The 143,147-nt window shown below is 39.4% G+C and overlaps 1 protein-coding gene across 1 annotated transcript; it reads left to right on the top strand.

Moving 5' to 3' along the window:
• The first annotated feature begins 60,456 nt into the window (after window positions 1-60,456).
• Window positions 60,457-142,333, top strand: spon1a (spondin 1a). Its single transcript, XM_061041550.1, has 16 exons — window positions 60,457-61,124; window positions 62,042-62,148; window positions 67,402-67,535; window positions 79,570-79,643; window positions 80,099-80,221; window positions 87,224-87,372; window positions 121,561-121,625; window positions 130,328-130,529; window positions 132,637-132,777; window positions 134,417-134,492; window positions 134,616-134,798; window positions 137,894-138,064; window positions 138,170-138,337; window positions 138,712-138,876; window positions 140,169-140,435; window positions 141,454-142,333. Exons 1-16 carry the CDS (start codon window positions 60,893-60,895, stop codon window positions 141,615-141,617), a joined length of 2,421 nt encoding a protein of 806 aa, XP_060897533.1. The 5' UTR covers window positions 60,457-60,892; the 3' UTR covers window positions 141,618-142,333.
• The last annotated feature ends 814 nt before the right edge of the window (window positions 142,334-143,147 follow it).

Genomic DNA, 143,147 nt, shown 5'->3' with positions numbered 1-143,147 from the left:
ACTTTTGGAACAGTGACGCACTCGTCAAATTATGAATCAGAATCCAGATGGGGTGGGACACACAACATCAGGCTTTGTCAACAACAATTGCGGAGTAACTAATCTGACACCTCTTTTCGAGGGAACAGTTTCCAGGTAGAGCTGCTGCTGATGCAAGGACACCACTCATATTTATTGTTTTCCTGTTTACATATTTCCTTAAACTGCCGGTGATAAGCGCTCTGAAACGGAGGTCGTGAGGTCCAGCGCAAAAAGAGTTAATTTCTTAAAATAATAAGAAATAAGATAAGATAATAAGTATAAATAAGATAAAAAAAATATTGAAATAGCACTAAAAAAAAGTATATAAAAGTGAGTTTGAAGGAGTGGTTTTCAAATATGTCAATGATTCTGCATGCCTTATCTCTTAAAGCAGTTCATTCCAAAGGTCACCTTTAGTTTCAAGCGTTGCCTTTGGAATGACAAGAAAGCCCCCACCTGAGGATCTGAGGGTGCAGGCTGGCTCATAGGGGGCAATAACACATGTGACCTATAATGGAGGCAAATGTAAGTGTGATTTTGACGTGTATGATGTTCTTGTTTGTGTTTCTACTGTAGCATCTGTGCCAGAACCAGGCTGTCCCATATTTGTTTTCCTCCTGTGTATAAAAATGCATGAGTGTGTGTAAAGAAGTGCACTGATGTAGTTCAGCATTTTGCCCACCAGGGCTCAGCCTAAAGCCATGCAAACAAATGCTCTCTCTCTTAGTCAGACACATATCCTTATAAAGCAAATTACACTAACACTGCACTGGGGATACAGCCTTTCATGAACACAAGGGATTGGCCATGTAATTTTTCAGGGAATGGTAGTCAAAAATATTATAACTTAATATTCACTACAGGTAAACAGAGATTAACTTGTCAGGTATGGCAACATTTGTACTGTATTTTATAAGTCTTCATCTGTCACTTCCTGTTGTATTATATGGCAACTTCATTACAACTGGAGTGGTATATAGGATTAATATCAATAATAAGTTGCTCGAATGTAACAGTGGATACAATAAAGCAGCCAAAACCTATACCACTGTCATGACTTTATGATGCATAAAGTTGCAATCATCTTCCAAAACAGTTATAACAGGTCTGTTAATAAAGTCAGTTCCCATTTCTACACATATCCTATCATTGGTGAATCCGTTCTAAGTTTTAAGTTTGTCAAAGTATTCCAAATAAAGATATTTTCCCTAAAAGAGAAAGTCAGTACGACATGTCTCCCGTATATGCACTAATTTCTTACAGCTTCTTTTTTATTCATCCTCTTGTGATGAGTATCCATTTAAATAAATTGACTTGGACAACTCAAACAGTGTCTTGTGCTCTATATGAATATCTTTTATTTCAGGTAGCGTGTGGATAGTTGGAGCCAAATTTGGCAGCTTTAATTACATGTGATTTAATCCTGAAGATCCATTCACACTAATGAAGGCTACCGAAGCTTATCATGGTTGAGACTTTTGTACAGACAGCAGCATAAAGATAAGATAATTACCACAATGGACAGCAAAAGAATAGGCTAAGGGAGGCCAACAGATTTGAAGAAATCATGTGACTCTTACAGGGATTTATCTCTTGGATACTCAGGAGTTTGTTTGTACTTTTGCATTAATCTCAATCTGAATGCAGTAGAGTTGTACTCAAGACCACACTAATCGAGACCAAGACATATCCGAGACCAGATTGCTCCGAGACCTGTACAAGACATTTAGGAATCTAGACCGAGTCAAGACCAAGATCATGGCAGGGCGAGACCGAGACAAGACCAACACCATAAATATCACTGAAAAAATCAGTGTCACTCACTTAGACCGTAATACCGGGAAGGTTGCGGCCGTAATTGGGCTACAAAATTAAACTACAAATGAATTAAAGCTATTAGATCTTTTAGAAAGAGGTATTTTCCTTCTAGTCACAGTAAGGACTTGGAAAAATGCCTTTCAGTGGTGGTCTTGACTGGGCTTGACTTCAAATCCAGAGTCCGCCCAGTCCGAAGCCGAGACAAGACTGAGTAAAAAATTATTTTGAGACCAAAACCTTCAAAAAGCTTGATGAACGGTATTGAGACCAACATCAATTTCAAATACTACAACACTAATAGTCAGAGCTATTGGTCTTACTGGGGAGCCTGGGAATTTACAACAACAGATGACCTGCCATTTCTTTGAGAGAAAAGATCTTAAAGAGAAAATGAAACAATCCTGCACCCTTAAATGATCAACTATCAATGAATATCACAAAAGAAGAAAATGTTTTCACCTGTCTATGTCATTCGATATGGATGAAAGTAACACATTGATTTCTGAGTGAACTCTTTTCCAGTGGTGTCATTTTAATATGTGAACTCAGTAGGTGGTGCTTTGAAAGTCAGACACTAAACCAGACTGACTGATTCTCATTAGCAGAGGCGCCTCTTACTTCGCAGTGAAATAGAATATTAACATGATCTTATTGTCTGCCATGGCTCTAAAACAGATGCTCCATTTCAAATAAATCATGTACAGTAAAAAAAAAAAGGTGTGCAACGCTTTCTGTGGCAGCGTAGTTGAGCTGTAAATAGACAAACATGCAGGGTTTTCATAACAGCAGTTATTTGTGCTTCAGCCCGCTGTTTCATGTAATTCTATTGATTATTTCTCTGCCTACTCCAGTCAGTGCATCACAGCAAACTCCACTCCATACACGCTATCCACCTCCTTGAGAAATTGTCAGACAGCTGCTTTGACCTGGTTAATGTGAGAGTCAAGCTTTGTGCACATCTCAATACAAGCATTACAGCAAAATTGGGAGATAACTTCATGACCTTTACAATATAACCCCTTCATTTGCAGCCTTCTGTACTCACACATTTCTTGCAGTGGCTGTTTGAAGTAACTAGGGAAATGTCCAAGTTACTAACCCACACACCAACTGAGCATCAACTGAGGAGAGAGGCGATTCTTGTGCAGTCCAAACACCAGTTTGAGTTGGAGAGATATAAACTTGAACTTATAAGTGAGGGAAAGCTTCCAGCTGAGTCAGCAACTGTTTCTCTTCCACAGTCATGTGATGTCTCTGTTAATTTGAGGTTAGTGCTGAGGTTTAATGAAAGGGACCCTGACATTTTCTTTGTGTTATTTGAGCGGTTAGCTGAGGTAAGAAATTGGTCTGATGCTGAACGTACCCTGCTTCTTCAATGTGTTCTTACTGGCAAGGCCCAGGAGGCTTTCTCAGCTTTGAGTGTTAGCGATAGTGTTAGCTATCAGCTGGCTAAAGCTGCTGTGCTAAGAATGTACGAGCTAGTACCTGAAGCATATCGACAGAGATTCAGATTCATACAGAAAGAAAAACAGTCCTACACTGAATTTGCTCGCAATCTAGCAACCCATTTTAACCGTTGATGTACTGCGTCTCAAGTAGTGTCCTTGGAGGATTTGCAGGAGTTGATTTTGCTTGAGCAGTTTAAAAACACTTTACCTGACCGCATTGCTACTTACTTAAATGAGCAGAAGGTAAGCAAGGTTTCAGAAGCAGCCAAATTGGCAGATGAGTTCACATTGACCCACAAGGTGTCTTTCGTTGAGAGCAGGGGTCGTGCAGACTCTAGCTTCGGGGAGAGACTGGGGCAACCTCCAGTAAGGGTTGGTCAGAAGGGTCAGATAAGTTTTCAGGGAAAACTGACCATAGCTCACAGGGAAAGTTTGACCCGAGTCGTGTCTGTAACTACTGCCAAAGGTCACTGGAGGAATGAGTGTCCAGTGTTAAGGAAAAAAGCAAAAGCTTGGGGGGTTATCAGCAAAGCCATCTGGGGCTGCTGTGTCTTTAAGTGATGTAGAGAAGGCTTGTGCTATAGCTGCAGTGCAGGCACACACAAAGCCTTCAACAGGGTCTGTGATCCAGGTTGCTGATATGGAATACGGTCAGACAGAAACTATTGACCTGGGTTAAGAAGCGTTCTTTTCTGAGGGATATGTTTCAGTAGTTGGAAGTGAGAACAGAGTTAAAGTTAAAATCCTAAGAGATTCAGGAGCGCTGGATTCATTTACCATGGATTCAGTGTTACCGTTCTCTTCTATGACAGACACTGGTTCCTGTGTAGATGTCAGAGGAATGGGTTTAACTGTTTTCTCTGCTCCTCAGCATAAATTAAAAGTGTCATCTGACCTGGTGAAAGGGGACGTGGTAATGGGAGTGCGTCCATCTTTACCCATGTCTGGTGTCCAGGTAATCCTGGGAAATGACCTGGTGGGAAATCGGGTATGACCTAATGTTCCTGCACAGGTGAAACCTCCAGACACTCGGATAGAAGGTTCTGAAAAAACATCTACTTTAGGGATTCCTACGGGAGCAGTGACACATGCTATGAGCTGTGATGGTGGTGGGTCAGACTTTGAAGTTCCAGTTAAGAAAAAATTATTGTTTTTTCCCCTGCCTGCTTTCCTTTGCCTGTGTCTTGCAGTGAACTTGAAATGGAACAAAGAAATTATCCAACACTGCAGGATCTATTCGAGCAGGTTCTTCCAGATGATGAGGTGGTGAGTACAGTACATGGTTATTGTCTTAGAGATGGCATCTTGGTAAGGAAGTGGGTTCCTCAAGGAGACCGTTTTGGGGGGGAGGAAGTGTTGCAGATTGTTTTGCCCGCTAAATTACGCTCGGCTGTTCTCCAGACTACTCACGGTGGCATTGCGGGCCATTTAGGGGTAAAGAAAACCTACGATAGGGTGCTGCGTCACTTTTACTGGCCTCGATTAAAAAGGGACATCTCTGCCTTTATTAAAACCTGCCACACCTGTCAGTTGACACGTAGGCCAAATCAGGTAATAAAGTCAGCACCTCTTTATCCGATTCCGGTTGCTGACCAACCATTTGAATGTTTGATAGTAGACTGTGTTGGTTCTCTGCCACGCTCCAAGGCTGGTAACACTTTCTTGCTAACTGTGTCAGGCCACCCACTACCCTGCCGCCTACCCTCTGAGAAATATAACTACTAAGTCCATCTTAAAACCTTTAACCCAGTTCATGTCTGTTTTTGGTCTCCCTAAAAAAGTACAATCTGATCAGGGTTCCAATTTCTGCTCAAAACTGTTTAGTGGAGTGCTTAAACAGCTGAACATCAAACACAAACAGTCAAGTGCGTATCACGCTGAGAGTCAGGGAGCCTTGGAACGATTTCACAAAACGCTGAAGTCTCTTCTCCGCTCTTACTGTACAGAGTTAGCTCGTGACTGGGAGGAGGGCTTACCCTGGCTGATGTTGGCTGCCAGAGAGGTGTCACAGGAGAGCCTGGGGTTTAGTGCAAATGACCTGGTCTTTGGTCACACTGTTCGCGGTCCTCTAGCCTCCCTGCCAAGGGTCTGGCAAACCCAGGGGCCCCCGAAAAACCTAATAGATTATGTAAATGGGTTCAGACAAAGGCTGTACAGAGCTAACCAATTAGCCAAAGAAAATCTGCAGGCAGCTCAGTCCAAAATGAAAACTCTGTATGACCGGCGTGCTGAACACCGTGAGTTTAGTGCAGGTGATCAGGTTCTGGCCCTTTTGCCATTAGTTGGAGCTCCTTTTCAGGCTAAATTCTCTGGACCTTACACTGTGACGCGTAAACTGTCAGACTTGAATTATCTTATTTTGACGCCTGACCGGAAAAAGTCAGTCCAACTGTGTCACATTAACCTGTTAAAACCATACTTTGCTCGTTCTTCTGGGTCTGATCCTGGAGTATCTGTTGCCTCCGCAGCCGCTCCAGTAGAACAGCTGCCCAAAGCTGTTGATCCGACAACAGAGGTAGATGAGGAGTTTGGAACTCCAGATGATGGGGTTTTACAAGGACGTCTAAAAAAAACTCTGAATCACTTGCCAACATTGATGCCATGTTAAAACATTTACCTGAGGGAAATAGGAAGGAGCTAGTGGAGCTAATTAGAGAATTTCCTTGTTTGTGTTCCGATACTCCAACTCGCACTCAACTTATTGAGCATGACATTGATGTCGGAGATGCCCAGCCGGTAAAACAGCACTTTCATCGAATGTCTCCAGACAAGCGGGAGCACTTAGAGGCAGAGGTGAAATACATGCTGGAGAATGACATTGCTGAGCCATGCTCTTCTAGTTGGTCCTCCCCATGTTTGCTTGTAAAGAAGCCTAATGGTACATTTAGACCTTGTACGGACCTCTGCAAAGTAAATAAGCTGACTAAACCTGACTCCCTCCCTCTCCCAAGGATGGAGGACTGTGTAGATCTGGTCGGGTCTGCTAAATATGTCAGTAAGTTTGATTTACTTAAGGGGTATTGGCAGGTCCTGTTAACACCTAGGGCACAGGAGATCTCTTCATTCATTACACCGAGTGGGCTTTATTCCTATACAGCTACAGTTATACGTTTCATCCTGTTGACGGTGTGGAGGATAAGGAGATGGCGGCAACAAGGCCACAGAGAGCTAAAAGAAATCCCAAAAAAGATGCTTCTTATTATTGCTCCTTAGGTGAAGATAAGGAAGGATTTGATGTAAAATATATTGATTCATTTAAAGGTCGGGGTGTGTTCAGCTGCTGGCCCTTTCAAAAAAGAGATTTCCTTATTGAGTACAGAGGGGAAGTCATAACTAAAAAGGAACAAGAAAACCGATTGAACATGAACCATTTACATAATCTATTAGGTTTTTCAGGGGCCCCTTGGCAGGGAGGCTAGAGGACCGCGAACATGATGCCTCTTCCACATTTGATTTCACTAAATATCAAACTTTACTGACAGATCCACGTCATCATAATCATTCAAACCGATGGTTTTATTTAGGCTATAATCGCGCATGTAGTGAGCCGTTTCCGATAAGTAACTTTAATTATGACAATATATAAACATAAAATAAAAATGAAAAATAAAAGTCCGCCACATACATATTGCATCAGCGCCATCTCGCCTTCATTATCCCAGACGGACCTCAGAGGACCGGACTTGTACACTAATGTAATCACTGATGTAGAGTTAAACATTAGACTAACAAAGACCATAGAGCCACCAGTTTTCTTTCAATATCGTGCATTTATCATCAAGTGTGGTTTTTAGTTTTAATAAAGATGCCTCCGTCAAGACACACAGAGACACGGCATGGCTTCACACATTTCACCTCCTCCATACTCAGCACATCTTCATCAACTGCACGTATTTATTCTGTAAATAATTCAACTGTGGACATTGAAGAGGTCATATTATGCCCTTTTTGGGGTTTGTATATTTAATCTATGTACCTACTAAAGTATGTTCACAATAGCTAAAGTTTGAAAAAAGTGTCTGTTTTCATGTACTGCCGCTCCATGCACCGGCTCACTTCTGACTCTCTCTCTAAGGCTCTGAAGTTCCCACGTTCACAGTCCCCACATGTGCCAAGTCTGGTCTGATTGGTCGGCCTGTCGGCTCTGCCATAATTTGGTCAGTTGCTCAGCCACTCTGGCTCCGAGGGCCGGGAGCAAAAACATTAGCACCTTAGCACTACTGTGCTACCGCAGGCTACGGCATATCGTGGGCGTGCTACAGAAGTTAATGGGCATGCACATGAGCTGCTGGGCTTGCCACAACGAGCCAATGGGCTTAGATCAGTGATATCACACTGACAATGACATCACACTGACAATTTTTTTTCGAGGGGGGCTAAAACCGAGCGTTACATGCAGCTAATGCTGCAGCTAACAGGAGGACGTAGGAGAAGCCGCTTTTCCGGGGACTTTGAATTTTTGCACATAGATGTGCCTAAACATGCACAGGACACTTGGAAAACACACTAAAGAGCATATAAAACCAGAAAAAGCATAATATGGGCCCTTTAAGTCGGGGCATCTCTGAAACGATCATTAGGTCTATATATCCTCATAATTAGTCACAGAGCAGACAGAGTTTCCCATGAAAAAATGTGGCCAACAATCAAACGGTTTTGTTCGTTGATCAAACCTTTGATTACTAATATGATATAGTGAGGGAGCCTGCTGACTGACATGAGCACTCTGACAATATGAAGAAGTCAGTGTGGGTCCCGTTAACATTGCAGATATTCTCGTGCATAATGATGAACGGTGGCTGTTTTGGCACATAGGACAGGGTGACAGCAGGAGCGACGTGGTGTCATTCTCTGATTTTTCTTCAGTTTGTCATCCTCCTGCTGCAGTAAACTACAGATATGTCCATTTTATCCTTCACTTCATTCACAAACTACTCTCTTTCTGGGTCAGAAAGTTTGGTTTCGTTGTCTAAACTTTCGGGTTTGCCGCGATCCAGCGCTGGAAACCTTTGATCTGCCCCCTCGTTTGTATGCATTTTCATTCACAAGCTGCTTTGCATTGACCGTTTATGGTTGATTGTGGGCGTGTAGAGGGCGGAACATGGGACGAAGCTACGTGCGCACATTTCCAGGTGGATCGTGATTTCTATAGGGAACATTGCATGCAGGTGTGCGTACGAACGGTTTTATAAATCTGAATCATTTTGTGCGCACGCCATTTCCAGGTTTTTGGCGCACGTACATTTTTAGTATGGCTTCTACGCACTCTTTTATAAATGAGACCCCAGGTCATTTGCACTAAACCCCAGGCTCTCCTGTGACACCTCTCTGGCAGCCAACATCAGCCAGGGTAAGAGAAATTGCGAAATTGTCAGACAGCTGCTTTGACCTGGTTAATGTGAGAGTCAAGCTTTGTGCACATCTCAATACAAGCATTACAGCAGAATTGGGAGATAACTTCATGACCTTTACAATATAACCTCTTCATTTGCAGCCTTCTGTACTCACACATTTCTTGCAGTGGCTGTTTGAAGTAACTAGGGCAATGTCCAAGTTACTAACCCACACACCAACTGAGCATCACCCTGCTAAAGAAAGACATGCAGCTGGAGACACAAAAGTCACCAGCATGCATTAAGCCTACCAGTCTCGGGACCATCATTTTTCCTACTGGTTTTCAAATTGTTCCTTAATCCAGCCACAGTAACCTTTTATCTGCAGTGTGATATAATCTTTTCATGGAGACAAATTTTCATGAACATATTGTTGTTGTTGTTGTTGTTGTAATATTGTCTATGAAAGAGGCTCTTTCTAAGATTTACTTGCTGACACAAAGACTCACAGTATGGAGCAAAAGCAGACTCAGAGGGAATGTTATAATTCAGTCCTTTAATCCAGGCAGGGTTCGGTACACGGTAAGGCAATAATACACAAATCCAGAGGGCTATGCAAGGCAAGGTCAAAACGGCAGGTATGGTCATACACGAGGATCAAGATAATTATAATGCTGGGACGAGGGTACACTGAGAACGCAACGAACGGGCAACAGGAGGGAGAACACACAGGGATTAAATACACAGACAATCAGGGACCAACGAGACACAGGTGAGGGTAGTCAGGGCGGAGCTGACACACCAGGCAGGTACAAGAGGAGCAGGATCTGAAAGACAGAGACAAGGGTGAATACCAAAACACAACAAGGAAATAATATAAAAATTTGCAAAACACAAAACAAAAACTAATGCAGACTGAAACCCCCACTTGCTGGGTGTTGGCTTCATTGTTGCATTATGACAGGGCAGTACTGTATTTAATGTATTTTCCCCCTACATGTTCTCAGAATTTATGTTACAAGAGAATGTTTCTTAAGATGCTGTTCAAGCCTGATTTGTTTCTGATTCTGATCATGTACTCAGGTGTGCCATCTTTCATAAAAACTAAGGAGAATACCAACAGTAGGCAAAATTACAGAGCTGAGAATACTGGAAAATATTTTTTTGCACAGCAAGACAAGGCAGACAAGAAGAAAGGTTTAAGTGACGTGGGTAGTAAATACAATTATAATTTTGGATCATGGCTGAATAGAGAAGAAAACTGTGTGGCTACAGAATGTTTGAGGAACAAAACACTAGTACATTAAATACACTCAAAGAGGCCAGCATTGTCTCAGTAATGCATCAGACATACATATGTTCCTGCATGCTAACAAGTAATTGGGGAAATTGACATTTTCAGACAAAAAAAAATGTAAACATTCTACATCTAAAATCAGAAGGGCATCTCCATGCATATATAAACCTGTGTTGTGCAGTCCATTAAAACAAAAGCACAAGATTTAGTCAGAATTGAAGTAATTGCAATAGAAACAGGTAGATTTATAGTGATAAAATGCAATACAAAAACGGGCATTGAAATAAAAAATAAAAACGGCACTATTCATAGCTTTCAGTCACGTGACCGAAGGGCTGGAGTGTTCCGGAGAGTTGCAGCCACCATTAAAAACACTGTAGTACGGCAACAGAGGCCTTTTAATTTAAAATTTTCCATGCTGCCGGTGTTTTTTGCTCTCTCTCAGTTTTTAGAAGTTACTAACAAGCCTCTCCACTCGAAGCTCACCTGTTGTGACAACGGAAACGAGAATGAAACGGAGAGAGGCGATGATGATGATGATCAGCGAGGTCTGGACGTCGGTTGTTAAAATAAAATGTTTTTGAACAGTCACCATGCATTAGTATCTATGCATGCTGTTTGAAGTGATGTCAGTCAGACACAACAGAGGGTAGAATAATAAATTATTAATTAAAGTGGTGCATAAAAGCCTAAAAATTGTACATAAAAAAATTATCAGAATGCTGGAAAAGACATTTCTGGTGTAAAAAAATATTCTGGGGAGATTTCAAGCCCCCGCAAGAAAGACAATTTTAAATAGACTAAACTTATAAGCACAGTATTTTTGCATCTATAAATATTATACAGGGAAATAAGTTTGGTTAAACTGGTTGGTAACTTGGCAAAATGTTTTCTTTAAGATCAGTAAGAAAAAAAAATCCTGATAAAATCGTGATATGATATTTTTTCCATATCGCCCACCACTAATCTAGATGAATACATTTTAATGGAATTTACCTCCACAAATTCTGATCCTCCTGAAGCACTGTTTGTCTTTTGCGGGGTGACATTAGCCAACAGTGTCATGAAGACCCCATACATTCATTTAGATATGTTCTTTTCCCAGATTCTTTCCTGAAAATTGTCCTTGGCCGGACAAGGGTATTCTGAAAGGGGGTAATCAAGGCCAAAATGTTTGAGAACCCCTGCAGTAAAAGGCAGTAATATGTTATGGTCGTAGTCACACCAGGAAAGTCCTAGTAGTTCGCTTTCTTTGGTCCGGAACAAATACAATGCTTCTTTTTTGGTTTGGTGCGGTTTGTTTTCACATTGCACTTTTCGCAAGAGGCCCAGGATTTGTAAACAAAACCACATACGTGCAAAGATCATTCAATCATTGGACAAAAAGGTCTGGGGTGGGGGAAAAGCGCTAATCACAAAGTGAAAGTAAACAATCATGGAGATTTTGCGTGCTGCACTCATTGTCCTGGTATTGATTTGGTTCATACAGTTACAAACGTTTGCAGAACATTTTAAGCAGCAAGAGCGTTTGATACAACGTGGGTTTTATAATGCAATGCTTATCATTTGCAGCGATGAAGAAGTGCTGCAAGAAGGCTGCGAAGGAGAGCTCTAATGTGCGCCTACATGCTAACAGCAAGCCTTTTGTACAGAAGACGGACCTGACAAACAATTATTTTCCATAATGCGTGTGGCAACGGGAGACTTTTACGTCCAAAAAGGCGTATGATTATTAGAACTGTGTCAGACTGAAGTCCGGTCGCTTTGTCATCTCAAACAAACCGTACAAGGGTTCGTCTGGAAGTGAACTGAGACCACCTCTTCTGCTGTGTCTGGGTTCGGCTGTGTGGTGCGCACCTGAGTTCGATGGTTTGTATTCACACCTTCACAAAAGATCCGCACCAGGGTTTTAGTTAGTTTCAAACAAACTAAACAAGGTATGTGTGAATACACCCTAAGTTAACACAATATTTGATGTCAGGTCAGGATGAGGTGAATTCAATTCTTTTGTTCCCTCACAGGGACAGCACAGCATCAAACAGCATTCATCCACAAATGTCCTCCTCTCTTTCTCTCTTTCTCAGAATAAATTCTGTAGAAGCAAAACCCAGACACTTTCTCAATGCATTCTGTGAGATAAGTGCCTCAAGTGTCTGATGTGGCTCAATGCACAGCTTTGTTGTTTGGGTTCAGATGCATTATTATTATAAGCTCCTGCTGGTGAAACTATAACGTAATGGTCATTACAGTCTGTTCTCAAAGTTGTACATTTTTTCTTACTAACTTGTCCTTACTCTAGGATATGAACTTTTCAGCCAAATGGAAACAGGAAAAGAAATGCCCATACTGTATGTCTTTAAAACAATGAATTGCCTGTCTCTATTTATAGCTCTGATTAAGCTCAGATCTGCAACACCTGTCTTTGGGGAAATTAATGGGTGTTACTTCAAGCTGCTTTCTTTCCTCCTCAAACCGTTTCTGCTGATTTCTTACTTTCTTGACCCCTCAGCCAGTTTTTTTCTTCCTCCCTCTGTAGCCCTTCCCATATTTTCCCTCCGTAGATTAATTGCCCAGTCGTATCGTATGTTAAGGACTGCTGTTAGTGTTCTACTCAACTGTTTTCAAAGTGGTGGCATCAGCAGGATTTGACTGCTGCTTCTCAAGTTGCCATTTTGTATGCACTCCTACCTCTCTTCTCCAGGTCACCTTAAAGGTTCCTCCTCTCTTTCTATGACATCTCACTCATCCAGTTGCTTTCTTGTACATTTTCCTTCCACTGGTCGATTTTTGGCCTATCATTGCTATTACTGTTGTAGTTTAGATGTTCCTTTTTTAAATGCATGCATGAATAATACAATTAAATTAACCACCTTTGTGCATTTAGATTAACACTAACATCATTAAAACAGCTGTAAAGGTTGATGTATTTTTTTATTCCTAGTCAGTTGATTTAAGTAGGTTCTCAAAAGTAAGTAAAACATATAGGCTATACAGAGCCTTCTATAATATTATGGTAAATTATTTATAACATCATGAAAAAATTGTGGTCAAGACAAATAAAACCAAATTGGTCATTACTTGGAAAAACTCTGTGACACGAGAATAAATCAGCTTCAGTAAACACATATGATAATAGATGACATACCAGTCATGTCCACATTGAATGACCCGAATGAGTTATTAATCAGTCCATATGAAAAGCACTGAATCAAGAAGAAAATGAAACAACATTGTTTTCTTGGTCCAAATCAAATATGCTGAACTAATGATGTAAAAGCAGCCCATAATGTCTGTTTAGAAACATTTAACAACACTTCATGAAGCCCAAAGCAATCTGACGAGGTCAATAAATTCTTTGTTGCTGCCTAAACTATTAATGAGGCGGTTTCCTTCCCTTGAGTTTCCCGTTGGAGTTAAAATCTGTTACTGTGAAGCATTGCTGCCTTACAGCCTTTTAAAATTACCTAACTGTGAAGCCGTAAAACTCTGCAGGAGTTTTTAAAGAGATACATTGTGTTACCAGTGCAAAGCAGCCAGAGAGAACTGCTATTAGAGCAGGTTCATGGTGCTGTTGTTTCCTCACCTACCTTGGACTTAGCTTTGCTTGTCAGAATACACTTCCAATGCTGTGGCTTTTCTTACCACTGCTGTCAAGAATAAGGAAGTGAAATGAGGGGCAGCAGGGAATGGAAGCCAGGGAGGCTTATTGAATACATAAATCATTTCCTGGATAGAGGCTATGTTGTTTCATTGCTAATGGATCTTTGCCACTGCTCGGTAAATCACAGTACACACACCCAGACATGGTGTTACTTGGAGGCAGGACTTCTATGTAGGCAAAGAAAGATAGAGGACATAATTCTGCTGCTTTGTACTTTGTTTTCCTGGTTTCCTCCCATTTTATCTTGCAGGGATTCTGGGTCCACCCAGAATTGCAAAACAAGCAGTATTTAGGTTACTGCCCTCTATCCTCACTGGGTAAATGGGCACTTACTCAGCTCGGTGGGGTGGCATTAATCCCTGATGCTGAGCAAAGTCAAGAAAAGTTCATACCTGACCAGGCAGCTTATCCTTGTGATTTAAAAAAAAGAAAAGAAAGCAGATCTGAATTCATGTTATATTCATAAAGAGCTTACAGTCAGAATGCAACACATACAAAAAGTGATATCACACAGGTAGGTTTTTATTAGCCGATTTAATCAAGGGGGCCATGTGGCCAATACCAACAACTCCAAGACAATAATTGTCAGTCAGATAAACTACAGGACGAATGAAAGAAAAAGACTTGACAAACACAAACTAATGTATTATGTGAATCTTTTTTTACTCTTAATTTTTGGACAGTATGTTTTGTATTGTGTCGTATTGAATTGTAATGACTATCATATGGTATCGTTGCACTTCTTTAAAAAGTTGGCCAACCACATTTGTTGCTGGACATTTGTTCTAGGTCTTAATGCCAGTTGCTGTTGGTAGATGTCCGTCTTATAGTTGTCCAGTAATTCTCACTTTACAGTCATCACTACTATATATCACTGTAATCACTGCTTACTAGCACATTATCATGCTCAAAAATAAATGTTTAACACACATTTTTAAGGATGCATCCGTAGGAGGAGCAGTAGCTGAAATGAAGAATTCCCCTCATCATATCAACACAATAATCCAAGACTGTTTCAAGTCCCTGTTTGCATTTTGAACAACAATGGATAATATGTCATTTAAATGACTAAAGATATTTCTAGAGCTCAATGACAAGGCAGACCAAATACCAAAAACAAATTACTGATAATAACCAAAGTGAATAATCCCAAAGAAAGTGTTTAGTTGCATGTGTCATGTAGTGTTAAAGTGCTTTGACAAGTCAGTAGACTAGAAAAGTAATACAACTCCAAGTCAATTTACCAAGTCCATTTAATTTACTCTGAAAGATTCCTTTAGCTTTCAATTTTAACTTCTACGATCATTTATCATCTGCTGAATATTCATTCACTGCAAACTGCAACATGCGTTGTAGTATGAAGAAATTGTACCCATATTAAAATGCTTAACTTACATCAGAAAAAACACGTTAAACCAATATCAAAAACTGTTTTTGTCTGTGGTGAGTATTTCATAAAACTTACCCATTTAATAATAATGGAGTTATGTATATATAATAGGGGGTGTGGTCTCTTTGAGTGACAGGTTCCTGGAGGCTGTGATTTTTTTATTTTGTTATTAATCCCTCAGGGGATATTTGGTTTACACTCTGTTATTTATAGGGACATGCTTCTCACATGCAACGAATCACACACAACGAATCACATCTATATTGGTGGAGAGATGTCAGAGTGGGGCTGCTACAAGCTGCTAAGCAGAGAGCACACCAGAGCAGTTGGGGGCCCGGTGCCTTGCTCAAGGGCACTTCAGCAGTGCTCGGGAAGTACCCTGGCACCTCTCCAGTTACCAGACCAACTATGGCCCACACCGGGACTTGAACTGGCGACCCTCCGGTTCCCAACCCAAGTCCCTACGGACAAAGTCACTCTACTTGTGTTTGCGGTAAAAGTGCCTTTTCTGGAAATTTTCATTTAAATCAGACCAATAACACGGCTTTCTGTTTGGTAAATTGGCCTTCTTGAGAGCGTTTACTTAATTTTTGGGAAGTTGTTTTTTTACCAGGCTCACAAGTCCTGCAGTGTTTTTGAAACATACTTTTTCTGTATTTGCTGGCAAGTGTGTAAGCGTTGGATTCAGAAGAGAGGGCTCAGACGTTAGTAATGAGAAGACATTATTTTAAGTTGGCTTTTATCTGCCGATAGTCTGCCACATTTGACAAGCTCTCTCTGAGCTTCTCTAGTCTGTGGTCTGCTACCACCACAAAATGGAATATCATCTGTAGGAGACCTGAGGGTAAATCAGCTTTTACACCAGCAAATGAATTAGCCACAGGTGTAGACTTTTTAGCTTTGATAATTTGGGGTTTGCCATCCGCTCGCTCCTCTCCAGCAGCCCCCTCTCCCCCAAATATGCTAACTTCTGACTCCAAGAACCCAATATGACTATCCAAAAGGTTTGAAGGTATATTCATACAGACTACGATCTGCACTGTAGGAAACACTTTGTGCTTCAATTATTTTCAATGGGTCTGTTTTCTTGAGAAATAGAGGCATTTTCAGAAGACTCATTAGACCCTTGTTTTTCTTATTTAATGTTTGTCAAGATGTTGAAATAATGAGTAAGAAATGTGCATGGCTACTTACTGCTGCTTTTTAAAGGTTGACGTTGATAGTGACCCAATCTGACGTCTTTGTGTTAGGGGTGACTTTGGCTCCGTGCTCCTAGGCTCCTGGTTCCTCATGCTTCACTAGCCCTACTGTGATTGCTAAAACCCCTCAGCTGGAAAAAACGTCATTAGAAAGGGGAGATAGCTAATGAACTCTGACCCTATGTCTGCATCTGACATTCTGCCTTCACTTCCAACTTTCTTTTCTTAGCAACCTCTTAACCTTCTGTTCCGGGGAAATGGTTCCTTTTGTTCCTTGTTTGACCACAGCTACATGAAATGGCACTTCTGGACCTTTCTCAGGTAGGAAAAAAGGTAATGTTGTCCTGGTCCTGATGTTTTTTTTTTTTTCAAGGCATGTTCCCAACAAGGATGAATGAATGGAGATACCCTTACACCCTCTGCAGAGACAAACAACTGTGTTAAAAATTCTTTAGTGATTTGTTTTGGCTGTAGGAGAAATAGCTGAATCATTTTAATTCCATTAATTTAGTGCTTTGACCTCCCCACAGAGCCTCACAGGTATCAATAGGAAAACATTGGCTAATTTGTCACAAATAAGTTATTTACGCTCTTGAATTAATAATTAATTCTCATAAAGTTTTGAATGAATTATGTCTCATTAACTAGTACCATACATGAACTGACTTTATGTTCAGTCTTAAGTAACCGTAGAGGAAGAAACTGGAGTAACTCATAGATGTGGCTTTGGATTTGGATTTGGAAAATCTTTATTGTCCCCGAGGGGCAATTTGGTTTGCAACAGAGGTCCATACAGTCAATACATCCATAAAAAACAGCTCAATGACATAAATGCATACATTTACAACATAACTACCATGGATATCACCATGATGGATGTGAGTGAGATAAGGGACAAAAGACCAACAGTCCATAGTAAAAGTGTACAGGCAACAATGCCTACAGCTTATTTAAAAACACAGCAGCTGATGGAACAAACGACCTTAGGTATCTATTTGATTTCGACCTCCTTACATAAGTGAACCTCCGCCATGTCGGCAGAAGTCTAAACTCTGCATGCAGAGGGTGCTGAGGGTCTTCCAAGATGGCCTTTGCCTTTCGAGTGGCTCTTACTTGAAAAATAATGGCCAAGATCATTCAAGTCAACTCCAACTATCTTTCGGCAAAGTTTAACAATATTGTCCAGCCTTGTTAACGATGCTGAGGTTACCAAACCAGCAGATCATCACAAAAGTCAAAATGGAGTCAATAAAAGATGAATAAAACATTTTCAGAAGAGATTTGTCAACATTAAAAATCCTTAGCTGTCAGTCAGCAGAAGTCCACCAGCTGTGTGGGAAAGAAGAGAGTTATGTGCAAGAGGTAAACAAAGTGTAAAGAACCTTCAATTGACTCTTTATGAAGGGCAAGAGGGATATTTTCACCCAAGAAATCAATAATCGAGGGTATAATTTAGGTTACCTACCTTCATAAAAAGTATCAGAAGAAAAACACAAGAAACCCTGCTGAGTCTAAGATGCCAAAAAACATATTTTAAAGAGTGAACTGCCTGTGGGGGAAAAAAGAGGGGAATACAGAGATACCACACAGTTAAGCTGACATCACCGAAAGCATTGAATTGAGAAATTGTATTAACCCTTTCTCTTCTGCTGAGATACACTGACAATAGTCTTTAATATTATATTTTTAAATCATGATAGTCAAATAGGCAAAAGTTCTTGATGGGACTATATTCCTGTTGCAGTTCAACCCGAGAAACAACTTGCAGGGCTGAGAAATTAAGCCAATGTTGAAGTATTAAGAACTGCAGTTCCAAAAAGTCACCACTTCAGGCTAGCTCCTAAAGCAAGTCATTTCATTCCACATTGGGCAAGACTTTAACTTTAGACCCGGATCAAACATGTTTACAGCTTGGTACAAAAAAACCCCCCTGAAACACACTTTTACGACTCTCACGGCCCTAAACGTTCTAAAGAGAACAGTCAATAGCACATGGAACATGTATAGGAGTGTGTCCAACACACTTTTGCTTGTAAACTCACCTCACCTTCACCGTCTGGGGAACACACATGCAGCTGATCCCAGCATATGGAATGACTAGTATGTTAAATCCAATTATAGGTAAATCTAAACAGTTTGTGGATGAGATTAATTTTCCGTGGCTGGCAAAAAATATTGCTTGAATTGTATGTAGATAAGATTGTTTTTAGTACAAAGCAGTCCAACTAAACATACAAAAGTGGCATTGAACTTCACCTAAATTGTTCAATAATAATAATAATAATAATAATAATAATAATAATCATCATCATCATCATCATAAATAATATTGGCCTTATAAATGAAATTAGCTTTGATGTAGCAATTTACTTTTGCCGTGTTGCTGTAGCTTGCTATATTTCCATTTTATGTTGTTTAGCCAGTAGCTTAGCTTACTACATTTTACAAGTAACTTGCCCAACCCTGTTAAAACCTCCAGACATGCCGACACAATCGGACAGGATTAAAAGTTAACTAGTATTCCAAATGCTTTACAGCACAGAAAAGTTTACATTTATTATATTTTGCTCCGAAACATGTATGGCTATACAGTACTCTCTACTTTGTGTGTTATGGACACACAGTGCGTAATATAGTGAGAGCACATAGTGGAGAGCTCAGTGTCTGCCTCATTACAAGTTTTTTGTTGTGGGCAGCTCAAGCTGGAATCTTCCTGCAGTGTAGCTGACAAATAACAGGTAGCATATTTCCTCTTATTCTGACATCAGCAGATCTGCCTCATTCCAAGAGAAAATTAAGTCAGGAGTGGGGAGAAAGGGAAAACGAAAGTGTTGTGTCTCAGCCGACTGTCCTCTCAAAAAACTCAATTTAAATGTAAGTGCAAATGCATTGATATTTAACAGAGCATTAGGGGCACAGTTGTGCAATCCTGTGTATGTGGAGCATTTCCAATGGAAGTGTGTAAACTCACTTATTTATGCTCGTCTTACTGATGTGCCCTCTCAGTAGTAGGAAGTTGCTGTGCCGTTCACTATATACTTTAGAACAGGTTTCAGTAAGTTTATGAAGCAGTCACTTTCTGCACCCTTAAGATAGGAAAGTGACCTCAACTCGTTTTAAGACAGGCCCAAGAGAGTGAGCACAAGTTTACACGGCTTGGGTACCTGGCATGAAGATGAGAAATGCGTCAGATGAAATAAATAAATAACACTTGCGTTGCATGCTAAAGCGTTTTGTGCTGGATGTACGATAGCACCCTTAAAATTAACTTGGAGGATTTTTTGGGGGGTATCCTTTTATAAGCACTGTATGATTGAACAATGAGTTTATTAAATTGTTTGAAGTCGAGTCCATAGTCGATAAGACCCAGAGTCTGTGATCGAAGCTGAAAAGTGTTATACACAAGTATTTCTGTCCTTCCTCACACTGACACTCTTCAATCTAGTTCAGACTTCTAATAAAGTTGGCTACTTCTGCACTATACTTTATATGGGTACAACCTCCTACACAACCATCCACTGATACTGACTTTAAGGCTGGTGAAGCTTTCAGGATCAAAAACTGAAACAAATGTAGGATGATGTAGGAATGTTTGTAGTTTTTGGCAGCTGTTCTGCAAATGCACTGATGATGTACTAACTGATCAGGGAGGGGAAATAAAATATCACACTTATTTCTATAAGGTAATATCAATATTCAGCAGTCATGACGTTGGGTCTCAGCTATTTCAGCTGTGTTGGGTCATGCGTTTGTCAATGTATATAAGATGGCGAGTCACAAAAGAATGCGTCAGCAGTATTGTGGGCGTTGTGCCGGACCGGTGGGGTGAAGAGGGAGCTTACCGGTCGATCTTTATTCCAACCCTCACCTATGGTCATGAGCTATGGGAAGTGACTGTAAGAATAAGATCCCGGATACAAGCGGCCAAATTTAGTTACCTCCAGAGGGTTGGTGGGCTCAGCCCCAGGGATTTTGTGAGGAGCTCAGACATTTGGGGGGAGCCCGGAGTAGGGCTGCTACTCCTTCGCATCGAAATGAGCCAGTTGAGTTGGTTTGGGCATCAGGATGCCTCCTGGACGCCTCCCTTTGGAGGTTTTCTGGGCACACCCAACTGGGAGGAGACCCCAGGGTAGACCCAGAGTCTGCTGGACGGATTATACATCCCGTCTAGCCTGGGAACCCCTCGGAATTCTCCAGGAGGAGCTGGAAAACGTTGCTGGTGAGAGGGAAGTCTGGGTGGACTTACTTTGCTTGCTACCACCGCGACCCGACCTCAGATTAGTGCAAGAAAATGGATGGATGGACTGTATACACTTCCAAGTCTGAGGAATGTCACTTATCAATAAATCCTTTAAACAGGAGCTCCTTGGTGTGCAGATCTTCTTTGATTCTTTGTACCTGGTGTAAAAACCAACACAAAAACATTATTGGTAGTGAAAAGCGTCGTACAACACCCACAAGCGCATTTTATGTGTTGTGTTTGGATTCTGAAAAAAAAAATCAGGGTACAGTCCAGACCTGTAGGATATTTGTGTATCCTGATCTGAACCAGATCACTGCAAAATTTGCAAATAAAATTGGAAGCTATATTTCTTCCAATAACTTAGCATATTTTATACAAAGGTAGATTCAAAATGATCACCTTTAGTTCTGTTAATTTTGTTTGTAGCACTGAAAAGAGGACATGGTTGTGCTAACATGAACGTCTCACTATTTTGTTGAAAACTCATATTTCATCAGGTATTTTCCTCATTACCCTTATTTCAATGGTTGGATCACTGAGTGCTGTTGGAGAGAGCCACACAATGAGTGAATGTGTATTGTTAATGTGAAGTCTCTGAACCCTTTGCTTCCCATGAACGATCCCTTTCTTATGCTGCTAAATTGATTGATAGAAAAGTAACTGCATGTACAATTACTTATCTGCCCCTGCTCTAAATTAATACAATTTGCCCATTCTGCTATTCTTTCAAAGCACCTTAGTTTTTTTGTCAGTCTGACATGCAATCTGCTCAATTCATAAAGACACAAAAGCTTACACAAAATATTAGACATTTCAAGCCAATATATGAGGCTGACTGGTTCAGCTTTTTCAAGCATATAGAGTTTTGAGTACATGCATGCTATTAAATATTTGTCAAGAACAAAGGAGGAGTGATAGGTCGAATCCTTTCACCCTCTGTGAAACATATTCAAAATTAAAAGTATCAACTACATGTCAGGTTCAAGTTACGAGTAAAACGAGCAAACCAACAGGCTTATCCAAGTTGTGACCATGTTGATACTGGTATCAAAAATAAATACTATACTCCCTTAATGCAACGTTGGGTTTCAGCCAGCATGCTGTAGTTACTTAACCGATGCTACAACCTCACCAAAAAATGTATAAATAAATAAATAACCTTATTCTTCTAACCCCATCCAAACAATGCTATATATTATGGGTCCAACTGGAAACTACTGGTGTTGAGCTGGACTAAAGAACTGATTTGAATTGTCATGTGTTGATAGCAATCAACAATAATGGACTGCTAGCAGAGAGCATAACCAGATAAAGCCAATAATAAAACAAATACTAATGATTTGTTTTCATATACATTTGTATGCACATCTTTGCCATAATCTTGGAAGTGGGAATGTCTAGAGATGACTGAATGATACGATTGAACTATGATCACTACCGCAACTACAAATGTGTCTATTTTACCATTTAGTATGTAATGTCAGTTTGCAATGTAAGAGATGTGCTCCCCTTGAAGAGGCAATTCTGTGCATGGCTGAGTCCCTCTCTCTATCAGACACTCCTTCCGTCTATAGTGAACTAAAACGAGAGATAGCTCTGATCCCTCATGAGCACATTCATTTATTTCACACAAATTATTTCATTTCTTTTCCCATTCTTCCGTCCACAAAAAAAAGTCCAAGCTTAACAGTGTTCCTGTCTGAGTACTTCCAAAATATATCCTCTGTCACTACAATAGCATTTTGACTAGCCCAGGTTCAGTGAGGCAGTGATTTGTACAATGGGTGTCCTCTTTCCATAGGGGGAGGCATGATTTAGAATTTCAGGAGAGCCTAAAGCTTGGAAATTGCAGTTCTATCACACCATCCAGCTCACTGGTGAATACTGACAAGCCCATATCTTTCACTCAGACAATCTGATGGAGAGCAGAGAGGGAGGGCTGTAGATATGACAGATTTGTTGTACACTGTTGTAAAAAAGCAGTGGGAGGAGGCTGCTGTGTCCTTGTAGAGTTCCTAAGGGCTGCATAATAAACATCGTTGCTTCTTAATCACACATTGCATCCTGGTGAAACCTCTTTATGTCACTTTCCATCCAGGGACAATGGACTGTTTTAAATTTCCCTTAAGCCACTGAGTGAGCATATGGTCCTACATAGTGAGATTTCAGATTGAGGCTAAAGTGCTGCACAGGCACTACTTAAACCCAAAACAGTGACACAGTTTATATCGATGCACACTTATAATCACACATTCAATACACAGACATTACCACAGAAGCTCATATTTGACTTCTTGGTCTAAAGAATAATTAAGATTTAATATAAGGCTAAACTGCATGGTGAAGCACATGTATTTTCTATACAAAGTTTATTGGCTTAAAGGCTTTATATGTGATTTTTCACACTTAAATGTAATAGAAATCAAGTAAATCCTCTGAAAATAACTGACTGTCTACAATGGGTGTAACACCCGAGTCCCACTGTCTGTGATGTTTTCAGAGTTTTTCTAGCCGTAGCTTCACTTTGTTTACAGCGCCGGGACAGCCGGCCGGCTCATCCCCTCGCGTATAAAAGTTGTTTAATTGAGGGACTAGAGAAAAGAAGAATAACATACTGTACTCACTGCTTAACTGCGTTTCTAGATCACGGTCATTTCGGGTAAATTGACATGCAGTGTGCAGCACGAGTTGTTTTGGTTTCATGCTGGTGCTCAAGGGCGACATCTGCTGGATCAAAAAAAATGAATATTTAGCCTTTAAAGAAAGCTAACTTTGGGAAGTTAAACATTGTTTCAACTGTAATAACTAAAAAAACACACATGCAATCAAGTTTTGAATAGGTCCACCCTGGGGCACCTACAAAATGCAGCAAAGTGGGCAGACATATAATGGAGGCAACTTCACAAAAAGTGAAAAAGAAAGATATGATGAGCTTAACAAACGTATTTTTGGTCATTGCTTTTTATTTCAGCTTTCTCATAAAATAACACAAACAAAGAAAGAATAATATTCAATGCAGTGATGGTATATAATTAACGACTTTTAAAGTAACTATGAAAAGTTCATCTTTATTTACCTTTCTTAAAGTCTAGCTTCCTCACAATGTACAACTTGATGGCCATCAGAGAGAGCATAGAAGGCCTTTCCTTTATAACATGTTCCACTTTTTGTTCATCCCAATCCTAGTTCTTTCTTTGTTTTTTCATCATCATCCCCCTTTTTTGTATCTATGCCACACTAGTAAAATGCAAGCCTTGTGTCTAGTTTTTTCTTTAATTTCTTCTACTTTTGCGGCAATAGGAAAAAACCAAATACATCTTTTTCCCTAAGAGGAGGGATTTTTTATGCTCAAGGGCCCTTGGGCATGTGGTCAGTCAGTCTTAATGGTAGATTTGGGTTAGCATACTATACTTATTGTGCGGAAGGTTTCCAGTCAAATCACTTGACATTACTTGTTTGGTACATTGTGGACCAAAAGGTTATGACTCTATTCCATGCATTTTTATGCTTTCATGTTATTGATTAAGCATATATTCGGAATTATTTTTAAAAGCCTATATTACAAGGGTAGGTATAATCAATAATCTAAAGTTTGTAAAAAAAAAAATATTTTCAATACAGCATCTTTCTTTTGTCAGTGATTGTATTTCCCCTCTGACCATGCTCTGTGATAAGTTCCACAGGGCATTTTAAGTACTTGAAGGGGTCCCATATATCACACTGCCCATCCAAAGAGATTTGTCAATGATCACTCAAACGTGTGACTGCAATAATTCACACAAATGAGAACACAAGCCAGCCTGACCCCCGGTCTGTTTCTGTATGTATTATAACATCCTGGCAAACTTTTTTCAATTTCATATCTGGTCAGTTGGTTGCATTTCTGTTCAATATGTGCACCTCTCATTTTCATTTTAGGAATCTTGAAGCACCCAACCTTTTCCAATACTTTATTCATGTGACCTTCATGTATTTGAAATGGGCTGCACAGTGGTGCAGTGGTTAGCGCTGTTGCCTCACAGTAGCAAGGATCCTGGTTCAAGTCCCCTTTGGACAGGGCCTCTTTGTGTTGAGTTTGCATGTTCTCCCTGTGCATGCATGGTTTCTCTCCGGGTACTCTGGCTTCCTCCCAACGACATGCTTGTTAGGTCAATTAGAGACTCTAAATTGCCTTTATGTGATTGTGAGTGTGGCTGGTTGTCAGTCTCTATACAGTATGTCAGCCCTGTGATTGACTGGCAAACAGTCCAGGGTGTACGGCCACCTCTTGCACAATGACCGCTGGGATCGGCTCAAACCCACTGCGACCCTGTACGGAAAAAGTCGTATAGATAATGGACGGATGGATGCATTTGAAATGTTGTAACAACTTTCATTATCGCTTTTCAAAACAGAAATAATGTCGGTATAATAGGAGCCATTGTTTAACTTTGCACAAATGTAATATTCTTAAATGGACTTAAAGTAAATGGAGATCTAAATTAATTTCTGCCTATTATATAGATATTTCTCTTAATATTTTGACGTCTGTTTTGTTTGTAAAGCAGGAAGGTGACTGTCAGGTTATGATTTGTGGTAACATAACCCATAACCTTTTTTATAAAAAAAAACTTTGTCAAATTATAATGAAAGCTGTTCTCTGTCTGAGTAAAAAAAATTGCTTGGCTAAGGGTCAGAAAATGTCTGGGCAGAAACATTTCTCTCCCCGGCTTTAATGGATAAGGGGTCTTGTACAAGCCATTTTAAAGCAGAAATATTTAAGGGAAAAGTCTCATGCCTTTTATTGATTTGAAAAGCAGCAAAGCCTCTCCTTTTTGGAAGCATAAAGCAGAAATGTTTCTATTCTATATTTGCATTAACTTTTTTGATATAGAAAAAGGCCCGAAAATGGGTAATCATGCATAAATGAGTGTTGATTTATTTTTCTGTTGATCAACAATTCCTTTAGTTTACTCATAAATTAGGCTGTAGAGAGGTATTTTCCGTACTTGCAGGTTTGCAGTGCCTCTTGTCAAATAAGATTTGGTTCATTCTCATCAACTTTCTTGGTTCAGGGTTGTTGTTTAACCTTACAGGATTGGTTCTGGTCTGAGTTCCATATTTCAAGATATCTCCCTTTATCGCAACTATCTGTCCATGTTTCTTTATCTTGAAAATCAATGGTCATATAAATGGAAAGCTGTGTGTGGATTGCCTTGTAATTTTCTAGTATTGATAAACTGGCTCAGCTCCACTGGAAATAAAACTTTTAAAACTAAAATTCCCTCTCCACCAGAATCAAGGTCATTGAATGATTGGCATACGTGTCATGTTCTTCCAATATGACTGTGCCGTGATCCACAAATTTACCTGAATGAGACATTCAGAGCATAGAGTCCCTGGTTAGTATGGAACAGCTGGAGTCGTTGATTGCTTTGTCCTCTCTGCTCATTTTCTCATGAATCTAATTTAGTATCTCGGAGGTGAAGAAGAAGGAGGAGGCTGTAGAAGGCGTTTTTTTCAGTTATAGCTCTTTTGAGGTGAATATGCTTTTAATGAGCAGTGAAATGCATGCAGTGAGGAAAGTATCACATCTGTGTTTTAGGTGTAAAAGTTTCACTTGCTATAACTCCCTGCCTTTGCATTGTAGAAAATATTTTTTAAGCCAACAAAGCAACAGAAAAACAAAATCTTGAATTTGAGTCATAAAGTTTATGTGGTAACGCTGTCAATCCTGATGGCTGGCCACGTCAAATTTTTAGCTCATATTTTTGGGTTGATTGTCCAAATGACCAACACAATGCTAGTTCTACTTTCTCCAGTTAGAAAGGTCCATTGACTTTATTCTATTTGTTAAATGTAGGGCGTCCAGTGACAGTGACAGAGCATACCAGTCCGTTTACAGAACATAATGGGCTTGTGATTGACAAATTATTACAAGGCAGATTTCTCTCAATATTTAATAAGAAAACTGTTTTTACAAGTGATAGTAAAATAACACATTAAACTAATTTATAACACTCAATAAAATCCTTTACAAAACCTCAGTCTGCTCTTCACCAGATTTAAAAAGATTGTGATTCATTGAAGCGATATCATTTCAAATGTTTATTTACATCTATAACCTTTAACACTAACATGTTTTATTTTTGTGATTTTCTCCCTTGTTTTTCCTGAGTAAACTTTCTTGAATGAAAGAATATGAAATATTTCATTTTTTAATTTATTTTTTTACGAAGTATAAAACATTTGATCAATACCGCCAGATTATCTATAATTAATGTGGCTTTTTTCTGTTTACAATGATGTATGGATGTTAATTGGAAATATCCCTCCTGACTGGGAATGCTAGCACATTCGTTGTGTGGAGCCCTGAAGACATGGTCTACAGGAGAAGCAAACGAAAACAAGACTACTGTGCACAACTAATGTGCTCCAGGCCGGACTGTTGCAGTGAGTAACCATTATCTCTACATCACACTGCTGTTTGTTTTACATTGTTTTGTTGTTATTCCCTCATTGCTAATATTAGGTATTGTGGTTGTACACTTATATTTGTAATGCACCATTTCAATGTGTCATTTTAGGAATAACTCTGATGTTACTAAATGCAGTACAACCCCATTGCCTTAAAATTTAAGACGTTGCATAACATGTAAAAATAAACATGTCAATATTTGCAAAATAGTGATGATCCATATTTGATTGAAAATAGCCCAAAGACAACATATCAAATGTATACTTGATGCTAACAATTTAGTGTTTTTTGAATATTAAAAGGTTCAAAATACACTTGACCATGTTTTTTGAACACTAATATGTGTCCCTAGTATGTCTACAAATCCCCAAATTATGAGAAAAGTCCATTCTCTCCATCTTTTGCCTGCTCCACTGTTGATCTCTTTTTTTTAAAAATAGCCTAGTTAATGCTGACAATCCTACATTTAAAATAATGTCAAATATTTTCAGGAATTTAGGTTGTATATGTTGACCTGATCTCTGAAGGCATCATTTAAAGATGCAAATTAAGCAAAAACCACAAACTTTTACTGTGAAGTCATCTGACTAATGGTTATCAATAAGATTTTTCAAGAAAAAACCTTTGCCAGCTTCTTCCCATGGTTTCATGCAAACTAAACAGCCTATTACATCTTACTTTCTGCAGCTGCAGCCCTCCTGATGTTTGAATGAGTTTTGCCAACTGCAAACCCAGCAGGAACCCAAAATCTTGCATAAAAATGAGCCTCTGTAATGACCACTTAGTACTCAAAGGAAACTCTGAGTGACTCTGCTGCTGCTACAGAAAATCATTCATAACAAACTTCCCTGGTAAATTGAAATAAGTTTTGATGTCCTGTTTTGTTCAATGACCTTGTAGTGTAATTATTTTCATTACTTTACGGTTCTTAAAGAAGATGCCAGGCTTCAAAAAGTCAAATCAACCAAATAACAACAGAGTGGCTGAATTATTCTAAGTCATGACTGCAAAAGCTACCTCGATGTTTGTGTTTATTCTAAGAGCAACATACTGTACATTATTATTTTACAAGGTTATAACTCATACAATACTGCAGTCATGACAATGTTGTGCTCAATCTCTAGGTTACAGGCTGGGAGGTTGCAATATGCACAGCATGGATTAAATTATAGAGAGGCAATGCTGAAGAAATTACAGGACTTGTCTATTTTCAGGTTACTTGTATTACATCAGGTCCCAAAATGACATCATCTGGTCAGATCAGGTTTTTCTCCACACATGAATTAGCATTTAGACCTCACACACACACACACACACACACACACACACACACACACACACACACACACACACACACACACACACACACACACACACACACACACACACACACACACACACACACACACACACACACACACACACCGCATACATACATATTCCTCCCTGAAGTGGCCTTGCTGTAAACTTCTTCTGCAACACAGATCTGTGTGAAAACAGAAGGTATACTAGTCAGAATGTGAACTAATAGGGTAGCTATTTGCACATACAATCAAAGTCACAGGTGTCACACCATGCAGCTGTGATGCGTTCAAAGCTATAACCTCTAACGTTTCCCTGCTGTATTTGTCCCTACTTGTTAATATTCAGCTGGAGCAATGTATCTTAGCAACTTCACCGAGGGAGTGCTCTGCAGTTTGCTGGAATAGATTATTTTCAAATAAGTGTTGATAATTGCCGTGAAAGATTCTGCCCTCTATAAAAAGATCTGTTTTTACAGCAGCATTAATGGCATAATAGCACACTGTGTTGTCACAGTTAATGGCAAACTGAAATCAGTCAACGATTCATCCACCATTTCTGATTTGACAAATCCTTCAAATATTCATTCAAATGACTTTGTGTAAGTATGATTATTTAACGACTCGCCAACAGGACACAGGCTCCACTGGTTGACTCATAGAGGCTAAATGCCCTCAAGGGTTGGAGTGAATATTCAAAATATCTTCTGATATGATAGAATCCTAGTCTTTGGGAGATGACAATTTACACCCTTTAGTGATCGATCGATTTACCTTTGACAGACGTCTAACAAGTTAACAAGCACTGAAGATTTTAGTGGATTTCGTCCTCTAACATTGTTAAAAGAAACAAGAAGTCTATTTAATTACATGTAAGATTATAACGTTGTGCTCATTTGCTCTTCCAGGTAGAATTTCGATTACGAAGCAGACTGATACTATATTTCTTACAGTTTTAGGGAATTATTCCCACAACAGTGTGCCCATTACCCAATGAGTGCATGTTCTTTTGCATCTCATTATTGGATTTAACCTCCACCACAAAGAGGTTATCGATTGCCTCACAGTGTCACGGTTGCTTCCAAAGAGGGAAAAAGCACCTTAAAAGAAGCCCTGTAATTTCTCTCATCACCGCGCACCTCAAGTGTTCAACATGGGCCTTTGAAGCTATTCAATCAGCTGAGGTGATCCAAAGGACATGTACTTCCTACAGTGAAATGAAAAAGACATTTGGACATGGCAGCTTGTTCTCTTTTCTCTCCAGCTGCTTTTAGCACTAATGTCTAAGATGATGATGAGAATTAGAAGCATATAAGAGACTGAAGTATATCAAATGATTTCCAGTCACCTACAATAGAAATGACCCGAATAATCACACCGTTTATATAATTACCCTTCCTCCCTAGTGACATCCATCCAATATCATTTTCCCTATTAAAATACATGTACTGTGTTGTCTTGTTTTCGTTCTTGATTGCTACTTCATGAGCATGAAGTAAAAGGCAGGGACAATGACTCTATGGCACCATCTACATTTATTTTTATACATGATCAAATTAGACAAAATATTACAAAGATTTGATACTGTACATTTTTCTATATATCATAAATAATGTATTCTTTAAAAGGAAAATAATTTATTGTAATAATCTTTACTTATTTCTACATGATGCATGAGGGTTAGAGATCTTCAATTAAAGCTGCCCTGTTTTGCTAATATTTTGCCCTTCAGCTAAAAGCTGTATTTAAAAAAAAAAAATAATTCTGCTGGAAATAATAAATATGTATTTCAGTGTTTTTAAATGAGCGCATTTAAGGTTAGTGATGGCTGGAGCATTGGACATTTGCTTGAAGGTGCAAGATAAATTATAATGGTTCACAACCAGAGGGAATATATCAGCCCCCCCCCCCCCCCCCCCCCCCCCCCAAAGGCAAACCCATGGAAAGGCAAGCAAATGTATTCCATTATGAATCATTAAAATATTCAAGGGTTAAATGTTAATCAATTCACCAGAAATGTTTTGCACACTTTAACTATAATCAGAGGTGGAAAATGTGTTGCAGTCAACGGCAAAAGGAGGCTAGAGGAGATCACTTGTGTGAGGCCGAGTTTCCTGGTCTTGATGAATGTCTCTGTAGCGCATGCTTTGAAACTCATTAGTCCCCTTAAATGAGTTGCATGTTAACCTCACTGATTTGCTTTAAAGTAATTACTTTCACCTTAAATTATTCACCAGAAACCCTCAGAAGTAAGAATAGTTGATAGAGAAGAAAGTGTGCCTTGAGTCATTGAAAATGCACACTGCCTGCATAGCATTAACAGTCCGTGATGTTGGCAAGCCATGGAAGGGTTTGATATATACATATACATATATAAGTTATATACAGTACTAAAATGTTCACTTTCATTCATACAGTGAAGGTTTGACCCAAACTTTTCCATTTCTGTTTCGCACCACACACTGACGCGAGGTTTGTTGTGCAACCTCTTTTGTCTAATATGTCTTGTTCCAACATGCAGATATAATTCTGGTCTCATTCTGCACTCGTAATGTGGCCAGACTAAGACTTAATAAATGAAGCAAGTTCAGGACAAGTCCAGAGACCTCAGGCAAAGACAATCTTTTATTTCTTTCTCTATGTTAAAGGACTACAGCTGCATAAAAATTAGAGTGAAGATAGAATGAAACCCCTAAGGTTTCCAACATATGAATCAGAAAAGTTATAATTTATATTCTAGTGGAATGTGTAGCCAGGACCCATAAGAGCAGGTGTCATTTTATTAAACATTCAATGACTGATTACGTGGTCCAATGCATCACCGGGTTAGCTCATTGACTGGCTGGGTATTGGCTTTATCATTTACTAATCATACAATTATATGGCATTATAAAGAGTCTGCAGAGAGTGTTGAGCTTTGTTGAAGAATGAGTTCATGCTGTGATTACAAAAAATCTGCATGTCCTCTGACTTTTGCAGCTTGGTCATTTAAAGCGTTTTCTAAGCCCTTACCTATTTTTTAACAACGTCATGAAACTGCATTACCTGTGTCAGAATTTAAATTTATGGAGTGTGAAATATTTATGATTTTCAAGATACTTGCTGCTAGAACATTTATGATGAGCACATGCACCTTTCAGTAGTTTTTATATATAGCCTGATCTATATGTGCTGTGAGATTCCTAATGATTGTGATTTACTGTGACTTTTATGCGCTACTATACAGAAGCCCTACCCTCTGGCTGTTCATTGTAGCCTTATATAAATATTTTCTGTCAAACTAGAAAAGTAAGATTATGTGTCCATGTCTTTTCTGACTGTATATGATTCTGCTTAATTTGTGTCTATATTTTGCAAAGTGTGCTGTGCTGCACCTGTTTTCAAAGATCTTGTAGGCTGCTTTTTAACACATGGCCAGTACCAAAGTCAAAACAAGTGGTAATTTCATACAACAGTTAATTTCATACTGTTAAAAATGAAGGACATTGACAATTGAACACATCTGTATTGACAAATACTGACAAAGGTCTGCGACTCCTCCCCTTCATAGCAACATGAAGCCAAAATAGTCCCATGACAGCGCTTACATGTTGCACTAGTCCCATCATTTGTAGCCAAGAAGTGCCCAGTAGAGATTGGCGATTGGCGCCACAGAATTCAACTTCCATTTCTTCTACTAACCAGCACATTTAACTTACCAATACCATGGCACAAATCCTTCAGATTGGCACAGTCTACAGCAGAACAGATCTTTGCATCAGTTTAAAAGTTAGTAATTTTTAAGGAAAGTTCAATGACTCTTGAATTCAATGACCTTTACTTTGCAGGAGTCGCATTAGTGAACAGAGTTGTATGCCACAATACGATACACTTTATTGTCCACTTCTGGAAATGTGTCTTAGGCTAAAAGTGCTGCCAACATTCAGCTGCCTCCAAAGTAGCAACAATACATAAAAACAATAAAAGCAAAGAAAAGCACATAACGATAAAAAAAAAAAAAAAAAACACAACATATATTGCACATTACCCATATTGCATGAACACAGCATGGAAGAAACGATAAAAAAAAAGACAATATAAGAACTAGAAAAATGATGACATACATCTATGAATCCGTATTGTTGTAGTCAAGACCAGAGTCAGATGGATGAGAGTGTCCTAAAACCAAGATGAAACAAGAGTAGAGTTTTTGCCAGTATGTAAATACAACAGTGGATAGATTAGGAATTTGGGAGAGGGAGTATGGGATGCTGATTGTAAAGTTGCACATGCTAAAAAAAAGCAACATTTCTCAATATATAGCTCTAAAACATTTTCTAAAAGGAAGTTCAATTTTTTTAAAGTGACTTTTTAATCACATTCAGGGCACTACTTGTGAACTTTCTATTTATTTTTTGTGAATAATAAATCAAAGAGAACTTCATTAGCAAATATAAACGTTAAGAGTAGTGTATATAATATACCTAAATTCTAATCATATATGTAAATGTTAACTACTATATCTAAAGGTTCAATATTATATCTAAATGTTAAGTGTTATATCTTAATGTTTTATATTATATCTAAATGTTATATACTTTATGTTTTATATCAAATGTTATTTCTAAAGGTTATATATATCTGAATGTTAAATAAAGAGATCCAGAGATCCAGACACATTCTTCTACAGGTGGGTAGGGTGATTGTCTGCTGCCAAAATGTTGAGTGAATTAGCTGAGAATATTGGAAGTGCTATTTTGGCCACAGTTTGAGCAATACTCGTCGTTTCAGCGACAGGATCAGAGCTGGGCACCCGTCCATTATTCCATTAAAAAATAATTATCGCTGTTACATTTTTTGTTAATTTTTAACACAGACGTTAATTATAATTTTTAAATTATCAAATCATTTAACTTCCGTTAAATGTGGTTTCTGTTTCCTCATTTGTTCCTGACACAAGAGACGAGACTGCCCACCCTGTTTTAATTTGTTTAACTGACACATCTGGGTAATGCTGGTGTTATGGAGGCGAGAGAAAGACAGTCCTGTTTATACTCAAGCTCTCATTGGCTAAAGTAGCAAGGGAACAGTGAATGGAAGGTCCTGATTGGTCAAATGAGGTGTCAGTCAAATTGGTCAGAGTTCATGAATTAGTAACTAGAACAGTTGTGGAAAATTGAAATCTGTGGATCTTTTATGGATGTAATGTGTTTGGATTAAATCTTTACTAGATCTGACTCATGAGGATATTTGTGCTGATGCAGTGGGACTGTTTTTGTTGGGATGTTATGTCTGGAGGAGTAACCTATAGTAGACCTTCAGATGGTAAAAAACAAATTAGAAATACTAGTTTGTTTGTCGGTCTGGGGTCTGACAGATGTGTAGATTGTGGCTATTAGTTGGATCTTGGTTTACATAGTCTGAATCACAAGAATGGCAGCATTCTAGTGATGATGCAAATAGTGCAACAGCACAGCAGTTGAGTTAATGACAGTGATAATGAGAAAACACTGGCTCGCATGTCAGGGGAAATGATACGAAAATGATACAGGATATGAAAAAAGTTTCTATTACTTGTAGATTTTCAAAACAGACAAAAAAAATAGTTTTTTGTTTCTGTTAAAGATATTTTAACTTCAAGTTAAATATTAACGCCATTAACGGATTAACTGATATTCAAATTAACGTCTTTGTTAATGGTTAACTGAGTTACATTTTTGACTAACTGTGCCCTCTTTTGTGATCTACCACAGAGCCACCCAAACACAGGCAGCATATAAAGATGGATAGACTGTGCAAGTTGTTTGCATGCATGTAAAAACTAACAGTAGCCTTGTATAGTCGTGCGTTTATGTAGCTTACTATCAACATATTTCATGCAGAAGCCCATTAATGTCATATTTAGTGGACAGCAGATACAGCAATAAATCACATGGTACTCAATAGGGCAGGGAATCTTTGGGTGTTTCACGATTAGATTCAATTTCGATATTTGGAGTCACAATTTTTTTCTGATTCAAAACTTTTCTGGATTCATTATTCATGATTCAAAGTATATTTTTGAATTAGAACATACTTCAGGATCTACTCCAGTCATTTGTGAGACTGGCTGAAATTCTTGCTGCTCCATTCTATTGAGTTAAAGAGCAAGCCTTAGCACTTGGCGGGGAGTGCCTGATTAGCCCTAAAATTCAATTTGTGGAAGTTATGAAATCACAGGAGATTAGAATCTCCATTTGTACACATGAATCATAATCGAGGGCTCCTTTAGAACTGCACCTGGAACAGTGGCTACGTTTACATGTGCACAATTTCTTCAATCTGATTGAAATCATTCCGATTGGGGATTCCGATTTCACTGTTTACATGGACGCTAAATAAAATGATCGGATTATGCCGTGTGTGTTCATGCATTGGCATTAAATCAGAATAAAACCATTCTGACATGCGCAGACTGGTCCCACCTTTCTTATCTGCCGGAAACATCCGAAGAAGAAGCTGACATTTCAGCCTGTGTTTGTAAACAATCTACGCTGTCGCAAGCATAGCGTCGCAAGGGTCTGCCAGGACCTTGCTTATTAATGTTCTAAAGGCTCTTACTGTCTAAAAGTGATCTTATTGGTTAGATTATTGAATAAAAAATTATACTGACATTTCTGATAAACTATAAATGAACAATACATCAGAATTAGATTCTGCCACACTTGTCGGCATGACTTTAAAATGAGACTGTAATAGTTCTTCTCAGTTCTGAGTTCACTTTTATTCTTCTAACATTACAATTTGTCTCACCTTGTGTTAAAAATAGCGTTTTTATGCAGAGGTTGCGGAGTCAGTTTTAATGCTAGCGCGACAACATTGATATCATATGAATTTACAGTTTACAATGTCTATTGTAGCTCCCTGGGAAAGGCGCTAAATATCGCTCCAAGGTGGACTCTTTTTTTACCGCGATGTAATATTTGTATAAAATAGGGCCGTATGAAATCGTAACTATGAAAGAGATTAATAAAATACATTTATAGGCTACATAAAACACAAATATGATCCAAACAAGACTAGTCGGAGAGGGTCGTCCTCATGGAGTTTGATCAAGAGTGAAGACAAAACTTCTGAATGACACGGCAATCATTCATGAAGTTAGGCGCTCTGATGGAGAGGTAGGCTATACGGAAAGACGTCACTTCATGTGGGGCAGACATGCGCAGTAAGGATAATTTTATCCCAGTCAGGCAGACAACATCAGATCGAGCGTGTACATGGATCCTGATCCAAACATCGATCGGCATAAACCATGCCTCTCGATCGGAATGAAATTTCTTTCCGAATGAGTCTGATCGGATCAATCTGTTCTGACTGACATGTTTACATGAAGCATTTTTATTCTGATCAGCCTTTTATTCCGATTATTTGTGTCCATGTAAATGCTGCCAGTGAAACCTTACAGCTCCACCTTGCCCTAATCGACCTTCCTGTTGCCAGCAATAGGAGGTAGAATCCATAATGTTTAGATAACACTTCAGCTAGTCTGCATCTATATTTTGCATTAATTATGAACTAAGACCTTTCTTATGGACATCTTAATATACATGGGTGTCTGTATGTGTTTGTTATTTTTCATCATTCGAGGTTCCCCTTCCATCAGTTCCTCAAAGTCAAGCTGCATGCCTACGTGTAAGAAAAAACAAGGCCTGCAAACACTACACAAGGGAGTGCTTGCCTTTGTCTTCAGCATCAATGTTCCACCCAGAGGGGACTCGAGAGCAAAATTAATACGAGTGACCTTGTTGGGAGGATCTCCTTAACATCTGAATGGTCTCAAAAACAACTTAGAGAAGAAATAATAGCCATTTTCAGCAGAAAACTTTGCTTCACTTTGGGCCAGTCTTTCCCATTTGAGTATTGAGTACAATCCGGGAATCTCAATGACGGATGAAACCAAAAGTCTCCAGCGATTTTTTTGTGTGGTTTAAGAAGTTGGTTCAATTTATTCATTCACGTCTCTTTTTATAATGGCAAGAATTCACACACACACTGGTAAATCAATCAATCTTTTTTTGTATAGCAGTAATTATTAACAAATATTATCTTGAGACACTTTACAAAAAGCAGGTAAACACTACACTGTAATGACCGGCTCATCTAGGCTATAACAGTCAAGGGAGGTCCGCACAGTAAACTTGCTTTTTAGGTATATTTTATTCAATACCAAACCAAAAACACCATTTCAGAAGGTTGTCTGTCTTGGCTGTCCAGAGGGAGAGAGAGACAGAAAGCTGTGAAAGCCTGGCTTATATGCCCTTTTACTCAGGTGAAGCCCATCTGCAATCACAGATAGGTGGGCGAGGTCTCCCAAGCAACCAACAGGCATACCACCACCAACCACCAGAGGAAGCCAAAACTCTGAAACACAGAAGAACAACAACAGTACCAAGCAAAAAGCCATGGCCAGGGCCATTACACTAAAAAACCCACTTGGGTCGACGTGAACATAAAAATTAGTGTCTGAGAAAGAGCATCTGCCATTATGTTATCCCTACTCTTGATGTGACGGATATTAAAGTTGTTTGGCTGTAAAAACAACAACCAGCCCATCATCCTTTGATTGCTGTTCTGCATGCTGGACAAAAAGGTCAGAGGGTTATGGTCAGTAAATACTGTAACTGGTGCTGACCTTGAACTTACGTACACTTCAAAGAACTGTATAGCCCCTATAAGTGCCAACGTCCTGTGACGACCCCTGGTGTCACGAAGTATGTAATGTTTGTTTGTGCCTGATCACAGATTAGGCAACAACCTGGTTATTACATTTATTCAACATCAGCAAATCAATGAAATTTCCTATCCTCAGATTCTGCCTCAATGATATCAAGGACTCTTTGGCACTGTTATCCCTCCAACTCGGCAGCTGTCGGGAAGCATGGTTTGAGCTGGGCAACATTGACCATGCTCAAATCCTCACCAGAATCCTCCAGGTTCCTTCATAGGTTAAGGGACTTATTTTTCGCACCACTCGCCTATCCCACTTAGTTGTCACAAGGACAGATACAAGAAATCTTTCCTACTGAAGGCCATAACCCTCTACAATAGCTCACCTCTTGCAAGCAGAGAACTGTCATCATGATCATCTCTGTCTCTTCATATTGAAATCTGTTCTGCACATGCAAAAGTTTACAAATTATCCCTGCACTCAAGTTCACTTCATTTGTCTGTCTACTCATCATTATATTTAATAGTTTCAGCTGATAACATGTCTACACTCCTGCACTTTAACATGTGTATCATTGATTTGCACAGCTCGTGACTGCTCTCCATATTAATGCTGCTTACTCTATTAATTCCAATGTGGAGCGCCTTTGGCTGAAAAAAACTTCTGCAGTTTGGGGTGAGTCTTAAGCCAAACTCTATCTTTTTTGTTAAAGATTTCTTCCCGTCAGTAACGGTCATAGTTGATTTTTTGGCGTGTCTTTGCTTTCTGTATATTTTCAGATAAAAAATATTTTCAAGTCAGTTAGTTGGGACATTTTTTGATATGCTGGTTCATCTGGAGTGATAAGCTCTGGGCTCAACTCAGCATCTACTGGTCCCCTGAGTGTCCGGCTAACATTGAGCTCTGCCGGGGTCATTCCAATGGACACATATACAGCTGTGTTGAGGGCAAAGGAGAGCTCAGATAAGTATTGTCCCATGTTTTATGGTTAACCTGCACAAAAGATAAGATCATGGCCTTTAAATTCTGGTTAACCTGTTCAGCTAGGTTTGTTCTTTTTTGATTCCACTTTTTGCAGGTGTCTCCAAACACAGATTAAACAAACTGTGGTCCTTGATCTGAAAGAATGTAGTCCAACACTCCCCACCATGTCAGTATTTCTCAGTTTAGCACCAGTGACACTGATTCAGCAGTGGCCCGACGAAGAGGAAACAGCTCCACCCAGCTTGAATATTAATCGACAAAGACAAGCATATCAAAATGACTGGCTCAAAAGGAAAGGGTCCCATAATGTCCACTCAAAGCATTTCCCATGGTCGACTCACTGTGGTTTGTTGCAATTTTTCCATGCCGTCTTTGATTCTCAGGTTTTTGAACCTGGTAAATTTGACAACACCACATAGATTTTAACATTCAAACTCATTTTGGACCAGTATGCCAGTGTCTGCAGTCGTTTGTAGGTGTTATACCTTCTTAGATGTCCTGCCAGTGGATGATCATTGAAGAGATGGAGCAGTTGATGGCGTAGGGGTGTTGGTATGTACACTTGATAGATGTGTACATATGGGAGATAACAACTCGATTAAATTTGTCTTCGAGATTAGTGAATCGTGTGGTGGTATTTGAATGTTATTCCCTAGACTCAATGATGGTTTCATATACATATATTTCCAATATCTCAATGTCTGCCTGCTGAGATTTCCAGATTATCTCATCTGATATTGGAAAAACATTTCCCTTTTTGCAGGCTGTACTGTGGCGCATGTGAAACTTGCCTTCTTCAGGATAAACAGGAGATCTGGACATGGCATCAGGAATAGTGTTGTACTTCCCTTTTCCGATACTCCACTGTGAAGGTAAACTCCTGCAGTTTGAGTGCCCACCCTATCAGCCTTATCATTAAGAATCTTGATTAAATCCTGAGGACTGTCCCCCTTCCCAAATTATACATTTTTTCACCAGCCTAGAATAACAGGCCAATGAGGTAGACTAGCAGTGATTCACAGAGAGTTGTTTTGTTGTTTGCAAGGCTTGCTTAGTTGTTTTCCACATTTGATAGTCTTGGTTTTATTTTGAGTACAAATTTCCACATGTTATGTGATTCAATCTGAAGAACCACCCAAGAGGACTTCTCGTTTTGTAAGCAAATTGTCAAATATTTTTGTTTTTTTAGCATTCTCCAAGAATTTTTGAGAATTTTCACAAAATGTTAAACACTTAAAATAGATGTCCTCAAAAGTATTATTTTTCTCAAGACATTTAGTTGAAAAAGGAGCTTTGTTGCATTCATGAGAGATTGCAACATTCTGTGACCTAAACATTCATGATGGGGTCTTATTTAAACACCCCCTCTACCAAACACCTGCTCAACTGGTGCAGAGGAAGCAGGGTCTTACAGCAACTTTAGTGCCAAGTTGTAAGAATCTTTTGCGGTCCCAAAAGACTATTGCATGAATGCATGCTTATGTTCCATCCTTGCAAATATGAGATGCAATTGAGTATCTGATATAATACACTAACCTATAAACTTAGAATGCAAGCTTGTATTATTGCCCACTTTGCTTCCCAGGAATATTAACTTCTAATCTTTTAGCCAAGTTCACATTCTTTCAATGATTCCCAATGTGATAGTCGCAACCCCTAGTTGGTCCTGAGAAATTACAGGCTGGCTGTAAGAGTTAATTTGTTGCTTAACAAATAATTACATGTATATGGATGGATAATGCATTTGCACTTCATTGCCAGTCGAGGACTTTCACATGGTTGATCAGAGATGTTTTATTTAATTATTTTATGGGTCCCAGAGTACTTTTCATTTTCCTTAATTACATTTATGGCGATCATACTTGCAAGCATAACTTTGGGTGGCACCATTACACATTGTTTCTGCTTTTCGAAGATTGAAGAGATTAACTACTTTTCAGCTGGGCAGAAAATAACATCATTGTTATCAGAGAACATGCCGTCCTACCTGTGTTTGATGGAGAGTGATTGTGTCAGTGCTGATGAGCTACATTATTTGAAAGACAATGGAGTCAGAGAGACAGCATGATGCAGCAGATTGGTTTAATTAAAATATTCAATTGGGATTTCAGTTATCGCGCTCCTTTGTGGACAGTTTATCTGTCTCAAATATAGTGTCGACTGCAATAGAAAGTTTTTGGTGTGAAACCATAATTTAAAACCGTGTGTGTGCATTAGTCTGTAAAAGTGTAACTTTTGTCTTTGTTGAAGTTTCAGATTTTAAAATTAAGATCCCTCAGTCAGCTCTCAATCCTTCGAGGTAATGTTGTTTGGTGGCACTTGGGGCTTTTTAAACCTTGGGGTTTGACAAGACGACTAGGTATGAATAAATAACAAAAAGGGTACAAGTGTGTGTGTGTGGTTGTATGTATGTGATATACTGTAAAAACTCCTCAGGGAGAAATTGAGAGCAGTTGAAGGCATAATTTAGGCATGGTGCCCTTTTGCAATAGAGAGCTAATTTGTCACATGTAATAGGAAAGCTTCCGTCTCCTGGCTGCGTGGCCTTATTATGCTGATAAAGCCCCTCACTACAACACTAAATCAGCAACCTTGGGTCTAGGTGTTTCCCAATTATATAATATTTATTTGATTTTCTTGACTTCAATTGTTTTGGTTGAAGGAAAAAAACATATAAAAACTAACCAAATTTTTGTCAACTCTAAGTCCAATTTTGTTGTCCTTTTTTATTCTGACCACATGTTTTCATCTTTTTGGATGGATTGTTCTTGTTTTTCATGAAATACCTCTTTCTCTTAGATATAATTTTTATACAGTAGAACATTTTTCCAAATTTGTTGTGGTCACTAACATAATCACTGCCTAGTTATGTTTAGAGGCAATGTTTTCAAGTGAATAAATTACTGTATTGATTTAAACCACCAGAGTCACAGTAAGTGTGGATGCTTGCAGTTTACAAAGTGCAGAACCTTGAATGAAGTACTGTTTATTTCAGGTGTACTCATCAAAAGCACTTTTTATTAAAAGATGGGATTAATGCTTTGTTTTCATGATAAATGTTAATGTTTTTTTTGTAAATAAACCATACCATGAGTGTTGAATGTATTTGAATGTCTTCTACTAAATATCAAGCAAGCTAGCTATTTCAAGTTTAAAGAAAGTCTAAACAACTTTCTCGTCACATTAGAGTTTTTGCTCATCCAAAATATTACACAGGGATAAAGATTACCTGTGAATTTTTGACCGCTAGTCATGCTTTAAAGAAAACATATTCCAATTTGGTCCACACAATACTACACAGATGAGTGTATAGCTACTGATGGCTGTGCTCCACTGTGCTCATGTTCCTGAAATGGACCTAGTGGGGAAGGTTGCTTGCCGTCCAATGGAGCAAAGCTGTGCGCAAAATGAGGAGTTACTGCCAAATTCCACCAGATACGTGTTTAGTCGAGCTCTGCTCTACCTTTATTCAATGCGTGTGCTTTTACTGGCTCCGCTGCGCTGGGTCTCAGCACCGCTCCAGCTCCGGCAGTCCATAGCCCTCTGCAGCAGATACACAAGACTTTTATTCTTGCTGTAGCGATCCAATTTTCTACAGAGCAGATTGAACAGGTCATACACCGAAACAGCATTGAAACATCTGGTTTATCTTCAGAATAAAACTACCCATTTTTATGGTTAGAAACAATGACTTGATGTGTTTTTTTGTAGGGTTAATAAGCGTTTCACATGATTTAATCCCACTTGCGCTGTCGTGCTTGATTCTGTTATTACTATGGGAATTCCTTGGTCTCTTGACTCTAGCTGTCCGGCAATGCTGCTCAATTAACCTGGAATTGCTTCGTCAGCGGGATATAAATGTGTATAAATACGATTAGTTTCTTCTGATGGTTACTCTACACAGTTGTACACAAGCTCAAGTCCATTTACCATCTAACTTTAATCATGCCTCATTATAACCATGTTTTGGGCGGGACAGTTTTTCTATTCAAACGCTACAATTTAATCAATCATTTTGTTTTTGTTGACACACAATAACAATTGACCAAAATTATGTGAAAATTAACATAGAACTCAGACAATAGTACATTCAATTTGAAAAGAGTTATAATGATTATAATGAAATTGCCATTGTCCTTTATAAAATGCAGTGTTTGCTGTGGTCCTTATATCTGGTACCATGAGAATTATTCTTTTGTTAAACCTAAAGCTCTAATGTCTCCTTTAAAATTCCTGGTAATTTGTTTCTCACAGGGAAATGATTAAATTATTTAAATTGGATTCCAAGTGTGTGTGAGAGTGTGTGTGTGTTTGTGGATAATCATTCTTGAAGATGAACAGTAACAGCAATGACAAACTCTTCCTCAGTCTCGTTGTGTAACTGCCTTGCCTTTTGTTTGAGCTGCAAAGTAACAGAATTATTCTTTAATTGAGAATTATCTGCTCAATCATATGCTGGGGAGAGAGTGCAGGGAAAGAGTGGGAGTCAGTGTGGCCAATAATCGACATCTTCATCAAAGGACCATGGTAAAAAGAGATGCCGGTATGTTTCTAAGCAACACACAAAGCATGCACAAACACTCACTAACAAACACTCACAGGTCCGACCAGGAGTGGGAGATGCTTTTTGATGCTTTTTCTCATGGTGTACTTTTGTTTTCTCTGATCCCTCATAGTCCTCCATGTTTCAGTTTCTAACTACAAAACATCTCTAATGCTCCCTACAGAGCCCTACGCCTCCAGTCTCACGGGGATCAGTCAACACTACATTCTCAGTTCAGAGCTTGTGTTCTACAAACTCCCCTCTCTCCCACTTACTTTTGTTGTAATTGAAATATAAATTAGGTTTAATTAACATGCAGAGTAGTAGCTTGATCACAAACGTGCACATTAATGTTAAAAAAAATGAAATAGAAAAGAAGAAGAAGAAAAAAATCAGAATGATTGCATGGTGAGTTAACAAACTGACCACAAAACCAATGTTCCTCCTGCTGACATTTTCCACTTGTACACATCACCCCACTCTGCCCTCCACTATATCTCCTGTTGATCCTAAATAGATCCATTTCAGACAGCCCTCCGCATCTCTCAATCTCACAACAGCAGACTGCTTGACATTGTCTGCTCCTTGCTGAAGCCAAAGTCAGGCTAAGATCACACACTCTTCATTAGTATTCAGGTGTAGCAGAGCTCTACAGCGCTGAGAGGGCCAGGACATTTGGCTAAATCTTAACTGGAAATAAACACTGTTGAGAACCTGAAGACTGAAGCATCACAGTACAAGTCTGCAATATTATATCATATTTTAAAAACTTCTTGTAGTTTTCAGAGACATACAAATCACAGGAAATAAATGTACTCCTGTCCAACTTTCAATGGTTGTTAAGACAGAATATATATATTAATGTTTTTTCATTCTTACAACCCCCCCTAAATGTCCTTATCATCAAAGTCAACCAACTTACTCATGTTGTAAGCTATCCACTTCTGAGATTAAGATCTATCGATCTCTGATATTTCCCCATGCTGGAAAGCTTTTCACCATGTATGTCTAGTACGATCATCTGTTCCCTTTATTGCAATTAAAAAACAACAACAAAAAACATAATTTGTCATCTGAATATGTAAAAGACAAGAGAGAAAGATTTCACTAGGAAGGACCACGCCACAACCATATACGTTTTAGCTATTTAATGATAGATCATATGAATGATGAGACAGATGAATATGATGGAGGAAGATGTCAGTGGGCTGGGCTGGAAGGTTGGACTGACTGCAGGGCAGAGAGAGACTCAGGATGGGGGTTCCCCCAAAAGAGTCAAATTTAAGTGGAGCTGAGCTGAGTGTGAGCCTGATGCATATCGTTAGGGTTGTTGGAGTAGAGGTGATATACCTGAGCTGACCAGGGTCCAAGGATTGGATGGTTTGGTCGAGATGCCTTGTCTGGCTGCTGTGCGCGCTGATGCTGATGGAGGGAAAGAATAGTGTTCAGAGCTGGTGCCTGAGAAGTGCAGGACCTTGTGATTGCCCTTTTCCTGTCTCAGAGAGGGAGAGTGGTTTGTGAGGTAATGCCTTGAAGCATACCAGCTTCATAGCATACCCAAGTAGCATCGGAAGATTGGATGGATGGGTAGAGCTTGAAGGCACTTGTTATTTCCGCTTTGGAAAGCCGGAAGCCGTGGCCGGCTGAGCGGATGAGAGTGCTGGCATGGTTGATGGTTGCATATTGAATGGATAAGTCAGGACAAGGAATGACACTAGAGGTCTATGCAGGGGTTGACATTAAGTTAAATTTGCCACTGGCCCTCCGGGCCACTGGTTTTCAAAGATCACTGGCCCGACCATTGTAATCACTGGCCCAGGAACGTTACTTTAGATTCAAAAAATAACAGTCACCAATTTAGGCTACTCTTGAACCATTCAGATGCAAAGGTAAATTGCAACTTTTATTTAATTAATTGAGCTGTAGTTATAAAAATATTTTATATTTTCTTACATTTATGTGCTCATGTTTATTCACCATGCTGGTAACTGTAAGAGTCTATTTAATCTGATATTAATATGAGGCTGTGATAGATCTGGAATCTCTCCTTCTTTCTTCTCTGTGAGAAACTCTTCATCCATTCATTAAGGGCTAAGATGCTTTGTGAATAACTTTATCTTTACCGTGATCTAGTCTTTAACTTTAAGGGGAAATTTTTTGTGACATCACACACGGCACAATGTCAGTGGCTCCAGTGTGGCTCCGGTGGAGAAAACAGGCAGCGCGGGATTGTTGCCAGTTTGTTTATGGAAGAAGAGTAGAGGTGGAAAAGCCTGGCTTTATGTCGTTGCGGTGGAATGGAAGCCCATCGTCTTCGGTCAGTGTTTAAGCGTGATGCGTCTGTCTATGTGTCGTCAAAGAATTTAGACAAATAGAGTGGAGTGGGATGGCTCAGTATAAGTAGGCTTGTCAGGTGATGGGAGGTGTGGTTTGGGTGTAGCCCTGCTCCCGAACTTAAGTCAATACATTAACTCCATTTGTTGCTGTTTGCAGGTATGGATAAAAGTAAAAAAAAAAAAAAAAAAAGACAGGTTATTTTAGGCAGGTCAGGCATCAGTCAGCACCTACCTCTAGATGCAGAAGCAGGGTGACAGCAGGGTCAGACCGAGGTTCCAGATGCCAAAGCTGGAAAAATCTATCTTAAGACTTTAAAAAACCTTCACCTCAAGGAAAGGTAAGATGACTGCTATAGTAAATAGTAGAGCTGCTATTTGATTGCCAGGATAATTTATTTACTGACAGGTACATTGGAATATTTTTTCAAGAATGATTTCACATTTTCATAATTACTTCAAATTATTGCTAACTAATCCAAATGACTCATGATTTACATTGGCAAGGTGTATTAAGACGTTGACTCTGACTTTTTGAGGGTCATTCGGTCTGCCTTTAATAGTCTACATATTTCTCGACAAAAAAATAAATAAAATTAAGCTTAAGTAGCTAAGAGGCCAAGATCGGGAAATGTATCTCTCCACTATCTGTAATTATTTAATTATCAAGTCAGAGACTTGACAACAAAGGTTTTCATTCTATCCCTAATCATGCAGTATGTTCTTCTTGTCCCTCCCTTGTGTCCCTGTCAAACTTGGTGTTGTGAAGCCAGTATACACCTACCATATTTATAAACAAATCTTAAAAGATGTCATCGTCTTTGTCACCACTTTTCTTTTGTTCCTCACAACCCACACAATCAGATTCCCTCTCCAGTCTCAAAACCAACAGTGTGATTATGATATTCATTTAAAACTGCAATACTACAGTCATTTGTAACAAAGATGTTGCTTTAAAATGTCCTCCTCAGGGTGTTGAAAAGTGAAGATTGGGACTTTACTTTCTCACTTCTAGAGTTATCTATGTGAGCAAAAAACCTTTTTATTTTACAAATGTGCAGGGAAGATGTCTTGGGAGTTGTTAGAGTTTGTATTGTAATGCTTGGTGTTAGGATGAGTAAATGTACTTTTCTTTTGCCCAGATTTACTGTAGCTGTCAGGCCCTCCTTCACAGAGAGCCACTTTGTACCGATAATAATCTCCTTTTCACATCTCAGGGAAACTCTTAAAATAATGTTGCTATCCTGACTTGTAAATTTAGAGCTTTTGATGGTTGATGAAAAATAACTTTATATTATTTCATGTGCCCATGTTGCCTTATTAAATTTCCTAATCTGATATTAAATCAACCTGTCTGGATTATCATCAGTCTGAATTGAAGGTAAGGTAAATTGAAAAGCTATGTGACTGTCAGCACTATGCAGAAACTTACACTCAAGCTGCAGTTCAGTATCAGACACATACACCATGGGCTCATTTTGTATTAAAGCAAACCTACCAACATGCCTGTCAGAAAAAGCAATGCCTGTAACAGAGATTATATTGGGATATAAGGGATGGGAACAATGGTTTTATGTGAAGGAATTGGGATTTGGACTGGATGATGTGATGGAGAGAAAGAGTTAGATAATGCCCAGCTGTTGTGATGATCCATGTGACTAAGAGCTTTCCAATACTCAATAGAACTAACATGTTACAGAGGAATACATCTGTTTATTGCCTGGAGGTTTTTGTAAAAGCCTGTGTCTGTTGTATGTGTGTGGGTAGGGGTGCTGGATGGATAGGTGCATTCTCATCTCACAGCAGAGAGAGATTCTAGTGTCCTGGGTTTTTATGTCTTTCACAATGTATATTGGAAATTGAAAAGTGTGGGTGTGATATGAAAAGATGAAGAAGATGTAGCTCACTATATATATATGTATATATATATATATATATAGTATATATGTGTGTGTGTGTGTGTGTGTGTGTGTGTGTGTGTGTATATAGTGACGCTGAAACAGATGAAAAAGCTGTTCTCTGATACACAAGGGTTACAACAGTTTGTTAAAGGAGATCTATTATACTCACTTTCCTTATTAATTATTATCAGTATGGTAAACCTATCGAGTAGCATTGCAAGATGTGTGGCTCAAAAACCTCCTTAAATATCAGTTAAGCATATTTTACTTCGAACAGGAAAAACAAGATTTTTAAATTGATCAGATCTTCTAGTTTAACCAATTTTGGTTTCAGAAATAATTTCTTGGTGTGTTCTCTTGGACTCATCTTGTGTATGATCCTGAGCGCTCCAATATTTAAATGTTGTTCCCATCTATTTTTATACTGATCAATGCATCTTTCATGGTGGATTAATGTTGGGTCTTTATAAATAATATAACACACTTTGTAGTACCCTTTGTGTCTTGGGCTGCAGTGCTGCACTGATTGTCTGCCTCTGCCTTAGAAACATAAAATAAAAACATTAAACAAACAACAACCCACATGTAAACAGAGAGCCACATACTGATGTAAACAACACATTATAGTGGACATTACCTATATTGCACAAGTTCCACAAAAAACACAACATAAGAGAAAAATTATGAGAATGCTTGGTTATAAAAATCACACCCCGCTGGTACTGGATCAAGATAACCCTGTGCCTTTTAGTCTGAACAGTGTGATGATTAAGATCGTGTTGTTCTATAATCCAATGTGTTGTGTATGCAGACTAAGATGAGATAAGCAGTTCTTGCTCACAATTTTCTTTGTTCCTTAAAAAGGACCCAGATGAGCTACTAGGACAGTAGAAAATCCATTCTATGAGAAACACTGTCTCTAGCTATTTAGCCAGCTGATGAAGTAACTTTGTGTGGGCTGGATAACTGATAATTGATGAATTCAAGAATGTTTCAGAGGAAATAATTGCATATGATAATTTGAAATAAACACAAGAATGAAAAGATAAGCGATCAGCGAGGAAACCCTTAATCCCAATTATGTCCCTACGGTGGTTCTCAAACTATGGTACGTACAACTGGTGGTATGCGGGCTCCCTATGGTGGTACGCAAAGGAATTTCCACAATTAAAAAAAAAAAAAAATTTCAGTCTATTAGGTTTGTATTTATATCAAATGTGTTTTCCCTCTAAATTAATTTAGTTTATGTAACAAACAACTTTAATCTGCTCAATTTATGGACGCACAGACACAAACAACAGGTGTACACCTCACGTTTTGAAAAGTTCCACTCGATATTCCGTTATTTATAGGGGTTCAGCACACAATCAGCGGCAAGCAGTTGTACATTAACAATTTTAAAACGGAGCCAGGAGAAGCTGCACTGAGCGGAGCCTGCACTCTCTGGCGCGCTCTCTCTCGCGTGTGCACGCAGCAATTTTATGCATAAATGAAAAATGAAATAAGTACAGGTCAGAAATATACTTGGGCCCAGGTATCGTCTCTGTGTGGGAACAGTGGAGACTAAATATTTTCAAACAGGTTGTTGATATAAAGTTGTCATTTTAATTTTTCTCAATTTTTTTGATTTGGGCAAATGTCAGAGTTGTGTGGAGTTAAAGTGCCAGTCCCACGCTAGCCCTTAGTAGGCCTACAGCGTGGCTGCAAACAGTCAATAATAATTAATATTATTTTGATGAATACATTTGCCTCCTGCGTGAAATGTGTGTATTAATAGGCCTGCAGTGTATTTTAACATCTACCATAATGGTTGTACTTGGAGAGCAAAATAGTTTCAGAGATGGTACGCAGTACCACTGCGCTACTATTAAGGCCAGGGAAGGCAAGGCAAGTTTATTTATGAAGCACATTACAGCAACAAGGAAATTCAACGTCCTTCACACAAGATAGACAAGAGAAGACATTTAAAAGTATTTTTTTTCCCGCATATCCGATGTCGATAACAGCCTGGGGCAGCCTGCTTTTCCTTCCTGAGACGTCGGACAGTTTTCCAGAACCTCCTTGAGGCAGACCGAAAAATGGATTGGAATGGATTCTGTATAAAAATGCACACCCGAAGATCTTTCCGAGTTCCCAAGTTTTCCAACGCAAAGATTGACAGTGAATGATGTGTTTGACTATTTGAAGACAGCAGGACGAGCTTTTGCATTAAAAACATGACTTACGCATGAAGAGGACAAAATGAGCAACGAGTTAAAAAGGTACTGCTGCGTCTTAAGCGGACGTCATCCCAGCTTCTCGAAAGAGCTTTAAAGGTATAAACAATAGATCAAAATGTAGATTGAAAATGCTTTTGATAGGTCCCATTCATGCTTAAAGGGATGGCTTAGATATTGGTAGTGGGGTTGTATGAGGTACTCATTAATCCTTTAATGGACACTGCATATAGCACTCTCCAATTAATCTGTAAACTATCTACTGCACTGACTTTAGGAAATGGTTTAACATATTAGGTGCACTTTTAATTGGAAAAAAGAACTTCCAAAATGAGAGACAAGATACAAAGAAAATGTATCTGCTGCTTTTACCCACTCGACAGGTTAGTGGACTTTTTAGTGAGGTGCCAGACTCTTACAATGTGGGCAGCCAATGATTCATCGAGAGTTTGACCTTTGTGTGGTAATCACAAGCTAGTTAGTTGGTGACATTCAGAAAACCCTCTGAAACTTGAATAATTTTTTTCCAGCTCCTCTATCTTTTCCCCTCGCTCACCTATTTTCTTTACTACTCTGTGCAGCGGGCATAATGGGATGAGGATGTGATGAATATAGTTGTGATTAATGGAAATCTTCTGGCCCCAGAGGATACTGTCTTGTCAGAAGCAGCCCTATTTCAAAGGCACTTTACGAAGATTTGTGCAATTATTTGGCTTTTAGCTCTACTTCTTGCTCACCTTCCTGTGGAAATGCTCATTTTCAGGACAGAGCTATGATAACTCTTAAAATGGGAATGATGCAGGCCTCATTTCTTTGTAAATACCAGATGTACTGATGTTGAGGATGACTTGTAAATGAGCTCCTGAATGCTGTCAAGGGCATCAAACAAGATTAAAAGCCTTTAACACATAAAGAGTCACTTTAATGACACATCTATCTGCTGTTTTTTGGAGAATCGGGGCACACAGAAAATATTACACTCACATAATGCTTAAACTATTCATCCAAAGATATAATCAGCATCAGCATTTTTCCTCTCAGTAATCAGTCAAGAGTGATATTGCCTGAATTAGATTTGGGAAGGTCAGTATAGGAAAAATCCAAAGGAATTGAATACGTGAAGTGACTGGAAATACCTTACATAAACCATGGCAAAGACACAACATTTAAGCTATCCTGTTATTACTATCAAAGAAGAAAAAAAGATGGCACAACAAACCTATACAAAACAAAGAGTAAGGTCATTTACCTGCTTTTTTGTGAAGTGTCGTAAGATAACATTTGTTATGAATTGGCGCAATTCAAACAAAGATTGATTAAATGCAAACAAAACACTGAAGACCACAATATATCATATTTGCAAGCTATGTTCATTTATGGACCAAGGCCAACCATACAAGCCCAGTAATAGTGATAGCTTCTGCCTCCTTTAATGAAGGGTTTCCTGGTGGAATTGTTGTCTCTGTAAATATAATCATAAAGGGAGCTATTAAGGAAATGAAACCTTTTACATTAGTCAATAAAATCACATTAATTCACCTTTGAGCACCTGAGAGGTTGTTGAGAAGCGGAAGAGGCATATTGTGTGATTCCATTTAGTAAGACTACTTTTCCTTTAATTATCTAAAGCATCAACCCAAATATCACAGGAAAAAAAGGTTTAATCTAACGGGTTGTTCAAATAGACTGGGTAAGAAGTTACTCTGGAGGGAGAAGAAGAAGTAGAAGATAAGGATATGGGACAGGTATCTGGCTTCTCCATGGCGTTCAGTCCCACATGGCAGTTTGGCTCAGGTATTACCAGGTGTGCTCTCGAACACACATGAAGACTTGGCTGTCTCACCCTCTCTCTGGCAGAAGAAGGATAACATCTTCAGGCAACCCCTACGCATTGTGCTGAAGACGTGTTGGCACTGGCAGGATTTTGTTAAAGTTCTAACTTTTGCCATATCAAAAATGTAAGTGTAGACACATCAGACTGGTACCGGTTTGTCCGAGAGGTTTTCCTCTTCATAACTTTGTGAAAGCCAGTCTTAGAGCACACCCATCACTCCTTGGGATTCAGCTGAGTTCATGGCCCAAGGCAGTTTGTTGAAGAGCTCTGAATTGGTGGGCCTACATTGGGCTTGGGCCTGGACCCTTCTGCAGTGTTATCAAAAAAGAAAGGAGCAATAAAAAAAAAAGGTTTCCAATGTGAACACAAATATACCCAGGGCCAAAAGGAAGTCTGTCCTGCTCTTCTTAACTGGATCAGTTATAATGTTGAGTTAAAGAACTCTGGCTGTTATCTGCCAGATTCAAGCTCTCAACCCATTGGCTGTCATTCAGCGATAAAATAGCCTCTTGGAGCAATGACCAGCTTTTACATGTTTCCTATGTAGCAAGAGGTTAGTGATGACGAATTTCTGACCCAAGTCTTCCTTTTCCTTGGGTTGCCTAGTTTACAGTCCAACAAGCAACTTCAGAGGTAGGCATATTTGGGGCGGCAGTAGCTCAGTCCATAGGGACTAGGTTTGGGAACCGGAGGGTGGCCGGTTCAAGTCCTAGTGCGGACCATAATATGGAAATTTTCCACTTCCAGAGCACTGCAGAGGCGCCCCTGAGCAAGGCACCAAACCCTCAACTGCTCTGGTGGGCTCTCTGCATAGCAGTGTGTAGCAATCCCACTCTGACATCTCTCCACTAATGCATGTCCTGTTTGTGCATGTGTGGGATTCTATCCTATGTGTGTGAGAAGCATATCCCTAAAATAACAGTGTAAACCCGAATTTCCCCTCGGGGATTAATGAAGTATAATAAAGTATATCAAAAGAAAATTTCTGTTAACTGAGATTAGTTAAAGCTAAATTGTTGTCAGGTGATAACTAAACTTCAATCCACTTGGACTGTTTTTTTTCTGTACAGCCATAGCCTGCTGATAAGTGATTGATCAATACTACTGGGAGTACAAAGGCATGGCAAAAGGACATCAGAACACTACTGGTATGTGGTCCAGTGCCTACAGATTCTGCTTCTGTGTGCAGATTCTATAAAAATAGATTATGCAAGGCATTTTTTTTTTTCTATAATGTATTTTAAAACTATCTCATGCACTAAATGTTTGTGCAATGTAAGTATGGTATAAAAACCTTGTCCTGCATTCATTCAGTGAGGGACCTTTTTTCCAAAGGGCTTTTAAGAGCCTCTGTATGGACAAGGACTGTAGGGGAGGACCTTTACACTGAGCGATTTGACAATCTCCATACAATTTACAGAAAAGAGATGGAGAGGAGAAATCTCTCATCTATCTGTCAGTATAGACTCCAGTCAGCAGTGTAATTCATACACTCACGATAAACCACAATATTTAAGAAAATCACAAGGGTTTCAGGTCACGAATAAATCTTTGTACATATTTATCTCTTCCCTCTCTCTTTGCTGTTCTCTATTAGCTCTTCCATTCTTTGTCTCTGCAAGTCTGCATCACTTTACCAAGCGATGTTTTTAAGATAAAAATCGTGTTTGCCTGCGTACAGAGCAAAGAAGTATTAAACCAATCACAAATGCTCACTTAAAATGCATGTATAGATGCATTTTAACATGAGCGTACTTGTGCTTTCAGCGGTTCACTTGTCATCTGATCACCAAAGACACATGTGAATACAAGGAGTAAACAGGGCCTGGGAGATTGAGTTCATTCATATGCAAAATTAATCTTCATCAGATCTTTCATAAGTTAATGAAAGAGGGTCTTCTGTTCAGTTGTTCTGTGAAACTAGAAGTTATAGTGTCCCTATTTGCTTCGGTGGACCCCCTTCCAAAAGCATTGTATTTTGAGTCTAAATGGACTGTGTTTTTTAAAGGCCACCTAAAGAACATAACACACACAATATATTGCCGTCACACATAAATACTTTGCAATAAATGTTGTGTTTAATACTTATAAATGTCAGGCAGGATTAGACTCCAGCTGTAATTTTTAAGACCACTTTAGAATTGTTGTGTCTGTTATTTTATGCCTACACTACCAATAAGTATGACCTCAAAGCTTTGAATCATCACCTTTCTCACAGTCTCTTTATGAGCTTCAGAAAGAATGACATTTATGCAAGGTTATTGTGTTGTATTGTACATTAGACACATTCAAATGTGTCTACGCTCTCAACAGTATGAAGTGTGATCCATTGTGGTGCCTCATAATGCCTCAGATCCGTTTGTGATGTTCAGTCAAGTCATTATTTGAAAGGTCACACCAAATGTGATAGTAACTGAAACACATATTATGACTGCTTAGTCAAAAAGGGGATTACACTATTTTCTACGCACCAATCTTCTTCTTTAGAGAAGTCCTGTACCACTGTACCGAGTGAAGCTAAAGTTTCACTCATTTATAACAGTTTACAATTCTTTCAGTGGAATTAAGCTTAGAAAGTCCTTTCAGACATCACCATTTTCTTGAAGAGGTGAAAATAGTCACCCTTTTGAGTTTTGTGGTTTTGTTTATCATCCTATTGTATCATGGTTTCTTACATAATGCTGTACAAGGTGTGTGTGCACCATGGAGATATTGTTTTGGTGCAGTTTTATGGTTAATGGAAATGATATTCAGAACATGAAAGTCTTCATGACCAAGTTGCTCTCTTGTTTTTGTACCACAACATGCACTTCCATGTCAGGCTTGTTATGGTAGATACAGGACCTGAAGTGCTTCCAGGCTTGACGTTGGAGAGGAACGAACACAAGAGTGTCTTCAGCTAATGCAGATGGGTTTTAGGCTAAAGGTCAGCAGTAAGTGGAGTGCTTGGATCGACAAAAGGTCAAAGCCCCTTTGAAAATGTTGGTAACAAAAATCGTATCACAAACAAGTGAACCAGACCAGGACGCTGACATGACTGTACAAGTATAACCACAAGTTTGATGAGGAACAAAGAATGAAATGAATTGAGGTAAATTATTCAGACCAATTGTGAAATACGACAGAGATTTTGAATGAAGGGCTGGTCAGAGTCTGTTGCCCAGAACCATGTTGGAGAATGTCACAGCACTTATGGCACAGACAGCATAGATGTTAATGTGACATTTAAACCAGAACACACAGTTGGATGTCCTGACCTTCAACTTTATACGGACAATATGTCCCACAGTCCTCTAAGAGACATTAAGTAAATGTCTGCTGTTATAAGCATGTCTATGGAATCATAGAGTTCAGTTTTTCATCTAGTATTTGCATTACTTTGTTTCATAGGGCTACTTCTTGGATCTCAAATGAACTCTTGATTAAACTGGATTTTGTTATTCGAGTAAAAAGTAGAATAAAATCTGTATCAAAATACAAGAAAGGTTCTGTAATGTATTTTTGCTTTTCCAAGGACACCCAAGAGGCTGCACGTACAATACTTTATATAACCTTGCTCACAAATTGATATACTGAATTTTTATTGCCACTTACTACATACACTAAACCTATAAAGTGCTCACACACAATCCTGGTTCTTCAGTCAATGATGGCTGAAGATATTGCTTGAAAATTTGTCCCTTCTAGTGTTTTTTTGTGCTGGTGTCAGTGCAGTGAGATGGCCTGTAATGGTGTATGCTATCAGGTCTGACACTTAAGTGCTGTATCTGTTTCACTCTTGTGTCTCTCTTGCCGTGGCAGCACCTTTTTGAAATGGCTTGTAAAAAAGGTATTGTCTGAGGACACAAACCTAAAGAGTACCTGCCACTGATAGTTTTATGAATTAGAAAACTTTTATAATAAACTCTGTTGTATGTCCTGATTTTAGACATCATTGTCCGAACACCTTAGTCTCCGATAGCCAGCCTTCAGCAGCTTAACACTACATTTTGTCTCCTTCAGGCTAGCGGCAAACTTTGGCTGAGACGCTCTGTTCCTGAGACAGGAACATAATAGTTTCTGACAGGGTGTGTGATTTCCTCAAAGACATTTAGATATGGCCCAGGTCTCCTAAGAGCTAAAGACAGGATTCAATAAGTAATGCCTCAGCAGGTCCCAGCACCTGGCGATCCCCGTCACCCTCTGGCTGACTGTAATCATTTGTGATGGCCCCCGTACGATAGCTGGCCTCCCAACAGCACATGTTTCACTCAGGCTTTTAGACGGGCATCAGAATGCATTACCTCCACAGCAGTAGATGGGGGCCTACCGGCCTAGATGCGTGAAGCCAGGGTGAAAATAAAGACATTAACTCTGTAAGCAGACCAAGAATGCTGAGCTGTTCTGTGTGGCAGCAGTGCCTATTATACAGAAATACTAAGCACTGTAAATCCACCAAAGTTCAGGATATATAGCTATTCACACATGTCATTGTGCAGTTCTGAAATGATGTAGGCTATAGATTACCTGCATTAAATGCTTTGGGATTACTTTGTGACAGGACTCGGATATGTTTTCATCCTTCTCTCCTATATGTGTCCTTTAACTTATTCTCCTTCAATTATGTGGAAACTACATGAAAGACACACTCACGTTGTACATTTAGTGCCATTGCATGGTAAATATGGCTGTAATGGCTCAGCAGTGGGGGGCTCGACTGTTTAATGAGTAGGCTCTCCTTCTCCACCACGATCAAATGAGAGTCTAATTTGATTTTCCCTCTTGACCTCTATTCCTCTCGGAAACAACAAAGCACCGAGGATTTTATCAAAAGGCTTTTGAAGGAGCAGAGACATTCAGGGATGCTACGAGAAGAGTGGATAATCGGAGATACTGTATGATGATAGAAAGTACAATATGTTCTGACAAATGTAGTATATAATGCAAATAGCTGCATAGACAGAAAGTGCCATTGGCAAAAGTAACAATTATCAGTTATCAGAATTCTACTTTTACCTATTGTAAAGTAAAAGTCATAGACCCAGAATGGAGGTTTATGGCTTTGACTCATATTATTCCTGAACAATTCTTTTATTTCACACATTTCTATGACAATCGTTGAAAAGAGCTTGAGAACTTTCTTGCTCACAACTGTTTTACCGGAATAAGATTTGTGCTTCCCTGATGCTAGTCCAGTGACTATAAATCCAACACCAGCAGTAGGTTAGCATAGCTTAGCACAAAGACTTGAAACGTGTGTTCAAAAATAGTCTAATGTAAATAGCTCTCTTAACTTTCTTGTTGCCTGCCAACTGTTTAGACCATCACACCACCCTGCTGAAATTGTACATTCTAACATATTCCTTGGGTTTTTTGTAAGGATTAAACAATTGAAATATGGGCTGCTGGTAGGATAATTTGTTATCTTTGCAGGGCTGACTTTTTGCATATTTTTTCAGTCTTTATGATAAGCGATGTTAATATCATACTTGCTGTAGCCTTGTATTTAAAAGACACACATCTGGGTTATAACTTATATTTTAAATAACTATTAGCACAAAAGCATATGCTTATTTCTCAAAATGTAAAACTTTGGCTTAAAGCATTTCTAATATTTCATATTGTGCTCAGCAATACAAAAAAAGCAAATGAGTTAAGTTCAATTTTATTTGAACTGAAAACCAAAAGATAGCTCAGGTTTTTTAAGGATAGCGGGTGGATGGGGTTTAAAATCTGTATCGGCGCCTGACTTTGCGGGAACTCCTGTTTGAAACCGGTGCTGTGGTTTGTTCCCTTAGATGTGGCCGCAGCCAAGACCACTTCAGAGGATACCAGCAGGCGGTAGTACCACAGAGGAAAAACACACACAATGGCTGTCTGGACCAATAATAACATCTTCACTCACTGATACCACCACAATCATAGACCACATGTGTTCTGTCAAACTAATGTCGGTGGTGAGGGAGGAAAGAAGTAAGTTAGGATATGAGATGTGGAAAGTCTAGTGAGGGAGGCCAAAGATGGTGACATTGTCATATCTCTATAGATATCTCTTTTACCAGACTCAAACTTTTTACATATTGTACCTAACTCTGTGGCACCGAGCAGAATCAAAATCACTTTTAGTAATCTTTAAAGAGGGCATATTATACCCATTTTCCACCTTTTCAAACAGTCCCCTGTGGTCTAAATGAAACATCTGTGCTGTGCTTTGGTCAAAATATAACATGAATCAAGCACCAGAGGAGGTTTGTGACCCTGTATATACCAGCTCTCTCAGAACGCTCCGTTTTGGTTTGTGTGTCTCTTTAAATGCAATGAGCCCCCCTGAGTTTTCCCGGTAGACATCACTCCTCTGTAGCGAGAATAAAGGTAGACCTGTGCAAAAGTTTTGTTCTAGACCGGGGGTGGAGTCCATGGGTGGAGATATCAGGGGAGGAGAGGGGGTTTTCTTTTACCAGAATCCAACTTGTGACATCACAAGTTGAACAAATTTGAATCAGAGCATTTTTCTCTGTGTTGTAAGACTTATGTAGACCACAAACAAAGGACTGGATGGGTTTATTTCACATTTTGTGGGTCAGTAGACACTCAGATTACCCAAATATAGTATGTTCACAAGCACTGTGAAAGTGGATTTTTCACAATTATGTCCACTTTAAAAACTTTAAGAAAACGCTTGTTTGTCCAGAAAAGGTCAGCTAAAAGTGAAGTCTATTCTAAGTGTTTCTGTTTCCACATCCCTGCCCCCCTCACATGTACCTGTTAATGAAGCACAGCATTCACAATCTCCTTCTGTTGCCGCTCAGTGGCTCCACTGGAGATTTTGGGTGCCTGAGAGCCCCGCCACAAGGGCAGCCACAGCTCTGAATAGTTGTTGAGGGAATGACAGTTCATAACTTGAATTTTATTGACTGATTGGGCATTCAAAGCCCATTCCCTTGGTCACAGGCTATTTCTCTTACATTATAAAGCAATAGAACATGGAGACAAAGACTTCTCTGCAAGCGGTAGGAACACAAAGCTGGGCTGTTATACAAAAAGACCATTTTAGTAATCCATATTCAGCAGGTTAATCTCTTATTTCTTTGCTCATAATGTGTTTATTTTTATTCTGAATGTGTGGGCATGAAGCCCAAAAGGACTTTTTTCAGTTATGTTTCTTGTACCTAATGCAGAGATTTCATACAGTATTTGGATTTTTATCTTTCTAAGCTATCTTTAGCTTTAAATCTTTAGCTGTTATTTTTCAGAGAGCGGAGAATAACCACACCAAAAACTGTTCCCTTTCCGCCCCACTGGTAACAGGGAGTGTAGGGATCTTGCAGATATTCTTCAGAGGTATGGTACACTTTGTAAAAAGGCTGGTTACTACCTGAGGACTGACATGGTTGTAGAGATTCATCTCAGCAGGACTGAGACAAAATGCTTTCATGACACCTGCTGGTGTAGTGTTCTTTCCAGACTTTGTTCCATTCCGTCCCCCATCATCCATCCATCAACCCAGCAGTAGATGCTCAGAGCAAAGCCACTCTACATTTGTCAGTGCCCATCAGAAGTTGTTACATTCTCATTAGATGCCTGCTGAACCATTTTGAAGACTGAAATAAACTCTGGGAGTGTTGTAAGAAAATGTCACAAAGTATCAAATGTGGCCAAGCACCTGAGCAGGATTTAGAGAGAAGAAGAAAAGCAGGGGGGATAAATCAATACTTTTCAGTTGAATGCTTCACACCTGGTGTTGTGTTGTTGTACTATATGTCATGTTTGTTCCCCACTGATTCAAGAACTCATTGTGAAAAAGACAGCTGTCAAAACCAATATGCTTCAGAGATATGGAAGAAAAAGCAGAAAAGAAGAGAGGACGATAACAAGAAAAGAAGCAATTAGCAACTAGGAGAGTATTTTTATTTCTTTCTTAGCCTGTTAATGAGACACAGAGGGTCAAAGCAAAGCGAACCACAGAATAAATTAAAAAGTGATTAGTCTCTTGTTTTCTATCAAGGTTTGGTTCCAACACCCATTACGTTTTTGAGGCTAGCTCTACGATCATTAAATGTGCAGGAACTGGTAGACGTTGGGTTATTAGCAGGATTTGAAACCAACATTAAAGCCATGCTTTTGAGCAAATATGCACAACCGTTGATGTAATATTACTGCACACACTCGTGTTTTCTTCATCAATTATTTATCACTGTACCTAGACATGGAGGACACTTTCCCTACTGAAGAACCATTGGTCATGATTATTGCCAGCAAGCTGAATTCGTATTCTGATCATGACGTTTGATGTTCTGAAGTCTGAAGGTGTAAAGCGTGTGTGAACATACTGTGTGATACCGCGGAGGAGACGAACCAGGGTGGAAGACACTGAAAATCTGAGAAAAAAAGACAAATGAGACGGCCAGGGTCTTTATCTAAGAATCGTATTTTTGAAATCCAAATCAAACGGGCATGAATGTGTAATAAAACAGCTTCACCTGAAAAATGTTTGAACATTGCACAAGTTTCTTTGATCAGCTTCACAATGAGTGAACAGTCTCTTCAACTTATTTTATTCTTAAAGTCACCATTTGATATAATTTGCTTCTTTTGAAAAAAAGAACCTATTATTACAACAAAAGGGTCTTAAAGGCTGACCAATCTTTCCTTTCGAATATCCACCATAAAAAGAAAATATCAAGATATCTCTCAGACGAGGATTTGGAAACCATATAGTAACACAAGGTTTTATCCCAGAATGTAATCTCTGGGTATGTCGTATAATCTTAATTAGTTGTAGAAAATAAACTGGGGCTACAACTTTGTGTATTCAAAAGCAGTTGGTTCCAAGTAATGAGTAAACACTAACACTGTAATGTTTTTCTGCAATTACCATATAACCTCTGTTATTTATCTGAAATGTACTTTTTTTCTGTAGCCATGTGTATTAAAACAAGGCTAAAGGTTGGTGACTGTGATGCTTCCTAACATGATTAAATGCTCAGAGAAGCAAGACTAATTGAAGACTTTCCCTGTGTAGCTGTGACTCTTCTCCAGAGTTCATTACGAAACTGGTGACATGAAGAACGTGATTATCCAGCCTCTCACTAAATGCAAACAAATCTTTGAAATAGTAGAGTTAAAAAAATGTGAACAAAGAAATCATGGATGGTGATGGGGAAAATAGAAACATGAAGGCCTATTTATCTTTAAGTGACATCATGTTGTGTATCACTATTGAGGGATATATGTAACACAGATAATGTTTTGTTTGTTTTTTGAGCCACTAAACATGGCATAGGATGCTTTATAACTAAAGTATGTAAAGTAAATGTGTAGACAACACTTGCTTGCAAGAGATCGTAAGTAGGAGCTGCATGTGTGTCTGGATGCAATCTATGACTTTCTCTGAAATAGTCACGAGAGGGATCAGTATACTTATTCCTTTCTTTTTTCGCATATAGATTGTTATGTTGCCTCATCTTATAAATATGTTAAATCAGTTGAAAAGTCGACTACAAGCATAGATTATGTTCAACCAGCCAATGGATTTCACTCTTATTGTTTAATTAGTCACCGAGACAACCGTTTACCATGCTTATTAATTCTTTTGTGTGTGTCTGTGTGTGTTCTTGAGTGATGACACACACACACACGCACACACGCGCGCGCGCGCACACACACACACACACACACACACACACACACACACACACACACAATACACACAGACACACACAATACACACACACACACACACACACACACACACAATACACACACTACACACGCTCTGAGAGTTCAGTCCAAGATTGTCAAACGCGTTTTTTCCTCTCTGCACTCATTGGTGGAAGCGTTTGTCTTTGTTATCAGTCTGTTGGTTCAGTGGATTCTCCTCCTCGTCTGTTTGTAAATAGCTGCGCTCCTGCTGCCCTGGAGACAGACACACACCGCTCACTCGGTCCTCGCATGGACATTTCCTCACTCGGACCCCTCTCTGCCCCAGTCTCAGAAGCTGTGCGCAGTGTTCAGTTCTCAAAAAGCGAGAGAACACAGCAGATCCCAGTCCGTCCTCCTCTCCCTCTCTCTCTCTGTGTCAGTCACACAAGAATGGATCTACCCTCTTAGCAGAACACAAGTCTACTTCAGCAGTTTGCAAGTTTGGCTCTCGTTGAAGAGCGAAACAAAAGCGGGACGCCTTTTCCCCCCCAGACGACATCCCCTCGTCCCGGCGCATCAACTTGGCTGTCAGAAACCTTCGCGATGACAGCAACCTGGCTACATTCACGCGTTCTGCTCCTGCTTTGTTTCATCTCCTCTGCAGCGTGCAATATGTTTTCCTTCACCGAGGAGCCCTCTGAGAGAGCCGGGAAGGCAGACGGGTATTGTAGTCGGATATTAAGGGCTCAGAGCAATCGGAAGGAGGTCAACAACGAGTTTCGACTGCGCGTTGAGGGAGACCCGGAGAGCTACCAGCCGGGGAGCACATACAGAGGTTGGTCTTTGTGCGCGAGATTTACGCACACTGCATTTGTTGGCACTGCACTTGCAATTTCCTTAAAACACTTAAAGGTGGGCGATTCAAACTTAACACTAGTTAATCAACTTTACAAAGGATTACTCGTTATTAAAATGCCCTGAGAGTAAACTAAAGTTGGTTAGAATCCAATCCTTCATCCATATGGGGAAATGCACATTTAAAGTTTTTAGCAAAATGTGGGAACAATTCCCTTTCAGCAGATGACAGTTAACATTAATCATCTTTAAACTCTTCGATCTTATCGTAATTCTCTTTTATTGGTAAAATATAATGTTCAAAGTCAAAAGTCCCCGATTTGCGTTCGTTCAAAATGAAAGTTAATGGATACTGTTGATGAACATGCGCCATCTGCTCTGTGATGATCAAATGTTCACGTTCTCTTCTCGACAATATGTTGCGCTGTGGTTGGTCACATCCCTCCAGATAAGCATTAAAAGTCTCAAGCATCCAAAGTCGAACAACTGCGTAGGCAAAGTAATAAGGATTTGGAAATCCAATTGTGTTTAATAAAACCTTTTGTCCTTTCTAAAAATTAGTAATTTTTCAGTCCAAACTTCTATTTCTCAAGATGCTGATTAGGATTAAAATTGCAGGGAAATACATTTTGATTTGAACTTGAATGAAAGTTAAACTATAGTCTGTTAGATTGCAAAATATATTAAACATCTCAAAGAAATACTACCAGGCTGAGAGGGAACCTTTTAATCATCTCCATCTCTAAGAAAATGGGAAATACTTTAGCAAAAGAAAAAATAATTAAACTTGAGAATGTATTACCCCCTTATAGAACATGTGTTTTGTTAAGGAGTGAGAATTCTTCCAATTACTCTTTCACTGGATGCCTGTTCTCACTCTTATGTGCTTCCATCTAGTGACTCTGTTTGCATCCAGTCCCTCCTACTTCAGAGGGTTTACTCTTATTGCCATAAAGGAAGGTGCAGAAGGAGACAAGGATGAGGACTACATTGGAAATTTCCAGGTAATGTAGCAGCTACAAAAAAAAAAACACACACGTATGTGTATGTTCTTTTTTTTCTCCAATGAATGAACTCATCCTAATCTAGCCACACGTGTACTGTTATATCACCCCATCTTTCCCTTGGACCCGAGCACGAGCACTGTTGCATGACTTGTGTGAAGAAGAGAGTGAAAAAATAATCAGATCATACAGTAGATGGGCAGGTTGGGGGTCTTCACACATTTTCTTTTGCACAGCCTTGCCGTCTTCACATGTCAGAGCATGAGTATTCTCACCTCTCCTCCTCTAATAGGCTTGATAGCATTCAAAGACTAACAGCTCCCACAGCCGGGCTTTGCAAGCCTGTGAACATACATGTGTGGAATCTGAGGAGTTATACGTATCTGTCTGTGCTCATGTATGTAGGGAGTGTACAGGTGGATGCCGTTCAGAATTACAGGGAAGTTCCACCTGCGGTAGGACTAATGTAGGAAGTAGCCTACATAGAATATATAATTATTATAAATATGCTTCTTAACAGCATACATATACAGCATATGTAGATGTTATTCATCATATTTCCAGGCCGCTGTTTTACTGTGATATCACAGTAAGGGTTGAAAGGATAAATATAGGCCTAGTTAAAATGTTGTACTGCTGCGCTAACATTAGCATTCAGCCACTTTCTAGCTTACGTTACCTTTGATAGTGTTACATGATGATATAGGAAAGGTGAAAACTCCTTGCTGAAGAAATGTTTGCTTGCTAGCTTACGACATTAGCAAGCCATCAAACATTTCTTGAATGCCATTTGATAGTGTTGGAATGCCTCCTTGTAGTGGATATAACAGGGAAGGCTTGACTCCCTAAAGCAGAGATTTTAGCTAACAAATGGAATGATAGCTTTCTAACAGTTATGTTAGCTTAAAATTAGTAGAATGCTTAGGTTAGCTTAGCTGTCTAGTACCTAATTAGTGATGAAATGTTGTTTTATCTTCTATAGATATGGCCTGATAGCCTTTAAGATTTTCTCTGACCATTGTCTTTTCAGTAGTAGGTCCTTAGCTTTTCATCGGTAGCCGATGGAATGGCAACTGTTTGATTGAAATTTGCTCTACTAGAAAACAGTGATCAGTATGACAACATTTGAACTCCTTCTCCGAGAATGATGGCTCAGGTGAAAGGCTGATATGAACATAGTGATGAACAACACATGTCACAGAACTTTATTGAAAGCTATGTAACCTGAATGTAATATTACATTCATAGTTTTTTAGATTTCTTCCTTTTCACTGGTTGCTGTTATGCTCTCATGCCTTTTCCATCACTGTGTCCTGCAAATGTTTATTTCAGTCAAGGCTGCAGTTTGAAGAAATTCATAGAGCTTAGAGTGCACAAGATGACATCCCCTTTTCAGCTGATTTAAAAGGAATGGCAAACTAAGGGTTTGAGCTATATCAAGTAGGCTACTCAAATGTAATAAAATTACTGGGGTGTGTGGAACAGTATGATGAAATGTATTCCTAATAAAAATAATTCAAGGCATATGTTTTAGTCAACCAACTATAAGACCTAAGCCTTTTTCCTAGTCCTTCTGTTAAAGTCTTTATATGTGATTTTTCACACTTAAATATAATATAAATCAAGTATATCCTCTGAAAATAACTCTGTGAGTCATGACTGTCTACAATGGGTGTAACACCCGAGTCCCACTGTCTGTGATGTTTTCAGAGTTTTCCTAGCCGTTGCTTCACTTTGTTTACAGAGCCTGGACAGCCGGCCGGCTCATCCCCTCGCGTATAAAAGTTGTTTAATTGAGGGACTAGAGAAAAGAAGAATAACATACTGTACTCACTGCTTAACTGTGTTTCTAGATCACGCTTATTTCGGGTAAATTTACATGCAGTGTGAAGATACGAGCATAATAAAGATCGCTAGCATTAGCATGCTAACACAACAATGCAGCGCGAGTTGTTTTGGTTTCATGCTGGTGCTCAAGGGCGACATCTGCTGGATCAAAAAATCGCATATAAAGCCTTTAAAGTTATATTTTTGTATAGAGGCACACCTTGTAAGGAAGAAGTTACTTAATGCTTTTAACAGTGTGCGTAGAGATCTCCTTTTGAGACTTTGAGAACCTGTCAGTTTCAGTTCTTTCCCACATAAAACCTTATTATTTGATTGAACCAGAAGTACAATACATGGGGAGGCTTTCACTACAGCTGTTTTGATCATGGCCCCTGTCCTGCTGTGGCACTCTCAGTGAACCTGAACCTTGTATATGGGACAACATTTTTAGCCCTGTGTGCATCTCACACCTAGTTTCCCGGAATAAACGACAAGGTTTTTCTCAATTTTATTTATCCTTGCAATTGATTTCACGCTGTTGTTGTTTAGCGCCAGCCTTGAGCTTGCACCTCAGCCATGTGGCAGTGTTTTGCATGGTGCGACGGTTTGCTAAATGTCAGGAGCAAAGAGCGTAAGCACTACATCATTTAGTCATGTTCAGTCACTTCCTTCCACACATGGACGAGGCGGAGTGTGTAGTACACAGAGAATCATAGATGTGTTTGATAGATTTGTGATCGCAGCCCTTAGATGTTAGCATCAGAAGTAAGAAGAATGAGTGTGTCATTAGTGAAACCTGCCTTTGATTCGTCTCCAGCCAGATAAGGTCTCTTTCACAGCTGCAGATGATCACCTGTCTTGTTGAAAGCACCATGTGACAGTGCAGTAAAAATAAACTGCTGTCCAAAGAGATATCCCTCTACCATCACCTGCGCAGTTAGTCTTTCATGATTTATATCTTGTATGTGATTAAAAAGCACACTAACACACAGACAAAAACACACCCAAACACACCAATTCTCCATTTCTGAAAGAGCTCTGGGTGGGCGGGCTTCCAGGCATTGAGAGAAAAGAAAGAGAAAATAAGCCGCAACAGAAGACGTCAGGCTTTATTTAACATACAGCTCATTTGAAATCTGTTGGTGTGCCCCATCCAAGCTGTCTCAGGACAGCTCTGCTCTTGATGAAAAGCACTTTTATTGAGCTTTTCTTGGGGAGGTCAGCTGCCACTGTGTGCATTTCCATGTGTATGTGGGTGTGTGTGTGTGTCTAGTTGTTGGTTGGAGAGTAAAACAGTGGGCAATGGTAGTATTGTCTGACAAGACATCACGTCTTAGCAGGGAAAAGTGATAGAACAAGAACAGGCAAATTATTTTGTGAGGATTGAAATCCGTGCCATTAGGAGTGTCACATATGACATGATTGTCAGTATAACAAGCAGGTCTACATACTATCATTTCTCAAGGATGAATTGATATTACAGCAACAAAACGGTTCTGACAAGTAACCTCTTTGCAAATCATGCTATTTGTATTCATCATTCCAGAGTCCCCATTTTATTCAGGACTGAGCAGCTGCGGTAGAGACAAGCTCTGACTCAGATACAACTAATTCTTGCATAGACGAAACACTGTCTTTCCAATATAGACTCACAGTTTTCTCTTCCCTTCACACATTTTGGCTGCTTTCGGTTGAAAATTTAAAAAACCTGGAATAGACACGTTTATTGACAACGGGTCTTAAGGTCACTTTGCAGCAAATTGGTTGCTTCGTTTTGCAGATGGTGTTAAATGCATGTCCAGGAGACTTTGCTTTGCTGGTTAACACGTGTTGCAGTCAAGTCAGGCTGGCCACAGGATGCCTGTTAGAAACCATGGGAACATTAGGGAGGGGGGAGTTGTAATTTGCCAGTCCAAGATGGGCCGCACACACATGCATAGCACTTCCACAAACACACAGGTCCCAGGCTCTCTTTCTCCCTCTCTCACTGATTCCAAACACACTCACACACACACGCACTCACACACACACTCACACACACACACACTCACACACACACTCACACACACACACACTCACACACACACACTCACACACACATACACACATGCACATCCACACACAATCCACTTTCTGAGGGAGCTCATTCATAACATGGCATGACAAAGGAAATTCTCTGCTGACAGCTTTATGGAGTGAGAAAGTTCTCCGACTTTACTGCCCTGATGTCACTTCCTATCAAACAGATCCTTGGTCTCAGGGCAGTGAATATTAGCCTGCCGGCTGTGCTCCCTCATGCAACCAGCTCCACTCTTTTCCCATACAGCTGAAATCAATGAGATGCTTAATGTCTCAGGCGTGTATCTGAGTATAGAGTGCTGCATGCTGTTGTGCTTGTATTTGATTTATTACAATATTGCATACTGGCATCATGATTGAACATCGCTGTGATGCGTCTATGCTTAACCTGAATATTTATGAATTGATTGAACTGATTTCATTTTAAAAAGTTTTACTACTTTCTACCGAGATGGCAAACTTTGTAGCTCCAGGTAGAAGCGACCTCGAACCAACAAGGCTGACACACATTGTTGAAAGTGAAAGAACAGCACTATGTGTCACTATTCACTCGTTTGGATTAATTGCTTTGCTATTCGGTGTCAAATGCCTCAAATAGCTTTTTTGTACTTTTGTACTAGAAGCAGTTCTTTTCACCAAGATTGGAATTTGGAAAATCTCAATTACCAGCATCTAGCCAACAGTCAGACTTCTTGTATCAGCATCAGTAAAAAAGCTTTCATCCGCAGAAAACCAAAAATGATCCAAAACTAACAGCCTGCCCTAACTGCATGCATGGCAAGCTAGCTTTAGCGACAAAATCAGCTTAATTCTATTGTTTCCTAATGGAGTGTCCTATTGTCCGACGTCCTGGTTCTATTTTCCGTTCTGTCACTCACTTAGCAGACAAGGAACGAGGTACGAGGGGGCAATACACGGCACTGACACTCCCTTTTCTCACTCAACAGAGCTTGTTAGCTTGTTTTACTAGGTGGAGCTAACAGTGTATTAATAATATGAATGAAATGTTGTTCTTCTGTGTCAACACAGGAGATAAACTTTATTTCTGCTCACGTGTGCCGTTTTTTGAGTGTTGTGATTTGAGCTTGTCAATACAAAGCACCACACATCAGATTGTCCACCTTCAATACAAAAGTATTAAATGTTTTACTGTTTGCAAGGGGAAACTGTCATTGCAATTTTTGACTTTCCTAAAATTCCTTTATGTGCCTCAAATATTAAATCCATGCCCATTTCAGCAGCTAATTATGTTTAGAAGTACTTTCTCATAGAACAAAAGAATACATATTTTGTATGGACATTTATATTTATTTGTAATGTTTGTGTGAATTTGCTTTTGCTTTACAGATAATTGATGAGGAGGAAACACAGTATATGACCAACTGCCCCCCTGCTGTGACAGAGAGCACTCCTCGCAGACGCAACAGCATCCAGGTGTTTTGGACTGCGCCCTCCAGTGGCTCTGGCTGCGTCCTCCTGAAGTATGTTCACACAACACCTACAGAGTAGACAGCAGCACTCATTTCATATATTTTACACTACATTTGGGAACTAAAGGTGGAGGATTAATTCACAAGATACATGTTTAATTTTTGATAAGAAAGTTTCTTCTAGTTGCTTATTTGTTATCATCGGAGAACTGTAGATCCATGGAAGCTACATTTATCGTGGAAGTTGACCTCCACCTAAGCGGCAGGGAAGTGTGGACAACAGTAACGCGAGGAATACAAAGGAGAAATCCTTCCTGCATCTCATCCCATCTCCCCGTATATTTTTCTTAACAATGGTCTTTTACCTGCTCTTTTGTAAAGCGCCTCGAGAAAACACTTGTTGACGCTATACAAATAATTATTGATTGAATGACCTGTTGTGAAGGTTGGATCAGACTTTTCATTGGCAGAGCGTTGTGGGCTGGAGGGAGTGTAGCCCTGGATGAGAGTGTTTAGGTAAGGAGGACCTCGTAATTGTCGCTGTTTTGTAAGCGAGCAGCAAAATATTAAGCTATGTTATAAACTAAGGAGGGAATTCAAAATGAAGGGATTGTAATAAATGATCACAATTTCACATTACTTACCTCTAAGATCTACTTCATCTTGAGGTCTGATTCACTTGTGATATATTCCAGCCTAACACACTTCCATCTAGTTTTGCAGCTCAGTGCATTTTGCTCTTGTCAAGCATCTGTTTGTAGAGAACAGCTGTCAGCACCTTCAACCTTCTCATATAGACTGAGTTCAATTCTATCCACATATATAGAGGGTGACTTGGAAGCTTGTTGGGAGCAGCCTCGACCTGACAGATGTGATACCTGTTTCATCCTCTATCACGTAGCTTTCAGCTCATTCAGACAGAATCACAGTCTCCTTCTGAAGGCTCCAGATCTCACACACCTCCTCATATCTGGATAAAGTGTGGCTGTATATGCCAGGATTTAGGCCCAACGGCTAAAATAAAAATCTTTGACAATTATATAAAAATATAATATTGAATATCACTGACAAACTGTGTTGACAGATATGTTTATTTCTTGGGTCAAACAGTTGCCATTGAATACTGTACTTCAGTTGCCACCATTAGGATGCTGTACATTTTGCAGCTGTTATGGCTTGTGTTTTGATGAATTGGAATATGTTTTACATTGAAGCTCATTTTGCTTGAGAGGGGGGCAATCTTTTTCAAAAATGCATGAAAAACGGCTGAATGAAAACAGCACAGGAGCAGAGCTCTACAGTGTAGTTAGGCCGTGTTCACACTTTACTTCTTTTGTCAACTGCTAGCGCCTTTGTTTTTTTACATACAACCCTATGGAAAAAGGAAAATGGATGACCTTTTTCCGTTTAATTGTTTTAACTTTTCAGAAAAGCGCCGTGTGACGTCAAGCACCTTTCTGACGTCAAGCGCCTTTCTGACAGCTAACCAATCAGGACGAGTCGAGTAGGTGCACGTGTACCTTCCCTAGTAACCTACTTCCCTAGTTACCGGTGACAAAAAAGATGGATGCACCCATAAACGGCGCATCCTCAAACGCCAAAGCCAATGCAAATGGTTGCACTGTATTTGCCATTTTACCAGCCAACATTATCGGTAGAAAGCTATCTGGTAGACGACCCAAACTTCCACCAGATATGTATGCATTGCGCGTCTGCTCTGGTCCGTTACGAGTCCGTGCACCCTTGTCCGTCAACACCCACTTCCCCATCCCGCTTGTTCTTTTCTGTGCTAAATTGGTGCGTCTGCTCCGGCACGGTTGCACCGTAGGCTTGATCCCTTTGTTCAGGTTACTGAACACTCACGCAGAAGCGCTCAAAAGGTGCTGAAGGCAGCGCTTTTTTCTGAAAAAATAAGTCAAGTGTGAACACGGCCTTAGGGGTGCATTTCTCCCTTTCACATTTTATTTAAATAGAAGATGGTTTCTAGTTGTCTCATTTGCACTCATTTGGCTGTTGGAAAAGTTTTGCATTTTGTAAATTAGCTTCTCAGTCTTCTTTGATAGCTGTTACAATTTTAGTTTTTAAGAAGCTGACAAACTAAAGCAGGTTGTTATCTTGGTGTTATTGCTTTTAAATTATTGTTTTCAGTAATAGCTGTCTGACAAGGATTTAATTATCTCATACGGAGTTCAATTTAAATGTTAATATTTTGATTTACAATCCAGCACTCCTTGGGATTGTGAATTGTACTTGCGTAATACATCAGGTCCATATGTACAGAAACTCTTTCAATACACCCCCTCCCCCAAAAAGAGTTCAATGCAGAATTTCTAAATGTTGATCCTCACCTGGCTTCATAAACTATTTATTACCGTTATTAGTTATGCAGCTGATTGAGACCAATCAATTCTGCTCCTGTGAGTCTTCTGGGCTGGCTTGGAGTCAGGTACAGTCATGTTCACCTGACAGAGTATGGCAGGAAACCATTTGTTACAACAGTGGGGGAATATGATGGAAACATGATGAGGGACTTGCAAGGCTTTCTGATCACTGCATTATTTCACTTTTTTGTATACGACCTGTTACTCTGCTGCCTCTTCCACATCGCTGTAGTTCTTACTGAGGGGTGATAGAAGGTTGAATATCTTCTGCAGAAATGCATGTTATTATGTGACCTCCACCCTGCCAGAGTGTTGCGAGTTTCTCTTTTCTGCATCTCTGTGCTTTCCAATTCCCTTGTGTTTATCCTCCTCGAGTATCTTCATGACCTGCCTGAGCTTTCCTTAACTCTCTCACACTGATGTGACATTGTGCCCCTTGCTCTCTCCAATTCCCTTTTTTCATCCATCTCTTCTTTGTCTTTATCTTCACTGTGTGTCATAGTTTTCTCATATTAGACCATGTTGTGCTGTACATGTACATGTTGTTCTTCCCTTCTCATTGAGTACAGGCTAGAAATTGACGATTTGAAAGTGCAGAGATGTGGTTGTAACACCAGGTTGCAGACAATAGAGGAGGGAGGGAGGGAGGGAGGGAGGGAGAAGTGTGAGAAGCAGACAGTTGAAAAGAGATGCCTCTGAAAGTCACGATTACATGCTGGGAGTGTGTACTTGCCACTGTTCTTCCCCTTTCTGGCAGTCAAAAAGATGACAAGGTTTTTGTGTGCTCACTACTGCAACACAAAACACATCTTAATAAGGCTGCTTTGATTGAAGAGGTGCAACCCCTGTATCTAACTTTACAGCACAGACACAAAGACATTTTTTTTTACACTATTGTGTTATCATACAGCCCTCAACATAAGCGGTAGGTGGTAACACAAAAACTGCCCAGTCAACAAATATGCACAGCAAAGAACCAACATTATAATGTGAAATAATATTATAGATTAGCCTAGCTTAGATAGGAAATTTCATTACCACCACAGGCAGGGATAATGTTTGCTTTTAATTTCGTTTCAAATCCCAAAAGAGCTGCCTGTTGGTCCGCCTGCCTCTAAAATATGATGGTTATTTAAAAAACGACATCTGGTTATGCAATAAGAAGTGTGTGTGTGTGTGGCTAGAGTATATGTACGTGTGTTTCTGTAAGAAGGCTCCAGTGACTCAAATGCTGTCCCGGGAATCTTGCTCCTCCCGAGTGGTTTGCTGCAGTGTAATTGACAGGCAGTCTCCGTCTTTTAGATGGAAAGACTGAGCTTGGTGGTTTGGTGCATGATGATAGGGTCAGGCAAGGATGCTCATTCAAACTGCTGAACTATACGCACCGACTTTAAAAGTTTAACCATCGAGTCCAGTTTATTTTGGGCTTTCTTACATTATATGCCAGAATCATATCAAGCCAAGGTTTCTTTCACTCTATTGCTGGTATCACACTCTTGTTTTGTTGCAAATGCTTTCTACACATTGAAGCAATCACAACCAGAGCTCCTCTAGAGGAGAAACTATGACACAGAAAAACACAAAGTCACCAATGTTTGAGCACTTGGAAGAGAGGTATAAAATGAATGACAAGACTGAAGTTATTGTGCTTGGCCCTTAAAACCTCAGAGAGACTTTTTGATGATATGATATAACTTAATCTTAATGATATCAGCTTGGCATCTAGTACCACTGTTAGGAATCTGGCGGTTCTATTTGATCAAGATATGTCAAACAAATTTCAAGGACAGCCTATTTTCACCGGCGTAATATTTCTAAAATCAGGTATATCCTATCGCAAAACGATGCAGAAAAACTAGTTCATGCATTTGTTACCTCCAGGTTAGATTATTGTAATTCTCTTTTATCAGGCTGCCCTGTTAGTCTCTAAAGACTCTTAGTCCAAAACGCTGCAGCTCGTGTACTGAGTAGAACTAGGAAAAGGGTTCCACATTACTCCTGTAATGGCTTCTCTGCACTGGCTCCCTATGAACTGAAATCCTTCTTCTCTTTAACAAACCTCTTAATGGTCAGGCACCATCTTATCTTAAAGGGATAATAGTGCCGTATTACAATTTAAGAACATTACACTCCCAGAATGCAGGCCTGCTCATGGTACCTACAGTCTCTGAATGTACTATGGGAGGTAAAGCCTTCAGTTATCAGGCTCCTCTCCTCTGGAATCATCTACCAGTCAGAGTCCTGGAGGCAGACACACTCTGTATTTTTAAGAATAGACTTAAAATTTTCCTTTTTGATAAAGCTTATAGTTAGGGCTGGCGCAGGTGTGGACCAGCTCCTAGTTATGCTGCTATAGGCTTAGACTACCGGGGGAACTGGCACCTTGAGCTTTTATCTCTCTCTGTGCATTCACATCATATATTACTGCAAATGTGAATGCACAGTCACTATTGTTAAATCTTAGTTACTAACCACATATTTTCCTGGGAGCTCCTGGCTTTCATGTCTCGTAGGTTCCTCAGGATTGTTGGTGGATGACCTGCCTGAAAGATAAAAAAAAAAAAAAAATGACCCCACTCAATGAAAGAGTTAGGTCGCAGTCCAGTGTTACAAGTATCCAATGTTTTTAATTGGGCTGCTTCTACTGGTGTGTGAATAGTTCATGCATTTAAAATGTTAAACTTGCGATTGTCAGTTAGGGCTGGGCAATAAATCTGCCTTAAATGTAATAAGTAGGGCTGGGAAAGTTAACGCGTTATTTTCGCTATTTTTAACTCATTAATTAATAATGAATAAACTAAACTAATTAACGCAGTTTTTATTATTTATTTTCTTATTGTAAAAGTCTGTTGCTCACTGGCTTTTATTTTGTAAAATTCCATCGTGAGCGAGCCTAGTATGTTGCTTACTACTGCGCATGACTGCTGCGGCGCTCACAGGAAAGAGGAAACAGTCAGAAAATAATTGACAGATAATCAAGCATGGAGAAGTGTACGGAACTTTTACATGGCCATTTTCATTTTAAAGTTCTTCCAGACGGCGCAGTCGACAGAGCCAAAGTTATTTGTAACCACTGCGAAGTTGAATTTTCTTATTACCGGAGTACTTGATAAGTACTCCAAAATATGTTGCAGCCAGAAACTCAGGCGGACGCTGAAAGGTCGTTTCACTTGTCTTCACTTTATTTAAGCGTTTAACAAAGACCCAGTACCTCCATTCACTCTGCCTACGAGTCTCTTCAGCTGCTGAATAATAACTACAGCTTTCTAGCTAACTCCGGAGCATCACAACAACAACACTCTTCTTCTCTGAACTCCTGCATGTCACTGTCACTCACAGACTCCACCTAGTGGTGTAGATTATGCAGCGCATTTAATTAATAACATGTCAACATCAACTGCTTGAATAATTTTGCAGTTCAGAAAAATACATTAACATTAGCAACTTTGAAGATGAATTCAAAAAGATTATAAACTAAAGAATTTTAAAATGACAAGTACAACAAACATTTGTTTGTGGGGTCCCCGATAACCAAACAATAAACATCAATGTTCTCAATTGACCTGTCACACTCTCCCCCACTTTAAAAATGGCGTCCCGACATTTTCATTATACCTCTTAGCCTAAAACCTTTCTGGGCATTTTTTTTTTATATAACAAACAGGATGACATTATGCCCTTGCAGTGGCAATAAGCTTTCGTTTTGTATTTATTTGCTTTGATTACATTGTTTAAGTTGAGAAGTACATTTACAATAAAAGTGCGCTATACACTACTTTTGAATTCATTATTGGATTTTGCGTATAACAATGCGATTAATCGTGATTAATCACAGGAACTCATGCGATTAACACGATTAAAACTTTTAATCATTGCCCAGCCCTAGTAATAAGAGAAAAACATTTTTAAGTACAAATGCCAAGTGGCGATCCTAAAGTCCATTGGGGCTCAAGGCAAAAATCAGTTGGGGGGGCCCTCCAACCAGGCTTCAGCAGGGCAATAAGAGTGAATGCTTTCAGATGGGGCCCCCCCTAGGGAGGTTTACTACTGTCATTGCAAAATTTGCACATTATGGGTTGCTGCTTTAGTTAGAATTTTGTCAGCCCTCTGTGCCCCCCTACTTGTCTGGGGCCCCAAACAGTTATCTGTCTTGCCTGTTGACAAGAAACGCCTCTGCAAGGGCCATGCCTTCACAATTTGTACACAACTTGACGAGGGCTACCTTTCTTACATCTGAAATAACCTTGCAGATCAGATGAAGGCCGAGCTAGCCGCTACCATCAGATTCATTATTTTCAATTTAAACTAGTCTTTCAGCAGTATTTTCACACAAGTTTTAAAGAAAGCTTGGGAAGCAGAGGAGGATTTAGTCCATCTCACCTTTGTTCTTAATAAAATGTTAAGCTTTCAGTTGACTTAGATTGAAAATAATTGGCCTCCATTCTGCTCATTAGGGGGGAACTTAACCATAAAATCAAACATGACCTTGCTATTGTGTGATGACAAAAAGTCAAACTATTGTCAGCAGGAGCGATTTTCACAGTTGAATTGTTTTGGCTGGGGACGTGCTGGTTGTTCCACAGAAGCAGAGTCACTCATATCAGAATATAATCCATAAATTGCGGTCGCCATTGAAGTTGCCACTATCTATGTTTCCATTTGTAGGTAGGAAGCAATTTATTTGTCATCTCCCTCTGGCGTGCGATATGGTGGATAGTGCAATGTGTTCTGATGGGCTGTCTGTGAGAGACAGTGTATCTGTGATCTGAAGAATGTCAAAACCATGTGCAGCTGTCAGAAACTGTTTATCTCCTTCTGCACAATGACGGGACAGATCAAGGAGGGCTTTGACGGAACTCTGAAGAGCCATAGAAATTAAATAGAAATACACATGCTTCTTTGCAGAAGATAAAAGCATTGTTTCTTTTTGCAGTTCATAGTGGAAATGGACAGTTTTCTTTTTCTTCAATGAAGTAATTTAATCTTTGTTTGTTTAGGGAGTTTTTTTTACAAGAACACAAATGGAAATGTAGCTATAGAATGACAATCTTTTTGGCTGCTTTTCTTTTTAACTCTTCTGTCTTTCTGTCTTTTTGTCAACCTGTCACTCATGCATACAAACTCCCTTACACACACACACACCCACACACATTCAAATCGGTTCACTCTCTGGGTGATTGGGATCGGCAGTGCTGTCGTTCTGGCAAAGTGACATAGAATTTAAATTGGGTGTTAAATAAGCATTGCTCTGCTTGATTGTCTGGCCAACTTGAGAAAGTGGGAAAGCAGTGAAGGAGAGTGGGCTGCTCTCACTCAGGCAGATATATGAAATTGGGGTGAGATTGAATTAAAGCGTGAACAATAAGAGATATGCTGGTTGTGTCACTTACCTTGAATCATTCCATCAACATTATAAGAGGCTGATGAGGCCATAATTCACACTTGCCCTCTCACAAACCTTCTTGATCTAAAACACTTTCCATATTGACCTCTATATTGTAAATGTGTGACTGAGTAGAGGTGTAGATGAGACTGAATAATGGTTTATAAGCAGGTTTAAACCTTTTTACACGGTAGCCACATTGCTTTAATTTTATGCTGTGGCCGGGAAGCGGAAATGTTTGAGCTCTTGTAAATTCAAAATCTATGAATCGTTGTCATTATATCCCCTTTCATAAGCAACTGAAAAACCCTCAATTAATAGGGAAAGTTCAGAAGGACAATAGGCCAAATATCAAGGCAAAACCACAGACTGTAAATATTAATGGACCAAGCCTGGGTGACATCAGCCATCTGTTAAGGCAGGGGGCTTTGGGGCTCAACGGCAGCCGCTGCCATGCTGGAAATTCTGTCTCAGCCATAACTTTTAGTCAACCTAACGACAGGCTTTGAGCTGAAGCTGAGGCGGGTTTTAAGCCTCTTGACGAACCGTTACATCGCACCTACCTGTCAGTCATGTCAGCTACGCGCCTAACTGTGGATAACACGTATCGTTTTCAAAATCAAAACGGAGCCACAGTGTGTGCCGGTGATGACAATAACTAATAAGACCTTTCGTTTTTTGTACCAGGCTGTAAACATGTTTATTTATGCTGTAAAAACTGCTTTTTTGCCAGTTGTGTGTATGTGACTTCTGGTGTTCCTGGAGCCAGCCTCAAGCGGACACTCGCAGGATTTTGAACTTCATTTTTCAAGACCGGAGGTTGCCACTTGGGTAAAAGTCAAAATTGTATAAGCTATTAGTTAGCCACAGCGAATTCATGACAGCATACTTTAGCTATCAAGCAACTCCTGGCTTCTTTACTGGCAGTAAGCCTGTATTTCCATTTCAATCAGGAAAGACTTAAGAATTGAACAATTATTTGTTTAACAATTTAGAAAAGATAAATGTGAGTGTGTAATGTCTTTCGCTATTAACTCCATCATGATGACTTCATGCACTCGGAGGGGTAATGAGGCCGACAGCAGGATAGGATACCCCCCCTGTAGAAGTGTGTAAGAGATAGTTTAGCTTGAAAATATTTTGACTAAAAAGAAGGCAGCTGTAGCTCGTAGCTTCTTGAAATCAAAGCCTTTGTATTTTTACCATCAAACTCTCTCACTTAAAATGATTCGAGGCACACACACACACACACGTTCAAACTCAGACTCACACTGTCTTTCTCTCATGTGTAATATGTTATATTATCCTGTTTCACAGACTCGAACATTTTCGGGGGAATTATCTGTGACTAAAAATTAAGACTGCAAGTAATAGGAGAGTGTGGTGAGTATAAAAGAGTGTTATCAGGATATAGTCGTTTGATAACTTGTGTAACATATGGCCTAATCAGCCTCTGTGTACCCAGGCAGACTTGCCTTTTACAGTCCATCATGTTCCCCTTGCAGGGAAGTTCATGTTTAGATCACTTCTGTTTGAAATGACCCTTTGGCAGTAATAACCTCTTGTTTCCTCAATTTTGTAGCAGACTGATCTTTAGCTCTCTGATCTGTTGTTATCTTTTTCTGCCCACCTCACAGTGCTCAAATGAAAGGCCAATATGAGGCAAAGAAATACCAAGGGAACAGACAGTATTATGTTAGTAAGACTTTATCACTGTCATCTGTTACCTTGGAGATGCTGACTGTACTAATGCTATGCTCAAGCATATCGATCAACATTTAGAATGGGCCTCGCAAGAAACCCTTCAATGTGCATATTTGTGCATGAGAGGCTTCTTGAAGTGATTTAAGAGGATTTATTGCATGCACCGGTTTTTTCATCGTGTTTTTCCACTACATATACTTACCGACATCATTTACGAGCTGTTCAAGTCTGCAGTGTGCCACAAACATAACCTGTGATGTTATTGAAAAGGCAAAAATCACGTTATAGATAAGTAAAATGCATTGACATGAATTAACTTGAATTCATCTAAATCTAAGGGGTATCTACTGACTACTGAGGGGTTTAATATTTATTAACGCAAATTTAGTTTTTATCTTAAAGAAAAATGCTGAATAAAAGATGTTCATTAGTTTATAACTTAGTCACAGCATAGTGTGACTAAGTAGTTGAAGTTTCTATTTTCTTCTCCTTTTCATTCTTTGGGGATTTTTTGTGAACAAACATTTCCTGCCAAAACAGCTGAACATGCAGCCTTAAATAGCAATTTAAGGACTTAAGCCTGGTTCATACTTGTGCGTCAAATGTACGTCGTAGCTACAGCGTATGTGGCATACGCCCTTGTGAGTAAAACATTTTGCGTTGACGTGTCCGTGTGAATTCAATACTCCCCCTACGTACACTATTTGGCAGTCTGATGTTGATGCTTGTTATATCGCCGTTTTTTGGTTTCATCACGTTCTCTGCTTGTTTGTGTACATTCATAAGTCAGAAAACCCAACACACAAAAAATGTGTGTAGTTTGAAGAACATTTGTGAGATAAAACATTAGACAATTCCCGTAGCGGCCCAATAGTGAAATGCCAGACTTAATATTTTAACAGCTTGATCCCAAAATGTTTTGTCTGTAGCTGAATTCCCCATTCATATTCTATGTGAGGTTAGAATTTTAAATCACTCACCTTTTTTGTTTTTTTTAAATACTTGATAATGATGGTGACTGGATAATCAGACATATGGTTTTATGTGCAGGTTATTTAGACTGTTTAAGAAGTCTGGGCTCCAGTTTTATCACTAAGTGACTTCTAAAAAGTATGGTGACACTGAGGTAGGTATCTTGGCTTGCTAACTGGTTCAATAATTCTGAATCATGCTCTCCTACTCCATCTCGTTGTCCTAATGATGTCACCTCTGGTTCTAACATCTAATATTGCCAGGGCTATAATGCAAACCACGACTTAGAAAAAATGAAAAAAAGAAACAAAAACACAGTCCACAAACCTACAGTTGACGCCATACAGTATTTGCAATATTTTCTTTTTTTTATTTAGTGTTTGGTTCTTGCATTATGCCCATTGTAACTTTAAAAGCAGTACAAAAACACACAAGCTAAATGTATAGTTTCTTTTCAACGTAGGCTTTCAGAGCTGTACATATTTGGTTAATTTACACAGCCAGCTCAAAGCAGTTTGATATTTCCATAAAACAATGGGAATTTAGTTAGATTGACAGCTTATCTTTGTTTAAAACAACCATAATTTCCTCCTTGAATTATCATTTTATTTCCCCATGTTGCTGTTTGTATTCTCTTGCTTTGAGAAACTAGTTCTGGGATCAGATCAGCTTAACAGCTCAACTTAGTTTGATACTTCAGAATGAATGGTAACCAAACAGTCCAGCTGGACAGGGCCCACCTGGATCAGACCTTACCCCAACATGTCCCTCCAGCATCTCATTGTTCGGTTATTTTATCCCCATGGAAACCTTCCTACAGCGATGGCTGGTGTAAAAGCCTGGTGTTTGTGGAAGTTAGGGGCCTGGAGGCTTGTTTTCTGTTGTTTTCTCAATTCTGTTGGACTCTGAAAGGGTTTGTCTGGAGGCTGATTTACATGTCAAGGCCCTTCTCAGACCTATGTTCCCTACCACCCAGAGGAACAAGCCTCTTAGACAGCTCAATCTAGAGGAGCTTCTATCTGCCAGGACCCAGATTTGGGAAACGTTACTATTTGCCCGTCCATCACTTCTTATCAACACAGTGAATAGTCTACTATGTCTGTCTGTGCATTTCCGCATATCTTACTGTTGAAGTGCTATAGGGATATTTTTCAGTGTAAAATTACTCTTTTTAGTTAGCAGCCTCTCTTTTTTAGGCTTTTCTTCAGCTTTCCAACCTCTCATTTCTTTGTACGCGACTTTCTTAGTGCTGATGCTTGCTTTTTTCGGTCTTTGTATGAGACACTGAATGCCTCCATCTGAAAAACAGCAATTTCCCTGTGGGCTCTGATACCTGCTTTTAGGAGTCTTCAGAAAAACAGGATGATGATCGTGATGAATACCTGCACCTGCTCCATCTGCCACAATTCATAGTTCAGACTCTATTAGATCTTAAAAAGCCAGGATTTTTCTACATTTCCTGCTTTCTGCTCTTTCAATTTGAAACGTTTCATATTCTCCAAATGTTTCTCATCTTCTTCAGCCATCTCCCATTGTGATATTCATGCTTAGTTCTGCATGCTACAAATATACAATTGAACTTGGGGCTGCCCCCAACAAACTTCAATCCTCATTGCCTCCCTCTCTTCTCGTTCTCTGTGCGTAGGGCGAGCATTGTGCAGAAGAGGATAATCTATTTCCAGGATGAAGGCTCACTCACCAAGCGGATGTGTGAGAAAGGTGGGTTTCTTTTATTGACATGGAATAAATCATTCGCCGTGAGTTTCTTATTCCTTCGATCTCCCTGCTGTTACCCAATTTCACTCCCTACTGGTAGTGGATTTTTTCCTGTCTTGATTTTGATGCAGGGACATTCATGTCCCCTCTTCTACTTTGGCATGTGAATAATTGTAAATGAGTGCAACCCCTGGCTGTGCATGACATTGGAGCCGCACTGAGCAATAGATCAAACAAACCGAGCTGCACATACTTCCCATTGCTCACCGATGCCTGCCCCCCCCCCCCCCCCCCCCCCCCCCCCCACACACACACACATAACACCACTACTACCACCAATGGGGACCACCCTCGTCTGATTGTGATATATAAATATAAATATATCAATGAAAAACCTCTCTTTTGTATCTCTATCTTCTGACATTTACTTCCTCTCCCTTCTCATCATTTCTGTACAGAATCAATGTATGGGGACACTACAGATAAACCTCTGCTTGACTGTTGTGCCTGTGGAACGGCAAAATACAGAGTCACCTTCTTTGGAAACTGGTCAGAAAAGATTCATCCCAAAGACTATCCACGTAAGTACAAAATCGCTGCCCTCTGACACCACACAGGGTTTGGGATATTCTGTTGATTTACGGTCTTAATTGACCAAGTGGCAACCTCAGAGTGTTGAGAAATGAAGCCAATGCAGATCTGCCAAAAACTACAAATCCATGATTAACATCTTCAGGCTGGTTGAAGCCCCTGGTTAAAGTATCCAATTAAAAAGCATAATAAAACATGGAACATAATGTTTTTCTATTTTCTATACAAAACCAGTGCAGGTCCTCGTTTCTCAGCAGAATAAAATGCTCTCTGCGTTAGATGTGTGGGTTTTTTCTATAGTTCTATAATTTGTAAAAGTACAACTTTTGGAACACAAATCAAAAGGTGGTGAAACTACACAAAAGCTGTTGCTAATGGAAATTTCTTTAAATAAAAGCAATTTTAGCCACAGAGCTATTTAAAACAGGCTTAACGCTAATTGAAAGGGAGGCGGCAGTGCTACAAGACAACTTTTGTGACCAAGTACCATTAAGCGCAGGGGAAAAGCACTCTAACATTCAAGTTGTGGGCATTGCCAGTGGAGCTAATGACAACTGTACATGGGATAGGGGATTTTTCTCTCACTCTGCTTAATCTCTTGGCCATGTTTGTGTTGTTCGCGTCTTTTGAAGACTTTTGTCATGCATGTATGAGGTATTGAAATCGATATCCAATATCTGTGCCACATTCTTTTTTGGTAGGTAAAAATCTAGTATTATTTTTAATTAACCACCAACTAGCAGATATCGGGTGACAGCTGTCACCATAGCTGGTTAACATGAGTTATTTCAGTGACATCCTATAATGATGTATTTGTTTAGAAGATGTATGGGATACATGTTGTTTGCTTTTCACTGAAGTGAAGCATAATTGGTGTATACTGATAAACCATTCATTTTTGACCGTTTCTTGTAATTTACATGACTCACTCTCCCTCAGGAAATGGAGGCGAGCAAGTTGCAGGTTTGATAAGTTCCCTAAGCTTTTCTTCATTTTGTCTGGTAAATAGTCAGCACCACCTTATAAAATACAGTTAAGCCTTTCATAACAACAAAGTTTGCACTAAGGAAACTTTTGAAAAGATTTTGGTTTTGATTATGAATGATTGGGCTAGAAGGCTAAGAGCCCCCGACTGGGCTGGAATGATAGAAAGTATGGAGAAATGGAGGACACCGTTGATTTTGATCTTTTAATAGGATTTGTTGCCAATAGCAAAAATATAGATAATCTGAAGCCTCATCCTTTAATCTAGATTGTTGTACCTCAGCCCCAAAAAGGATATGTTCCCAATATGTGGGTGGTTTAGCCCCCATACAAGACTCTAAATAGTGGTGTGGGTGTTGCAGAATGTTACTAATGTTGGTAGTGATGTGTGTATAACCTTGAGCAACACTATCAGGATGTGAATGGACTTAAGGATTACACTGCCTCTCTTGTCTAAATCAGGCCCTCGGCAGTCAGATCAATACACTGATAGGACTGGAATAAGATAAACCCTGAAATCGAAAGGAACCCTAATTTACTGTCTTACAGAGGGAGTAGTTGGTTTGTGACTCATTCTTACACACAGGTACACAAACACACACACGTCCAGATAAATCAACTTTAAAGAGGATGGGGCAAGCTGTGTATTTTGGTTTCCATCTGTCTCCCACAATGCTATATTTGGCTTTCTTCATGCACAAAGTAATTTCCTAGGCAACCATTTGTTATAATACTTTGACTATTACACCAAACAATATAAATCAATGAATACAATACAATAAGCAGAAAATTATCTCATTTGTTATATTATTTATATTCACTCATATGACCTTTATAATAATTTCCAATCAAGCTTTCCAGGTGAAATAGTAAACGTCTCACAACTTGTTTTCTGCTGCATGCAGTTCTCTGTTTTTGCTGCCAGAGAATTGACACTTTTTCCTCTTTTTTTTTTTTTTTACACAAGTTCTTGAGGGTATGAATAGTAGACCTTTGTGATGGCAAACATACTGAGACAAAAAATCAATGTAAAACAGGCCCCAAGCCTTTTTTTCAATTATTCCTAACATAATAAACTTGACAGTTCTATTTTCTTTCTCCCTTTTACCACTTTTGTTAGTCATGCAACCTTCATGGCTATTGAACCCGCGCAATTACAGCTCAGTCGAACATAGACTTTGTTGCTAGAAAAAATTGCCTTGTTGTTCAAGCAGAGTCTGAAAACTTTAGTCCATACAGCTATTATTTTTGAGAACTTTAACTTCTAAATAACAGTAAAAGTACATCAGCAGTTATCCAGCTTTTTGTTTTAGCACTACAAAGTGTATTTACTTGCATTGACACAAAACAAAGCTGTATGTTAGTGGCAAAGCGATGTCCAATGCAGTTAATCTTTGCAGCTATTTTAGATTTATTCATTGCCTTGGTCTTAGGACAGAAATGCTTGTTGGCCTTGTAAAAACTGTGTCATTTTGACCCTTTATAGCTTTAGTCGATGACAACTCAAAACATTTAAGTCTAGATTAAGTCAAAAGTCATAACAGTTCGGTCATTAATCTTAAAAAACGTTTGAAATGTCAAAAACGTTTTCACTATTTAAATTGATTCAGTTTGACTGACAATTATCAGACATTTGTATCAATGTGGCAGGATGAATAAGTAGTTTTATAGCCTTACAGATACATTTGAAACACTTAAATAAATGCATGTCAACACATGTTAAAGCATCTGTAAAATGTATAATTATAAACAATCACAGGGAGCCTATTACTGCACTTTCACTTTAATGAAATGACTTGTATTGGAGTGCTTTCAAAGTGTGGTAAGAGTGGCCAACCTTTGCCACAAACAGCCTTTAAATACATATTTAGCAATGGAAGCTTTGACCTTTTACAATAACTAATGATAACATATAGACATAACCTACTCACTGCTTGGGCAGACATATATCATGCCAGGTTGTGCTCTCTCTGTCCCTCTGCTTCACTAACAACACACACACACACACACACACACACACACACACACACACACACACACACACACACACACACACACACACATACAGTAATTCTTCCTCTTTTCTGCCTCTTAATGCCACACCTGCTTGTGTTTTGACGGACGGATTAACCACAGTGAGGGAAAATATCATGGAAGTTGAATGTCTGATAGACCACCACTAACATTTTCATCCTGTTTCATCTTGTTATTAAAGGAGGAATATGCAATTTTTCACACTTAAATGTAGCAGAAATCAAGTATATCCTCTGAAAATAACTCTGTGAGTCATGACTGTCTATGAGTGTAACACCCGAGTCCCACTGTCTGTGATGTTTTCTGAGCTTTCCGAGCCGTATCTACACTTTGTTTACATTGCCGGCTTATCCCCTCACATATAAAAGTTGTTTAATTGAGGGACTAGAGAAAAGAAGAACAACATACTGTACTCACTTCTTATTTTTATGTCACGTAAGCGTTTTTAGATCACGGTCATTTCGGGTAAATTTACATGCAGTGTGAAACTACGGGCATAATAAAAATGCCCGCTAACACAACAATGCAGCGCGAGTTGTTTTGGGTTCATGCTGGTGCTCAAGGGCGACATCTGCTGGATCAAAAAGTTGCATATTCTTCCTTTAAACAAAACATACATGTCGTCAGAGTTTTTATTATCAAAGATCTATTTCTACCTAGTCAACATCTCATCTCTGTCATGGAAACAATGTAATCCCTAATTTAAGCAAAACATTGTTTAAGTCAAATTGCTGCTACTGGAAACCATAGTTAACCTGTCTGCATTACCTGCTCAACAATCTCTTTTGTAATGTTATGTAAATGTTGTAAGTTAAATATCTCTGGTCAGTTTTAGGGGTTGTTTTAAATTCCACCAATATACCATGGATAGGAGTCCTATTATCTGTTAGGGTTTGTAAAAAGGGACAGGTATACCCTTATCAGACTCTGTATTCTTTACAAAGCTCTTACTGTAAATGATCACAGATCAAACACAAACTCCTAAAACATACAAACACATCAGCATATCATCTCACTGCCAGAGATCCCTCCAAACCTTATCAAAAAGTTCAAGATGGGAACCTGCCATAGCTACGACCTCAGGCTCTTATCCCTGCCAAACTGCATTAGAAAGTGGAAGACTGACTCCAGGTTGTGCCCACCTTTGTAGTAAATATAATACCTCAGGCCAAAACATCCAATGATGGATATAAATCAGCAAACAGCAGCCATAATGACAAAGCTACTAGAGCTTGGCAATCACTCCTGCCTGTAAAGGGGGAGGCATTTCTGAAGGCTTCAGACACTAATGGCTTTAAAATTTCATGAAAGGCCTAAGCAAACTATTCAACCGTATGGTTAAAATGAGATTTGGATAAGAGGAAATTGGGACATGCCATCATCTGCTTCTGTAGTCTTTGCTTTATCATAAAGTTAGTACAATATTGACACATATACAAAGATGGAAGAGCTTCAGAGGGGAGAGAAGAACGTTCTTAAATAAATATCATTCGTTTGAGTTTTTAGCCTGAGAACAGTACCTATAAGAACTGCAAATTGCATTGGGGACTAATAGTCCCAACGCTTGTTTGGTATCCCCATAACAATTATTGCAGTAAAAAAAAAATGTAGAAGTAAAAAATTGTGACCAAAACGTCTTATTCAAAAAGGTCCGAACCATGCCTGCTTTGCCCTATAAAACACCACCTCCACTATCTTCTACACTACAGTACAACAGGAATACTGCAAACACAGAGATGGATATCAGAGTGATTAATCTGTGGCCAGACTTACACTTGGAAACCAGCAGAAGGCCGAAAGGGTGACTTACAGAACTGCAGAGTAAGAGCTCTATTTAGGGTACCAAGATATGAGGCAGACCTAGACCAATTTGGGTGAACCTCACCTTGACTGAATGTGTGGTAAAGTTGTTATAGTAAATGACTGAAGGATCCTGTTGGGGCTGTAAAATCATTGCACACTCAAGGTGATGTAGCTTGATGTGATTCCAGTCAAGCTGCATAATGACATACTAGGAAGGGGAATCATATGACAGCAGAGGAGATAATGAGGGAATATGACCAGTATCTGTGCTGGTGATTTAGATATGACAGACCCCGGTGAAATAGATTGACTTGCCTAAAATGGCTTCCGAACATTAACAGGAAACCTATCAGTACCTGATAAACTTCTGTACTCTGCACATGATTATGCTAAAAACATAAAAAACAGAGCTGGAACATTTCCTGGAAATGAACTGTCTCTAGGTTATTTGTATAAGGTAAATGTTTGCTTTAGCCTGTGCTGTAACTTCTGATAGATCAGCATGAAGACTAAAACTGGTGCATTCTCACAATCTTTCCAGTTTTTGAGCTCAATTTTCCCCTTTTTTCCCTTAAAATGAGGATGAAGATTAAAACAATACACTGGTGGAGGTTTGCATTAGTAAACAATAAATTGGGATTTAACTAATGCACTTTATGTCAATTAATATGTTTAATTAAAGTATGTTGTTGTTCTGTCAAAGACAGTAATCACCTCCCAGATCCGGACTGGCGGATTGATTGGATCCAGCACCTCCCTTGTCGCTATCAAAATCTCTTCATAAAACTTGTGTAATATTTAATGTTATGTGTTCTGACGTTCTTTTATTTTCTCCTTTCCTGCATGTCATTCCCCACTCTCTCTTTCCCCAGGTTCCTACTCTATCCACCTCCTATCCTGTCAGATAAAGGCTAAAAGCCCCAAAAATACATCTTTAAAAAAGGGGGGGAGAGAGCGAGGGGTCAGATTGCGATCAGGTCATGTAGGGATGCCTGAAGCGCGAGTTTTGTCCGTGTCACCAAAGCTAAGTTGATGTTACTGTCTGCAATGATCAAGGCAGAGGGATCCATGGCAGTTTTGTGGGCTGTTTTGGCCAAATAAATAGGTTATATTGTTATTCCCTGCTGTGCTGCTGTTTGGTGTTGATAATGAATAAGGAGAGCGACGGGTTAGATGATGAAATTGTTGCTGTTTGTGCAGGGACATGAGAAGTAGGGGTGCTGAAGGTGTTGCAGCACCCCTAAAGTCAGGCACAATTAAAACCATCAGCTTATAAAAACATTTCAACACAAATTGCTCCTGCAGAGTGATACAGCTTACAGCAGGTTGGATCTTTTCTATCATTGCGCACAAGTGAGGTGTTTCAGAGCTTTTCAACATAATGAAAGACTTGTGATCATCCTGTCAGTCAGAGCAGCATAAGTAGATGTTTCTCAAAATTTTGGGGGTTGAAGTTGATTATTCTTTAAATAGCTACAGAACAACCTCTGACAGGGAGACGAGCTCATACTGACAAGCGAATGTGAGAGTGTGCCATTGCGCACAGAGGTGGAGAGACATAAAACAGAAACTTCAATTGATCATTTTGATTGTTTCAATGATACTCAGTTTACCAGTGAAGTATGTGAGCAACACTGCAGACTGTAGTCTTTGTTAGCAGGCTGATGCAGTCCAAACAGCTCCAATGTGCGATGAGTTCAGGTGTATGTCACCTTCACGCCTCTGTTTATACTAAACTATAAATAGTTTAGTATTAATTAGAATGAATAATCCTGAAGATTTAATTAATTAATTACCGGTAATTAAATATGAATTTGCGCAGCACATAGTATGATGTTATCATGTAGGATGACTTCTCTCAACTAAAAACAGAGCGAGGGAGACAGATGCACACCATGATTCTACAAGCTTCTCTCCAGTTGATTTTGAGCGATTATTGAGATTGCTCTGGAGTGACCAAGGCACTATGCATTTTTTATGCTTTCCATGCCATTTTGGTCTCCACCTGTACTTTACAAATTAACCACTGGTCAACAGACTGATGTACCACTCAATTCACGGATCGTAATTGAAATGTCTAGAGCTGTACCTCTCTGCTAACTCAATGATTCCAAAACAGGTTTTTGTTCAACTAAGGATTTTTATTTCATTCTTTTGTCTTATTTCACCAGGTCGTGCCAATCACTGGTCAGCCATTATTGGTGCCTCCCACTCTAAGAACTATGTGCTGTGGGAATATGGTGGCCTTTCCAGTGATGGAGTAAAACAGGTGGCTGAGCTGGGCTCCCCGGTCAAAATGGAGGAGGAGATCAGACAGAAGGTAAGATTCTTCAGCACAAGGAGCTGGCTGATGTGTCGTTTGTGTCTTTCAAAAAGTAGAATAAAAAAAGGATCAAAAGGTCCTCCAACTGATGAGAGGAGTTGCAAAAAACAGCTGGGGCCTCCGGAGGATGTTCCACGGTACAGGCACACCTGAGTTCAGTATGATATGACAGTGTTCAGTGATGTTTTGAGATTGTTGTCAAGATTTATTAGTGCTTTGAAGCAGCTACACTATTCTTAGCCTGTCGCTGTGCTACAGTTTTCCCGTTATCAATACTCAGGATCTCAGAGTACCTTGTATGAACTGGTTTGAAAGCGAAAAGAGAGAGTATGAAAGAAAAACAATTAAATTGATGTGTAGATAGTAGGCCAATTCAGTTCTAGGTACTGTACTCAGTCTGCTGAGGATGAAATTCTTTAAAATCTATTGATGTTTGACCAAAGTTTAAGCTAACCCTAAATTTGTTCCTGGGAGTTGCTTTTGCAGTAGCATCAATATTTGGTAACCCCCACAGGTTACTGTTCTTAGTTGAGTGAAAATGTCCAGAGGAACCATAGAAATGCTTCGCTGTGCCAGAGGCAAAACCCCTACGTAGACCCTGTATAAGAAGTTGATATGGCCTCAGAGAAGTTTCTTTATCCTGCAATTTCTCTTGAAGCCACTTGTGGTAAAAAGGTTGCAAAAAGAAGTACGATTACAAAAACAGACAAAAAACTACTTCTGGCTGATCAACTACCTCCATATTTAAAAAAAAAAAAAAATGGTCTCATTTAGGGCCCGACTGATATGGATACTTTGGGCCAATACATATATCGATATGGGGGAGAGAAAAAAATCTGATACCGACACATCGACCATTTTCCTTCTTAGATCTATGTTCGATCTGTAGAGATAGAAAGATGTAGAAAAGCACATTTATTGATTTGATCCCTAAAATGTAGATATCAAACTCTCGTGGAAAAGATGTACAGTATAACGTAGACAAGATGGTAACTCAACTGCAGAGAAACTGTTCACATATGTGCATCACCACTTGATACTCTGGAAGGTGATAATGCTTGTTGTAATCCATATAGCCCACTCTGCTGGTAAAAGAGAACTGCTAGTTTATTACAATTTTACTCAAATGAAATGCTGTTTGACTATAAACAATTTGTTTGTCTGTTTGATTTATTCACCATAAATCGAGTAATATCTGCTCATATATATACGATAAAATTAGCCGATACCAATAGTCACTGGATATGCTAATATCGGCCAGTATTATAGGCCGGCCAATTAATTGGTCAGGCTCTTGTCTCAATGGCTAGATGCATGTTTTCTGCACAACATTCGTTTTTCCAATTATGGTCCCATTTAGAGTGAAAAAGATGATAAAGCAGTGTATACTATAGGGCTTGGGGAGCTGCAAGACCCTACCATGGATATCTGGAAAAGATACATAGCAAAAGAAATCCACCCTGTCATCCAAACGTGGTCACTTCTGGTTCTCAAAATCCAACGTGGCAATTAAAAAAACCCTCCAGAATTCAAGTCTTCAAATGTGGATCCCTCAAATCAAAGGGTAACATCACTGTGGCTATATCCACTTGTTTATAATATGGATGGTCTCTACTTGTATGCCTAAGTGGAACGGTTGCCTAAGTTACTTTTCTTAACCCCCTTTACATCTTCAGCTTGCTTTTACTATTATTTGTCATTTACATATACTTTCTTTGAAACCAATTCTCTCTCTTGGCTTCTCGTCTCTCAATTATTTCCACAAATAGCACAATACATCTTTTCCTGTTCCGTCATCTCCATGGCTGTCTCTCCCTCATTCGTGCTGGCAGAGCAGATGGTCCTGCAGAGTGCTTATTGTTGGCTAATATTGAAGACCTGGAGTCACAGCAGATAATGAGAGCATAGTGTGAGCAATGGGGTCTCTGTGTCATTGCCGCCTTCCCACTGCTACTAGAGCACACTCTTTTTTCGCATTACTCTCACGTCTCTGCCTGGATTATTAGATGAGATTTTCTCTTATCTTATTAAGAGTGAATCTGCCCCATATGTAATAGACCCTAAAGTGAGTGTGCTGTAAACATCAATTTTAAAAGTAACTCCTAATTTAATGTTGTGTGTCAGAATTACACTTTTAAATTATGACTGGTGAACTTGGAATAATAATTTAATTTCCCACATAATCGATCATGTCTTCTTTCCAAGAGCTCAGTTATGTGAGGAAATGTTTTTTTTTCCATGTGTAGGTTGAGAATGATTTACTGTGCCAGTTTTTTTTCTCTATTATAATGAACAGATACAGAGAAATGATCGAGCAGGAAGAAATGAGAGACATTTCCCAACAAGGCTTAAGGCTAGTAGTAGTTGTTAATAACCGCTCAATAGAGACTTAGAGGATTGGCTGACACATGAACACAGGGTGATGATTACACAGGTGATCGATATCAACCCTGATTAGTCTGATACTAGAGAGCTGTATGGGATCAAAAATGCCAATGAATAATCAGCCTTGTCAATATTTCATATGGCTTAAGTAGCGCCATATATACACGTGTGTTTGCCAATTTGTGTTTTGCACGTGGACAAACAGTATTATTGCACGGAGCCTTCATCTAACATGGTTTCTTTGAGGTTGCCTTTCACAGCTGCAGTGAAACCTAGCAGCTAAAAAGATCTTTTGTACGCTCAGACAGCTACTGCACACAATAACTGTGGCCGGTCTTTTTAACTACTCGGACAACACACAGAGTCTGTCGATGCCCTTGAGGTAAGGGCTGGGTGAAGGAGACTCCTTCTTTCAGGCCGAGCAGAGCGTCTTCGGTAAACGCTGACACAAACAGAAAAGCCGATTCTCTTTTGTGTCAGGTGGGCCGTCAGGGGGGAGCAACCAACGTTAAATGCAATATTGATATTCATAGCCAGGCATCACTCCAGCTGAGGGGGTGCACTGATCAGAGTGTTCATACAAAGTTTCATTTGCAGAGCCAAGCAGCCATGCAGACCATGCAAACATCTGCACACACACACACACACACACACACACACACACACACACACACACACACACACACACACACACACACACACACACACACACACACATACAGTACCCTCTGCATCCTGCTCATGTCAATTGAGGGAGTGATTGCTTTATTTCATTTCTAGTTTGTCACCCTTTCGAAGCGTGGACAAGGGGGTGCTGTACCATCTGTCTTTCTGTTACTTTTCATCCGATGTATGTGAAATGTGATATATGCATGTCCTTGGGAAAAGAATACATTGAATTGGAGCTTAATAAACTGCGACGGAACAGAGAGCAGCGGTTAATGTCTACCTTTTCATGTTGTCCCCTTTAAAAGACCATTATCAGATAGAAAAAAAGGAATGAGAATGTTACTCACTGAATTTGCCAAATCTGACCTGTCATTACAAAACAAGCATGATGTTTGGTCAAGCTATTTGACGTATTCCTCCATGTGACTGGCTGATAATAAAAAATGATTGCATGTCAGAGCCTCCTCAAACACCCACACAGTCTCAGCACCCCTGCACAGCACACATGTAATCATGGCATCGTACCACTCATCATATTGAAACAGCCGAGTGTGAGCATTGATGTCCTTTTGCAGAATTCATATATTTAAATGAACAACATAAATTGCAACATAAATTGCAGCATAGTTAGCATTACATGGGGCTTGCATTGGATTTTGTCGCCTAAGATGCAGATCAGATGTTGATGTTTTCTTGTGTAACCCTCTGTTAGGGAGTTCATTATGTTAAAAAGTTGTTAAGTCTCGAGGTTCAATGCATAGTAGAGATAAAGAATGTAATCAGGGATCTTTTTTTTAATATAAATCGTTTTGCCTGACTGTAAAGAGATGTGCATTACTGTTTCATTTACCAAATACAATTGCTCTTATCAGAGGACTCGGTAGAACTCGGATGCAGCCTGGGTCCATTGTTGTTGTCCCTCCTTTCATGGCGGAGGTGATTTGTATATGCATTGAGTCATTACAGAAGCTCAGTGTGTCACTAATGAGAAGTTTAATGAGACTCTCTCCATGGACCAGCGACCGGGGCCAAGGCCTCAGACGGATTATGAAATCTCCCATTTCCTCCCGCAGCACGGGGAGTTTTTCATTATTGCACAGTACGGATACTTGCTAAACCCTCTATTATCCCGAGCAGGCAAAAGAGCAGAGGCAACACAAGTCAGGCTGAAGGCAAAAAAAAGACACATTACAGGTAAATCGCAGGAAATACAGATCCATTTCACATGATGCTGCAGTTTTACCAAGAATACCAAAAAAGCTGCAAAGAAAATGAGTCCTTTGGCACTACTAGATTAATTGTTCGTATTTTTATGTTTACTGATTCTGTTTTGCAAATTGCACTGCTTTACTTGTATTTCATCCCAATTAGTCTTGCAGGTTGCTGAAAGCTCTTTAAGGATGTGCAAAGAGCATTGAAGCTTATTCACAAGTTTGGTTTGCATGATGATGAACAACAGGTATTATGGTGTGAAAGCTAATAGTTAATCCTTCTCCCTCTGCTCCTCTCCCTGTGCACCCTGCAAGGATTCATATGATCATTTTGTAGTTCAGTTGTCGAGAGAACAGTGAGGTCTGCCATCTGTAAGTGGGAGGTCTGCAGTCAGGAGCGTGGGTAGAAAATAATAGATATGCAAGGTTCCTTTGGGTCTTTTGACTCTCACTCTCACAATGAGCAGATGTGTATGTGTGTTTCTTACTCACCGCACAGAAAGCTGTCTCATTTGATCTTTTGTGAATACCTCTTCTTGACAAGGAATAAATGCTATCAGCATTTATTTTATTTACAGAAAACGTGTATTATTTCAGTAGAGCCAAAGTGTATCGTTTTGATTCTGGGATCTCTTGACAAAGACTGTTTTAAAAAAAAATGATTACCTGAATTTATTTTATTTTAAAGAGTCAACCAATCCACTATGATTAGTTTTTTTCTGTCCTTTTTGCAGGAGATCATTGAGTTGTGCTTTTAGACATAAGACCGATTATAAGCAGAGGAGCATTTAATTGTATTCTTGTTAATGGCCAGCAGGGGGAGCCTTCACTGGTTGCAAAAATTAATAAGCTTGATTGATGATGCTACATGAGAAAATGACCCTATTTCCCACTTGATTTATTAACTCGGCAAGCTTTTTTCCTCATGAAATATGACGTCAGTGGCTATAATTATAAAGTATTCTTCAATACAGCATGATGTTTATTTGTTCTATTTACAAAAAAAGCACAGTAAGCAGATCAAAGTTTTTAGAAAGAAAATACAAAATAAAGAAAAAATGACACCTGCTGAATATTGTTTCACATTCATTCAAATAATTGGAATATGTTGAAATTAAAAAATATTGACTTTGCCAGCTGCACCAAGCAAGACACCAAGACATTTATAGTTTACTTATAATTAAATTAAAATAAAAACATGTATTTGTTTTTCTTAAAATCCGTAATATGGTTATTGTAACAGCTTTGTAGACATAACAACATATTCTTTGTGGCCTGCCAGATGCACCAGATTTTCCAACATGGCCCTCTTGCTCTTGAAGTTGAATAACCCTCCTTTAGGGTTAGGCAATCTCTAACAAACTAGTAATTTATCATCATGCATCCACCCTAGTGTCCAAATAAGGTAACTTCCTGTTAAAAAAGAAGAAAAATAACATGGCAAAATAACATGCTTCAAGCTGGCTTTGTACAAACCAATGGGTCATGTCTGGTTATTGTTAATAACATGAACATTGTCGATAATGTCAATACAAATAAGGCCTACCTCAAATCAGCACTTTTGGTGTGGTTAAAGTGTCTTCATCTTGTGCACGTTTCAAACGGCCACACTCCCTTAAGTAGGCACTTCACTTCTTACCTTTTGATAATGAGAGATTGTCATTTTTCCGTCCGTGCGTACCTTCTTTAAGACCTGTATAAAGCTTACGGATTAGAGAAGAGTGAATGACTTGAGCTCAGCAGTTTTCTTGCATCATTACGTTTTATGACGTCTTCTTGAGTTCAAACCCTTGATCAAACAAAGAGATGAAACTGGTCTTCTGCTTGAAGTCTTTCAGGTCTTTCAACACCCACGTTTGATTCATTCTTTTCTCAGGCTAATTATCTTATGTATGGGCGTAATGTCTGAATATGTGGTGGTCCGCGCAGCATGCAACCATGTATGATACATCAATGAAATTCACACCCTTTTATCTTCTATGAAGTGTATAGTTCCTAATTACGCATGCAAAACTATTCCTATGACACTGTATTGTTCTCTGTGATTATCAGTGTTTGTGTTTGAGACAGTGTACTCGTACAGTTATCATCGTATGCTCTATTGCATGAAGTCACCGACAAAGGAGAACAAATGGCTCTCTGAGAGGGGTCAAGTTGTGTAGACGCAGTGAGTTTTAATGTTGCTCAGATTCACTGTGGTTCAGATATTTCTTCTCCAGCGCCCCTGAGCTAAATCTTTCCTCAGCCGTGTTGCATTCTAATGAAGCACGGAGAGGGGGAAACCGAGCCATTAGACCCTATTAAAGGAGGCCATGCACTGCGTCCGTATGCAGAGGAGTAATGATCTTTTCATTTAGAGTGGATAAAGTGATTTAAAACACAGGAAAAAAAATAAGGTGCATTATGTAAGGGACAATATAAAGTGAGCAGGTAGTAAGTAGCAGAGAGGACCTTTGACAGGGTGAAGAGGACCTGTTGTGTCTCAGGCTGAAGGGGTCATTTCTGGGATATCTGTTTTTATTACAGAACCTTCTGTCTGCTAAACAAATCAGTAATCTGACACAAAATGTTAAAGTGAGACGAAGTAAAACAGGATGGCACCAATCATTGCAGCAACTGATGATCTTTGAATTTTTTTATGTCGTCACTTTCAAAGTCTGTTGACATTGTCTTTTCCATATACCAGTTTTTAAACACTGCTGTGTCCCTTACATTCGACTTAGACCTGAGTTGTTGTTGTTGTTGTTGTTGTTTACGTGCTTGCTTTTTATAACCTCTTTTACTTTTACACCAGCGATTTCATCTCTTCTTTTTTTCTCACAGTTAACTGACAGATGCTAAATATATCAGACTTCCTTCTGCGGAGGGATATGATAACAGTCCCTAGCTCAAAACTGGTCTTCCTGGTTTCTTCATGGCATCTGTGATGGGGAAATGACCTTTGGAAATCGTTAATTGACCAATCAGAATAAAGTATTAAGTGTATTAAGTAAATGCTGTGTAGTAACTTCTGGTATTTCACAATTAAGGGGCAGCTGTCGCTCAGTTGGTAGAGTCAGTTGTTTCTCAAATTGAAATGAATTAGGGTTTGATCTCCAGCTGCTGCAGCAACATGTCCAATGTGTCCAGGGGCAAGATACTTAACCCCAAGTTGCTCCCGCTGCTTCATCAACAACGTTTGAATGTGTATGAATGGATTACTTAATACTAATGGTCGCGTTACATAGCAGCCTTTGCCATCAGTGTGTGAATGGGTAGGTGTGGCCTGTGGAGTAAAATCAGTTTCTACTCAGAAGAGTAGAAACGTGCTATTCAAGCTCAAGAACACTTAAAATGTACACAAAATTCTGTGAAGATATTTGTAGATAAATTATTCGTGTGGTGATTCATAAAAATATTTATCTTTAGATTTTCTTTAATTAATTGTGAAAAAACAGATGAAAGAATCCAAAGAAGTTTGTAGTTTGAAATTAGATACGTCAGTAAAATCAAATCTTTTACGTTTCTCTGTCCTGACATGTCACCTTGCCTTGTTTAAGAAGTTAACACAGCGTTTCGAACAATGTCTCTGGCAAGAATGACAAAAGTTATATGTCATCTAAATTGGGCTTCAGGCCTCTGGAAGTATGGGAGCTGGATTAATAAGATGCATATCATGATAATTCACTCATCATCTACGGGATCTTTATTGACTTTCTGTGTCTGTGATTGTCTTAACGCTTCTCTCTCAGCTACCATTTATCACAACCTTACAGCATGTTTCTCACGTGTCTTTCTGTCCTAGTGCTCATGCATGGGGTCCGGTTAACCACAGTAGGATAGCAATTAGCTTTAAAGGGTCCTCTCAGAGGGTGAACCACCTTTGTATCCCACCATGCCAAGCCACAGTGCACCGTGCCAAACCTCAGTGGGTGTAAGAGCCTGCAGAAATTCCCTTGCTGTTCACTGTTAACCCCCCCATGGCTTTTTCTTCTCTGCTACACCACTCTTCTGTTTTTGTTGTTTTGGTATCTTCTTGGCTGTCGTCTTTTTGTTCTAACAACCAAGTAAGGTGGGAATAATTCTTTAATTTCTTTAATTCCTCTTGCCCTGTCGAGTGAGCTTTATAAGCCCTGCAGAGCTGTTCATGTTCAGAAAAACAAAGCACTCAACAAAACTTAATGCTCGCCTTGGTTCCCAGGACTGTTATTATGATTGCTGAAATCAGGAAATACTGCCAGAGGCGGGCACATTTTGAAACGCAGTGTGGTTGAGTTAGCCAATATGAGATTTGTTAAGCGTGTGTGTGCGCGCGCGTGTGTGCACATGTGTTGTTGTTTGGTCACAAGAGTGGGTTGTTTGTTTTTCTCATAATGCAAAAGTCAGAAAAATGTGTTGTTTCACACTAAGAGGATGACATTTTATAATTGCAGTTTTTTTTTTAAATTGCAAATGGCTATGTTTGTGGTAAATATGTATGATTAGTCGGCACATTCATGCAGGTCAGATTGCATGCGTGTGTGTGTGTGTGTGAGTGTGGGTTGTGGGAGTGTGTATGTGTGTGTGTGTGTGTGTGTGTGTGCAACCCTTATTGTTGACTTAACCACTCCGTAGTGCGGCTAGCTCAGGGCTCAGGGTTACATACACAGTCACAGGGATGAAAACTAGATTATTGTGGAATCTCAGATATCCTAGCTGGAGGCAGATTTGATAAAGTCATCCCAGTGTCCAGAGAATGAACAGAATATGAGAGGAGTAGCAAAAGCAGTCAAAGTAGAGAAAACCACACACTGCTCCTGTCCTTATTGTTTGTGCGTCAAAGCATCAAGTGTTGGACATTTGCCTCGTTTGTCTTGTTTCCCTCGACTTCTTGTCTGAATATTTGTGAGGAAGTTCCTGTGAGTGTGAGATGACACAGTTTATGTAAATGAAAATGATAATTTATGCTAAACAGTGGAATGTTTTTGAGTTAGTGTTGCGTCTGTAACCTCGGAGGGAAAACTTTTCTCCCTTTAGTTTGTGATTTAATTAAGCCTGTTTATACATTTCTAGTGCTTTGTGTAGTTATCTGGATATTTCAAACCTAATGTTTCATGGTTGACTGACACTAAATCCTAGGTCTGAGATGAAAAGGGGGACAGACTGTTCTAGTGGATATACAAAAATACAAGGTGTTGCCATGTTTAAAGTGCTTGCTCAACTATTATTAGATGTTGTGAGTTGACAGCACACTTCACTTTTATCCCATCAATGCACCACATTGATTTACTCCACACTAAAGCATTGGTTGACATTTAGCCACTCTTCTTGAAAACATAAAACTCTACTAAAAAAGTTGTGTACAGGGGCAGGGCAAGTCAAGGTCAAGGTAAAAAACCCACATAGAGCTAAGAAGTGCTGATTCTCCTGAATGAGATTTTGGGATTTGGATCCAGAGACTTATTTAATTTTTTCCATAAAAAATATCTCCATAAGATCAAGGCCAGCTAAAGACGATCAACTTCATTATAAAATTGTGTGATCTTTTATTCATAAGGTGGCCTTGACGGATCTGTTTTCAGCCATGGCTCCCTACCTGCTCTGTTGTCCTGATGTAAATGAGACCATGGCTCTGAAGCCCCCCCCCCCCCCCCCCCACCCCCCACCTCCATTCACTGCAATCTCCATATCATTTAGTGGGTTTTGGACCTGCAGTGTGATTTCCTAAGCATGGGTCAAACAGATAAAGAAGACTGAACGTGATTGACAGCTAAGGACACAGTAGAGCAGTCAATCTCGACCACACACAAATCAAACACAAGTTACATACAGTGCTGTAGTCTGATGGATGATAGAATATTTAATCAACAAACATTTTTATTTATTTTGTTACCTGTATTATTATCCATCACCACCATTATTATTATTAAGTCTAAAATAGCTTTTCATAATCTTTGGAAAGACCGCAGAAATTTATTATTAAGGAACTCATTTTCTACTGCTACAGCTTTTGCTAATTTCAGGTTACGGTTTATTCCATTACTTTTAGTGCAACATCTTTCATTTCCAACATGGCATTATTCTGCTTCAAATGCATTAAAACGCTCATTACTCTGTGTATTTGTGTGTGTGTGAATTGTAGCACTCTGCACACAAACAGCAATAATAGTAACTCTGTGGATATTATTCCTCTGTGCCTGTAGAGAGAACAAAAACAAGAATTGTGTGTTATCGGCTCAGGCTGGCTTCATATCCGATGATGGGTTTTAAGAGGAGTGAAACTGGCCAGCTCTTGTAGAGGAGTATTGAAAAGGCAGTTTGACAGCAGCATTAGAGCCATCTTAGTCCTGAGTACTTATGTGTTTTGACGAAGGCTGTGCCCTTATAGATGTTTAAACATTAGTCAATGAAGAGAGTATCAGTGGGCCAAGATTTCATTAGTTGTTGCAGGGGGAAAAAACACTCAAAAGGCATCCAGTAGCTGCAGCTTGTCTGTTATCTGTGCTGTTCTCAATCAATCAATGATTATTTGTATAGCACCCATTCATAACAACTGTTATCTCAAGACGCTTTACAAAAGAGCATATGGGATAATATGGAGGAAGGATTTCTCCTTTGTATTCCTCACATTCCGGTTGTCCACACTTCTTTGCAGCTGAGGTGAAGGTCGGAGCAGGCCGGGCCTGAATGAGGACGGCGGTGGTTTAGGGGACGACACAGTCCGATGGTGGTGGCTGGGCATCAGGGACGTCGGGTGGTAGTAGTGCCAGATCACCTCGCTGAAGGCTTGGGGGAGCTCCGTCTACTCGAGAGCCTGGCTTCAGGACAAGACCTGTTGTGTTGTGTTATCCGCCAAGCATTCCAGAAAGGTGGACTTTTGGGCAACGTATTCATGTGATGTAGTATAGATGAAGCTCTCCTGTGTGTAAGCTATGAAAAAGTGCGTACAGAAAGCACCTTTCTTGAGCTGTTTAGATACAGGTTCTAGCATAGCAGTGTATACTTTGGGTTTTCTGCCCTGAAAATAAAGAATTGTATTTGTAGCACACCGTCTAACATTCATCCCTTGTTGGTTTTACAATATTTGTTGAAACATTTGTTGTCAGGCCTGGAACTTAAACCATTTTCAGATATATATTCATATTTTTGAATTAATATCATACATTTTCAACATCTAATGGGCTATCGGCTGAAGCGACAACAAATAGCTTGGATAAAAGACGACTCAGGGTCCTCAATTTGAAGCCGATTACAAATTCAACTTTGTTGTGTCTTCATGTGGAAGGTAATGGGAAAAGTGTTGTTGGCACTCAAACACAGTCCCTTTTACACTGTGTGTACACTATATTACAATTTGTTGCTGACTAAAAATGTGATTGAAGATGTGAATCCACGATCTATAATGGAATCCACTTGATATTCCTTCTTCAGTGTAAGATAAGGTTTAGGAAGTTATGGTGCTTCAAACATCAGAAATGCAAGAAAAGTTCCTGTATCTTTCATCTGTTAAAGGAAGTGGACACACACGTTATATATTCTGACAGGACTCATAGCTGTGACAGTCTCTGAAGTCTTGCAAAATATCTATGCAAAGTAATGTTTCGCCTTTAGCATTTTTTGTTTTTGTGTTGTTTTCCCCCTCAGAGGCAATGCAGAGTTAATGTCTCTTGTGAGTTTCGGACTGAATTAATGCATTCTGGTGCATAGCTGCGTGTGATATACTGCTTTAATAAAGTTGATCATAATTTCATGATGCAGTGTAATAAACACATGGGTTGGGTTTATATATGGTTTTTATTTCAAAGTTTAGGGCTCAGTTGGTGGAACTGTTTTCTTTCCAGTGGTGGGCAGTATAAAATGCCCACACACTCTGCAGTGCAGCACATCTAGCCTTAATGGCCGCTGACCTCCTTACAGAGAAAGGATCCTGGAAGCAAGAATGCAAGTTAGTAAAAGAGAAGAAAAGCTTGGAGAGCGACGGACAGCCTGAACTGGGTCATCAAAGGCAGTTACCTCAATTCATCGCTAATAATATCCCCTCGCCCTGGGCCCAGGTCTGCTGCAGCTGCCTGTATGATGGCTCGGGCTGCTTGATGAATGAGTGTGCCAGGAAGCATTATAGGCTTCCAGACTGCGCTGTGAGGCTCAGAGATTGCCGCTGAGGACAACCACAGTCAGCAAATCAATTCAAAGCCCTCAAGAGAAGAAGTCAGCGCTTACAAACTCATCTGCCTTAAGCACGGGCGATTCTCCTAGCTGTCACTGTGTTCCCTCCCTCGCCTGTGGGATGCTCTCCTGTCCTGTTCTGAGCATGATTGGTGTGACGGAAGTGGCTTCACCTATGCAGTATCTGAGCTGCAGCTGATTCTGCAGGGCAGGATATGGGAATGTCAGTGGAGATTTAATTAACACCTGAAGGCTGTGTAAGCCTTTACGCTGTGCGCTGATAACAGCCAGCCTGCATCCCTTTGGAATTTCTTTTTTTTATGTCTATTAATAGATGGAGTACATGCTGGGAGAGACAGATCCGAGATTCCTGAGCAGAACTTTGATTACAACATCAGAGGAGCTGCTACCTCACCAAGGGAAAAGGCTCCTTTGGTCGGAGGACTGGGGCTTTGGCTCACACAACTCTTAATTTTGGATAATTGTGGTGTGCTAGGGAATACTTTGACCAGTTTAAATACAGTATAGAGTAATCGGCCATCTTTAGGCAGGACAGGATCATTTTAAGCACTGGCAAAGTTGTGCAAAAATAGAAAAAAAAACAGTGTAGAGTATTGAAGATTAAGGTTTCTTGTTATTTGTGTCAACACTTTGTTCAGTATCTCTCGCACTTAAAGACCAGCATTATGTAACCATATTAAAAAACAGTTCAAATTTGATGTATCCATTCCCAAATCACATATAAATTTAAATGTTCTCAGAGTATATGAATAACATTTCTGCATAGGTCTGCACTCAGAGGAAATTAGCTTTTCCCGTTAATATTAATGAGGTTAAAAAAACACCAAGGCACTTGCATGGTAATCAGCTCTAATGATCTATTTAGCATGATTATGATAAGGTTGATATTTCAAAGGTTCTAAAAAAGCAGAAACCCCAGCTGTTATGGCTTCCCGGGGATGTTTTAGCACTATTGCAATAAGTGGATTGATGTTGCCCCCTCCACATGCTGTTAGCATAGCCACCAGGAGCTAAGAATAGCAGTTGGTATAATTTTCCCCAAGAAATATATGAATGATAAAGCCCATTTCCATCCCAGGTTCTTTCTGTTTTGCATCAGTGTCAGTAACTGTTGGCATCAGGAAGACTCATACAATACACTATTTGCATTGGGACCTAGTCATCTGTGCTCCCTCATCTGTTTTCCAGATTATGACTTGAGTAAGCATGATGAACATCTTCACTGTTTCATGAAAGCTTAAACCTGTATAGTCTCTGTTACATCCAAATTTGCACTCAGATTTGATACAATTTGCAACAACACTTGGTCACAGAATCAATCAATGTATAGCCCTAAGTTAGTAATCATAGTGAAAATGAAAAAGATGCACCGTAAACCAGTGAGACAATGAAAACACAATCACAGAAGTCAGAACAATACTTTCCATTTGTTCAGCAGCCCATTGATTATTCACTGTTTAGCAGGTGGATGCTGGCAGGAATAGATGGTTTGACAGTTCTTATTGTTGTCAGTTTTGAAAGCTGGTAGATGCAGGCTGAGGGCAGGATGGAGTATTCACTGCTGATGGGTTGACAAAGATCAGCAATGATTTCTCTCAACAGAGAAGAAGTGCCGTGTTCTGAAAGTTCTGTGATATTGAGAACCAATGTTTGCGCTTTTGCCGGCAATAGATGGGGTTCAGTTTGTTTTCTCTTTTGAGGGCCGCCCCAGCGTAGTATATTGTATGTTTAGGTCTTCAAAGCTTTATTGAGTTGTTGGATTTGTTTCAAAATTCCAGGAGATCTCTACAGAAAAATCGGTCATTTGTGGTTCTAGTGTCAAACAATGAATTGGTTTTCTGAAGTCCTGTTGTGTTTTCTGATCTTTGTGATCATGTCGGTATAAGTTATCTTGTCTTGTTCATGTTGAGAATCAGGTAGTTACTCTTACATTTGAACAAAAAGATGTGGACTGCAGATCTCTTAGTGTTCCATCGTCATCAATGTTTTATTGTTGTTTTGTAAAACCTTTGCAGTGTCATCTGAATATTTAATAATTGGTCGTAATCAGCAATTATTCAGCAGAAACTTATTGGTTTAAAATCCAATGTTGTGTTGTTGTTGTTTTATAATAGAGTAAGGCTTGGCAATAAACAATATCATCGTCAACTGCTGATAGCTACAGAATAATTGACAACAGAGAAAACAATGTGTTTTATTAGCACCCTGGGCCTGTTTCTTTTGTTCTGCTCAGTTACGTTTCACCTGTTCATTTTAAGTGCTTTTCCAGTTTATCTTACTTGGGCAAACATCATATTCCCACACAGACAGAGGATGTAAAAGTGTGTGACGTTTATATTCAGATCCTAAAATCAAAACAGATAGTTTCAGTCAGTCAGCAGCATAGCAGGTTTGGACGTAACATTACCAATGTCCTGACAGACGTCAAGTCGACTTAAATGTAATTCATCATCAGAGCAGCGGACAGACTGAGGTTGTGCAGCCTTGCCTCACGCTGATCAATCCTCCTGCTCATCATGATTAGTTTTGTTGTTTGTTGTTGATATGAGATTTAGGGCTCCATAATACACCCAGCTATTCCTATTCCTATTTTAATCCCACTCGATTGCAGTGTCGTTTTCACACCCAGTGCCCATGCTGTGTAAGCAAGGGAACTTGCGTCCTTGTTACAGCCCAGGGGCAAGACGTCTTAAAATGAGGTGTGGTCAGGTGCACTGCTGGTGTGTTCCTATCTTTAGGACCCAGAAAGTGACTGCACCTTAGACCTCTTAAGACTTTAGACCTGGTCTTAAGTCTAAAGTCCACGGCCCAGTGTGTGTTCCTGCTATATAGAGGGCCAATAAGAAGATGGATTTACATTGGCTAGTTCTCGGCTTAACCTCAGAGAGATTCTTGTTCCAGCCGCACACAGCCCAAAGCTTCAGTTTGAGACAGACTCCAAGCTCTCCATTATGCGCACTCACTCTTTATGTGTTTTTTGTTGAACCCATACACACAAACACATGCAGAAGCACACACACTCTTACTTAATGTAAAACTAGATTGATTACGATTTTCAAAGTAGAATAAGAAGCAGTAGAGAATATCCAAGGGTTCCATCAGAAGAAATAAGTAAATGTTAGTATTTAATGTACAGCACACAGAATGGTACTTATCATAAGACGCACCTGATGTGATCAGAATGTGTGCAGATTTTCGTTAAATAATGGAGTGACCTTTATAATCAAGGGTCTTAATCCAAACTCTCTGCACCCCTGCACCAAATTGCAAATTGCTCAGACTGTGCACCAGTCGCTCACGGTATAGTTTTGTTTTGTTTTTCAGTCAAAGCAGTTGCCCTTACATTGCTCTGTGCAGACTTTACATTTTTTTGTGATATCAGTTTTGATCATCTTAAAGCTGTCAGTGTACTTTCTTTCAGCCAAATATGCACTCATGACTTTAGTTCCAATCTTCACTGAGTTGTCTGTGCGTTGAATCTTTTATTTATTCTTAAAAAAAACAATAGACGCAATGTTTCTGTAAGCTGATTATTATCATTATCAGAACAGAAATGCTTTATTTACCCTGGCAGGACTTTGATTTGTTCTTAGTGCATGAAGAACTCACACAGTCTGACTGTGTGGCTGCCTTCTTTCTCATATTCAACCATTACAAATGTCAGTGGAGCAAACAGGCAATATTACACCTTATTAAGAGTTTGACTCTGTTCCCAAGCATTTCTTATTCGCCATGATGACAGTTTAAATTCAGTTTATTGCCTAACAGGGAATTACAAATGCTAAACCAAGCATCGCAAATGAAGCTTCACTGTGCTTGTCAGGTCTAGATGGAAATTATTCATGCAATATGAATCTTTTCCCTTGAAGATGAGAGAGTATGTCATCTGCTCTGCATGATGTGCCTTCTCTAATGGTTACAAGCAGCTCTCTGTTCTGGAAACAACTCAACTGAGCTTTTTACATCCCCCCCATAACATCATCAGCTGGTTTGTTTTAATGGGGGAGCGAATGTTAAGAAATAGAAACATGTTGACATTTGACAAAACATACATTTACAGTATATTGAACTTAGTATGCAGAATGCTTCCAGAAGTTACAGGAGGAAGGAAAGTGATGCGAAGTCCACCCACAGTTTGAAGAGGATGGAATGTCTTTTCAACTGTTTAATTAAACAGACGAGACCCTCACCAAGAAGATTGACTCTATGGGGTTTATTTCAGGGCCTGAAACAGCTGCTACCGGGTCATTGTCAGATGAAGCAATTAACAGCACATCGACTGAAAGTGGATTTATTACATCATATACAGAAAGTATTCACAGTGAACTGAAAATGTAAAATATAAAAGGACGCAAGATTGGAAATAACTTTTTACAAATGTCTAGAACAAGCTCAGCAAAGTGACATGAAGGATTTGAGCCCAGGGGTTACAAGGATCAACACTAACCAGATATTCCTTACATGAGCAAATCTCTACAATAAACATCGTTTTTTTTTTTACATTAGTTTAAAACATCAATAACGAGTGATTTCATTTTATTTAACCTCTATGACTTGTACTTCTTAGTTTTTCTGAAGCAACATCAAATCCTTCCTCCATTTGATTGATTCGACAGCCCACATCCAATGGAGACTAGCTGAACATCCAAACAGTCATAAACGACGAGAATGTTTTAATTTTTCCAATTCACGTCCCTGTGGTTTTTGTCTGCATTAAGAGCTTACTGCACAGCAGTGATGAGCACCATCTGTGTAAACGCTGCAAGGGCTGGAGATATTCTCGGTCAATGTCAACTTATTGACCAGCAGAAAATGGGCCTTTGTTAAAGCGATCTCTACACTAGAGACGTTTTATATATTCGCAGGCAATCTTCACCAAAGGTGCACATGTTGAATCAAAATTCCTTTTTTTCATGGCCCATGAATGATGAATGAATCAAAACATTTACGTTTCACATATGACTCCTTGACGGCTCAGTTTGAAGTGTAGTTACATCTAGAAGTGACAAAGTCATCAATCGTTCGTTCCATGAGGGTTAATAAAGTGATTCACAAGTAGACTTTTATTCAGCCCATAGAGTCACTGGCACTTTCACTTGATGCTGATATTAGTCAGGTATGATTTTTCTCTTTTCAAGCTTATCATCATTATTGCAGTCAGCCAGGCTCTTCTCAAAGTATGTCTCTTTTTACGGATGACTGATTGTTGCTGGCTTCACCGCTCAACTACCAATTCTCATAAGCCACAAGGATTTAGGTTTTAATGTGACAGGTTAAAGGTTAAGATGGATGATTGATTAAGCTTTTGCTGCACTTTTTCTTTTAATTCTCCAAAACTCTCTCAAACTTTTTTTTATTCAGTTTTTTTGTTCTTAATGCTGAAAGAGGTCATCTTTTATGAGCTCATTCTCTCGTGTGAGATTTTATTGCATCTTAACTTTAGTTTTAATGTTCATGTTCCGTCTTCTTTTTCATTGTCTGCTTTTATGTAGTCTAATTAACTTTGTGACGCCTCCAAAAAGAACTGCTTTGTGAAGACTGATTTTACTGTAGGAACGGAGACGGAGTCGTTTTTTAAAAGACGGTGTCATCATGTGACACAAACAACATGTGGAGCTGTAATTAATGGGAGATACTGCTACTGTTTCTGTGGAGAAATTGTTTGACATGTTAAGCAGAATTCATGTTTAAACCCACAGAATGAAAATTCCCTCGCCAGGTGGCTGTCATGCAAAACAATAACAAAAGATGACATTGAGGCCGGCATGGACTCATAGGTGTGGTTGTCTCACTGTTACTCCCCCGATGAAAACAAAATCCGAGTTGACTGTAGTCAAGATGAACGGGCGAAACCGATGATGTTTCCAAATATAATATACGAGACGTTTTTATCACAGCAGCTCATGCAGCAACAGTACGGCAGCTTTTAGTTGTGATTTGAGCTTTCTTATGTAGCGGTCTTTGACAGAACAGCTGGTGTTTCCACGGCAATGATAAACATGTCATGTCTGTCATGGCGGCTCTGTCATGCCGACTGCCCAACAAGACACGTTACAATTTATCTTGCATTGGCAACTTTTTGAAATATTTGAGTTAATGTGAGTACACAACAAAAATGATAGTGATAGTGGGATTCCGTTGGACTACATGTAGCATTGATGAAAAAGCAAATATTCTCATTATAGCGTTGTGTACGTGTTGCTTCGTCCGCTACTTATATACGCATACGCATAGTTTTTTTTAACGTGATATCTTACCTCAGGATACCCCCTGCCCCCCCTGCTGTCTGACAGGGATAGTCTCCCGCTTCCCTAATACTCCTCCTACCTCTATAATCGACTCAATCTTAGATATGCCCACGAACCAGAAAGGCCTCATCTCAAAAATCTACACTCTAATATTCCAGCTCAGAGAAACTTCTCTGGACAATATTAAAAAAGACTGGGTGGAGGACAATGACTGGTGTAGTGTTTTATCCCGAGTGAATGACAGCACGTCTTGTTCTAGACTTAATCTGATACAATTTAAGGTTGTCCATCGCTCCCATTTTACTAACTATAAACTCTCCAAAATGTACGCCAGTATCTCAGATACTTGTCATAGATGCCACATGTCTCTGGCAAACATGTCACATGTTTTGGTCCTGTCCCCGCTTGCATGGCTTCTGGACAACTATTTTTAAACACCTTGCCACGGCTTTAAACAGGTCGCTGACACCGTGTCCAGAAATGGCTATTTTTGGAGTATTGCCAGTTAATCAAATAATCAGTAGAAAGATAAAGGACTATATTGCTTTTGCATCTCTTTTAGCTCGCAGAAGAATATTATCAGAATGGAAGTCACCATTTCCCCCCCAAAGCTTCGGACTGGTTAAAGGACCTCGTGATGTTCTTAAATTTGGAGAAAATTATATACAACTTGAGGGGATCATGTGAAAAATGTGTATCTGTCTGGGACCCTGTGCTCAATTATATAACCAAATTAAAGACACTACAGGACAGTTGATTCTCTAACTATGCTCTGTATAACAATGTGAGGGTACTTTGCAAGAAGGAAGGAATGGACACATATCACTGTTATGTCGTTGTTTTTATTTTATTCTTATTTTTCATTAGTATTCTTATTTTTTGTTTGTTTTTTGTGTTGGGCTTGTCTTTCCCCCCGGTATGGTTTTGTTATTGTAATTTATGTGTCTATGTGTGTGTGCATGTATGTGTGTGTATATGTATGGAGGGGAGGGGGGTTAAGTGACATGTGATGTTACCAAGGAAAAAATTGGTCCTTAATGATTTTTATCGTTACCTGTCAAATTAATAAAGAGATATAAAAAAAAGGGAAAGTCTCCCGCTGTGAGGAGCATATGTGAACAGTAAGGTAAAGAGAATCTCCGGAGCAGTCCTCCTGAAATTATCTAGATATTTACAGGAGTGCACATGTGAAAACAGCTTAGACTCTGGTATAAAATACAATTAATCTAAGATGTAAGTTGGAGAGTGAAGACTTCTTTGCACCTCTTAATGTGTGCGAAACACAAAACTTACGTACAATCAATTTAAGACCTTTCATCTTCCAAACTCTATATTTAGTATGTTTGTAGATGAGTACATTATTGAATAGTTACTTAACACTTGTATCTATTCTCACCTTTTTCTCATCATGTGTGACTGATTACTGCCTGAAGCTTCAGCTGGATCAGTCTCTTTTCAGACCTGTTTTTTTTTTCTCACTGTGAACTACAATTGGTAAAATGAAACTGAGATCTTCACCTCAATCATCATGTGCTCTACCAGGAACATATTAATCCTCAGACATGCTGGCTCTATCATCATCACAACTCATTGCTAACAAATCTCAGTTGATATGTTAGTCGAAAATGGGGCCTATGCAGTAATTCAGACTGATTTCCCAGCTGTTGTACAGAGGGAGAACATTGTGTTCTGTGATGTTAGTGATCATCACAGACTACTAATGACTCTCTGAAAGGACAACAGGACTACAGAAAACAGTCAGATATTTGGCTTTTGAGTGAGTAAATGTTTTTCTGTTTCTGACCCAGACTTATCTAACCTATCAGAACTGTCAGAGCAGTCCGTACTGTTGATGGACAGACCCAGAGTTTGAGGGAGAAACAGACGTAATATAAAGGATAATGTCTGTTGAGTGGGTTGTTAGCAGAATGGACCTCAAACAGGGTGAGCAGGACCCTGACATGAACACCGTTGGTCCCATGCTGTGTCCTGTTTACTTCTAATGCCTTCTTCAGTTCTGTAGATTTCTCTGTATTGAATGGAATGACCATGCAGACTTCTATCTGCAGATTGATATGATTGTCTGTGATTAAAGCTGCATCCCTAGCAACAATCCATTTTGCATGGAAACCATATGTTCTTCACAACAATGTTATGCTAAGGGCTACTAGAATGTTGCAATGGGAAATTGGCCAATCAGAAGCAAATAGTTAACACAGCCATGTAATAAACAGTGACATCACTCAGTTTTGAAGTGAGGTAGAATATGTTTTTAAAATGTCTACTTCCCTGATAATGTTAGTTTTCCTGTGTAGTTTTGCTGTGGAGACGTGTTGTCCAAATATATTCTTCCTAAGGCCTTTTTGGATGCTATCACTTATCAGCCAGAGCTATCAAACACTCTAGGAAAAAAAACTACACTCAGTGGCTGTGCGTTTTATCAGTGATAATTATTTCCTATTAATCTTTCAGTTCGTCACGTTATTGCAAATGTCTAACTTTTTAAATAGAGGTAATGACGATGTTTTAAGAAGTGCCGTCATCATTTGAACTCATGCAAGGTTTTTGTTTCTCGCCTGCCTCCACACTTTGAATAAGCATCAAACCAAAAAGCATATCAGAATTTAGAAGTATACTGGAAAGGACCTTTTTTCCCCCTAAATTTTAAAATAAGCTAGCCCAAATGTAATGAAAGACAAAACTCCAACATCCATCACCCCATAGAGAGACATAGCCACAGAAAGAAAATGATGCTTCTTCAAACACATGCTGTGATACAAGGCTGCACAAACTCCTTTTTTTAACATCGCAGTTTTTATATCAGTAGTCGTGGAACATTAAAGAAAGCTTTCTGACAGTCTGTACTGATTTCCTCTGATAGATCTGCGGGAGATAGTCTCGTTAGGGATTTCGCTCAGCAAAAAGAAAACATATTAAAAAAGCTATATTTATTGCAAGTAGTGGGTATAGAGAAGTTGAATACTTGATTATCCTTTTTACTATAAATTAAGTTAGTTTTAGTATTTCTTAATTAAGAATGTGAATGGCTAAAGAGATTAAATGTTGTTTGTTAACTTCATGTTTTCGTCGTCAGATCTTACATTTTAAAAGATATTTTTACTCCTGTGTCCTGATGTTTCAATTGGGTTGAAAAAGTAATAATTGCACAGCAGCTTTAATTACAGCTGAAAAACAGAAGTTCAGTTCAGTCACTTTGATGCAGTGTCGACTACATGCAAACATAATGAACTTCCCAAACATGAGATTTACTGAGGGTTTTTGTATTGCATTGGATAAATAGATTCAGAGGATAACATGCTGGGTTGCATCAGAATATAAAAGATAGAGAGGTTTAATAGAGCATCCATTAACCGCTACGAACATTCATACTTAGTGTGATGCTGGGCCTAAGTTCAAGAGAAATGAAAACAGAAACTTTACCAAATGAAATGTCTATAAATTAAGAAATGATTTTATATTCACAAAGAGCTGAACAGTAAGGTAGAGATTGCAGCATCATATGAAATCTGTTGACATTGTCTCACCTCTGTAACGTCGTTGAGATGAGCCCATTTGTCTGACAGCAGCCATCAGCCCTCTGCGATCCATTGCAATAATTGACGCTGCAAACAGAGTGCTTTGTGTTGGTGTCAGTGCTGGTCAAACAAACACACTGAACAGATGTTTAGATTCACTTACAGTGTACGGCCATGTTGGCATTTGAAAGCTAATTAATGCATGAGCAGGTATGTAATCACAGCCGCCTGTCAATAAAAGGCTCGTGCAGGTGCAGCACAGATCGGACATGAATGACATATGTGGAAACACACACACACATACACACTCACAAACATCAACAAGCACGCAGGAGAATTCATCCCCCAGCGATAGAGCCTTTTTTTTTTCCAAGACAGCACCTGTGACAGAGACAAGACAACACGTGTGTCAGTGTTCTCTCACAAGTTGAGTTTATTTTTGGTGGTCTTGGCTCTGAAATCTGCCACCTGAGGGGTTGAATGCCAAACAGCATTGCATTCACAAGCGATCAGAGCAATGGGTGCTATTTTATGGTGCCATCTGGAAAGATATTTCTAGCAAGCCACACTTTGAACTTTAATTTCATGCAGAGTTTTACAAAAAATGACATCAAAGGACCAATCTTTTTTGGCCACCTACGCTAATTTTACATTTGGAAGAGCAGTTTATAGAAGTTTTGGTAAACTGTCTCTATAGAACGTACTTTTCCATCCTAATCATACTAACTGGACCACTGTTTCAGAAGTACGTTGAGAAGCAGAACATATTTAATGTGATCAGATTTTAGATGAAACATCCAAGAAGTAAATGCTGTGAAATGTGTCTGAATGAGTCATTCTTTACTCATGACTCTTTTTTTTTTTTTTTTTTGCCAAGAGTATCCTTGGGAGTGAAAGGTTCCTGTGGGCATGGTGAACAAGCCCACCGCACATTTGTCCTGGTAATGGAAGAGAAAGAAAGGATGTGAGGGTTGCTAAGGGAGAACCACATACAACTTGGGTTATTATCTAGCTGTGTGTGGCAGTTTATAAAAACGTCACCCTCTGTCTTCCTTTAACCAATTTCATGGCTGATATCCTCAGTGTGACTGCTACAGGGTGAATCCATCCCAGCAGTAGAGACACAGACTCCGGGGTTCAGAAGCTGATGCAATGGACTCACTTAGTACATGCCAAGAAAAACTAATAGGTCAAGGGCAAAATCGAGAATGGAGAACGGCAAAAAATCATATTCAATAGAATTATAAAACTAGCATAACTTAAAAAATGTAAATTATTCATTATTCATTATATAATTTTCTACAGCAGATTCTAAATGAATGAAAAACAGTGCCTTGCTCAAGGGTACATCGGAATTACTCGGAAAGTGACTTGGCACCTCTCCACCATTTCACTAAATGAACTTCAAAAAATAATCCCTATTAATGAATCAGTCATTTAGCCATTCATCTATTATTGAGAATACTTTTTCTTTTGAAGGGTTGCGGGGGGTTCGAACTAATTCCAGCTGTCATTGGTCAGGAGCCAGCAGGGTACACCCTGGACTAATGTCCAATCACACACAGTGTTTAGGCCTACATATAAAGACAAAAACAACTCACACTTGCATTCACACCTATTTGCACTTTTTAGCCTCCAATTGACCTAACCTTTATGTCTTTGGACGGGGGGAGGAAGCTGGAGTACTTGGAGAGAACCCATGCAAGAACAGTTAGTTAAAGAACAGTTTTAGTTAAGGAGCAGGTGTAGGAAAAACCTTTTGTAATATAGAAAAATGAGAAGTTGGCACCAGTGACCAGTAAAAACTTTATTTCAACATGCCAAAAATGTTCAACCAGACCGGCCGCGTGCCGCTGTCAAGCCCATTCATTGTCTATGTGTTGCTCCGTGCAAGAGAGTATCTGCGCCCTGCCTGGTCTCACAAAGTCTCGTTTGCTGTTCTTGTGCGCTACACAGAAGTTAAAACATTCTGAACCTTGGGTGCAGCTCTTTGAGGCGTCACCTCTACACGTTCAATAGGTGGGGAGATCAGATCACAACAAACAATGTCCCACTTTCCTGAGCTCTCGTTTCGACCTACCAGGACATCAGAGAGAAGTATCTAGTTTGAAAATAAATTCCCAACTGTTTGGGCGTACCAGGTGTGTTTTAAACAGCAGCAGAATAGAGCTGCAGCTCCTGGACGAGCCTAAACTCACATCCTGTCGTGCCCTGAGGATTTCATGAACACACATCCTCTCCTTCTGTGATGCTCGTCTCCTCCTCCCCATTAGTAGAAAGATCATAGCTTTCTACTGAATAGTGGACAGATACAAACATAATGTGCATCCCAAAAGTAGCTAATTTCCTGACTATTGTTTGGTCGCCTAGCAACGTGCACCGTTGCTTTTTGCACCGCGTCCTATCTGAAAGGCCCTCTACTGAGTTAAATGCGTTCATCATTTATTTTGTTTTTAAGGACTTACATGACTTTTTGGCCCAAGTTGTATCCACTTTTTAAGTATTGGAAGATACTACAAGATTTCACCACAGGCAAAAACACATAATCATTTCTATTGCACAGTTCAAATGGTTAAAGAGCACATCATCTGAATATTTTAATATCTCACCTCAAAGTACAATTTCTTGTCGACTCACGGGGGTTTTCAGCCTCACTTGTGACTGAATGGAGATGAGGATAAGCAATTACAATGTGTTTATTGCTGGAAGACAACAGACTCTGTTCCTCTTATGTTGCCCCTGATACAATTAAAGGAGGAAATGAAAGATCATAAAAAGAAAAAATATTTCTGATAAATGAAGATAGTTGTTTACTGAGCGGTTCTTTAGTTGATCAGACCCACAGTTAACAGATCCTCTGAGGTACGATTAGTTTCTCTTTCTGTACTGTAAGTCTAGGTCTGCTCGAAGAGTATGTCGTCGTCTAAAACTCTGCTGAGCTCAGGATTGATTTTCAAGAGCTGAAGAACTCTGATATTAGCACTTAGCAGCATGTTTCTTGTGACATAGTTCTCAGCTACATAAAGTTTGGGTTACCAATGATTAAATTCAGTGGTTACTCAGAATGGCATCATGAAAGCACCAGGCACAGTGGCGCTTCTTGATTAAAAATTCATTGATGAAGTTATTTTTTTTTTATCGTGACATTGATAAATGTGCTCTTCTTTGATGGATTATTGTTTGATAATGGACATGCAGCAGGTGTTGTGTGATTGTTTAGAACATTTTAATATCTCATACTTTGTACTGTGATTGAAGCTGCGGTGTGAGTCCAGTAGGGCAGATGTTCCTGGGTGCTTTGGTCTGACAGTGATGAATGAAACAGGGATTGAGAGACACAAAATGATGCTTCAATGTAATATGATTGATTACAAAAACAGATTGGCTTTCCCTTTGATCATGTTTAGGGAACATTCTAATAGTTATTGCAATCCACCACATCTGAACACCAGTCAAAACCATTAGACAAAAGATGCTACTGAAAGTGAAAAGAATAACAGTGGTAAGACAGTGGACATGATCTTTTTTTTTTGTTGCTTTTGTTGAACTGAATCGTATTTCCTCAATTCATCAGTTCAAGATGGCAAAACAAATCTGCATCACTTTTTTCAAGACTGCAATAAAGTTTGAAGCTGCACAGGTTTGAGAGGAGAGTGATTGGAAGCATATTCAGCTCATTCAACAATTCAATTAAAATTAAATCCACTGAAATTAGAACCTTGACATTTTAAAGCAGGGAGAAACACACTAATAGCACACTGCAGTCAAGCATATAAACAATACAAAATAACCTTTTAGTCCATTCTAATGAGCTTCTGAAAGTTGTCCTTGAGCTCCCATCCCACAGGATGTTAGAGAATTATAGATGTACTTTTGCTCAGTCTTTATTTAAAGGTAATGGCAGGCTCTCTAACTATCTGAATACTGTCATGGGCAGGAGAAGCAAATGGTGAGTTAATGGGGTTCAGCTTTAGACGTCTCTGTCATTAGTGCAAAGTTGAGAAGCAGATGGTCAACTTTGACGTAGTCTTTGAAATTCTACCTCTCATCCACAAGAGGGGAAGCAAGGACTGTATTTAGAAACCATTCTGTCAGTGGTAAGTCTTTCATTGCTGGTGTATGTTGTCCAGTTTAAAGTTAACCAAGAGATTTTCAGTTACTGGCCTGTCAAAGGGAAAGTTATGGTGGTCTTCAACATAAAAAAAATACTGTCAACCATGTCCCATATTCAGGCAGAAACTTTAATCCAGTAAGTGATTACATGACGAATAAATGGGTTCAGATTCAACCAAGGGTCAATATATCAGAGACACCATACTGGGTGAATGAACTCAGTTTATGTGGGTACTGTTGAACCAATTTCTATATTTCAGTGGGGTAACTGAATTAAGAACAACTCTTTAGATCTTTGGTTTTATTTCCAGTGGTATTTTGGTATAACGTATTATATTATGGTTTGTTATTTTATAATGATCTACACTACTACAATTTCTAATACAGTGAGTTTAATTGATAGCGTGTCACAACAGTGTCAATTTCACTAACGTGAGGATAAATGAACGTTTTGTTTGTCATTAATGAGACTAGTGTGTGTGTGACCTTAAAGAGTAAAAAATGGACTAAAAGGTGTAATATGTTGAATTTGATGTAGAATGTAAAAATATCTAAATTAATAAAAAATTGACTAAACCTAAGTCATATATTGTTTTGCTAAGTACTTACAATACCTGGTAAGGTAATGTATCGTTGGCGATAAAAAAAAACTCCATCTCTCATTTCGCTTGAAGCCTTTTATTTCGATCTTAAAAGATAAAAAACGCAAGACCATTGGACAGTGCCTGTGTTTCTGAATTGTGATCTGTCATCACGCCTCTGCACTTTATCTGTAAACTTATTTGCACATTGTAATTGTTGTTGTCTCTTAACTTGTAGTTTGTAAAGTGTTTCTTGATCATGTAATATTTATTATGACGTCGTGATATGCTGCCCTCTTGGCCAGGTCACCCTTGTGAAAGGGTCTCAATGGGTTAATTACCTGGTTAAATAAAGGTCAAAAATAGGGGTGGCGCAGTGGTTAGGGCATGCGCCCCATGTATGGAGGCTGTGATCCTCCAAGCAGGCGGCCCGGGTTCAAATTCGACCTGTGGCTCCTTTCCCGTATGTCATTCCCTACTCTCTTTCCCCCTGATTTCAGACTCTATCCACTGTCCTATCTCTCCAATAAAGGCACAAAATGCCCAAAAATAAATCTAATCTATTAAAACCAACCAAAAAAACTCACCGGATGTCACGTCAAAGACCGCTGCTTAAGGAAGCGGGAACTGCTATTGCTGTGTGCTGTGATACAAACTAGTCGTAGTAGCAGAGAGAACTCCCACGATTCCACACCAGCCTCGACATCATTTTTCTGTTATTGTTTTGATTGAGAGCCCCCTGGCGGCAGAATTTACATACTGTGTGTTTAAATGTGACTAAAACTAAAATACATTTTTACTACATCTCAAAAAGCTGCCAAATGAACACTGTGCAGCACATGGATGTGGTTTTGAATGTGGATGTGGTAAGGAGATGAAACACTATTCTGCGAAGTTTCTTCTTTTCTTTGCAGTCAGTAAAGTGAGTCAAATAAGTTTGACATTTCAGTCTTGCATACTAATGATTGAACTGAATGAACTGATGCAAACATAGTCACACTCTTTAATTGAGAAATGCATTCAGAGTCTTGGGATTCTGTGCCTAAGTAATGATCTGTAGCACATTTGGTCGTTAACCCAATAAATCTCTGTTCCAGCAGTCATTAAACCTAACAACAAAGTTGTGTGAAGCGGAGAAATGTAAGTGTATGGCAGCAATCTTAAATATTTATCTCTAATGTATGGGCACAGCAAAGGATGACTGCTGTCACACTCTCTAAAGAAAACATATTTACAAATGCATAAAGGTGGGATAAGCAGTGAATATCTCAAAATGAATCCAATTAAAGCCTTTGCAGGAAAGGTCAGATTTTAGCAAATGATTGTGCTAAATGCCAGTGGTATAACCATGTATTGTAAGTCCATCACGCAATATACCATTACCAGCTTTTATTTGTATAGCTCTAATTCATAACAAATCTTGTCTTAAGATTCTTAACAAAAAGAGCTGGTTTAACCACTCTGTTATATTTGTTATATTATTTATAAAGACCCAACATTTATCTTCCATAAGCCCAGTACTTGGCAACATCTAGCAAAGTTACAGTGGCAAGGAAAGACTTCCTTTAACAGACAGAAACCTCAGAACCAGACTCATGTGGAGGAGCCATCTGCCACAACTTTTCAGGGCTTACTTTTCAGCTTACCAAAGAATAAAGGAAAATAGACTACATTATTACTTTATTAGTCAGGCATAAGACGACTGGTTATCATGTGTGTGAGAGTGTGGATAGTGTGTGTATGTGACTGCAGCTACTATAGCAGATCAATCATCTAATATGTTTTCTGTACATTAAAATAACTATCTTATTGGCCTTTTTGTTTTGCACAACCGTTGACTACTGCTCATCAGATCTGTTCATCCTATTCAGTTAGTATCATACGTGTAACTCACAACAGAGATTTGAAATTACTCGTTAGCTTCCTCCATCATCAGCTCTGACAAGTAGTGTGCATGTGTTGTTATTATCCCCTCCACGAGTTCAGTAGTGTGCATAAATGAATCTGTGTGTCCAAAGCCTCTTCCAAACTACTGGACCCATTAGCCCAATATTTGATGATCACATGCCTGTATGCTCAAACATCTGTTTGCAGTATACACAGCTGATGAATCTATTGTCTATGCGTATAGTCCATGTAAATTAAGGCATTATATAAATCCTTGTTTTGGTTGCCCTAACAGGCCTAGTATTATATTTAACTATTGTAGTTGTACCTGTGTTCAACTGTGACCTTACATATAGCATCAATGATTACTGCTGTCTTGTGAAAAATGATTTTATTACCATTTTTGGTCATTCTAAATGTAAAAATGTATGATCCTTCAGAAGCCAAAAGAAAAACAGTTTGGTTGGGGGATAAGGAGTCAGCATGATATAAAAGCAAATCTGGGAAGCTAAAACAAGGCTGTTCTTTTATCTGAAAACATTACATTTTTTACAAGGTATATAAATCTACATAATAGAACAGATTTGAATTTCCTATAAGATAGAGGTCTGGGGCACTGGAGTCATCAGAAATGATAATTCGAGGAACATCAGTATCCTCATTAATGTGGGTGCTGTCTGATAAATTTCAACATGCTGTACTGAAAGCCTTCAAGGCAGGTCACAGGATTAACCCTTCATAAATTATGTATACACAAGACAGTCAATAGATAATGGGAATACAGGCGCTTGATGTTGTTTATGTGAAAGAGAAATGCAACATTTAATTTCAGAAATGTGTTTTTTTTTGTTTTTGTGATTTGAAAAAGTAAAGTTTTTCACAAATGAAAGTTAAACATCGGAAGACAAAAAACGATGGAAGAAAGTCTGAGGATCTGTACAGCTTGGAGAGTCATTCCTATCATTGTCAAAAAGCAGTCCATGAGGGAGTGAGGGTCCATGTACATTCATATTCTAGCTGAAGTTTGCAACCTGAGCCTCGTGATGAGGAAGGCTGTTTGTGTGCGTTATTCTCATGATTCAAACGTTTCACTTTTTACAGTTCCCTTTAGATGTTTTCTCTCACGCTTCGATCTGTAACAAAGTTCCTTTTCATTGGTTAAGTTAATGTTAGGTAAATATAACCTCCAATCTACTGGCTGTTCCTTATTTTATTTCAAAATAAAAGCATATTTGTATCAAAACAGAAAGTAAAGTACTCATAGCTAAAGCCTGTATAGAAATAAAGAAAAAGCATTACTAAAACTGTTTTGGATTGCAAAATAATGGAATTAAAAATATGGTGAAATCAAAAATGGGATAACTTGAAAGTTAGCGACTAAAAAAATGAACAATTTGAAAGTGCAAATTTTAATTAAAATATGTTTTATAACTTATAATAATCACATAAGAATTAATATTAAGAGCCAATCAGAATAATTATAACAAGAGTTGAATTGTAGCGCAGGGTATCATGGATCTAACAGTTTAACGGGAAATGTCCTGCTTGACCTCGACTCACAAGATTCTGTTTAAGTGTTTTATTAATGATATTTATTTAGTTTTTTTATGCCTTTGTTAAGACAGGGCAGTGGATAAAGTCAGAAATCAGGGATAGAGAGAGTGGGGAATGACATGCAGGAAAGGAGCCACAGGCCGGACTTGAACCCGGGCCACCCGCTTCAACGATTACGGCCTCTGTACACGGGCATAAGAAATAACCGTTTGTTCACCGGCGCCCCCCTGTGGTACTTTCCTGACCTGAGAAACACTGTAACTGCTGAAAACTTCTTAATCTATCTAATCACATCAGCTCCTTTGATCCACTTCTCAAATTATTATTTGTGTAGTTTCATGCTCCCCTTCTCTGGTCTCATTTCTGGACATTGGACTATCCTCCACCGAACTTTCCTTACCCGATTTCATTGAACCAGAAAGATTCATGGAGATTCTTGCCGGAGGAGCAGCAGCTCTCTATGGAATTTGCCTGAGATGCCGCCGACAGGGGAAGCGAGCAGCAGCGCTTGTTAAACTGAGGCAGCAGGGATTTCAGACTGCTCACCCGTCCATCTACCCGGCGAATGCCCGCTTGAGACTGTGGAGATGACAGTGGACTTCAGGAGAAGCCCCCCTCGCCCCCACCCCGCTGAACAGCACTGTGTCACTGTGTAACAAAGTACCCACTGGGGATGTTAATAAGACCATTTAACCACATTTTATGTTCGCTAATTTAATCTTGTGAATCTCGTTATCCTCCTCACTTGACATCTATCTATGCACGCTGCCTTCATGTAAATACTATAAAAAGAATACCTCATGTAAATGAACACATCTGTTACCTACTTCAGCTATTATCTTGCTCATTTCAGCATCTTTTGCACTCCTCACCTCTGCACTATTGTCTTATTTAGTCTCAGTCTGTTTATTTGCTTTGTGTTTGATAATATTTCATGTTTTACTTCTCTACATGGAGAGCACAGTTTATCAAAGTTGCATTCCTTGTATGTGTGAGCCTGGCCTGGATTCTGATCCTGATAACCTCTCAGGAAAGGAAAAATAATCAAAGCTGTTGCCTCAAGAGAAGAAACAATCTTATCAGAGCTGTGAATCTTAGTATCTCACCATGGCTTCAAGGGGGAGAAGCCCCTCCTTTATTTTACCTTCAAGCAAAGTGGAATGATGCTCACATGTTGGCTAGGCTGGTTCAAAAGGGTCAATTATGTATTGTATACGTGCTTTCAGGTTTAGTTATTTTTGGATGTTGTTGGGCAAAAGGGAGAGAGATAGTCAAAAGACAGAGAGAGAAAGAGGGAATGAAAAAATAATAAGTAGTGATATTTCTGAGGTTGCAGGTGCAGAACATGAAATGTGTCCTTTTCCGCATTTATGAGTCTCATCTTGACAGTTCAATTTGTTCTGCAAATGGCTGCCAAAAGACTAAATTGTGGGCGAAGGTCTTTTTTGGCTCGCTAGCTGGTGATCCTTGTCACCGTCTTGGATGTGAAATATCTGTTTCTCTAAAGGTCTCACAGAAATATTTGCCAACCCTCTTCCTCATCACACGCTTATATCCAGGCTCCATTCTCCTCAACCTCAGACTGGGAAATTGGATGGTGAAAACCTCTGTCCTATCAAATTAAAGAGAGAGAGAGAGACGGTCTGAGGAAAAGAAAATAAGCTTCTTCTCTTTTTCTCTCTCTTTGTCTATATTTCTCTGCAGCAATTGAACAACTGCAATGCTTACCCACGCAGCCCTTATAATACAAACATAGCCTCTGTTTACTGAATCTTCAAACAAGATAAAGATGTGGCCCTGGACTGAATTGTAAAATATTTTATCTATTAATATATTGCCATTTGAATTCAACTGACAAAAGGAACCAAGAGATGCACCGTTCCTTTTTTTCTCTCAATTTCCACACTTGTCATTTGCTATTAATGTGAAGTTTGCGGGATCCTTACTAAAAGGATGTTATAGTGAGTGAAATGTTTGCTGGAAAATGTTGGGCTTTTATTAGAATGCAAAGTAGTGTGAGGTGGTTGAGGAAAAGTCTGAGTATATAATAGTTGAATCCTTAGCACAGGCACAGCCCATCAGCTCCATCTTTGAATGTAAAAGAGGATTAGTCTACTGTTCTTAGTATCAGCCTGTCAGGATTGCTGCTAAGACATTCAATCACACAGACTAAGAGGTGGGGATGCTGTCATGTTGCCTACTGGAACAAGAAATATTTTCAGACCACATGCAGGATGCAAGATTTCTGACATTGTTGCAAAAAACTGTTGATCATTTTCACCCTAAATAACCTCTTAAATGCAGGGTTGGTCATTTAAAGTAGCATTCCCTCAGTGCTCTGTCAACGACCACCCCCTCCCCTCTGTGCTCCCTCAAAAACCACGCCCCTCACTTAAATGCAAGAGCGCCGCATTGTAGTCTCATGTCTCCCTCAGCAGTAAGTAAACATTCAACTTTATCAGAATAAATGTAAAAAAAAAACTTGACTCTTTTACTATACTCACAAAGGCCAACGAAAAACTCACAGAAGAACAGTTTGAGGGAACATTCGACTGAGATATCAAGGCCTTTAGTAATTTACCATCATACTGATGAAAAGAAGCTACTGATATACTTTGAAAGAAGAACCTTCACGTGTGGTGTGAACAGTTATACCTCTCTTTACTGTGTCAACTCGTGCTCTTTCTGTCGCTCTTCTTCACTTAAACACACACTTGCACCCCTCCTGCCATCTGCCTGGCAGCTCACACACACCTCTCCTCTCTCCTTGCTCATATTTTGATGGATTGATTACACCCACAGTGGGGGAAAACATCACAGATTTTGAGTGTGTGACAGCCACACACTTAAATACAAGTCCTGTTTCCTCTCATTTACGAAAAAAATGATCAAAGATCAATTTCTAAATGAGCCTTCAAAAGCTCAGGTAAGAAAACAATTATGAACTGATTGCAAAATGTACAACATTGTGAAATGTAATTGATACTCTAAAAATACAAATATAAAGAGAGCATTGAGGTTAAAACAGGAGAGTTATTGCACAGAGTCCGTGTGAGTAATGATCAATTGATTTTGGCTTTTATCAATTCATTTTTGCAACCCTAAATGATGATTCAAGTTAAATCCGCCAATAACTTGAACAGAAGGTATTCTTCAAAGGATGTAAACCAGCTTATATTTGTCATGTCTTAATCCTTGCAGTGCTTATGATCTGATGACCTGGCTGTTTTGTTGCCTTTGTAATGCACTGTGTAACTTTGATTTAGAAAAGTACGTCACCCATTTGTGAACTCCATGGCACATCTCAAGTTTTTGAAGTTATGTTTGATTTATGTTCAGTTAAGGTGGGGATGTTTTATAATGCAGGTTAAATATTGACCTTTTAATAATGTTGAATTCATTAGCAGAACAGTTCTTTAACTTTGAATACTTTGTTGAAACTGATTTCAACTGTCCTTTCCATGTGTGACAACGTTCAGATGCAATTTCGTTGAAAGATTGTCTTTCAACTTCTCATCTTGCCAGGATTTATTTTAAGCTTCACTTTAACCTTCTGGGCCATGATTCTCATTTAGAAGCAACATTTTCTGCCTTGTTAAATGTTTCTTTGCCCTGTAGCTGCATTGTCATCAAAGCTTTTGTTATCTGTTTGAAGCTGCGGTTCTGGCTCTTTTGACCCCCTACTATCTTTTCCCACTGCCATTATGACTTAGAATAGATAAAAAATGTAAATTTAATGGGAAGGCTTCCATTGATCCTTTTTAATTATTCACCTGTGAAGCGTGTGGTTCAAGGGTGTTGATTATTCAGGAGACTTAGATTGACTTTTTTTTGTCTCTTTGTCTGTCTTTTGTAGGGGGATGACGTCCTGACGGTCATCAAAATGAAAGCACAGTGGCCAGCCTGGCAACCACTCAATATGTAAGTAACATAATATGATTATTACAGAGCTCTCCACACATCTGTACTGACACTGCTGCTGGTTCGCAAGATTGTAATCACTTTGTAACAACACTTGAAAGATCTTTATCATTCTCCTATGGAAGCATCATGTACATTAAGCATCCACAGTGTGAGGCTAATGGACCAAAGCCTTCCCAACCACTGGTAACCCTCTCCATAAGAAGAAAACCACATATATGGTACATTAAGTTCTGATGTTCTTGGGCTTCAGATATCCGAATAAAGAAGTTTGTATCCAAAGTTGGACCCAGAGCCTGCTGATCAGTGAAAAAAGCTTCTCAAAGGTGCCCTGAAACTGCCAGCTACACCATGCTCGGAGTGTGCATGCTCATTTACTCCTGTATTCATGAGAGCCATTTAATCTCTTATTTATGAGAAAAACAAGGAGCTTGTTGGCTCAGCGAACTCTGAAGAACTTTAGTGGTAAAGGCCTATGTACTGTTGTTTTCCCACCCACAAACCGAAACAAGGGGTATGAGTGAAGTCTCCAAAGGGAAGAACACAGCTCGGGATATAAGCAGTGATAACCACCAGGGCTAATTACCTTACGCTCTGCTGTAAAGGAAACCAATTAATTGTTTCACACAGTAATCGTGTTCAGCACATGCAGGAGGGTGTCGAATCTATTATGCTGGTTTTTAGCAAGAAAAGGAAAGAGGATTTATATTGATAAACACATGGACGTGCCCTCCCTATGGAAGTTTTTCTTTCCTTAGCCAGCTGGAAATATTCATGAGTTTGACACATACAGTAGCTGTATTAAAATTGTATAAATTCATGTTTAAGTCAGGGTGCTTCATTAATGTGTGTGTTTGTATGTTTTCTACAGCGTAAATATGGATCAGTGTGTTCCTCAATTATTTATTTATTATATTATTTTTGCTTATTAAAGTAAATTATATTGCTTTACTGAATGTGTTGACATGTGCACTCTAAGATTAAGATTAAAGATTAAGATTTACTTTATTGATCCCGCAAGGGGAAATTCTCTTTTTACACTCAGTAACCACCTTCATTCACATATAGTCCGTGCGCGCCGCGGTCTGGTTTTGCTCCGTCGGACGGCTTGCGCCCATTCACACTGGATCCGTTTCTGCGACGTCAGCACAGCGGAGCGCACCCATGACACATCACAGGAGAACTACAAGATCCCGCGGGAATAAAGACAAAAACATAACACAAACAATCTTTCTGAGGATGCATTGTTGTTAATTCGGATCCTGTTTTGACGCAATGTTGATAAAATTATGAAAAATACGATCGCGAGTCTGTATATTGTGTTTTATTTTGAAATTGACCGGATGCTCTGTGCGTGTCCTGGTCTGACTTCCTGTCTGGGCTGTCATAGTCTGTCCAGCTTGACGCGTTCCTGCAGCGTACTCCGGCGAAAATAGACTCGCTGCGTATATGAAACGGAGCAGTGCGCAGTGCCGTCGGTGGCTCGCGCCAGAGACGGACCGCAGCGCGTGCTGTGTGAACACAATGATTGACTAGAGTGGAAGCTAAGTACAACGTAGTGCGCGGCGCTGACGGACCGCGGCGCGCACGGAGTACGTGTGAATTGGGCACAAGTCATGCAACACACACATAGGCTGAAATATACACACATGCACAAACAGGATCCTATGGACATGCACTAATGGAGAGATGTCAGAGTGACGGAGCCGCCCCCGGCAGGCACTCCTGAGCTGGTGGTGGGTAGGGGGTTTGGTGCATTGCTCAAGGGCACCTTGGCAGTGCTTAGGAAGTGATCTGGCACCTCTCCAGCTACCAGACCAACTTCCATATTTGGTCCGCACCGGGACTTGAGCCCGACTACTCTAGTCTAAAATTTGATACCGATATATTGGCCATATCTTTTTTGGTTCTATCTTCAATCTGTAGAGATAGGTGGATATAAATGTACACATTTATTGCATTGATCCCAAAAAAATCAGTTATCAAACACTTGTGGAAGAGATATAAATGATAATAAAGACAAGTTGGTCACTCAACTGGAAAATAACTGTGCATGTAGCCTACATGTTCACCGCTTGACTCTGGAGAGTGATAGTGTTTGTTGTAATCCATATAGCACACTCTGCTGGTGACAGCCTGAAAGAGAAATGCTAGTATTAAACAATGATACTTAAATGAAATGCTATTTGACTGGTGATTAAATCTAATTATATCGGCGCATATCTGCGATAAAAATAGCAGATTCTGATAGTCACTGGATACTCTAATATCGGTCGATATTATCGGCCGTCCTATAAATCAGTCTGGCTCTAGTGCACTAGCATTCTGATTGGGGTCCAGTTTCTGAATTATCTGTTTAATGTGTTGTGAGCACAAAGGTTTTGTAATATTTTAAATGTATTAAGCTTGACAGCCCTCCGTCAATCAGACAATTAAAAAACTGACATTACTACACATTCATGAGTAATATCAATAAAACACTTTCTCATGTTCTATGAAAACACCATACCCAAGCAAGAGCCAAACCTGTAAGGCTAAAACCAGGATATCGATGAGCATGTAAATGAGCATGTTATGTAAAGGTACATTTCACCGACTTTCAATCCTCTGTCCCTGTTGTAAGTGTGTAAAGGATCTGCAGATGTGGCCAGTTTCTGCATGTGCGTTTCTAAGGCACAGTTGCGTGAGGGTGGGTTTTAAAAATCTAAGCCAATAAATCTGTTATTCTCCTGGTCAACAGTGCCATACTTTAATGTAGGTGTTGGCCTGGAAGAAATACCCTCCAAATTCGATTTCTTACTTGAGCCTTTGCTGGAATGGAAAAGTGTTAAACCATATTTATTGAAGCAACATAAAACAGCCAAAGCAATGCAGCAGCAAGGCCGAGGCATGTGGCTGCTTTTTCACAGTGCATCCAGTTTCATATACTGTAGGGAGGTACAGCACAGCTGTGCGAGAAGAAAACTGCTCTTTGTCTGAGAAGCACTCACCTAGAAATCTATTGTATTAATTGACTAGCTTTATTATCAAGACTAATGGGGCATTCAAAAACAAATGGTTCTCTCTTCCACTTTTTAACTGACACTTTTTCAAAGCTGTTTTTCATTTAATGTTTTGACAAATGGGAGGATAAAAGACAGCAAGAGAGCGAGAGAGAGAGAGAGAGAGAGAGAGAGAGAGAGAGAAACAAAGTGAAAGAAAGGAAATGAACAGCCATAAAGATTAAGGACATGATTAAATGAAGCTTCTGAGAGGACGAGGACTTAATTACCTAGGTAATGTTTTATTATAAGTTTACTTTTTCTTTTAGAACTAGTGTGCACTGCATTCTGTGAGAGTGCCTCCTCTCAAACCATGCTTTCAATTTAATTTTACTATGAAGAGCAAAATGATTGCTGGAACAAAGGGCAAGGCATCTGAGATGGAGAGGGAGAGGATGAAAGAATGAGGGTGAAGAAGTGACAGCCATTATCACACTTATTACAGCAGTATTTCTACAACACTGACTCTCCTGAGATCCAACACATAACAAAGGGAAAAGAAATCAACAGAAATAACACTGTAAGATTTCTAAAACTTCATTACCTGTCAAAATGTGTCTGAGCTTTTGGTATATAATGACACCTGCAAGTTGGAAAGCTTATCCAAATAATGCAGAGTCTGTAAGAAATCTATACAAAGGCCAATTACCTTAGGGTGTATATTACAAGCAATATTAGGCATCCAAATATGATGCTGAACAAGCTTGGCAGCCCTAGTAAAAGTAGCCTTTCCTTGCTAAGCATGCCAGCTCCACACACATATACTTTACATCTGATCAGTTCACCTGATGAGCGCAGATGTTTTGGAGTTCTGATACTTTTTTGTATGTTGATAGTCCTTTCTTTTCTTTTTTTTTAAGGTTTTTTTTGGGCTTTTTCTGCCTTTAATAGAGATATAGGACAGTGGATAGAGTTGGAAATCAGGGAGAGAGAGAGTGGGGAATGACATGCGGGAAAGGAGCCACAGGCCGGACCCGAACCCGGGCCGCCCGCGTCGAGGACCACAGCCTCCATACACGGGACGCGCGCACCAACCACTGCGCCACCAGCGACCCTTGATAGTCCTTTCTTTACTGTATTATTTAGCGATAGAAGTATACAGAAATGACTTCTAGCAGAGATACACTTCAGCTTTTTCAAAGGCTCTTGATACTCTTGAATGTTTTAGTCAGTTAAATGTTCCATCAAGTTTTAGTTAAGCAAATGATGCTGTTGAATTCAAAGTTAGTGATTCTGAAATAAATCTGGTAACCCAAAGATGATATGGTTCTTCACTGCTCAGGTGTCCAAAAACGTTTCTATTCTTTATGCCTCATCCTCTAACACAGTCACCGTGAAGGAAGAATGTGCTTCTTTTTGATCCAGTAGATGTCGCCCTAGAGCACCAGCATTAAACCAAAACACACTGCGGTTTGACAACACCTCCGCTATTCTGAAGCCTCTGCTCTCCTCCAAACACTCTCCATTCACATTCACACAAAGTTATGAATTAGAATGCATAACTGAAAGCACCATGAAGCAGAAGCGGCGGATTAAATTGTCCTTTGCTCAAGATGATTGCCAGTGGCCTGCATTGTTGTGTTAGCAGGTTAATGTTAATTCATAGCTTCGTATTACACATAAATTGACACCGAATGACGAGATCTAAAAACACTTACATGACATCCACGTAAGCGTAGACGTTTTTCTTTTCTCTAGTCCATGAACACAGCTCCGATAACAACACAGCTGGCGGAACTCAGGCTCCTCACTCATTGATGACAGTCATGACTCAGAGAGACATTTACAGAGGATATACTTGATGCACATAAATGATCCACAGTGCCTTTAAAGAGTGTAACAGATAAACAGAGAATTAAAGACTCACGCAGAAACAAACTTCCAACAACTCTGAACAGGTAGTAGGTTTAAAAAGAAACCAAATATGATACAAATTAAATAAAAATATAAGCCAAGCTGAGAGAAACAAGGACTGGCAACACTCATACCTATGTGTCAGGGAATCTTCACACTTATTATGTAAGTGAAACAAAAATCAGCTTGGAAGTGAGCAGCACTGTAGGGAGTAAAACGATCTATATGGCTTTTATTTTTCCAGTGTAGGAAATGGCCTAGAGAGGGAAAAAGTTATGTTCTTAAATACCTCAAATATCTTTGAAAATCATTTCCATTATAGTTTTGGCCAATTGGAACTTTCTATGAAGTACAGCGGACACCCTGCCTGGGATCCCTTCATGCTGCCTTCATTTGGACAAAAAGCACACTTTGATATGATTGCTGTCTAAATTGCAGTGTACCAACGGAAATGAGGCAGAGGCTGAAGTGATTCACGGCATCTTCTGCTAAAGTCAGAGGAAGTGGAGGCACACTTAAGAACATATCATGGAGATGCATTTGCTGAAAGCAGGGATGAGAATTTTATTCAGAACTTCACATTTAACTGTTGGTTTCTGTATGGAGTCTTTCAGAAAGGTGTCACCAAGACAGGTGTGCACTTACAATGTATCAGCTCTTGCTACTTCTATTGAAATGGATGTTGAATGGCCGTCCCCTGCAACCCACCCACCCAATAGCGTTGGGGGCGGGGTGGGAGATGGGACAGGACTGTCCACCGTGGTTTTTAAAGAAACAATGCTAACCTCTCATAAGCCACCTATGTCAGTCAAACAAACTATCGTTTTGTTGCATTGTCTGATATGGCAACTCATCTCTAAGAGATTATCTGTTAGAATATTTCCAACCTGTCTAAAAGGCTTTCTAAGTAGAGTCTCGTCTGCTTAATCAAGTTGCAACATCTTAAATATAACTCCAAATTAAGCCCCTTATTAAAATACACAACTTTACAGCAGAAATACACGTTTACAGTCTGGTACAAAACATTTTTTGTCTCTAGCTATATTGCTATTGATGGACTCTGCACGCAGGTTGAATTTTAATAAAATCTAATTCTATTTATAGTCAGGCTAAAAGAAATGCATAACTGTAGTCTGCCCTTACAATACCTGGCTCGTTAACTTGTTTGGTGTTTCTCATTAATTTATTTTGTGGTGGCCAGTGCATAGGAATCGGTATTGTAGTTTGCTTTTCCCCTCGGAAAAGAAGGGTGAGGTGGTGAGAAGACTCAGTGCTTTAAGTTACCTGGTACGAGTTGTTCAGCAGCTGCTCAATAACTGGAGATTTGGGAAGCAAATGGTGTATTACCACAAACTCTTGAACCTTCTTTAATAACATAAATAAACAACTTTGGTCCAATACAACAACAAGAAGAATCTCACTTTGTGGAAAACACATTTTTCTATCTGAGTAGAATTTTTAGAATGAAATAAAATTAGCAACCTTTAAATAGTCAAACTCGATCACATTCACTCTCTGATTCTGTAACACGGATCAAACAGTCGTTTCTATGCAAAGTAACAATACATCATTCTCAATTACTCGCAAAAAAAATTAAACAACAAAGCCACCTATGACTCTTTTTGTTCCACCGTATCCTCCCACTATCACACTTCACAATATAATGTTTTCCTCTTTTAGTTTCATCACTGAGTTTCTCTTCATTAGTTTACACACTTCCACCCCTTTATAATGGATGCATTCATGACAGCCACAGTACCCCCATGACAGTCGTCTAGCTCTTTGTTGTTGTCCCCCCCCCCCCCCCCCCCCCCCCCCCCACCCGCTCTGTCAGGCATCTTCCTAATAGAGGAAAAACTACTTTGGTGTCCTGTTCGGTTTTCTTTCAGTAGCAGCCAAAATAAATGAGCTGCTTGTCAACGGAGCACCATAAGGAGTTTTTGAAGATGAGAATACATCTGTTAATGGCTGACTCTTTTATTTCTGTCACATTCAAAACTATCTTTAAGTGTTGAAAGTTATAGTTTGTGTGTAGTAGTGTGAATTACACAAATGCTTCTGGGCTTACTTTTGGGATAGTTTCTGTTCCACCATCTGCTCTGCAATTGACAACTTCTCAGTAGAAACATAAACATAGTTCCTCAAGCTCTGACTGAGCTGTGACTACTAGGAATGAACTGAGTAGCAGACTAAATGGTTAAGAGTTGGCACACTAGCTATCCAACACAAAAATGACTAGTTGGTTAAAGTACCAAAAATAGAAAGGTACAGTACACAACTGAAAACCAAACAGACAGTGAAAGGCAGTTAAAACAGTCAACTCAATGATTGACGCGGAGATGTTAATAATCAAAAGTAACCAGAAAGATTAGCACATGAACAAACCACAAATATAAGATGAGGAGTTATATCAGCTGAGAATCCCTTCTCTATTTTTTGACCAGACTGTCTCTGTCAGTTGCCTTCTTTAGAGCCCAGGTAGCTGTCTCAGATAACCCTCAGACTTGTAACACTCACTTAGCCAGAGACCCAGGAGACTCAGGTCAAGTTGTGTGTTCTCATCCTCACTGGTAATCATTAGTAAGGGGAGAATGTGGGCAGGACTGAGTTAGCTGAGGTCAGACAGATTTATACTGGCATCATTACGGCAGAGAAGGAATCACCATCTAATTGTCCATGTCACTACCGGAATCTTCTCCCTCCTAATGAATCTTATATTGGCTAGGAAACTTTCTCTAATTAGTGGAGCTGTCAATCATTTGTCAAGACAGATGGCTAAAGGTGTGTGTGTTTCGCCCATGCCTGAACAGAGCAAATTTAGTGTGGAGAGATAGAGTCTTGAACATGTCTAATTAAAACCTTCTTGTCACATGATTTGTGGGCACTACCTTACCATTCTCCTTCTCTAAGACTGAGTTAAATTTTGAGTCTCCAGATGAGCTTGATTTTAAGTCAGTAGTAGCCAATTTTACAATTTTGCTTTCCTTCTTTCTGCTTTATTTCTGATGATTGTCCTATCAAGCTAAGACATGCTTAACAACTGCAGCACCCCTGAGGCCTTACATTTTGGTTAGATCTATGAGGCGTGTAGGTGTGTGGAGATGTCCCAATGGGACACACATTTCTTTTCTTCATGATAGCATATTTACTCTCAGCCTGTAAGTGCAGACGTGTGCTCTACTTGGGCTGGGCTGTTTGTGTGAGCTGTTGGTTTGAATATGTGGGCTAAAATGCATAAATGTTAAAATTATAAAATGATGCTGAGTTCTCAAATGCATAGATTCTCTGATCTTTGATACTAGTTGAATGTGTTTCAAGTTAAAGGGCCATCCTTTTTAATAATTTAAGCTTATGAACTCCATAATTCAAAACTAGTTCCTGAATCTTTTGAACCCTGCTAAGGTGTGCCGGATACAGTTTAAGCTAAACTTCTGACAGAATGAATATTCATATAAAACAAAACTCCATATCCAGTGTTCTGTGTTTGTTTCACAAAGTCAAACAAGCATTGTGGGTGAAAAAAAAAAGATTGGCTGTAACTGGTTTCTACCTTATCTTACTTCAGGTTGTTACCCTAACCCTGCACCCGTACCTTAAGTGTGTTACACTTGGGTGGGCTTTTTAGGGCAACTTGTAGGTGACAAACTAGATCTTTAAAAGTTCACAAGGAGCAACTAAATGTATCATTGGGTTTATTTCGGTCAAAGCAACACCCCTTCAGTCTTTTACGATGCTTTTAACATCACACGGCCTCTCCCCTTCTCCTCTGCTTGGATACACTCTGACCTCTTGCTCTCTCTTACTCAGTCGGGCAGCCCCCTCTGCTGAATTCTCAGTGGACCGGACCCGTCACCTCATGTCCTTCCTGACCATGCTGGGCCCAAGTCCAGACTGGAACGTGGGTCTCTCTGCTGAGGACTTGTGTACTAAGGAGTGTGGCTGGGTCCAGAGGGTGGCCCAGGACCTGATCCCCTGGGACGCAGGCACTGACAGTGGGGTGACGTACGAGGTCAGTGGTAACGCTCACACATTTAGTTGTTAGGTACTTGTAGTTTTCCTTGCAAAAATGTGCTCCCGGCCCCTTATGAACTAAATGTTTTATTTAGTATCAACTGAACCGTTTGTAATGAGTTGTATTAAACATGTTTGCATTGAAGTTGTTGTTGATCATCATTTCAATTAAAAATATGCAAGTAAAAGAAACGCTCTGTCATCAATTTGCAAGGAAAACTGCAGAGTCTGTCTGAATGTGTGACTCAGCTCAGGTCATAACCCCACAGTCGAGTACCAATTACAGACTTTTGCAAACTGTAACTTTTCTCCTTCTTCTCCCCCCTGGATAACCTTCATCCTCACTCCCATCACCAGCTGAGTCTTCCCCTTCACACTCTCATTTTAACCTTGTCATTAAACCAACCTTTTCCTCTTCATCTGCCTGTCTGCTCACATTCCCAATCACTCCCTCTCTCACCTCTTCACATACTGCCAGTCTGCAACAGTTCACTGTCATCACTCATCCAATTCTCCTTTAACAGCCTTCAATGTCTTCTCCCCTCTCCCAAGACCCTGAGGTGCTGTCTGCTGTGTTGCTCACTGTCTCCACTCAGGACTCACAGATTAGTGTGTGTGGTGTGTGTGTGTGTGTGTGTTTGTCCAAACTCTATGACGACATGTGTGAAAACCTTTGGCTGATCCTCCCCAGACCGCACATGAACTAAGGTTTCTCGACCGCTTTGGTCCGCCTCAGGAATCTTTCTGTCGTTTAGTTTCTCTCAAAAAAACAAACTCATGCACTCCTTTGTCCACCACACCAGACAATTGAGGAATAAAGAGGGGCAACTCAGGGACATTCAGGAACCTTCAGTTTGTGTTTTGTTTAACTGTGACAACTCTAGACTGACCGTGTCACCTGGACTAAAGTGTTTTTTTATATTTGCCGGAGCTTCAGCTTCAGCTTAACATCTTCTGCATAAAGTCTAATGCATTTATTTCTACACAACTCCAAAAGCACAGTACAACGTCTGTAAATGTGTAGAATTTGAATTACATTGAGATGTAATGCAAAGCTTCTGCGTGAGGTCACAAGGACACATTATCTTATAAAAACATGAAGTTGTTGATTGTAGAACGAGTGTTTGATTTCACTCGCTTATCAATTCTTTCAGCTACAAGAGTTGCTGTGACGCACTGCAGCTCATGACGCCAATTTAATTGCTCTGAAACCCCTGAGGGCACGCCGGTGCCAATTAGCATCAAACATCATACTTCTCCAATTTATTATTTATTACTGATGTGTGATAAGCATCCATCAGTCTGATTGGATGTAAAGTAAATGCTTTGTGTACCTCCTGTAGCTGCCTGATAATCATTCAAGCTTTCGTATAGAAGTATTCTTGGATCTCAGACACCCAGTTTGATAACAATAAATATAAATATAAATGTGATTTTCATTGAAATAATTAAACCAACAGTTTTTTCTAACTCTGAAATAGGTGTTTAAATATTTAGCTTTCTAACCTTCACTTTCTAACTTGCTAAACTTTCATTCTGCCGGTTAAAATCTCATCAAATGAGTATTTTTTTTCCTCATTCTGAAAATTAACTTTAACAGGCTCTTTTGGCATTCGGTGGCACTTTGCCTCTTTGTGTTACAAATTTGCTAAAGGTCAAATTCTGTGCCATTACTTTTCTTACATCTTTTTTATGGGCACTCATTTCCCTCTCCCTCTCTCTCACACACACAAACACAAACAGTGGGGCTCTATCCTGTTTTTTTTGTTTTTTTTTCGTCTGGGTGTCCTCAGTGGGGGGTGAAGGATGAACTGGTCGTCTGCCTCCAGACAGCCTCTGGCGGTGATGCTTTTATCAACCCCATGCTGGCAGACCTCTACTGCTGACTAATAAGAGCATCTCCCGTATTAACTACTGCACTCCTCCACAGCTGTTCTCTGACTTTGGGACTTGTGTAACTTTGGTTGACTTTGTGCTCAATTGTACTTCCGCATGGGGATTTGTCAAACAAGCCCTGTGCGTGCGTGTGTTCTTTTAAATCTTGAAGATTTAAAGCTTTGTGTGTTCTCTTCTCTTCCTCTGTTTTCATCTTTGTGCTTTTATAGTCTCCCAACAAGCCCTCTTCTCCCCAAGACAAGATCAGACCCCTGACAAGTCTAGATCATCCACAAAGTCCTTTCTACGACCCTGAAGGGGGCGCTATCACTCCTGTGGCCAAGATGGTATTGGAGCGCATCGCAAGAAAGGTCTGTCTGTTTTATACTGTACCACTCAGCTCCTGCTGTAAATACAGATACTGTACAAAACTGATCATAAGTAAGGAAATTGCATCATGATAGTATTTTTGTAAAAGGCGAATGTAAATATTCATGCATGTAGTCCAGTGTTTGCAATGTAAAGACATAATGATGTTCCATGTAAAGGCATAACGTGGAAAGGGAGAAGAAAATATGCAAATGCTCTAAAGTCTTTGCTAGAGAAATGTTTATTCTTTGTATTGTAGTTCTATTAGATTGCATCATCCCAATCAAATAAAATGAAATGCAAACAATTAAATGTAATTCAAACAAGGCTTTAAGCCATGTGTATGTTAGTGTACGGGGCTGGACAGTGACCTAGTTACAAGCTTTTTTGTTTTAACAAGCAAAAGGAGGTCATTTGTTTTTGTGCTCTGTTTTATTTTCGAGTTGACCTCTTGCATTACATTTAAGTTTTATACTCAATTAACTCTAAACTCGGTCGTCCCCACCACCACCGCCGTCCTCATTCATGCATGGCCTGCTCCGACCTCCACCTCAGCGGCAAGGAAGTGTGGACAACAGGAATGTGAGGAATACAAAGGAGAAATCCTTCCATCATGTTATCCCTTATGCTCTTTTGTAAAGCGTCTTGAGATAACACTTGTTATGAATTGGCGCTATACAAATAGTGATTGATTGATTGGTAAACTCTCTTCATTATGTGCTAAACTTGTACATTTAGGCAAAGTTTAACATTGTACAACTGGCATCTGGTAATATTTGCTATAGCTGTGAAGAAAAGATGCCCCTAAAAGATTCTAAAGCAGGGACAGAGGATGCAGAGACTTGTCCTTTTGGCTTTATTGCTGCTCAGCAGGTAGCATGCTGAGTTTAATCCTGTTCATCAATACAGCGATTGATCGGTGTCGGAAGTATTTTCTGTATTTACTGTGCATGAGGTTAAAGCCGCTTTTTCACAAGGTGGAAAAAAATCATTAAGACAAGGTTTAACAAAATTAAATATAATTTTATAAAAATATATTATCCCGTAAAACTTCAGTTGTCAGTAAGAATAGCTAATGTACATCCAGCAACGCTTCAACAATATAGAAACAAATGATTGTTTCTGGTGAAGTCATCGCCTGGCTCTGATCTGCAGATGATGATCAATCATCACGTTCATCACCTCACGTGTGTAGGGAAGCTTCACAAAGAGTTTTAAATAACAGAAAGCATGAAAGCATAATTTGAAAGCGTCAAAAGTATGTATGGCTGCCAATAAACTTTACTCCCTATGAAATGTAAATTCTCCCTATTAATATAACAAAATAGAAACTCTGGGTGCAAAGCAGACAGTCATTACAGGTTAGTAGTGCTTAAGTGACATCTAGTGGCAGCTCTGGGGATTTATCATCATTTACACACACACACACACACACACACACACACACACACACACACACACACACACACACACACACACACACACACACACACACACACACACACACACATAATAACACATCCAAACACATACATGGATGATTGGCTATATAGACTGCCACAGGAATCTTACTGAGTGCAGGACTGCTTTACAACATAACTCTGTGTGTGTGCGTGTGTGTGTGTGTGTGTGTGTCCACAGGGGGAGCAGTGCAACATTGTGCCAGACAATGTGGATGACATTGTAGCAGATATTGCCCAGGAGGAGAAAGAGGAAGGTCCGGACCCTGCTCTCGTTTCTCTCTCTCTCTCTCTTTTTTTCGCTCTCTTACACAAGATTAAAAGCATTGTTAAAAGCGGTCAGCTATTAAAGTATCTGCACTCCCTTTTCAATCGGGCAGATGATACTCCTGAGACGTGTATCTACTCCAACTGGTCTCCATGGTCCGCTTGCAGCTCAGCCACTTGTGAAAAGGGCAAGCGGATGAGGCAGAGGATGCTGAAGGCCCAGTTGGACCTTAGTGTGCCCTGCCCGCACACCCAGGATTTTGAGCCCTGCATGGGGCCTGGCTGCAGCGATGAGGGTGAGTTTGTCCATAAAGACTGAAGGTTAATGTGTTTGGGAACAAATTTAAAGTGGACGAGGACTTAAAAGTCTGCTGAATTAATTAGAGTTTTTTTATGTTTGAAAGGTTAAGCCTCCACATCTGCGAGCTCTTTTGTTGAAATTTAACAATAATTGCTTCTATAACTGTGATGTTTTGACACTCTCTAAAAAGTGAGGGCATGTTGAAAAAGCAGCTTTTATTGTTAAAGGGCATTGGTAATACCCAGAGGAATATTCCAGCGTAATTAAGCGAGAGCAGGAGAGGAGGCAGAGAGGGCACTTTGTTCTTTCAGCAGCCTTTCAAACGATATTGTAATTCAAATAAAATGAGGCCATTAAATATTTTTTGTAAGATGATGAAGACTAATTCAGTCAAGCCACATATGTTAGTCCTTTTAGTGTCATTTTATTTTTTCCAGCCTCTCTTATTTGATTTATATTTTTATATTTTATCTACGACACGTTCTCTCTTTTTTTTGTGTCTCAGAAGTGGCAGGTTGGGTTTTCATATGCTGATGAGTCTGTCTGTCACTTTGTGTTCAACATTTTTGGCTAATCCAATGATTTCTGAACCTTCCCTAAGCACCAACACAATCATGACATGTCAGAGCGTGATTTATGTTTACTATTCCATGCAAATGAGGAAACTGGTTGTTCATTATTTGTCAGTATTATGGCAGACCTCATCATTTCATTTATTACTATTGCCATATTTTACACTTGTGTGTATGAATGGGCTAGTTACTGACACTTTACATAGCAACCTCTGCCATCAGTGTGTGAATGTGGTGTGAATGGGTAGGTGTGACATTCAGTGTAAAAAGCGTTTTGAGGAGTCAGAAGATGAGGAAAGCGCTAAACAAGCTCAAGTCCATTTACTTGCAGAACTCACTTTCTCATTCAATTATGCTTAATATGACAACTTGTAGATACAAAGTAATCTAGGAGGGGAAGCATTCTTCACAAATTCTACAGTAAAATAATATGTGGCCAAAAAAGTGGAGAAAATATAATTAAAGGAGCAATATGTAACTCTGACATAATGGTTAAAATGGGTACTGCAGTCCAAATTCAAAACATTGGAGAGAGCTGTCATTGTACTTGTTCCTACCTGCCTAAAGCTTTCATTATTTATATACATAAAAGGTATTCATAGTGTTCAGAGAGACTTCAGAGCCTAACTATTGGTGACACAGCTGCAGCTTCTTCCATTATCGGTTCCTTTTACCTTTAATTCCTGCATATATTGACTCTGATGTCAACATGAAGAAACATCCTTTCTGCTGGTGGAGCTGCTGACGTCTGACATTTCTTACTGATAAGAAAAGCGAAGAGCTGTCAGTGGAATCTATTAGAGTTCTTTGTTTTCATTAATCTAAAATGACAGGCACAAAAGAGAGAACATTATCCACCATATGTAAAACTGGTTCCTGTCCCTCTCTTTCCTTTGACAATAGATAACAAATGTATGTTGATAGAGAAAAATCTGTTGTTTTGTGTGGATGGGATCCTGAACATTTTAAATGGTACCCCACATGAACAGCAAATCTCTGCCTGCTTAAAAAAGACAGGAGTATTCAAAGTAACAAATGAGATGACTCGTTTTAAATTTTAAAACAAGTGAAAGTTTTCAGACAAGACATTTTTAAATAACCACTTTGGGAGATTCTTGGATAATTGAAACAGCTCATTATACAGATTAATGCATATACATGTCAAACAACAAAAAACAACTTTGCTAATCAACTTTGAATCTTTCAAACGTCATGCACAATAAAGCATTGGTTGTGTTAATGCAGTAACTTAAAGCTTTATTTTCTCTCTTACGGTAAAGATAGGGAAAGTTTCTCACTTTAGGTCTCTGTTTTTTCTCCTGTTGATACAGTGAGCAGAAGCACATGACTTTATTGCTCTATTATAGGCTTTTCTAAGATCATTTAGGGGTTGTACTCAGGGCTCAAGGTAGCAGAAACTCTGAATCTGAGACTCAATGACACATGTTGCAACCTCACTTTTATCCAAAATTGTGTTTTTTCTGTCATTAATGATTAGGGCAGTTTATTTCCGTAAGTTCTTAAACCAAACTTAGGACCTCGGTTAACTCCTGATTTGACTGCTTTCTTGAGAATTAGCTTTACGTGTCTTATATGGAAGAGTTTATTGCTAGTAGGTGTCAGGTTAAGATCATTAAACTACTTTTAATCGTAGGATGACAAATGAACACATATATAATACATCAATGTACTGTTATCACTACCTGTCTTCTTACTTTAATTCTTAAATGTCTTTGTTGCTAAAGAATAAATGCACTGAAGCTCATATATTTACATATGAAACCAGTAGCAGAGGAAAGCAAGTTGCAGTTGTCAGTGAGGTGCCTGCAGTGCCTGATCCATAATCCATACATTCTCTAGAAGGGCACATTTATTTTGTGGCAGAACAATTAAGTCTTTAGTATTACTTTGGATTTCATTTCAGCTAAGTTAATGTTACCAGAAACTTTTTTTTTTATCTTACTAGGGATACAATTACAAATCATTTAAAGTTGCAGGCAAAACACCAGGTTAGTGTGGTGGGAGATTAATTTAGAAGATAATAAAAGTAATTACTGCCTAAGGAACAACAAGAGTTGTGGAGAATGGCTCCAGCTTTAAAAGCAGCAGAGAAATTTTACACAGATAGGAAGTCTCAGGCTGTGATAAAGCCTCAACAACCACATCTTCAGAAATAAAAGTTAAACAATGCATAGTCATGTTCTTTTTATCTTGCCTAGAATAAGCTTAGTTGGAGCTTATATGGTGAGAAATCCTCCAAATGTACACATTTGTATTAGACTTGTCCGAATCTTCACAGCAGTTAAATTCTGTCTACACTGATTTTCTTAGTCATGAAACAGAGCCAAATACCTTTACCAGGGGATTATGTTTATTGGGAACAGTTCCAGGAGTCATTGTAAACACAGCAAACCAACACATACAGTATGAGGCTTGTGTGCATTTCAATTCATTGTCACAATCATTGACCACTTTTGAAACCCGCTGACATCTTCCTTTCTGTCCTTCGACTCTTTAGATGCTTCCACCTGCATGATGTCAGAGTGGATCGCCTGGTCTCCCTGCAGTTTGACCTGCGGGATGGGCACTCGTTCCCGGGAGCGCTATGTGAAGCAGTTCCCTGATGATGGCTCAGTCTGCACCCTGCCCACAGAGGAGACTGACAACTGTGTGGTCAACGAGGAATGCTGTGAGTTTTTCCCCTTTTCATACGACACATGAACCTGCCAATTCAAACCATAGACCTATTGTACCCTGCACTCTAACTTTGTTTGGGATTGTTTCATTGTTTCAGCTTCAAGCAGTTGCCTGGTTACAGAGTGGGCTGAATGGGATGTCTGCAGTGCAACTTGTGGCCTGGGCATGAAGAGGAGAGAGCGCATGGTGAAGATGCCTCCTGCAGATGGCTCTGTTTGTGGAGCAGAGGTGCTAGAAGTGGAGAAGTGCATGATGCCAGAATGTCGTGAGTAGCAGAGTTTTCAGGACAACAACTTTCCCCTTCACCTCCTACTCATTAAACCTGGTGAAAATGGTCTCATTAGGCATCCAAAATCAAAGGCTGGTGACCTTACTGTAAATCCATGGAAGCACCACTAATGAGATGATCTTAAGCTGAGCTTTCCTGCAGAAGAACTCTCGTCGTTTTTTCTTCTTTAAGAATAAATAAATAAATAGGAACCAGTAAAAGTTTGTTTCTCCTATGACTATTCCTACTTGTTTTCCTTTAAAGACATAATTCCATCCGTAACATTCAACTTTAAATATCCCATACATGCATGCATTTCATATTAAAGCACTACACTATATGTATTACTGATTGATTCCTTCTGTGTGCAGACACAATCCCCTGCATGCTGACACCCTGGTCAGACTGGAGTGACTGCAGTGTGACTTGTGGAAAGGGTTTGAGGACACGGCAGCGCACGCTCAAGTCTCCTGTGGAGCTGGGAGAGTGTACGGAGGAGTTGGAACAGGTGGAGAAATGCATGCTGCCAGAGTGTCGTAAGTAATGAAAATCTCTATCTGCACGCCCACATACCGCACATGTGTGCACATGTGAAATGAATGAAAAAAGACAGACGAGGCCATGTTTGATATGCAAACTAGTGTCTTGATGCAGATAGATGAAGCACTGAGGGGAGTGACTTCACAGTGGCAGTGCAGAGAAAAGCAATGCACTATCTCTGTGTTGTGTATAAGTTAAGATAAAATGCACATTTAAGCAGTATCATGCTGCTTCCTGGAAGATAAGAGAGGATGGCTTTAAATGCAGTATTCATATTTAAGCTTGAAAACTACTGTCAAGTGCATGACAGATCTAACATGACAATGTTGTTTAAAAAAACGTTTAAATAAGCTAACCTTCAAGGTCATTAAGAACATAAACACCTGTCAGGGAAATGACTCCAAATGTGTTTACGGTCAAAAGTTATTTTCTAAAAAAGGAACTGTAAAAATGACTTGGTACAATTTTGGTCAAACTTCCCATAAAATCAAATTCAAGGCATCAGTAATCATAAACACACACATTATGTTCTTTAGTAATACAAGATTTTGTGTTTCTATTATTTTTGTGACTTTTGAAACACAGTCACACTCAGATATTAGCATTAGCTTAGAGGAGTCAGCTATCACATGAACTGGTGCTTTTTAATATGTATTGAGTCATGTAAAATATTTTCCTGCTTTAATCAAAGAATGTTTCAGGTATAATTTGAGCACAATCAAAAATGAAGATTTGGTAGCATTGTTGCCCCATGTTGATAGATTTATTTGAAATGTTACTGCTCCAAAAAGTGAAGAATTGAAATAACATGCCAGGTTGTCTCATAAATGATTGTAATTTATCAGTTAATCGATGTTGCTATTGTTTTAGGACTTGGCATTCTAACTATGAACTAGACTGAGTGTGTTATTCTCTGCAGAGGTATTAGTTGACATTAGCGGTGAGGATGCTACATCAGAGCCATTCACTGTAACTATGTTAAACAAATCACACAAGCTAGCAAATCCCAAAGCTATTTTCTTGTGTAGTACTGAATAATTCAAGATGAAACTAGTTATATTCCCTGGACTCTGCTTCATCTATAATTCAGGACTTATTCTGAATAGAAAATTGAATAAAAAAGTCATCAATTGCTATATGTCATTTTTGTCTTATCTGTTTTAATTTGTTAACCTCACTCTGTCTATACTATCTAGTGTCCTCATCAGTATCCACTCATACTTCATTTTTTTTACTGAGCCACACCTTCTTATAAACCCTTTTCTATGATAAACTCCTGTCTCCTCAGCCATTGACTGCATCATGACAGAGTGGACAGAGTGGTCAGAATGCAACAAGTCCTGTGGGAAGGGTCATACAATCCGGACGCGCATGGTGAAGCTGGACCCTCAGTTTGGAGGAGACACCTGTCCTGAAACCATCCAGAGAAAGAAGTGTAAGATCAGGAAGTGCAACCGCGGACAAGCCAACAGCGATGAGAAGAAACGACGCAAGGAGCAGCGCGACAAGAGGAGGAGCAAACCGAGCAGAACTGAGGCCAATTCTGAGCATCCAGGTCAGTATCCATATCACCTTATCCTTATCACATTCAGATCTATAATAGAAAGAAATGATACCATGGTGTTGGTGAACAGTTGATTGTGGTTGGCTGACAATGCCAGGTATAAATAGATACCTGACAATGGACATATTCTTCTGGCTATCAGACGGTACACATGGCTAAACATTTTTCAAAGTCTTGATGTTGATTTGGGTAGAGTCAGTGGTGTAGTGGTGCTGAAAAAAGTGGGTATACTCTTAATTTTTCCCCAAAATGTTTTTTTTTTTTTTAAGTAGCCCGTCCAGCAGAGGATAAACAGCCTCTGTTATAAACAGTGTCATGTAAGACTACATATTTAGATCATGTGTACTAGCCAATTAGAGACGGAGTAAGGAGAGTCATCCCTTCACCATCAGGAGAAAAAAATGCAGCATGCTACTGAATATTGTTAATCAATCAATGGTGTAAATCAGAGGGGTAAGTGGGTATACCCTATGGAGAAAATAAGTGGGTATACTCCGCATATACCCTGACCACTGTGTATAGTGTCATGGCTTGTTAGGTAGCACGTTGTACTGTCAAACATACTGCCAAAGTATATTTGATTTATGTCTAACGCAAAATTGTATTAACTTTGAATCTTGCTACCATACTGTTAGCTTTGTGCCTTGTACCTGTGTGGTACAGTGTCATGAGATGCCAGCACTAGAACTTTCTCTTGTTGCCATGTCACACCTAAGAACTATTGTATTTAATCAAGAAGTGAAGTTTCGGCAGGCATTAACAAGGGAAACAGATCAAAGTTTTGTTAAAGATCTTGCATTTGAATCGTAGGAGTCCTGGAAACATGAACTTATGGTCCTATTATTTTCTCTTTATCAAGTGACTAGCAGGGGAATGCCCTATGAGGGGTCCATAATCAGGAAGTTATGGACTCCAGGGATTTGTCCTCCACATTCCTGATAATGGACATCTCATCTAGCATCATGCCTTACAAAATTAATCTGACAGCTCCTTTTTCTTTATTTCTTAGGGTGTAAAATGAGGCCGTGGTCGAGTTGGACAGAGTGTACCAAGTTGTGCGGGGGAGGTATTCAAGAGCGACTCATGACAGTGAAGCAGAAGTTTAAGACTGCCCAGCTGTCCAGCTGCAAAGACAGGAAGGAGATCAGGGCTTGTAATGTGCACCCTTGCTAGGCAGGAGTAGGAGAGCGGGGGTGATGTGGGGAAGGGAGGGAGGGATGACAGTGCGGCTAGGAGAGGGCAGGGCATGGCACACTGTCGCACAATGATCCAATGCACTCTGTTTAGGGCTGAAGTGGCACATACGTGAATCTGTATTCGTTAAATCCAGGGCTGAATTTAAAGATCTCACTGGAAAACTCCGGATTCTGTGCTTTTAAACTAGCTCTGATACACATACAACTCTTTTGCAAGGTTACTGTAAACATGTTGTGGTATAATATATCTTAAAAATCTGATTATGAAATATACATTGATTTAATAATAAGTTAAAGAACTGTTATATCTTGTTGTATCCTTGAGTAGTACAGTATATTCCAGACTTTAAAGCACAGGTGCCCAGCCATTCCAGTGTTTTATATGCCTTCAATTATTCAGTTGTTTCTAGGACACAAAATGCCCAGTTGACTTTTTACCCAGCTATATTGTTGTACATGTAGATGCACCATGATTGAGATCTATGATATGATTTTGAGCATTATTAGAAGATTTTGTAATTTTTTTTGCTGTTGAATTTTTTGATAAGAATGTGTCCCAAGATTCTTACCAAAGTCTTGTGTAGATGTTTTCTAGCTCTCTTTCCTCTCCTGTTCTGTTTCTCTGTTCCCTCTAACATATTAATATTTTGGAATAATATCACCTTTACAATAAAAGTAAATGTGACAACTTGTCATCTGGCTCTGTCTTATTATTCAGATGCAATGGGTTGAACATGGGACAATGGTTTTCAACTCTGCTGCCACTAGATGGCGATACCAACCCATACATATTTGCATCTAACAAGCAAATTGGTTGTTCCTCAGACTGCTTGTTGGAATGTGTCCTCCTTCTCTCCATACTCCTAATATCCACAAGGGGGCAGTAAAATCCATTTAAGATTCATTTAAAAAATACAGAAGGATATTTTACTCATTTGATTTGACTCAACTCTCATTTGTGATACAGCTCGCACTTGAAAATGTCTAAAACTTAAAGGATGATAGATAGCAGAACATAGTTCACATTGTGTTACTAGTATGTGCTAAAATATGACACATCTAATAGTCCGATTCTAAAGACCTATAGGGATACAGCCCTCAATACAGAAATAAAGGGTCTTCAAAGGTCTTTTTATGACTACACAGAGCGGGTGCACACTCATTAAAGAAACATGGAGGTTGGAGTTTTATATACATATAGGCTGATATCTTGAAGATTCTGCCCCTGAGCTCTCTGATGTATTGGGTGGGGGAGGGGATAGTGTCAGGCCTTTGGCTGTGAAACTCCGGGAACAGGGGTGAAAATTCAATACACACGCATCACAATGCCATTCCTGTTTCCATGCCAACACAATCACACGGAGGGACTCTACACACCTCAGAGAAGATTGAAACATGGAAAGGGGAATCATTACAGCCATGATAGAGCAATTACAACCGAACTGCTGTAGAGACTGACAAGCGGAACAAGGGCTTAAAACAGGAAAGGGTTTTTCTTAAGGTCTTT

Source organism: Labrus mixtus, chromosome 1 (assembly GCF_963584025.1).
Source record: "Labrus mixtus chromosome 1, fLabMix1.1, whole genome shotgun sequence".
NCBI lineage: Eukaryota > Metazoa > Chordata > Actinopteri > Labriformes > Labridae > Labrus > Labrus mixtus.
This window is presented reverse-complemented; position numbering and strand designations above follow the sequence as displayed.

Coding starts and splice junctions, on each gene's coding strand:
- spon1a (XM_061041550.1), top strand. CDS start 60,893: ATGACAGCAACCTGGCTACATTCACGCGTTCTGCTCCTGCTTTGTTTC. Junction 61,125..62,041: donor GCCGGGGAGCACATACAGAG/GTTGGTCTTTGT, acceptor GCTTCCATCTAG/TGACTCTGTTTGCATCCAGT. Junction 67,536..79,569: donor TCTGGCTGCGTCCTCCTGAA/GTATGTTCACAC, acceptor CTCTGTGCGTAG/GGCGAGCATTGTGCAGAAGA.